General features: G+C 44.9%; 1 protein-coding gene across 1 annotated transcript; it reads left to right on the top strand.

The window, feature by feature from the left end:
• Positions 1-47,413: 47,413 nt before the first annotated feature.
• On the top strand, positions 47,414-107,820 carry LOC119442719 (protein regulator of cytokinesis 1-like). The gene is made up of 9 exons (XM_037707701.2): positions 47,414-47,421; positions 85,472-85,727; positions 88,091-88,324; positions 90,799-90,966; positions 95,330-95,470; positions 98,492-98,633; positions 100,576-100,787; positions 104,667-104,813; positions 107,758-107,820. Exons 1-9 carry the CDS (start codon positions 47,414-47,416, stop codon positions 107,818-107,820), a joined length of 1,371 nt encoding a protein of 456 aa, XP_037563629.2.
• The last annotated feature ends 36,359 nt before the right edge of the window (positions 107,821-144,179 follow it).

Raw genomic sequence — 144,179 nt, 5'->3', positions numbered from 1 at the left:
AAATTGTTACAGCGTTGATTGGACCGCATAATTTCAGTACATTTTCCGCTATCGTCAAGAACGTAGGCGTGAAAATATGTAGCTTTATCGTTGTGCAACAGGATGTTTCCGGCTTTACAGGAAAGCATGCACCGAGCCGCCGCTCGACCCACTCTTCCATATTCTAGTACGCTGCAGTTACGAAGTATACTTCCACTACAGCTTCCTGTTGGTTTATTCTGTGTTTCGTCATGGTTTAGAAGTGCATTGCCGTATTACATTATTCTACCAAAATTCAGATTGACTTGCTCCAAACTGCTTCAAATTAAAATTTTATCTGCTCCAAATTGCTCCAAAATAAAATTTAGTCTGCTCCAAACTGCTCCAAAACGCATTTTGACATGCTCCACAAATTGCGCCGAAATGACTTTGGACAGTCCCACCCCTGTATTAAAGTTCAAAGCATAGTAGCCTCCAAGTAGTTGATTACTTTTGAGTAATTGCTTCATTACTTTCATGGGGCAGTAATTGATAACTGTAATCAATGACATTGTTGTGTGAGGTAATTGTAAGTGGTTACTTTTTTCTGTAACATCTACAAATCTGCATTTAAGCCTGTGACTTCCAATAACCCTGTCTTCACTTGTGAAGGATACAAAAAGCTTTCGTGGCAGGATATTCGTGAGGTGATGTAATTTAATAATGGCATCATCCAGAAAAGTGTTCTGGGGCCTCTTTAAATGGGGTAAGATATCTGGTCTGTATACAATGCTGTTGTCAACATACAAGCCAATTATTATTACACTGAATGCAGCAGGAAACCTGCAATCTCCCAAAATAGATTGCTTGCTCTGTCCTGCAGCTTCTGAAGCCTCTGCTTTGTTTGTATTCCAGTAACGTAGTTGACAGTTTTCCCTTACATGAACCTTCTGTTGCCTTGAGGCCTCTGGCAGAACTGATTTGTAATGCGCGTGCCTGTACTTCAAGTTGTCAATGAATTCGGCCTTGTTCTGTAATTTGCTAGCCTCCTGGTTAGCTCAGATGGTAGAGCGACCGCCCCAGAAAAGTGTTGGTTCTAAGTTCAAACCCAGGACCGGAATGTATGAAGCATTCTACATTCTACAACTATGAAGCATTCTTTTTAGAGAAACCTATATGAGTTTCCTTTTTCGTTAGATGTTACAGTCGAGTGCATGGCAATTTCTCCCTTTCATGAATTACTAGTCAGTACAAGCTCACACACATTTGCACACCCTTCCTGATCATCTATAAACAAAAAACTTCAGTCTGTCTTCTTGAAAGGGTATGGGTAGGGCCTGCTTCACATGTTAGGAACATGGCTAAATGAACAGATGCAATAGATTAAATGATGTTGACTAAACACAAGATCTCTGCATACAACATGGACATCTTCATGATGCTTCAAACTTACTCCCCCTTAACATCTACACGTTTTGTATATTTTTACATGTACTAAAAACTGCATTCTTCTTTCTTTGGAGACTTAGGCATTTAAAGGCTAGCTCTCTATTTGACCATGCCTGTAACAGTTGAGCATGCCCTACATATCCATATTCAAAACTTGTCCCTGAAATGGTTTTTGTTGTACCTAAGAGTGTTGCGAGAGTATATTGCATGGAGTGCTTTCTCACAAGCATTTTGTGGCAGTGCAATATAATAAAACAGCTACAAAAAGATTCGCCCTCCTCTCAATTCATGTCATTACCCCTCCAGTTTTGTACCTTGCGGCCATGTCCTGCCTCCTTAGACGCAATGTCATGCGGTTGATTTGAACTTTGTGTTCCCGCATCTCTCTCTCGCTCTCTCACACAGTATATCTTGTTACTGTGGTGATGGCAGCCTCAAAAAGTTTACATGGATGAGCTCATGTTCCCCACAGCGTGCGGTTGCGCCAGCTTACTTTCTGCACACATCTATAGTGCAAAATGATGAGCACTGCGCAGTGTTGGCACTATTCATGTTTCTGCTACCTGAAAAGATATTGTTTCACCTATTTTTCAGAACTCCTCTGCACCCCATCAGCTGCTACCACCACTGTACTATTAACTTTTGTCGCATTCTTTGTCCCCCCACCTGCCACTTCACACTTCTGCAACGGAGCAAAATTAAAAAAAAAGCTTGTTATTCCCCTCTTTCCCTCGCATGCATGTGCAAATGCACATGTACAGACAACTGCAGCTTTAGCAGCTGATTTGCATTCTCAGGCGGAAGTGTGCCATTGGTTTCAAGAAACACCTACATGTCTGACATTTGTGTACTTAGTTTTACAAGCGAGCAAATTAGTATGTGTAAGTATGCTATTAAATATAACCTTAATGGGGCTGCTTGTTTAAAGCATTCCTGATGGCATCGATGGAGAGCCAATCGGATCGCTCACTTGAGTGACATCACTCACCCATTTTACTTAATGTGAGCAGCGGGAGCTGAAAATGCAGAAGTGGTGATGCTGTGATCTCAAGCAACGTAGATGTTTAAAACCCAATAATAAATTATCCACTTTATGTCCGGCACTTGAATCTTTCTCTTGATGATCAAAAGGACCTATCCTACCAATTCGATGCATTTGTACACAACCTTCAAAATCATTTTACTGTCCCTTCAATCCTGTGGGGATGGCACATACAAACTATCGTGGATGCATAGAACTGAATGAATTTATAAATGACATAATACTTTATCAGCATGCACTTCTAATAAAATTATTAGGTGATAACGGCCAGGAATCCAAGACATGCTCCTTCCTTAAGGCTCACCTCTATCCCTCTCTGCTTAAAAAAAATAAGGGGGAGGGAGTACATTGGTGGGTAGGCACTCTCACACCTGTAATGCGCACAGCTCAAAAAACTGTTGTAAGACATGCCTGAATGTGTTGCTGGGAGGATAAGAGACCTTAGCATTGAGCAGGCTAAATAAACATACATGTCTAAATAAACTGAAGGTGCACAATAAACAGCTCTGTACTTCAAGGTTTCACAATCCTTGCACAAAAGAAAAAAAAGAACTGCCGATGTATGTCAGTCCGAGCAGCTTGTTACATCAAGGAGATTGAAGCTTATAAAAGAGCTCTCACACCCTTTGGAAGTCCTAGGAATCTTGTCTTGCAACTGTTCGAAATCTACCAAATGCTTCGATATATCTAGTGCAATTCTTTCACTATACCTGACCCTTTTCATATGCTTCTGTATATTCTAGCTTTGTATACATACCTTTGTTCTGCCTTTAAAATCATAAAAATCTGAGCCCTTTCCTCGTCAATAATGTATTCGATGCTATCTATGATTTCATGAATAGACGTGGTGCCTTCTGGAAAATTGAATGTAAAGTGGTGCCTCTTAAGGGCAACAGCAGCAGAGGTCTTGATTCCATTCTCGCATGGCTCTTGGGAGGGCTGGCAATGATAGGCTGAGGTCCCCTAGATTAGCAGCGAGAGAGATCCCCAGCAGGTTTATGGATGCCGAAGCCAATGCTGACGAGACGCTAGTTGCACATCCACACGGAACAATGAGGTGCTTATTATGCTGTCGAAACTAAAATTAATATTAGCCAAAAGCTCCCGATATGTGAGAGAGGCAAAACAATGTGGTGCTTATTATGCTGCCAAAACTAAAATTGATTTTAGCCAGAAGGCCTATATGCAATATGCAAAAAATGCTTGTCGATTTGGGCCCCTCCTAGCTGACCATCAAACTGGAGCTGGTTAAATAGGATGTGACAAACGAGCCAAGATAAATGCCCTGCAATGGGGATGTTTGCCTAGCAGCACTCGATCTAGAGCTTCAGCGGTAGACCAAAACAAGTCAAAAGGGAGCTATGGCGAAGCGGGCGAGCAAGCGTTGCTTGTCTTCTTCATCCTTCACCAGCACCGTGGCCCACTGCCTTCAGTACAATCACTCCCCACCGAAAGAGGAGCCATCCTGGCGACCTAGGGGCAGGAGAAGACAGGGGGGTCGTGGCACTGCTTGAGGCGGGAGATGTGGACAATTTCCTGGCCGCGACGACGCTGGTCGGAAGATGCGTCCATCGGCTCGATGAGGTAGTTGACTGCAGATGTTTGTCGCAGTACCCAATAGGGACCGTGGTACTTGGAATGCAGCTTGGAGGAAAGGCCCGTTGGAGTAGACGGCACCCACAATCAGACCAGCGATCCGGCAGCAAAGGATGTAGCCGTAGTGGATGCATCGTGGCAATGCTTTTGGCGCCACTGGTCCTGGGATGTGAACGAGCGAGCGAGCTGGAGACATTCTTCGGCATATGCAGCCACTCGGGAAACGGTCGTCGACTCCGAAGCATCTGGCCGGTAGGGTAGAATTGTGCCCATTGTGCATGAAGGTTTGTGTCCGTAAAGAAGAAAGAAAGGTGAAAATCCAGTAGTGCTTTGCGTTGCAGTATTGTATGCGTATGTTACGAACGGCAGAATCCGATCCCAATTCGAGTGGCCAGATGAAACATACATGGCCAACATGTTGCCAAGGGTGCGATTAAAACGCTCTGTCATGCCATTAGTTTGGGTGGCCGCTCTGTCATGCTTAACCGCGCTCCTTACCGGCCGTTCCGAGCTACCGGACTGGTCCCCGGTAGCTCATAGGAACACTCAATCATAGGAACGCTCTGTCATGCCATTAGTATGCCGTGGTAGTGCGGTGAATGATGCGACACTCCTTTAGCAACGCTGTATTGACGTCAGAGAGGAAAACGCGACCGCGGTCGCTTAGTAATTCTCGAGGTGCTCCATGCCATAATATAAGTTCAGAAGGATAAAACTAGCAAGGTCTTTTGCTGTGGCAGATGACAGGGCTGAAGTTTCTGCATACCGCGTAAGGTGGTCGATAGCAACAATAACACAGCGGTTGCCGCTGGAGTGCTGGGAAGCGGACCGTATAGGTCAACGCCGACGCAGTCGAACGCTCGAGCGGGGCATGGTAAAGGCTGCAAGGGACCGGCAGCATGTTTGCGGCGTTGGCACAGGGGGCATGACCGTACATACTGGCGAGCGAAACGGTACATACCACGCCAGTAGGACCGAACCTGGAGGCGTGAGTATGTCTTCAATACCCCAGCATGGCCGCATTGTGGGTCATCGTGGAAAGTGGCGCAGATGTCGGAGCGGAAGTGTCGGGGAATAACAAGCAACCACTTGCAGCCGCTGGAGTTGTAGTTGCGGCGGTAAAGCAGGTTATCCCGAATAATAAAGTGCTTGGCGACGGAGCGTCCAAGAGATCAGCGCTGGCGACCGGTTAGACAGGAAATCTAGAAGCGAACAGATCCATGGGTCCTTGCGCTGCTCTGATGGCATGTCAGAAATGTTGAGGGCGAAGGCACCGCAGGCGGAAACAGACGAGCAGATAGGATCAGGTGACAGGGGTGACCGGGAAAGAGCGTCTGCGTCGGAATGTTTTCGGCCTGAGCAATAAACAACATGGATGTCGTATTCTTGTAGGCATAATGCCCAACGAGCGAGCCGACCAGTTGGATCTTTGAGTGAAGACAACCAGCATAGGGCATGATGGTCTGTCACGATGTCAAAAGGGCGCCCATACACGTAAGGTCTAAATTTTGCGATAGCCCAAATAATGGCCAGACATTCTTTTCAGTAACCGAGTAGTTCGCCTCAGCTTTGGTAAGGGTGCGGCTGGCATACGCTACGACGTACTCATCGAAGCCACTCTTGCGCTGTGCAAGAACAGCGCCTAGTCTGACACCACTAGCCTCCGTGTGAATTTCAGTTGGAGCAAAGGGATCGAAGTGGCGCAGTACCGGCGGTGAGGTGAGAAGGCGTCGCAGTTCTTGAAATGCGTCGTCACATGCCGGGGACCAGTCCGGTAGCTCAGAACGGCCAGTAAGGAGCGGGGTTAAGGGGGCGATTATGGAGGCAAAATTGCGGACGAAGCGTCGGAAATACGAGCATAAGCCGATGAAGCTCCAAAGCTCTTTCAGGGTAGTTGGTTTGGGGAACGCGGACACAGCACTAAGTTTCGTAGGGTCCGGGAGGATACCGTCTTTTGAGACCACATGACTGAGAATAGTAAGCTTGCGAGCGCCGAAGTGGCATTTCTTCAAATTTAGCTGCAGTCCTGCAGCGGTGAGGCACGCAAGGACTTGCTCGAGACGGCTGAGGTGTGAAGCAAAGTCAGTAGAAAAAACTACAACGTCATCTAAGTAACAAAGGCACATGTTCCACTGGTGTTCATCATTCGTTCAAAAGTGGCAGGCATGTTGCAGAGGCCGAAGGGCATGACGGTGAATTCATATAGGCCATCAGGTGTTACAAAGGCTGTCTTGTGGCGATCGGCCTCTGCCATCGGCACTTGCCAGTACCCGGAGCACAGAAAAGAATTCCACGCCCTGTAGGCTGTCCAAGGCATCGTCGATGCGCGGCCGAGGATAGACATCTTTGCACGTTATGCGGTTAAGGCGGCGATAGTCAACGCAGAACCTTATGGAGCCGTCTTTCTTTTTAACGAGGACAACCAGAGATGCCCAGGGACTGTTAGAGGGCTGGATGATGCCACGCTGCAGCATGTCGTCAACCTGCTGGTCGATGATCCGGCGTTCAGCGGCCGACACACGATAGGGATGCTGGTGCAAAGGGGTTTGTTGACCGGTGTCGATACGGTGAACGACTGCTGACGCTCGACTCAAGGACGGTTGGCCAATGTCGAATGAGGCCCGAAAACGCTGGAGGAGTTTGATAATTTCCACGTGCTGGACAGTTGTGAGTGCCAACTCGATGGCATGAGCGAAAACGTCCACAGGGGCATCGGTCCCGCCAGGAGGAGTGAAGGCGCAAAGCGGAAGTGATGCTGCATCGTCAAACATGGTAGCCGGGAGGACGCAATCGAAATATTCAAAGCTCCCCAGGCACTCGCCACGGAGTATGGATGAAGGGCTCGCGGAAGGATTGCACACGTAAAGGGCAGCAGTACCGCCGCAAAAACTGACGATAGCAAAAGGAAGCAGAAGGTTCCGACGGCTCGCACGAGAGGTTGATGGCGTAAACAAAACAGATGAGTTCGCGACAGTCACACGACACAGGGACCAGAGCGGCTGAAAAAGGTGCGATGTCGATGTCCGAGGCAGCAACAACTTTAGTAGACTGGTGGTCGTCAGGGTCAAAGCACGGTGCTGACAACTTAAGTTCGGCACGAGCGCAGTCGACAACAGCTTGATTTACAGATAGGAAATTCCATCCAAGAATGACGTCGTGCGAGGAATGGGATAGGACAACAAATTCGACAACATACAAAACGCTTTGAATGACGACTCGAGCTGCGCATGATGCTGAAGGCTGAATGCAATGTGAGGTTGCCGTACGCAGCGATAGATAGGTAAGTGGAGTGGTCACTTTGTTCAAATTGCGCCAAAACTTTTCACTAATAACAGAAACGGCGGCTCCAGTGTCAATAAGTGCGTGTACGGTGATGCCATCTACGGACAGTTCAATTTCGTTCGCAGGAGAAAAATGAGGCCTTGAAATGTTCGACGTAAACGCAGTTCTTGCCTCGGGAACTGCGACTGTTAGATTTCCTTGCGTGCTGGACTAAGTCGATGAACCATGGGGGAAAGGGATCGACGACGTGGGGAGGGCGACCGGCGTGAATCGAAGGGGCGGCGACTAGAAGACGAGTCCGGAGGAAGATTAGACACATGACGCGGAAGTCGAGCAGGCATGTAGCCGGAGGCGCTCCCACTGTCAGGGAAACGGTAGTTGCGACGGCGGCAGAATCGTGCTGCGTGGCCCGGGAAACCACAGGAATAGCATATTGGCCGGTTATCAGATGTGCGCCACAGGTTGACGACAGAGGCTCCAGCGGTCGAGTAAGGAACCGGAATCGGACGTGAAGGTGGTGGCGGTACAGGGAAAGTTCCGGTGGTCCGGTAGGCGTCAGGAGCCGGAGGAACGTAAGGCCGGGCGACAACATTGGCGTAAGTCAGTGGTCCAACAATGGGCTGCGGATGAGGGGCAGGTGGTAGCGCCTCAGCAACTTGTGTTTGAAGCACCTGACGAAGCGAAGGAGCCAAGGATGTCACCGGCTCAGGAGGGCTAGTCGCCAGAGACAGTTGCCGCGCGACTTCTTGGCGGATGAACTGCTTTATTTGCAGAAATGTCGGCAGCGTCGCGGCTGAAATCCAAGGCAGCGAGATTTGCGGTATCCTGCTGAGCAGCACAACGTGTTGAGGCACGCTGCTTGCGCAGCTCGTCGTACTGCTGATAGAGCTGAATTACCTCGGCTACCGTCTGAGGACTCTTGGCGACGAGCATCTGGAAGGCGTGGTGATCAATGCCTTTCATGATGTGCTTAATCTTGTCAGCTTCGTCCATAGATGAGTTGACGCGCCGGCAGAGCGAGAGCACATCTTCAATGTAGCTGGTAAAGCTCTCGTCATTGCGTTGAGCCCGACCACGCAATCGCTGCTCAGCACGAAGGCGGCGAACGGCGGGACGGCCGAAGACCTCAGTCAAAGTGCTCGTGAAAGCGGTCCAGGTGGTAAAACTTGATTCATGATTTCGGAACCATAGGTTCGCCACGCCCGTCAAATAAAAGCCTACATTAGTGAGCTTATCGCGGTCGGCCCACTTATTATATGCGCTTACACGGTCGTATTCGGTGAGCCAGTCCTCGACGTCGAGGTCATCTGCTCCGCTAAATATAGCAGGATCGCGCTGCTGGACGATGCCAGGGCAGATAATGGTCGGGGGTACGGGAGCAGCAGCCTGTGACGGTCCGCGATCATTCATCGCAGGAGCTGGTGGTAGCGTCCGACTGCGGAGTTCCAGGATGTGGAAGAGAAACCCAGCACCTCCATCAGATGCAATGGGGATGTTTGCCTAGCAGCACTCGATCTAGAGCTTCAGCGGTAGACCGAAACAAGTCAAAAGGGAGCTATGGCGAAGCGGGCGAGCAATCGTTGCTTGTCTTCTTTATCCTTCACCAGCACCGTGGCCCACTGCCTTCAGTACAGTCCAAATAAGTCTGTTCAAATGAGGTATATGCAAGGTAACTTTTATTCTATAACACTTCATAATTACATTTCAAAGCCAATTCGGGGATTCTGATGCAAGATGCATTGCTGTTCTTTGACATTCAATACCAGGCATGCTGCCACTTGCTGTTGGCCTTCGCCACCGTCAAGTCTCCTTAACAGCCTTGCTTCACAACAAATGAGGCTGCAAAGATGGTGTAGTTGCAAGAGAAAAAAAGTGTACACGCTTTAGGCGATAGAAGACTGACCATGATTGGCTGACATGTAACAAAGCAATGCAGGCATGAGAAATAAGTGTACCAGTTGGCAACAGCGAATAGTTCGATGCCAGTGCTTCATCTGTCTTTCCCGATCTATTCGTTTGTGCTGTTTTATTCAAAGTAAATGGCTCTAGCTTGTTGAATGATCTACCAAGCATTGTCTGCACAATCATTCTACAGCTGGACTTGAGGTGGCGTGGTTGCTTCACTTAAACTGGCAAAACAGCTTTTTACATAATGAGGCTATGCTGCAACAGGGAAACTTGGCCTAGTTGGTGAATGTTCACTGCAGACAAAAGCACACTATATGAGACAAGGATTAAGTAAGGTATGCGTGCACGCACTGACTCAAAACAAGTTTATTAGTGAAAGAACAAGTATATATATATATATATAGATACCCAATTGAAAAACAGAACTGGTGATAATAAAAACCGTGCCAGCATGATAACCACACTCCCAGGTACATCCAACAAGAGAGACAAGACCTGGCCACTTCAAAAGTAGAAAGTTCACACATGGTATCAAAACCTAGTAAACAGAATGAATGAATGATTTCTTTTATTAAGAAAAGGGAGGACCGAAGGTTGCTAGTGGGGGAGGAGGGACATACGAGGAGAGGTTAACACACTAGCTCGCGCGAGCCAGGCCGCTAGCAATGCCGAAGTGGGCTAATTTTACTAGGTGATCGGGGTTTTCAAGAATGTTTAAGGACCTCGCCCTCAGCCGATCCCAGGAAATATTCATAAATAAAGTACTTGCCAACATAGCTAGTAAACAGAAAAATATATCGAGAGGAATCCAAGCTGAAGAACAGTGTGCTCTTGTATTTTTTTCTTTTTTACTAAATGCGGCTGGTGGCTTGCTAATGTAGTTGTCCTCTTCCCTTTTAATATAAGGCCTCCAATATTTCCATTGGGTTCTGGTTGTGGTGACTCAACAAAATCACTTTCTTTCTGATTAGATGGCATCCACATTTCCTTCTATATGCTGGCAGTTGCCCCAAAAGCATTCAAGGATGAGTGTTTCTTTAGCTGTGCACTGACCAATTTTGTCCACATACGCAAGTCAACAAATATTGATAGCCATAAACAATGGGTGTTGAAAACTGCCTAGCCTCTCGGAACACAGAATGGAACCTGTATTAGAAGGACATAGCCTTCTTTGCACGGCAAGACAAATTCTGACCAGAAAGTTTTTTCAGAAAAATTATAACCATATGCACACCCAGTGACATCACTTGGCTTCCCGGCACCTGGGCCTGCTGCGCAGTATGTCAACCAGCCCCTCCCCTCTTTCTTTTGCCACTCCGTCCTATTTTTTAACGAACATATTGTAGAGTGAATGTAAAATAATTTAAAAAGGCAATGCTCCTATTTTTGTCCATAATTCGGCCTTTATATTTATCTTTTTTGCACTACTAACAATTGAACTTACTATTTTCTTTGCGACTTTATTGTGGAATTTAGCATTTGCTGCAGTTTCAGGCCTTAAATGCAGCACTGATTAGCGCTGCTGCATGAACATCTTGCTTTGTATATTTCATAAGAGTTAAATAATTTTGAGCCAATGCCTGTCCCTTAATTTCCAGGATTTATTACACTTGTTGTATGAGACAACTGATAAATTATATTCAGTCGTAGATCACGCAGACTTTGCTAATTATGGTAAAAATTTGTCCTTTATACATTAGCATACATTAAATGGTCCACCATTTAAACCTGTGGGAATGGAGTAGCAATTTTTCAGAGTTTTAGTAATAAACACAACCTTCAAACTTCTGGTCTTCAAGAAATCTCTGCTCATGTAAGCACAACGTTGAGCATGTGTGTGCAATATTTAGTGACATAGTGAGCAAATAGAAAGACGATACATTTGACGGTCAACCTCACTTTATTCTGAAAGTAAGAGACGGGAGAGTGTTGGATTTCTAATTTCTGTTCCCCAGATGCTTTTGTTTATAAGCAGCTCGGGTCACAAGAGAACAACTCTAAGCCACATTTGCACGTTACTTCTGATATGACGCTGCTGGTGTAATTAAGTCTCATCTTGCGCCACTTATAGAAGTGCCTGAAAGCTTACACCAAGCACGCGGTTCCGTCAGCGCTTCTCTGCTTCAGCTTATTTTCTTCAGTGGCCAATTCAGCTGCCCTATGCGCAGACGTTTACCGCATTCAGCTATGAGCGAGTAGCCGCCACTCAGCGGGCAGCACCCAAGGCGAACCACCCCCCCCCCCCTACTGATGCCACTATGCACACCATATCCTACTACTATACTCTTTATGCAGTATGAAAATTTATGCACACACGACACAAATATAAGCCTTTTGTCATTACGCAGGGACTCTTTTGACATTTGTGTTCTTGTCTGCATCTTTTAACCAATTTGATTGATTTTTGGCATGGCCCCAACATTAAACAAATCAGGTTAGCTACGTGCAATTTGACGCTGGAGGCATTCCCTTAATATATGTGTATATGCTCTCTGGAGCACAAAACACAGTGTGGGGTAAACAATGCCACTTTTTACAATCTCGGAATGCCCAGAAAAAAAATTTAAATGTGCTTTCACAAAGTGGAGCTTATGTTGCTAGCACGAATGTTTATCCTGCAGACTGGTAATCGTATGCTATTAAGCTTCTTTTTAGTATATGCATACACAGTAATTTGTGTACCTGTAAACCATCATCATCAGCCTATATTTATGATTACTGCAGGACGGAGGCCTCTCCTTGAAGTCTCCAATTACCCCTGTCTTGCGCTAGCTAATTCCAACTTGGGCCTGCAAATTTTCTAACTTCATCACCCCACCTAGTTTTCTGCTGTCCTCGACTGCGTTTCCTTTCTCTTGGTAGACATTCTGTAACCCTGATGGTCCATCGGTTATCTATCCTACGCATTACATGGCCTGCCCAGCTCCATTTCGTCCGCTTAATGTCAACTAGAATATCGGCTATACCCGTTTGTTCGCTGATCCACACCGCTCTCTTCCTGTCTCTTAACGTTAGTCCTAAGATTTTTTGTTCCATCGCTCTTTGTGCGGTCCTTAACTTGTTCTCGAGCTTCTTTGTTAACCTCCAAGTTTCTGCCCCATATGTTAGCACCGGTAGAATGCAATGATTGTACTCTTTTCTTTTCAATGACAGTGGTAAGCTCCCAGTCAGGATTTGCCAATGCCTGCCGTATGCCCTCCAACCCAATTTTATTCTTCTGTAAATTTCTTTATCAGGATCAGGATCACGTAAATATAATCACACAAATTCGAGACATGTAAATGTTTCTTGAACAAGTAGTAGACTTTTGCCTAAGATTGCAGATTGTCTGCTACAGTTGTTATCTGTCCATGTACATCTGCACATGTGTGCTAGTGAAGGCATGGCATAAAGAGTTTCTCCAAAAAAAGCTAGGCTCAGTTGTAGAAGTGTGAGGTGGCATGGATGAAAGCGGAGAGTGTAAAAATCGCTACAGAACCAATCTCACGATGACTGTCGATGGTAATGTGTTAGCATTGAATCAGTATAGCGACACAACGTATTGCCACCATCGCAACAAGTTATGTATCAGGCGTGAATTGCAGCGGTACTCCTCTTTCGCCCTTCTGTAAGCACACTTGGTGCCATGTAGTGCCACTGCCCAGAAGCCTGTGTGTGGACCTCTGAAATGTATGGCTGTCATGAGCTGCATGTGCGGAATTGCAACAAAGGCAAAGACGACGATGAAGGCGCGAGCATGACCGTGCATTGGCATCCAGAAAAGGTGAAAGAAAAAGAAGAATCTACAGAGAACCTCGTCGCGTGGAATGCTGGAGAGGCGCCATTGTGAGAGAGGAAAGTGAGCGAAAAAGACAGCCACGACGGAAGAAGCAGCCCGTCAGCCCGTGGGTCCGGGCTCCTGCCTGTGTCTGGTGTTCCTAAGCCTACGGCTCAACGTCTGCAGCTGGTGTTCATCTGCGGGCCGTTCACCAGAGCACCGACCATGGCTTTGCTCACGACTTTCCCTCCAGGCTTATGTTCCTGTCCCGTCGTGCCACATCTTCTCGCCTCTCGACTCCAGCTGGGGTACCTCAGCAGCAGCCCACTCGTCTGCAACATTCCAGCCGTGACCTCGTCCGACGCCTCACACCGAACCATATGGGGATGTGTGAACATTAATCATTTGATTCAGTAGTTTGCAGACTGTTTAGAGACTCCATACTTAAAGGTGTTCCATATTTACGTTTGTCAGCAGTTATAGGTCATCGAATTGATATATAGCATTGTTTGTGAGTGTGCGACAGAGAACATACGCGTCATATTTCATTTCCTAAATTGGTATGTATTGACCATGTTAAAGAACCTAGTATGGTAAAAAGATCTACACCGTGACAATGGCACACAGGTGCGTGCGAACGCTAAGAAATGCGGCATGCGGCAACCAGGCTCCTCCCACGCTTCTTTCTGAATAGAAGTCCACAAGTGGCCTTTTGAGGAACTGATGCCTGGAACAATGCAATAATTTTCCTGTTCACGCTTTGTGAGTGGTTGCAACAGCATTCTAGCTACATTATCACCAGGATCAGCAGGTCATCAGCGGTAAACAATAGGCAAATCCTGACATTATACCACCTAATAACTGCCTTGCTCAAGGTGGACAACTGAACTATTTCATGATGGGAGTGATTGGAAGGTTACTTCAATTCTAAATGAACCAAATGCTATTTTGCTTCAGTGACCTAGAAAGAGCTAGCATTAGTAGGTTCTGCCTTTTGAAGAAAATTTGCGTCTTCTGGTAAATGGTTGGAGATGCATTTGCCCGTTTAGAATGACAGCAGTGGAAATTATTGGGACGTTGAAAAGACACTTCAACATTCGAGCAGTTGTTGCACTTGAGGGTACAGCAGCTCCCCTAGCATTCCTGTTCTGTTAATCACTTGAAAAATCTGATGCCCATGGGCTTAAATAACAATGCGTGCCTTGGAACAAAATGTAGTCAACAGTGCATCACATGCTCAAGTAACAAAACTGAAAACAAATGAAATCGCATCTATCATGCCACAGCCATTCAATGTCGTTACACTGTTCTTCAATATTGTGTGCCTTTTTCTGAACCCGCATTGGGCCACAAATTCAATGAAAGTGAAAGAACTGCAGTTAAAGAACAGAGCAGCAACAACTGAAATAACTATGCACAAGACAGTATGATACTGGCGCATTGAACATTGATAGTCAAATAACGTCATTAGAACCTACAAACTTTTTCAAGAAACTACCACACCACTGGCCTTAACTCCAATTTAGCCTGAATTCCAAGAGTTCAGTGCTGACAATGTCACTTTCCAAGAAGAAAGGGAACTGTGGCCCCCTTTCCATCTTCCAACAGTCTGGTTTAATGTAAAATAAGTGCATAGGTTCACACCATTAAAGCCACTATAACTGCTGCATCAGTTACCAGACATTTCGTTTCTGTCATTTGGAACAAGATTAAAAAAAGCAGCCCACGGCCTACTTTTGGACATCATATAAAACAAAGGAAAGCTTCGCTATTTAAACGAACACTGCCATCATCAACATAAAAAGCTTGTCATACGCTGATCTGAAGCATTCAATGTTTAACACAGTTGTGTGCTGGGGTTAAGTTTCTTTCTGGGCGCATACAAATGAAAAAACAATACTTTAGTATTCCTTCATCCATAGAGTATGGCAAATAAATTTAATAGCACTCGTCCGAGAAACCTTTCCATTTAGAGCTCTCACTGCAATGCACAAGCATCAGACAGTTTTAGTTTAGCGTGGTTACCGGAATAGCGGGATCGAAATGCGCATGAGCAGAACCGCTAAACGACCCATACCGTTTACCGTGCGCACGATATTTCTCAGAGTTAAATTTACCGTGTTAGCGTGGTTTACGTAATTTACGTAAAACATGGCGGCGGTCCTGGTCGCCCGCTTCGACCTAAATTTGGTGTAGTTTTTGTATAATTCACTTCGTTCGCAGCAAATGCCTGCGCAAACGGCTTTTGATTAGTCTCATGCCGCTTCGACGAGAGAGTGTTATGGCTAATCTTGAGGAATTTTCGAGATCGCTTCTCATTTCGAACGCGCCTAAGCCTAAGGAGAGAAATTTTCTCAGAGATGCGAGCGACACCTGTCGGTAAAGTCGGGCGACGACGGCGTATGGCCTCCGAGATGGAAACATTTCGGAGGCTATGGTAGACAGCTTGTACTGCATGTCTGTTTCGCTGTAGATCGGTGGACATGGGAAGTAAAAATACAACACGCTACTGGCTTCCATTGCGCTGCCTCTCGCACTTTCCGGATGCACACACACATAGACTTAGGTGCCCTATGTATGTGAAATTCAAAGCGTAATGGAATAGTGTCCCGCACGTAAACTAAGATACCACGCTATACTAAAACTCCCTCTCTGCAAAGTTCGTTTGTGTAACGGTAACGCTATTTTCCTTAACCCACTATTACGCTAACGTTAAACTAAAGCTGTCTATTATTGATGAGTTTTTGCCCATTCCTGTACATTTATCTCACCTAAACTACAATACGTAGTCTGAAAAAGTCTACTCACTGGCCTACACTTTACAATGCAAGAGCAGTGCTTCTTGAATTAGAAAACTATTTTTTTCTTGTGTGGGCGTCGCTTGCCTGATCTTTGCTGCCTTGCAAAGAAGCCTTCAGACATTACCAAGAAAAAGGCTAGTCATGCAAGAGAGAGAGAAAGAAAACATTTATTTGGATTATCGAGGTCGTTGCTCTTGCAATCGAGTGGGTGGTGTCCTCACTCCAGGACTCCACTGGCCATGGCTGCTCGATGAACTTGCTGGACGAGAGCTTCCTCGCCCCGCCAGGGTGTCGCCAGTCGTACCTCCCACCCTAAATTGACGTGCTGGGCATCTAAGTGTTGAGGTTTTCCCCGCACCACCAAGAGATGTGAAAGAGTGTAGGGCGTGTGTCGCCGCACCAGGGGCAGCTGCTGCAATATGTTTGTGGGTATATTTTGCTGTATCTGTGTAGGCTTGGAAGTCCGTTAGTCTGAATAAGTCTGAGAGCTACTGCCTCTTGAGTGCTGAGATTTTTGCGAGGCGGAGGATAAATCCTGCGGTTGCGCCCCTGGATCTCGAAGGCCGTCGCAGTAATTCAATGGAAGGGGCACGAAGGTACAGGGTGGGGATTGATGAGGCAATTGGTTTTGGCCCGCTCGGTTGATTAGCGCTCGAGCTAAGGCCCCCGTTTGCCCTTTCGTTCCCCTCCAGTCCCGCGTGGCCCGGGGTCCACGTGATTTGATGGGATTCTTTCAATCTCGGGCATAGAATCTGAGCCGCCAGCAGTGGTGTTCATCCGTTGGTAAAGTTACGACAGGCCTGTTGAGAGTCTGTAACATGAACTTCCCTGCTCACCCTGTCTTGTTGCTTTATTACTAGCGCCGCGGCTATCGACTTGAACATTGCATGAGCTTGTGCTTTAAATCGTTATTCTGCGAACCTATTAAAACGGTGTTGTAAAACTGAAGTGGAAGCTACAGTGCTTAAAAAGACATTCTGTGCAGCATGTGTTTGAACATGGTTAGGTTAAACCATCAAAAGAACAGCAAATTCCACCATACTACATACTTGTACTCTGTTGTTACACAGCTCAAGTGCCACTGAAGTGACCATCAGGACAATCCTGTCCACCTGCTCTAAAGAATAGTTTGCTGTCAACACGTTTAGCATCAAACATAACAGAGGTATAGTAGAAATAAGTTTGTTGCATAACAAAGGCCACACCACACACCAATGCAAGGAAGCAAAAATGGAAGATGGGAGGGCATGTGACCGCCTCATATGCAAAGACTGCGCACATTTGTGGTTTCTAACTCCCGGCCTGTTAAATCTCCATTGCAAGGATGACAAGACACTGGTGTTTCACAGGGACAAGTCTGCATGACAAGAAACTGCACAACATAGAATGTGCTCTTAGTGCACAATGAAAAACATTCCGTGCAACAACATTAATTAACACGACATGATAGCAGGGGCCGTATTCTGTAACGCTTCGGTTTTAGAATTCGCTTTGCGAGCAGCGATTGGTCGCCGCCCAGGTGACCCCATTGCCTCGGCGCGTGCTCGCATATTATGACGACGTCACGCACATGTCAATCATGCAGAAAACGAATTGGCGTCAGCTACGAAGCGAAGTGGCGCGAGATGCTTTGGTGCGATTCGAAGGCGCTGTGTGCGGTGTGCAGAGCCTGTGCATACTGTGTGCACGGGCGAGATCGGTGTTCCTAGAAAAATTATAGTGATTGTGATCCCTGTGGCGCCTGCTTTTATCAAGCATCCGTGAGAGATGACGATGACCACGAGATCGAAAAGACGTGTTTGAGATGGCGGATGAAGAATTTAAGAGGCAGGACCCTTCCTAATTTGCTATATTTTTCTTTGGTTTGCGACGCTCACTTCCAGGACAAAAAAAGGAACAACCTGCGCGCCGATTGGCCTCTGCCCTTCCTCACGTTCCAATTACGCCCGCAGACTGCCCGAACGTGACGCCAACGCTGAACCTAATTCTTCAAAAACTGAAGCGTTACTGAATACGGGCCCAGGCTGCTGTTTTTGTCTCATATCCTGCTCCTTCCTTAAACACTCCCGCAATGAAACAAAAACAAACTGCCTGAACAGTATACAAGAGCTCATCCTGCTGTGTAGTAGACGTGGCAGTTTATATCATCTCCTATACAGCATGTGGTGCACAGAGCTACTCAAGACCTCTGTAACTGCCAAGATGTGCTAGTGCCATCCATGAAACTAGCGGAAACACAAAACTCTTATTTTGTAAACACGCAAGAAGTGGGCCTCGGCTACAAAGAAACGGGCAACAGCGGCAGCTCTGTCATGTAGTTCCTATGTTGGCTTGGAGTTAAACATAACGTTTCCTGTCCGCTCAAGCAAAACTGTCGTTGAGGAGCTTCTCAGATTCTTTTATGTGTGTGTGCTTGCTGCCCGTCGCCGTTGGAGAGATAGTGCGGCCCATGTACCTGTAACAGACACACAAGCCGTCGCTTAGCAACAGTAACTTGATAATGAAGGATTCCTTACCCCTTGTATTGACACTTTCATTTGACACGTCCAAGTTACTTTGCCCTTTCTGAAGGCAGACCACTACATGCTTTAGATTGCATCTCCATGGATAATCCCTTTCTCTCTCTCTTTCTCATGCATGCAAACATGCGTGGAGCATAGAAGGAACAGAGAACAGCATGGGACAAAATGCGAGAATTACAAATTTATTCTAGGGGAATAGTGAAGAACCACGAAACTACACCCCAAGGTGTACTACTTGGTCAAAAGTTTGCAGTGGGAACGAGAGGTTATGACATTACTGTCCCTCGGAGAGGGATCCACTTCAACCTCTGTCACTCTCCTATTGATGGCTTCAACTAAACCCACCACATGTGAGCAGAGCACAGTGGTCATTGGCCCAGCCGAAAACAGCAACACAATATGCGAGCCAAGGCACAATTCAAAATACAGTGAAACCTTGTTACTACGAACATCGCACGAACTCTTAAGGAATCTCGTACTTACTGCTCATGTAGTTTCAATGTAAATATCATTCAGTACTACAAACTCCAGACAACTTATCAACTTATCAGATTAACGATCGTTAGCCTATTTCCACGTCATGTTAACAATGCCTCAGTACTACGAATTCATATTCGAAATCCAGGGATTCTTAGATTTCGGCCTACATTTCTCGGCAACCAAAGCGGTAGGCTAGCAGATGACATGGCACAGAAAGTGAATGCCATGCAACTTGCTCCCGAGGAGGCATGGCTCATGGGCTCAGAAAATTTGAGACGGAGAGGAAGGAGAAAAAGGCGGGTGTGGGACTCGTTTTCTGTTGCGAAGGAGACACGCAATAGCTTTTGAGAGCGGGGAGGCACAGGGGTGCGGGGAGCAGTCAGGGGCAGGGGGTCCCACCATTGAGTTAATAGAGTAGAACCTCATTGATACGATCTCGTTATGTACGATTTCCCGGCGCCAACGTTCGCAATCGGGAGCACAAAAATTACCCAAGTGAGCTACGCTTATTCTGTGGCGGTTCAAACTTGCCAGGAACATCCAGCACCAACGTTCAGTACATCGCGAAAATGCGATCGTATGATACGTTTTCCGGCCGTTAGATCCCATGTAAACAAGAAAATGTGCACTGTTCTTAGATTTATGTGCACGTTAAAGAACCCGAGGTGGTCGAAATTTTCGGAGTCCCTCACTACAGCGTGCCTCATAATCAGATCGTTTTTTTGGCACGTAAAACCCCATAATTTAAAATTTGATTTCAAGGCGCGCGCGATCGAGAACACCAGCCACCCACCGCAGCAGCTTCACCACAATACTCTCCCACCCGTCCCACGTGAAAACACCGGCGCGCACTCAGTTTCTTATTCCGGTACCAGCAAATCTACTCGCGGGTCGTCGCATGCCGCATTCACAGCTATCGCCACAAACCCTATTGCGATAAGCATCTTCACTTATCTGTTTTACAGCACGTGGAGTGTAGTGCTGTCAGAAGTGTACTGCACGCTTTTAGTAGGCGATAATCCAAGCGTGTCGCCATTCCCGGCTGCACAATATGAGTGCCACTTTCGCTCCTGCGGCATTCGGCGTAGCCCACCCGCTCGATTTCGTTTAGGTTTCCCGTCGCCATCTTAACGCATATAAATAGGAAAATGACAAAACGTGCACCTCGTGCCGCCAACGCCCCAACAGCTCGAAGTGCGTTGGCGTCTCATGTCTCATGCAGGAATGATTCGCACAACGCTTTGCATTACGTTAGATGTCAATAACACTTGAGTCTGTCAAATGTTTTAGTTATTTCAGATCGTATGTTTTCCCGTTTAGTATGTTTTTCCTCAAACTTTTTTCCCAATACGTGTGAATAAGGTTGTATACTGTGTAATGAACTCAAAAGAAAAATCTCCTCATAGCACCCATGCATTGAAATTGGTAACTACAAGAGCACTGCTGTGTAATATGCTGTGAACTTTGCCAGCTCCTGAGACGTTTAGACTTGGTGATAATATTGAGATTGAACCTGACAATTTAGGGCAGCTTGTAGTATGGCTTGTAGCGTACACTGTGTGGAGCTGTGTGTGTAGTGAAGCCCATGCAGCTGGCAGCCATGCAACCGTAGATCATGTAAATATTTCCAACCATATGTGGTTTGCAGCAGTCATAGCTTCTCTGTTCGTGCTCCTAAGTGTCACACGATAGAGTTATTAGCTCAAAGTAAAGAGCATTTGCCGTGGTGGCGGTGTCTCAATTCACGAGGCCGAGATGTTTTAGGGGCACTTGCACCTCGAGTGCCTCGATCAGGCAGTCGCGAGGCAATTTTGCATGTATTCGCAGGGTTCTTTCACGCTCGGAAAAAACACTTTATGTAGCATTATTGAGCAACACAAAGCTACATTGGGAGTATTTCATGTTGGTCTACTATTTTTCTCATTGACACTTATAATTAGGGCAGTATTTCTAGAGTTATTTAAATAATTATTATTACTTAATTAAAAACAGTAAAGAAATTATTACTGGCAGCTACTCCACTGTACTGGAACCAATATGTGCTAGGTTTTCATCCAGTAACGCAATTGCTCTTTTTTTTAAGTCTTGGTGCCCGATAGTTTGGACACACTGTATATCGGGTGTTTCAGCGAACACTTTCAAAACGTTTTAAAGGTTGCTAGTGGCAGATAGCACAATTCTACTTCATGAGTTGGTCTACTCGTAGAGGCGGACATTGCTTGCACAAGAAATTGAATTGCATAATCGAATTACCCAAAATTTGCTAATTAAGTTTTGGACTAATTATCAATCAATAATGCACGCGCCTCGAGGGAGCAGAGCCGGCGAAAGGAAACACCTGCTGCCCCACTAGCAAGCAAGGTGTTGCGTGAGGGGAGAGGGCATCAACGCGATGCCACGTCACCCTCGCTCTTGGAAACCCATGTTATCCGTGGGTTCCTTGTCCACGCGAGCTCTCGCCTGCGTTCTAACTTCGCCTGCGTAATCGCTATAAGGAAACATCGCCTCGGTCATCGCAACAACATTGGCGGTAGTGAGTTTTGAAGAAATGACCTTACACTCAGAAACCGAGTGTCTTAGCCATTGGGCTATACCAGGGCCTGCTAGATTGCAGGCCTGTGCACTCTGCTTCATGACATCATACTACTTGGACCGAAATTTTCATTGTCAAGTCCGGCGTGACGATAACAAAATCACCACGGCTTTCTCGGTAGCATCCCCATTAGAACGGGCATGTGGCAGTCGGGCAGAGTAGCATGACGTTGCAGATAGAAAGGCACTACTGGCTCTAGAAGGCGTTGGCCAAGCGACTCAATGCGCCCGCTTGCCTGCGAGGACTTCATAACTCGAAAGATTGCTCAGCGGCATTCAATTGGACATTAATGCTTTCGCAATAATGTGCTTAGGAGTCCACTCATAATAAGTGCTTTGGTGTCCTCGGATTTTTCTATGCCTACCCAACGGCTAAATCCGTCTGGCTGCCGTCAAGTAAGACGATCACTTTCAAGATAGGGCCCGCACGTCTTGCTTCGATGCGAACTAAGCGGCAAGAACACAGCGTGCACGAAGCTATGAGCACTTCCCAGACTCCCTATCGCCGATCACATTGAAGTTGAGGCCAGCGTGCTGCGTCATACGCAGCCGCCGCCGGAGTGTGGTTCATTACGGTTCATAATGGTTCGACGCGGATGGATAAGGCGCTAAAGAACGATAACAGCTTTAATAATCGGAATGTCTTCAGTGTAGCTGGCGCTGCCACCAGTAGTAGTTTGCTTGCGTCATCAATTCACCTTGCGCCTCCATCCGCAGCAGTTCGTGTCGCAGCAGCGCTGTTATTTATACTGGTAGGATCAAGTTTCATAACATTGATAATGACACCGGGCTGCGTGGAGATCAGCAAGTGGCACAATGCTTATGCATACTTAGACAACTTCCAGAAGAGTTTCTTGGTGTTTATTTTATGTACTGCTCTATAAATTACTCAGTAGCTGCAAGCGGCGCTATGTCTTGGGTTGTCGTTTCTCACGCCACCAAGAGACAGCCTGCCCAGAGACTTTGATGTCCCAAATATTGCTCCTACCTCCACCCAATGAAGGGGTCCTGAACCACCACTCGGGCTTGGTGAAAAAATGCAGTCCGCAGGTAGCATACGTTGCCATGAACATCTCTGCCAAATTTTTTTGTTGTGCGCAGCGCGTATAGAGCTCGCAAGCGGAGCGAGAAGTCACTTTTTTCTCAAACACCATCTTTTCAACAGGAGCCTGCTCCTCACTCATTTCGGGCACTATATTTCGTCATATAGCATATTCCCATACGTGGCTGCCATCGATCTGCAAGAAGGATGCTTGGGTCTATGCGTATCTTCGTACTGTTACTGTGCATTTTTACGGACGCAGTTTCATAAACAGGCTCAAGTAAATGAAAATCTGCTTTTGAATATCGATGAGAATTTCGTGCCTCCGGAAGTTCCTTACGCTGTCGGCCCCGGCCGCCCGCGCAAGGACGAAACTTTGGCCAGATGGCTAGTTATTGTCATAGCTGTTGGGTGTCACTAATTTCGATTAGTTATGAGCATTCAACTGGTTGGTTGCCTTGGCAAACTTAGGCTTCGTATTGAGCTATTGACAGGGCTTCAAAATTCGCAAGTTGGCGGCGAATACTATCCATCGGTCAAGCTGGTGGAGGAAAAAGCCGGTCCGCACCACGTAGCATGGCCAGACAGGAGCATATGAGCACGAGCGCATACTCAAGCCATATGTCGTGCACAAAGCAAACGCTGCGCATACGCACTACAGTTCCGTGTAGATTACAGCCTGCTTTGTAGCGTTGATACTGCAGGCACCGCGAGATGCCGTGACGAGTCCGCTCGCTGAACACACGTCAGCTCGGCGAGGAAAACTGCATTTTGCGCGTTGCAGGCACCAAAATGAGAAATAGTGGTGCTTACGTGAACATCGAAAATTAAATTACAACTGCGCAGGACGGGGAAGTTCAGTAGGCGGAGCGTTGTGGTCTCGCCCCCCTCCACCGTAACCATCGCAGTGCAAGACATTGAAGAAAGCGGGGATCATAGGCGACCTTTGATTGCAAGTAACTGCGCTTCTGCTGAACGCATTGAAGTACTTTTTGCGGCAATGTATTTCAGAAATAGTGTATTTTAACTTCAAATAATTTCTCGACTTCGATAAAAAGGGCTTAAGGGCTCATCAAAACATAATTCATCGAAAAAATAATTAAGAAAGTACTAATCATTGGCAGTTTTTAAGGGCGCATTGTTATCTGCTCTGTCCAGGCGAACACACGCATGCAATGTCATTATTGCTCAGGGAAAGGATACTGATTGATTGATTGATTGATTGATTGATTTTTCTTCGTCTACATTTATAGACAAAACTTCCAAATCACTGATCGAACGTGTAGCCCTAGGCTAGATAGGGTTCAAAAATGGAAATTTTAAGTAGGCAAGCATTAGAAAACCATGGAAAATGTAGCGTCAAATCCTGTGTACACTACGAGCTTTATTTTTCATAGCTTGTCACATTTGCGGCTCATATCATGCAAAACGAAGTAATTTTCATTGCAAATCTTCAGTTCCGGTTTCCTTATAAACGATGTCATCATAGGTTATCCCAAGAAAAGCGGACGTTAACGATAACACGCCATTTGCAGCACGCTTACTTCGCAGGAAAGCGTAGATGGACGATGCTCTTGCTCTTGGATAAAGTCTGTGTGGTGCCGGCAGACCGGAGCATTGATGCGGTTTCTATCAGTGCTTTTCCGTGTTAACTGGAGGACTGCTATGTGAGTCTGCCGCCGAACTCTTCGTCATCCGCAGAAGCACGACGTCCCAGTTGCAACCGCTCAAGGTCTGTATAAACCAGCCATTCGAGGACGGCGTCAAGCGCTGCTACACACACTAGATGAGATCAACAGAGGCTCAAGTGCCTACCGCCGGACAGCCTTAGCGGGCATCTCCAGCCACGCTCCATAAATGTATTGCGGACTCTTGAGCTAGCATTCCTGAAGAGCTCATCGCTCGCGGGTTCAAGAAGTGCAGGATTTCAAATGCTATCGAAGGCACCGAAGACGAGTTTCTCTGGGAGGAGATTTCTGGACAAGGTATCGACTCTCTCCCTACATTGCAAGTGGCTAGGACTACTAAGGTGCGAGTCATCATCAAATAAAATGTTTTCACCAAATGCTTTCTGGCACTTCTTCTGACGTCACCTTTCTTGTGTTTCATCTTTCATTTGCGCTGTAGTTTGTTTTTTTGTGTAGCGTCATTAATTTCTCAGTTGGTCATTTTATGGCGATGATTGGCCAAATTAGCATGACAAATATACCTCCCAGGTTCCTTCAAGCGACAACGTTTACAAGCGAAGTTGTCAACTGTGCGAGCGGAACCTACCGAGCCAGGTGGTGCCCGAAAGCTGATCTACCTGTCGGACATGCTACTGCACGTTTGCCACCTCATCTTGGACGGAATGCTCGTGGTGGCCCTGCTCGCCCGAGTCGCTTGCATTGGCGACAGACCGGACGCTGTGCGGAGGCAGATGTCACGTGGGCTTGATGATCATGGGCCTCCTGAGCATCACCCACCAACAAGCCGTCCTCGCATGAGTGGGCCTTGCTTGACGTAGAAGAGAGAGTGAAGCTGAAAGGAAAGAGCGCGAGGAAAAAGGAGGAAACAGGGCAAGTGCCCGTCACGTGATGAACATTTCCTTCCTTGTCCGCTTGGTCTCGAGCTGTTTTTGTTGGCTTTGGAGAGGATGCACCAATTTCCCTGTACTGGAGACCCTCTACGTCAATGCAATATGGGCATCCAGCAGTCGGTGTTTTGCAAGGTGCACACAGGACACCGGGATTTCCCAAACTCTTCAACAACAAAGTATTTGAGTATACATAATTACCACTTCACGGTTACGAAATGAGCTCATAAAATGAGCGCTTGTCCATATTCCTCGCTTTGTGAGTGGTGTAGGCTGCACACAGGAGACCAGAGCAATTGCAGAAGAATGTCTTTACATCCGTAACCTCACATTACAATTCAGAAATGTAGAAAACCCTCTTTGGTGCACCCACGTAATTCAAGTTCAGAATATTATCGTAGTCAGGGCTCTCGACCGTGAGCACCGCCTTACAAAAACTTAAAAAGAATGTACAGTGTGCGATTTTCTGGTTCTTGTGCGTCATAAACTGGTAAATGCTGGGAGTTCTTAATGAATGCTCCCTGATGTACCCTATAAGGTAATTCTCGCTCTGCTGAAAAAAGTTTGCAAAAAAAACTGTCAGCCCCTCCACTGGGGTGGAGATGGAAGACCAGTGAAGCTGTACTATGGTGGGAATTACGTATTTCCAATTATGACTATTAAGATGTGATGATGTAATTGGTTATTTTAACTATTAAAGAATGGAGAAATATATATGATCCGGTGGTTTTCATTTACATAGTGACCACGGGGACCGTGGCCTTATGGTCGCTACGGTACACCGCCATACGCAGTACGGCAAAGTTTGGCAAGTTCTTCATAAACACTTCACCAATGCAGCATGCGTTCGGTGCGAACGTGGGCAAAATGCCGCCGCCACCGTCAACAACATTTCTGCGCGTTGCTGGTGTTGCTGCATGTCCAAGTTTATGTACCTCCTCAGAATTTTGAGAATGACAGCCCATAAACAAATGTCACGAAACAGAACACCGGCAGCACATGCCTTTTATGTTAAATCTTCTCAGACTGAAATATTAAAAGTGCGAAACAAAATCTGCTCGAGCCAAGGAGAGTTTTTTTCTACAGGCGGACATGACCATCGGAGATTGAACCCTTACCAGCTTCACTGTAAAAAAAGTTTTTCGGACTGCATTCTTTAAAACCTTAGTAAAAGCAATGGGGAAAACAGAGACATGCAGCAGCGAGAAGAGGAGTGTGGTAGGAGGACGACAACTTAATATTTGTGATCGGTGTGCGGAACCGATATTTGACGAGCGCGGGCTTTTCCGTGCTTGTGGTCTGCGCGCGGGGCCGAAAAGCGCGGGAGTGAGCGTCGCTGGTGCGCGTGGTCGGTGCGCGTGCCGGGAGAGACCATCTAGAACGACGGGGCAGCCAGGCTGACAGAACGGGCAGTGCAGCGAGATGGAGCGGACCAAACGCCGGCCCACGTCCCGGCATCCCGGTCCTCCACTGCGAACCGGGCGCCGCCCCGGTTTCTACCATCGTCGCGGGTCCTGCTGAGCTGGGCCTCGTTCCCGCTCGCACGACCGCTGCCGTGCTGCCGGGCTCGGGCCACGACCCAGAGCCCCCTGGTCCTGTTCCACAAACCGGGCGCCGCCCCGGCTTCTACTATCGACGCGGGTCCTGCGGAGCTGGGCCTCGTCCCCGCTCGCACGACTGCTGCCGTGTTCCAGGCTCGGGCTACGTCCCGGAGTCCTGGTCCTGTTCCGCCAACCGGGCGCCGCCCCGGCTTTCACCCACTGCTGTGCTGGGCTTCGCCCCGGCTCTCATCCCACCGCTACGGTGCCGAACTCGGGCTACGACCCAGAGCTAACGCTCCAGAACCAGGCTACGTCCTGGAGCCATCCTGAGCTTCAACCGCCGCCCGTAGACCCACCGCCGTCAGCGCCAAGTCCGCTGAGCCGTCGCCACGAGGCCGGACTCCTGATTAGGATTGTGAGTGCTCGAGCGTGACACTTAACCAAGTTCATCTGTATAGTTTATATGTTATTGTATTCGTCCCATGTGCCGTTTGTGTCATAAATACGTCTCTCTGTGTCTCTGGTTGCCTTCTTGTGCGTCTGGCTGATCTGCGCCCACAACATAATCATCACAGGAGGGAAAATGAATAGGCAATGTAGGAATGGCAGCACTGGATACTTGCACTTGTTGTATATGTAGCAGCACAGAAATGAATACGGCATATAATATGTGTCTTGCAGAATAATGCATATATATTTGCTACACTTTGCCCAAGCAAGCAATACATCTTATATTTCTTCTCGAGGATCACTAGCCAGCGAGTTGCAGCAGCCGGACATATTCCTCATGGGAGAAGGTGTATTTGGCTTTGGGCAGAAGCTGTCGGGCAATACGCGGCACATGGCTTGGCCTTCCTGTTACTTAATCACAAAGTTCTATCGATGGCATTGCCAGAGTGGCAGTCGTAGACGAAAACATAAGGTTAATCAACGGGGCAACTATCAAAAGCAAGAACTCGACGATAGCAGAGGAGGTAGCTATTGCTCTAGCAGCGACCCATCGTGCCTAACAATCCATCCTAAAAGACTCCCAAACCACGTTCAGGAATTACATCAAGGCTAGAATCGTGCAATAAGCGCCTAAGATTCTCGAATACTCGAAGGCACAAGCCGACGTGAAGCATGTTATTTGGGTACCAGGGCATCAGTGCACAGTGGGGAATCAGTGTGCGCACACTGCTGCACCGCTTTCTGTCCCCAGGATCTCCCCTAACGCTCCAACACTCCAGTGTCGTGGCCATAACATACGCGGAACTCCTTCAGCATCACAGACTTGTGCGACGACTGCCCCCCCCCCCCCCCACACCTCAGCAAAGGAATCTGAACAAGTCTCAAGAAATACAACTCGGGAAGTTACAGATGCTGTCTTATAGCAACCTGCGAAAATGACACGCAATGGATCCAGTATCCTTCAACAAGGAATGTAGGTTTTATGGGAAGAATTGGGCAGACCTTCACCACATGGTATGGACCTGCCAAGAGAATCGGACGTTAGATACCATAAATCAGTCAACTGAGGGGTGGGTGGCAACTCTGCCCAGCACAGACCTCGAGAGCAAACAATAGCTCGTCGAGATAGAGAGCACGGGCATCAGCCTTCGTCGACAGAGTCCCGGACTAAGGGTACCGACCGAGTCAACTCTCTTTTATTGCGATAGCAATTATATGGAAAATCCAAGTGGATTTTTGCCGTCTTCGTCGCTGTGAGGTTCCACGTAAAGTTCAAGGGCAAAATTATCGTCGCCACTTGCTGTATGCTGTATGTGCAAGGGACGCACGCATACAGCACGCGAGGGACGCACGCTTTCACGGAGAGCAAAAGCACGGCCGTCGCGCGAAAGGCCGTGGGGGGATGGAAGCGAGGGAGGGGTACGCCTTTTCGCTCCGCAACCAACTGTGCATTTAGCGACCCAGCGCAAGGACCCGAATCATGCTCACTATGCTCTCTATATTGTGCATGCGTAAGAAAATAAAAAAAATGCACATAGGGACTTCTGTTCCTTAAAGATTCGCTTTCGTCTAGGTACTACTGAGGAGTTGTCGAAGTTTTTCGCTGCAAGTACAACTTTGGTATATCGAGGTTTGACTAATTTCAACTACCTGGAGCTCTTAACGCACACGCAAAGCTCGGCACATAAAAGTTGCCAAGTTGTCGCAAGTTACCCCGGTCATCGGAATGAAACTAACATTCTGCCAGATGATGCTGTGAAGAGAAATTTTGGTAAAGCAAAAGGCCATGGTTGACCTCACCCTTTCCAGCTGCTCTTGCTCCTTTTGTAAGCTGTAGGCTTCATTCTGTGCAGCGATATGGCCTAAGAATTTGTATCCCCACCTGTTGAAGTCTTCCTGCTTGCTGCCACGATAGTTTTTTATGTGGGAGTGGATATCCTGCTCCAGCTGAGGAGAAAACATATCACAAGGTCAAATCACATAAACGGCGCGCAACAAATAGACAAAAAATGCAGCACAGCAGCATCAAAATGTTTTTGGAGCAATGCTGCAGCTTAAACTAAACTTAAAAATAGAAAAGGCACAAACGCTTTTGATTGTTAAGTGCGCCATAGCTCTTATCTATTGAAAAAGTAGTAGATTTGACTGCTATTATTATGAAACACGCCAAAAATCAGATTCCGAAGCTTTATCTCTAAAAACTCGAAAGAATCAGAATGATAAATCAGTAGTAGGGGTGTGCGAAAGTAAATTTTGAGACCGAATCGAACACGAATCGTACGAGAAGCGAATCCAATTTCGAATAGTTTTTGAATAATGAACTTTCGTTCTCACCACCCATGTTTATGTCCTCGTATATTCACAAAATAGCAAGTTTGTCATTACAGTGCATGTTATGAAATGTTTTTTAAAAGCACTAATAGAGCATTAGGAGCAAACAAGCAATTTATTTGAATAGTCCGGACTCGTCAGCGAGCTCGAATGATGAGAGTTTAAATGAAAATGTCTTGCTCCCTGAGCAACATATAGCATCTTCCACGACGTACCTACTCTCCAAGTCTGCTTAGCCGCCGGTATGAAACATTTTGTAGAGTTGCCAGCTTGAAGAAATCGAAGCTCAAAAATATTTGCATTTATGAATAGCAACTACTCAATTCGAAGACCAAACACAGCATTTATAGCACAGCTCACAGAAGATATCATGCATCTCAGTGGTACAGTTCACCGCAAAGCCGCTGCTTACCATCCCCAGACCAATGGGCTTACAGAAAGGCTAAACAAAACGATCGCTGATATGATTTCCATGTATGTTGACGTCGACCACAAAAACTCGGACGATGCTCTCCGATGTGTTACGTTTGCGTATACCGTAAAATTCCGAGCATGCGCCCCCACCCGTGCAAGAGCCCCGCCCCCTAACTTCACTGCTAATTTCAAATTTCCGCGCCGTTCCGGGAAAGCGCCCCCCCCCCCTCCCGCTCTGCACTGGTCTCCCACATCCAGTCCACGAAAATAATGGCAAATTTAGCAAATCGCACCGGAGCGCATCGGGGCGCCCCAGTGAGCCATTTCATCGAATCATGGTCGTACCCGGGCGCCCCATTGGGCACACGAGTGCATCGGGGCGAACTGCGGCTGGCGGTCCGTAGGACCGCCGGCCGACGGCGAGATCTGTCTCTCGCACGGCACGGAGGAGTTCCCTGCGGCACAGCGACGTGACCACTCGGTGACAGAGGAGTGCTCGCGTCTACGCTCTGGCATCGCCGGCAGCTTCACCGCTGCTAATCACTCGCCACCGATGTCGTCGCTAGGCCTTTTTCAGTTCACTTCGAATCTCTAGCAGACGGCGCTTCAGCATGAACCGCCGACGCTCCCATGCAGCAATTTTTGTTACCGTCGTTGCCTCTTTACCCTCTCCTCGCAATAATTTCACACGATGAAGAAAACATGCTGATATTTGCGGCACCACCAGCTGCGATGCGAGCAAGGCCGAGCCACGGTTCGCTGTTCGCCGTCGGTAGCCATGCACTGCAGCTGAGCTTCACTTGTATCGGAACTCTCATTAGTGCCAAACGTTTCACCGTGGACATGGTTTTTAATAAAGTGAACATTACGCGTCACTTTACTCTCACGGACATAATTTTGCCTGGAATAGAAGCTGCATAACCAATGTTCGCGTCGCCGGCCGCGGTGATGTGCCGGTGTAGCGTCGTTGCGCTCTTTCTCTAGTTCTTTCGGTGGTTTTGAGTAATGGTGGTTTTGAGAGTGATGAACACCACTAACAAATATTTGGCTTAATAAAGTTCATGTTCAATAAAATTTTAATGCTATTCCCACTGGGCTTTTTTTGCAGGAAAATAAATTTTGTCGTGGCCATCTTGAATTTTGGTGCCGCTCCGGGATAGCGCCCCCCCCCCCCCCCTTAACTTTACCGGTAATTTCGACTTGCTCGAGGGGGGGGCGCTTGCTCGGAAATTTACGGTAATACTGCCGTTCAAGAAACTACCGGCTTCACCCCTTTTCGCTTGGTGCATGGCCGGGAAGCTGTAACAAAGTTGGACGCAATGCTTTTACCCACCCACTGTTCTAATGTTGTCACTGATGCTGCCAAATTCGTTTGATGCACCGAAGAGGCGCGCCAACTCGCACGAATGCATATCCAGTACCAACAACACAACGACGCCGACCGATACAATCTTCATTACCGAGACGTCACTTATCAACCTGGTGACAAAGTATGGGTGTGGACACCAATCCGCCAGCGTGGTAGGTCAGAGAAACTTTTGCACCGCTACTATGGACCCTATAGGATCGTTCAACGACTCGGCGATGTCACATATGAAGTGATTCCTGAAGTAGAAGGCACCACTCGCCGTCCCGACGCCCACGCCTGTCCCGATGTCGTTCAAGTTTCTCGGTTGAAGCTTTACTACTTCCGCTGACTGAAAAGCTCTACACCTCTCTCACCATCTACGTATGCTTCAACAGTATCAAGTGGCACCCCCCCCCCCCCCATTGCATAAATGTTCCGCATCGAGACGATGCTTCCAGGGAGGGGGGTAATGCCACGACCTTGACACGACTGAAAGCCACTCGGTGCAATTCTATGCTAGGCATGTTGGGTTGCTCATCGAAGAAGACAACGGCGGAGGTGCGAGAATAGCTCCATAAAAGATCTATAGCGTCGACCGAAGTTTTTTGTGGTTTTCTCTGTGATATGTTTCCTGGCTAGTAGGTGTTATTCCAACAATCCTATGTCAGCGTCAATCTAGTGGCATTGTTGGTTGCATCTCTCTCTGCTCTACTGGGATGCCAGGATGCTTGAAGTGACTTCCTAGACTGAATACTTCAAACTAAGCCGCATCAAAATGCACTGAAAATGTAGCAAATCTTGTCAAAGTTAAGAGATTTGTTTGAACTGTCCAGGATTTTGTGTTAAGCAAGTTCGAATACACACGAGGCATATAGTGCTAACAGGCATATAGTACAAACATACATACTTTGCGCAATACTGCTTGCAGTCTGCTGCATTCCTTTTTAGCCTTCCTGTTGAAGCGAGAGCAGTCATTTGATTTTTTTTCAAGCTCCAGGAAGTTGGTCCACAGAGCTTCCCGACGATCAACCTTTGCGAAGATGGTTCTATTTTCAGAGTGGAGATCTTTGAGAATCTTCAGTTCATCTTCAATTTTTTCTAGATGTTCTTGCGAGACATCTGGAAAAACGATAAGACAGCGAAGGTTTGTATCCATGTACCATGATATACACTGCCAGGCGTACTGCTGTTGCAATCTGGAATTATCTGCTTTTACTCTGGAGCTCAAATTTTTTTGCATTGCACGTTTAGGCATGAAGACATGACTTGGATGAAAAATTTGGAGGACACTTAAGCTTCACCTTTAAGAGTGGAACGCGATAGCATTCAAAGATACCTGACTGCACATCAAGGTTCCCGGCAACTGCAGCTTATGTAAACGTAATGTTTACTGGGAAACACTGGTGGCGAGCTTTCTGGTAGAAATGCGGCCTCTTGCGTGGGCTGATCCCAGAGGTAGTGCACAGCCGCGCGAAAAAATTTACATCATTTTCAGATTTCTGTTATTAATTTGCACATTAAATATTCTAGTCTGAGAAGATTTAACGTAAAAGGCATGCACTGTCAGCATTTTGGTTCATGACATTTCTTTGTGGGCTGTCATTTCAAAATTCCGAAGAATAACTTTGTCAAGAATGTAATACAAGGTATGAGCAACATAAGTGATTGAACAGTTTAGCAATATAACCAGCATATACCACATTTCATATAGCAAGGAACGGCTTCTACATATACGGAAATTTTCGCTCACAGAAACTCTGTTGACGCCGGATTTCCCGCAACACATGGCCCCTAACACTATCGCGTTAAAAATTACACTCAAGGTTGTCCAGTGTAAAGCAACACAAAAGTTGCTTTTCCAAACATTTAATGATGGGCTGGGTAGAGTTTATACACGGGCACAACATGATGCACATCCGGTTAGGCACACCTGCCCGAATGTAAATCATGCCAACCAATAAAAATTCAGTTTAAAGTTTGCAGTTCTACGTCTCTTCACATGTTGTCCTCCCCTAGTTTGCGTGCAAAAGTACTCAGTCATGAATTATCGTGAGTGAGTGCAGTAAGCCATAAAGCCTTGCGATCCTTGAAACCTTGAAATCCACTTTTTACTGTTGTATCCGCTTTCTGATCTGTTGAACTTCGTCTATTATCTCCCCTACTGTAATGCCACACCGGCACTGTGGGTCTTAATAAATGGATTACTTCGCATTTCAGAGGACTCAATCCTGTAATTCTCAAACGCTTTTCCTGCTCGAGGACAGTACTGATGAGTACAAACACGCTAAAATCCACGGCGCCACACTGCCGCCGTTGGGGCGCAAAACATGAAATGGAAAGCACAAGCTTCGGTTCCCACACTGATAGAAAAAAAATTATCCAAGAAATGATATCTGTTAAGCATTTACTCATCTCAACGGATTTACCATCCCTCGGTACTGTCTCTTTAAAAGGATATACTTTGAAATTCGAGAGACACTTATTCATAGGCTAACATGTACGGTACAGTCTTGCTGTTTCGTAATGAATTGAATGACTATTTGGTAAAAACGGGCTCCTGATCACCTGACTAATATTTCCGCATGTTTAAAAAAATACGCTACAAAGGTTGCAATGAGTCCATTCGATAAAGAACAAAAAGAAGCATTATTTACATTATTTAATGTATGCAATGCCATTGACCACTAAAAACTGAAACAACCGGAGACGAGAGTATTTGGCACACCATGACAGTGATGAAACACTGAGAAATTGTCTAAATAATAAATTGCTTTACCTAAATTAGAAATTGAACTTGTAGACTGACCACCAGGTGTGGCAACCTCATTTAACAACTGGAAATCAGCAGAAGTTAGTGAATGATTGTGTTCGCTGAGCAAGTGGTGCCTCTCTCTATCTACAGTCTATAGAGCCTACCTCCCACTCCAAAAAATAAAATGAAATAACGAATTCTGGGCTTTACGTCATATCTCGACGACAATAGATGGCAGAATGCTAATGGCGTGTTCCCTTTAACAGCACACAATATTGTGCAAATAAACACAAATGTTCGAGACGTCACAAACCTTCTGGGTCATATGGCTCTTCAAGCATCTGTGCGATGCAACGCTTCTGACGCCATCTGAGAAGTTCGTCATGCGTGCGTTGCACAAAGTTTTGCATGTTCTGCCTTTTCAGGTCCTTTAACCTTGTCATTTCCACCTTCAGCTGGCAGGACAGAAGTAAATGAGCAGAGAGATGAGCAAATTAACAGATTTGATCATGGCACAAGCTCAGCAACAAACATCAGCAGCAGGAACATCTCACATGCAGGATATGCCAGACCCCATAAAGATTCCTGCAATAGGGGTAAATATGGTGTCACTGCCTATGAAAATTTTTTAATGAGCACCACTGCATTACGGGAATGTGGGTTATGCGTGTGCTTGGCTTGTCGCAAAAGTGACTTGGCCTAAAACACTACCACGTCTGCACAAATGAAGCTTTCTTAGAGTGAAATCCCTGTAAAAAGGTTTTAGTTTACCCATACTAAATGCTTGAATCTAGTTCAGTCACAATACTGCAAAATTAAGCGAAGGAAACAAAACATGCAGTTAAAACGGATGCTCGGCATCAGCTTTACCCTCAGTGTACTGCAGTTACTGTTCAAGATTGATTATTAAAAACTAATTTATTATGTCCTAATACAGAAAAACATGCACTGCAAACAATATAGGAGAGACTTGTCAGCTGTAATGAATGAAACAGTTTGCCAGGTGCATTGTCAAGGTGTGCTGCATCTCCAATGCAAGGTCAGCACTTCCTGGAAATCCCTCGCACACACCAGCATTGCTTTTCCCTCTGGGTCATTATAATACTATGCCAGGCATAAACCAGGCGACTTGTACAGCACTTAGTATTTACGATCACGTGATACTAGGCTACTGTTATATTAAAGCTAATTTTTCGAATATGCCTCTGGTTTGCACCTCGTACAAACAGTGCAGAACATTCACTGAAGTGTGCCTAAAAATTTTTTATTCTGGCATAATTATGGTCGCCGCTTTTCGCTTACAGCCATTACAGTCACCGAACATCCAACTACTGCTGTTGCATTATTACATTGAATGTTCAAAAAACCGCTGTCTTCTCCACTCCATCCCGGGATTTTGCAGATACAGTAGCCGACGGATTTTTCGGACTCCAAAAATTCGGACTAGTTGGATATTCCGGACTTCATAGATGTACCGGCAGGATTCCCATAGAGCTAATGCATTTTCGCGACCGATTTTTCAGACGAATCTAGGTGCCAATGTTCGATTTTGCGGACTAAATCGCTCGCTCTGAGCCACGCTACCCGATCTTGGAGGCCACCGTGTTAGATTTTCCGCTGGCTTGGCCGGGCTTGGCTTCCAGTGTCCCCCTGTATAGCCCTCAAGATTAGTAGACACACGCTATCCTCTCTTCTCCGAGGCCATGCCCGCTCTTGGCCGAAAAAACGTTCCAAAAAGCGGCACTTTTTTTTTTTGGTCAGCTCGGCACTATCGCGGAAACTGGTTTTTTTTTTTCAAGTTTCGGTTGCTCCGTATGCTGTGTGCAGGTACAAGCTTGCGAGGGTCAGCCGGCAACTGCAATTTATTCTTACGCATGCGAGAGAGGAAGCCGGCCGGAGGCGCGCGCGGACTTCGTTCGCTCGCGGGGCACAGGGAGAAGGCGACGGAGACGGTGGGGAGTTGCATTCAGCTCTTGCGGCTGCTGCCGGCGGAGCTGCCGCGCAGGCACCGTATCTTGAAAGCGATCTGCTATGTAGCTGAAGTGGGCGCCCGCGATCTGCGATGGGTACAAAGGGTGTGCGCCGAGCGCCAGTAGCTTCGTATGCGCCATTTTTTTTTCGTTTTCTTTCGACGTTCACGTTGAAGCGAGAGAATAGACCGCGCGAAGGTCAATTTGCCCGCGGTCATCGAGCGAGATGTGTTCATGTAACCTGTGCGCGCGTGACACCGTGCTTATTTAGTTAGTAAGCACATATTTACAACTTTATACGGCCGATAAAACCAACATCCTTACTTCATATCGCTGTCAATTATATGCTGTCGCAATCAATGCTCCGCCTTTTGGGCGAAACTGCGACATTTGTTTTAAGCCGCTCTAAGCCTCAATTTTTTTCTCTTGGGGGGCGGGGGGGCGTTTTTCGTACTGCTTTCGATTATTTTGCAGTCGCCGCGAAGTCCGGAAAATCGGTCGGCTACTGTACAGCCATGCGGATACAACTCTTGCTAAAGATAGCTGTACTCATTTTTGCACTTTCAATGTGTTAGTACAAGCAGAAAAGAGGCATTGTGTTCAAATAGCTTTTTTTCGCAAACAATACGACAGTGGAAGTCAATATGTATCTGACACTGTTCATTCTTTGCCATTAGACGTTTTAGTCTCTATCAGCAAGTAGTTTCACATACGTAATTCACTTTATCTGTATCGCGTTTGTCTTTGCTTGCGTTCACTTGTTTATGTGACAATTGCTTCAATTATTTGTAGGGATGTGCGAATATCGAGTATGAGCAAACCGAAAAGTGATTGTTCAAATAGTTTGATGCACAAATCGAATATGTACTATTCCATTTTTTATATATTCTCGATATATTCGGTGTAGAGACCTGTGCAGTACCAGATGTCGTGCGTGCCACGGTGCCCTCGTGTTCGATGCCACGCTAGTGAGCGTTTCACTTTGTTTTCGGAGCTATAGCCTTGGCGCTCCCCGGACGGGCCGCCTCGGCTGACGTAGCAGCGGACTGTCACTGCGAGTGCTCCTCAATTTTGGCGTAATGCAGGGATGGCACACACAGTGCCCGAATGCGGCAATTCGCAGAACAGCATCGCATCGGCCAGGGACACTTCTGTCAGTACAAGGTTCACCAGAGACCGATCGAAATGATAAGGCGCCGCGGACAGAGGAAATGTCAACAAAAGCAGCGCTTATTTCGTAAAGTGTGAAAGCATGTGCATTTCGGATCAACTTTGACCACCTCGAGTTCTTTAATGTTCACGCTAAGCAGGGTGCAGGAGCATCTTTGCATTACACCCCTACCGGAATTAGGCCGTTGCAGCCGTGAACTGAACCTCCACTCTCATGCCCAGCACCATAGCCGCTGAATGAACATAGTGGGTCGAAGTGCAAGCAGGTTCACAACAAGTTGAACATCATGTCACAAAAGACGTGTTGGCCAAGGGCATACAGTGTGTGATAGTGGAACTTACAGTGTTAATAACTTCTGCAGTGAGGCCAGTGGGTTGCCCGAGCTGTTGTTCTTCGGGAACATCAAGCCGATCCCACAAAATGGTAAGCTCTTCCATAAGGGCAGTAATCTCGTCATGGCGAGCCTTCGCCAGCTCCTTCAACTGTGGACACAGGTGCAAAGACAGAAACAGTGAGGCTGCTCAAAAACCGGGGACTGGTTATTGCAACTGGAAACAAATGTGAGCTCTGACCAGAGGAAGCAAGATTATCCCTTATGAGGGCTGCTCAGAAACAGTAAAATGACGTGCTTCCAATTCAAATTCAAATTCTTTTTTTATTACGTCCATTTCTTTCGTACAATACATGGGCATCACCATCTTGATTCTTAGCCAAAGGATAGTATGGTTCTATGCACTAATAGCACAACCTTTTTGAGGACAGATGTTTACATACTGAACATTACCGAAAATATTACAAACATACAAATGACATACAAAATTGAGACAACAAAGTAATAGCATATTATTACAAATTACACAAGTACACACAATGCAGTCTATTCGTGAAATATAATGTATTACATGCAACACATTTCATTATGTTCCTTGTAAATCATTTACGATAGAAAACGAAAAAATTTTCTTTGCTACAACACTTGGCTAATTTATAAAGAAATGTTACAAGTTATATGCCATGTAAAACAGAACTATGGAAAGTTAGAGAACAAATGCGATTTACAAACACTGCTGAATAGATTCCCACGACTAAAACAGTTTAAATGATAAATGTACACAAATAGAAAACTCAACATTTTTGGTACTGTACCTTGTTTGCAATTATTTACTTATTTCTTATTCAGCACACTTATATGCGTCGCATTTTTCTGGCAACTTCCCAGAAAAAATTCTTTTAGTACCAATTGAAGGATTGAGGCAGAAAGGGACAGTAAAGCTTAAGAGGCACTAACATCATTCCAAAGCCAACCAGGGCTGCGATCGTGTAGCGATTGCCTTGCACTCCATTGCATGCCACTATTATCATCCACCCTTCCCAGCCAGCTCATTTTATTGATAACGCAGGCCCAGCAATCGAACTTCGAAGACTTATTTCCATCAGAACTGCATCGACCTCATGTTCCCAAATTGCCACGTGGTTGCATCTTATGCAGGGGAAGTCGCGCAACATTGGCGGCGGCTCGCCGCCAAATTCGGCTCGCCGCTGACACCCAGACACTCGCTTAGCCGCGTGACGTGCATCAAGATAAGCGGCTTCTTTGTCGGCTGCCCGGACCTTCTTTGTTTGTCCCATGTCAAAGCTACATGAACTCGTCACAGAGTCAACGAGAGTTCTACTGCCGTCGCGGCGGCTCTGAGCTTTATCTCCCCAGTGATGTCACGGCCAAGCTGCGCCTACACACTTGCCAGGGCGTGGCTGGTCGAAACCTGCCGAGCTGCCATCATAGGCACCTGCTGCAGTCACGGACACTGCGCGCATTCGGCGCAAATGCAGGGAAACGCAAACGGCGTCGGCAACAGCTCTGCGCGTTGCCTCCTCGTTGGGGCTGCTACAATTTCTCACTCTAATTTTATCTCTCCTGAGAATAGCGCGCTGCACGCATGCTCTCCTTAATGCCATGTCAAGGCAACATGTGCACGGAACAGAGAGGAGGCGAAGTATACGCCGTTCCGCGATGTAGTTGGTACCAGTGTTGCGGAAAGGGCGCCCCCATTCCATTCCAAATCCATTACGGGGAATTAGAACTTGCCGCCATTAAATTCCTTTCAATTGTTCGGAATGAAAAAACAACCCATTCCCACTGTGGGAATGGCTACAGGCAATTCAATTCTATTCTTGTGATTCCTCAACGTAGAAAAAACATCTTGGTAGTTTTATCAAGTTACCGATGAACGCACCATAAGCCTGATGTCACCAGAAGCGTTGCGAACTGCAAAAATATGCTAAACACGTTACCAAGGTAGAGGGAAAGTAGGTAGGTGTCATACCTGGTACAGTACAACCACCCTACTAATTCCCATAGGGGCAGTTCTCCCGCTACATATAGTATATGCATGGTCAGCATGTCTTAACAGCTTGTGATGTTTTAATATTGTTTAAGCTTAAAGTGTTAATGCTAAAATGACGACAAAGCGTATTTTTATGCTGAGAAAAGTAGTGTTCATGGAGACCTTATATTATGGCGGCATCAAAAACAGCCTTTCGATGAACAGGCACAGATCTGCGCCCAGCGATGAAGGCCAACATTATCTCCGGCTGGCTTGCCAGCCCTTTCTCTTGTTGCGTGTACTCACGTTCGTGCTTTCTTTTTAGGTGCCTAATCAAATTAGATGAAACTCCGACTACAGCATGTATAGTTTCGGAGCAAACCCTGCATCGTGCAGCTTGTTTGTTTTCTTCACGGGTAATTTCAAAAGATTGTTTCCAATGTACCATGTTAGCGGCCGCACTGCACGCGTGAGCAGGCGGGAGAAAGCAGGCGGCCAGGGCGAAGGCGCCGCCGAGGTAAAGAAAAATGACAAGGCGTAAGGGGGGGGGGGGGGCAGTATGCCGCCACTGTAGTTCCGCAAGTCGGATGCCAACAGCATAGAGCCGCGGTTACGTGAAAAATCGAGACAAACTTCGGAGAAATTGAGTCTATAATGACAGAATTGTGGCAGGCACATTGCTTCCAAATGTACCGTACTTGCAATCAGCCAAGCCATTTTAACAATACTGCTTTATTGTTAAATTCGAGGCTCTCACTAGTGTTTGAACAGGGGCTGGTTGGTTCTTTGGCGTATTTTGATAAAAAACAGCACGTAGACGAAAAAGCATTCTATTTTCGGAAAAGTCAGTAATTACATTCCCATTCCATTCCTGGCAAAAGGCACCTAATTCCATTCCCATTCTATTCCTCCAAGCATTGTTGCCATTCCATTCCGGTGTCGCAAAAATGTGAATGATTCCGAAGTCATTCCAATTCCAGAGTTGTAAGTCTGCAACACTGGTCGGTATGCAACGTAGATGACGTCATCGCTCAGCAAGGTTTTGTTCGCGACACACGAACTGACGGTTGGCTTAAACAGCTCTGCTGTTAAAAACGCAGCACAAAAGAAAAGTACTTGTCCCAAGTGCCCCCCCTTTACTTTCATGCCGAGTGTTACACTGCTAGTGTCTTGCTTTTGGAACTTCTTTGTATCCCTGTATTTTACCTCACTGTAAAAAGATGCACAGTTATGTTGCTGTTGCATGCCATTCAGCGTATGGAGGATTATAGTCAAGAGTTCGAAGAAAGTTCGTCTGGTCAGGTAACATGATGATGAGGAAATTGCGGTCACTGACCAAGTCAAAGGTGAAAATACAGTAAAACCTCGATAATTCGAACTCGGTTAATTTGAAATTGCGGTTAATTCGAAGAATTTGAGCGGTCCCGTCATTCTCAATGCAAATTCAACCGGATAACTTGAATGGCCCGCGTGGCTGTATTCGGATAATTCGAAGTTTCCGGCTGGTAGCAATGTGCGGCGGTTAGGTTAGGACGTTCCGCACAGTTGCCAACCGATTTTCCGAGCTTGTGGGGACTGAAAAATAGTCTGAAAACTCGTTAGGCCGAAAAAAAGAAAACTATTAGTGCGGCTTAAAAAAACCTAATAATGCCCTGCCTCATACTATGCTTGGAGGGGATCGACTTGCTTGGATTTGTGCAGCAGTGACGTCGTCTCCATGTACAGTCGACACAAACGTCACCGCGTTGGCGATCTCCGCCAATGGAGTTCGCCATGGAGATCTAAGAAACGAGCTTCGCACCGCTTAGCTCTCACCAAGGCACAGGAGGTAGCGCCGATCACTGAGACATGGGTCTCCGAGACACCTGCTCAATGTACACGCCGCGTTCAAAATAGTAACCGAACCTTTAGAGATAAAAAAAAACTCGCTGAATTAACAAGCGTGGAGTCAGCGCGCATGAGCGCGGCTGCCGCAGCGAGCGAAGGTTCGTGCGGTCTATAGCTTTAACGGTAACTGAGCGGCAAAAGCACAGTGCATACAAAGGTCAGGGCCTTCTGGAGATTGCTTTCAAGATACGGTGGCGAGAGAACCCGCTTCGGCGCTAAGTACGCAGTTAGAAGAGTAGAAGTTACGCACAGTTATGTTGCTGTTGCATTCGATTCAGCGTATGGAGGATTGTGGCTTTGTAAAGCAGCCATTTCCAACAGCTTTTACTGCTTGTCACCAGCTTCATGTGCACAGTTAGCATATGCAATCAACATTGTTACATATCCGCTGCTTCACAAAAATACGAGCACCACAGGCCACGAAATCGAATGATGCATTTCATTTTCTATTTTTTCCACCTTTTTGTCATTGATGTAGATGCTGCCATGCCACCATTGTTACTGGCGTGATTTGCTATGGCACATGAATATTTAAAAATGAAATGGAAGTGCCACCTTCATTTCACTAAGAAAGTAAGGACAGCGAAGGGAGAGAGCCCCTATAGAAGCTGTGCATCTAAACCGGTAAATGTAACTCACCTTCTGAAGATAGGCGGCAGCTTTTTCTAGTTTCTCCAAGGACATGATGAAAGTCTCTGGGCTGTCAACAATTTCTCGCTCGAACTGTGTGTCCGGCATGGCTCCAACCAAGTGTAGCTGAGCAACTACCTCCCTTTGAAGGGCCCAAAATTTGTATGTTCGCAGGGCCTGGAACAAACAGGGCCACAGGTCAGCATGGAAGAGATGGGTGTATGCCAGAGCAGACTGGCAGCAAAAAGCTGCAGCATGTTCGCTGCAGCGTTTGTGCAATTTAGCCAATCTTCTAGTAAAAGTTTTTAAAAAGTGCACACGTTTAGAGAAATTTGCTGAATGCACTGGAGCATGCTCATGTGAGGCAGAATGCTGCCATAGCAACAGATAATTAAGTGTGCGTGAGTACCTAGGATTTGAATGTGAACAGAAAAGCTTATTAAATGCCTATACAATTCAATCATTTGATAGCATCATTTGGAGTATTTATCAGAGCAGTACAGAGAACTTCATAAGGCTACCAAGCGTATGCGTTCAATGTGCTCAGCCACTCGACAGCCATGAAACCCAAGAAGCTATGCTTCAGGAAGAATTATTGCAGAATATCCTGGAGTATTAAGGATGCTTTCTTCTAAGGCTGCCTGCGAATTCTCAACCTTAATTTAAGTGACATACTGCTTTGTTTTATTGGCCTTTGTGTGGAAGAAGGCAGAAAAGGAATGTAGGGATGCTATTCAGGGCAAAGGAAGAGATCTTTGGTAGTGAAGTTCACCCTCCTGGTAGCAATGCAATTTAAAATTCCAATTTCTCCCACAATAATGAACCAATTTGAAACCTTCTTGCAGATCTCTCATGACCAATGCAATTCAAAATTCCCATTTCTCCCACAATAATGAACCAATTCGAAACCTTCTTGCAGATCCCTCATGAGCTTAACTTGCAGTGTAGAAGCAAAATTTCCGACAGGGCCTGATGAAGGGCCCAACTTTAGCAATCCTTCCATTCCTGCAGTAACCCAATTTTCATTTCTCGGAGTAGCATTGCGTTCCAATTTGAAGTACGAGGGCCACACTGCTTTTCTAAGACAGAAGTCCGTCTGTTGGATAAGAATATTTCACAAATATCGGCATTATTTCTTTGACGAAATTATACCTTGCTTTAATTCACAGTCATTTTAATAATTGCATCTCGACATGGGGAAACACTTATCCAACCCGTCTAAAGCCACTACGATGCACTCGAATCCGAGCTATTTGAATACTTACCTTCAGTCGTTACGGAGGCAATGCGTCACACCTTCTCACTCACCAACTTACTATCAATGCAAAAACTGGTAAATCTAGTGGTTTATTTCTTTATAACTGAAAAATGATCTTATTCCATCTAACATCTTAGGGAAAGCTCCTCACGTAAAGAAAATTCCAACTAGATTCTCTTGTAATAACAATTTCTTGTGGCCAGAAATACACACTAATTATGGAAGGCAGACAGCTGCCTTTAATGCTGTTAATTTTGAATAACCTACAATCACATAAAAAACATGTATTTACTACTGCAGTTGAAAAAAGAACAATCTTTTCTTATGAACATACAGTACTCTGCACTGCACCATGCATTTGATGATCTGCTTTATATTTTATTTTCTATTATGTTTCTTCTGTTCATTGCTCTGATAATTATTACAAATGTATTGTATTGTTTCCTGTTGAAATCCTCTTATTTCACTTATCTTTTTATATAACTATATGTCAGGAGCTCTCTATAGAGCCCTGCGCTCTGGGACATCCTTCTGTAACATCAAATATATTTTCATGTATGCACAAATAAATAAACTTGAGCCTAATCAACCTTTCAATATGTGCTTATTCACATAAGATGATGAAACCTGTGCTCGGGCAACCTACCAGACTACAGAATATTAGTTAGTGCTAAAATTTGGTAGATATTCTGCAGGCTGAACTGAAATGTGCACAAAACTTCATCTCAAGAATATAATAAATATTTTCCAACTATAATTAGGAACATAAACTCGCTTTGTAGCTAATAAAAAGAATTGTAGCCTGATATAATATCTACATTTTCTTAATCTTTTTTAATTGTGCAATTTAAAGCTCTAACATTTATTTAATTTATTCAGACACCTAGGACTTGGACCTAGCCTCTGGTTGAAGATGCAGGTGACATGAACCCTCTGCTGACCCTATGTGGCCCCAACTCGGTCCAGTGTTCCAACTATTGATAGACACAACCTGGCAAAAAGCACTGCCCTGTATGACACAATGTTCGACGTGCCGCATTCTGTTGGCAATGGTAGAATTGTTTTTCCTTTCTCATATCTTGCAGCCGATAACTAACTCGTGCACGTGCTTTGAGCCAAATTCTTCTTTAGGAAAAGACATGACATAAAAGTTGGCACAGAATCTCGATAGTGAATTACGACACTATTATGGAGACCCACTAGCAAATAAAGCATTCCCCTGGCACCTTAACTTTCTTTCAGTGGAATCTCCAGCACTTTAAGATAAAATTAGGTCACCTTTCATTCATTTACCAGGACCATAATTCGCTACTGAAGGGAACAATAAATTAAATGAACTGAAATGCGTGAACACCAAGGAGAAACAAGAACTAGTACTGGATGCAGACCTTTTCATGTTTGAGAGCGTGTAGACGTTCCCGCAGCTCATTCAGCTCCTCTTGTGATGGTAAAGAGCCCTCGTTACCAAAAGCGTATTCAGGATCTTCCAATTTGCAGCACAGGTCTGCCTCCTCGCTTCTCAACCTGCGAAGCTCTCGCTTGCGGGAAGATCTCATTTCCCGCCGCCTCTCCACCAGCCCTCGCATCTCGTCTTCTTGCTGCGCCACAGTACGGCCTTCGGGCTGTGTTGGGAAGAGGACCAAAGACGACATCATGACCAGCAGGCTCGCGGCAAAACGATAGAGGTCCAGCTGCAGACATGCTCTCGGGGCACAACTTGCAAGAAAGTTTAGCCAACTTCTACTTCAGAGCACACTTGTCTGACGTGGAGGTTTTAAATGTTTGATGCCAGTCAATAACAGCTTGAGTCATCTTTCCGAAAATATTTAAGTTCAACGCGGCCAGTTCTATACAGAATTGTTGCCATCAAGCTCTATTCAGGAATTCTCCTTCTTCGTAATGCACGCAGTCAATAATGAAGTTGTGCGTGGGCTTCAAGCCTCTGATTGAATTTTTTGTATGGAAAACAAAGCAGTACTGACTGCACAAGAAACACATATTTACTACTTTCTCATTTTCATGAATCATCAGAACATACAGAAAGCACTGTGCTACCACGTCGTTCTTATATATATATATATATATATATATATATATGCTATCTGAAGCATCAATGATACCAGATTCGAGCCCTCGTTATGTAATGGACGAGAAGACAGGGAATCAAGGGGCCCTATTTTTATTATTCATATTATTAGAAGCCAACACACAATGAAACCAAGAACAACATAAGGGAAAATACTTGTACTTACTAATTGAATTAAAGAAATTAGAAATTAATGGAAATGAAAACGGATGAAAAAACTGTCAGCAGGTGGGGATCGAACCCACGTCTTCACATTACGCGTGCAATGCTCTCACCATTGAGCTACCGCGGAGCCGTCTTCCCATCCGCTTTCTGGGGTACTTATGTTATATATATATATATATACATACATAGAGAGAGAGAGAGGGAGCTTTATTACGATGCGTCTGAAAATTCAAGAATAGGTGTATTGCTTATTCTCCTCTAAAGACCAATGCTCATCAGTGCACATTGCTAGACATAGGCCTTTTGGGGCCACAGACTGCAGTTTGACAAACAATGACCTACAGCGCAAGGTCTACGATAAGCTGCTAGCACAAAACAGTGTGCACAATTAGCAACCAGCGGCTGCTAGTTTTGGCACACACTGCTTGCACAAACTTCACAGCATGAAAAACTGCACTATATGTTACAGAAGAGGAATCTATGCATTCCCCGCAATCAAAACAAAAAATGTGCACTGTCACTTCCTTTCCCTATCACACACAGCAGCTGCTGTCCTTGTCATACTAAAATGACCAAGCATCAGCAGCAGCCTGTTAATCCGGTAGCATCCTATCAGTCTCCAGTATACAAATAAAGGGGCTGTACTACAAATAGATTTATTTTGCAGGCCTTTCACTTTCAAAGTGCACCGATTAGATAATAGGATGCCAGACAAGTAGTGGCATTCACCTGTGTCTTTTATATAATGACAGGACCTTCATCACTTCAGCAGGGTACCGCATCAAATGGTACCTTGTGTGAAAAGGCAAGCACCTTCAAAGAGACTAATTGAGACTGTGGCAGTAAGATGCAGCCTTTCTTTTTGTGCTCCCATGAAGGGGTTGCATACTTTTTTCTGTCTTTGGAACATACAAAGAAGCCTGTGTCTTCCTGGTACAGCCAGTGTACAAAATAAGCGACAAATTTCAATAGACTTTTAATGCATTACCATCGACAGCCATGAGACAGGTTCTTCCCTAATTTTTAAAAGGCCAACTACAAAATTTTAGGGCGAGTAAAAAGCCCAACTCCTGATTAGTGCGAATACAAAGCAGCCTTTGTGCAAAATATTGCTTTAGAAAGAGTAGTGGACGACTCATCACAAATATCGAGCAAGAAATAGAAAAATGCCACCACTGCTGTTCACCGGAAGTCACATGCAAACTGGAATGTAATGAAGCAGTGCAGAGCCACACCATGACCCCAGAGATCAGGCAGGGTTTACAAAGTTTACAACGTTTTTAAGGTCAGACTGGGATTTCTGTCGCATCTTACCACCAGGTGTGCATGTTGCCTACTTCGGTGCTACGTAAAGGCTGTTTCTAACAGAAGCAGTATTTAAAAGTACTGTAGTTTGGACTAGATTAGCTAAATTGGTAACAAATGAGTAGCATACACTATTGAAGCAAAGTGAGGTTTGGTTGCAGTTGGCCTTTGAGACTGAATACAGAAACAAGAAAAAAAAGCAAACAAAACATCTGTATTTTTGACACCGCAGACCTTCCATTCAATAGCCATAGTAACAATTGACATGGTGAAACCCGTAAAAACGGTCAATTCGCTTCAGTCAATTTACCATGATCCCATTATGTACAGAAAAAATACAAGATTCAGGAGGAGAGGTTGAGGGGGGCGATGCTTTAAAGTCGATGTTTCACAATGTAGAACCGATTTGAGACTCACCAAGGTGACAGGTATGGCGAGCTCAGAGGCCAGATGCTCTACTTCACTCGTGTAAGAGCTGATATGCCTCAGTATTCTCCCCTTCATCTCCTCGAGATCGTCTCGCATGGCCGTGAACAGGTTGACAACGTGCCTCTTAGTTCTTCCAACATTACTTCGCATCGCCTCCCCGTCAATTCCAACGTCATGCCACAGTTCCACCAGCGCACGTACTTGCTCCCCAACGACATCGCAGATCTCGCTCGTTGTGGCTTTGCTGCGTTTGGAAACCAACAGCAGAGGTCTCAGCATGCTTTGCTTTCCATGCTTCCCCACACTTCAAAAGCAAAATACAAAGCTCATTACTGCATGAAAGACACTATGGCCAAGTGAGTTCAAAGTAATTTAATGTCACGAGCAGATTGACTGCACTATGACGATTGCAAAACTGAGCATGTAGGTATAAAACACAATGCAGGATCTCCGAAATCGCCATAAGCTTGACAATGGAGCTCCCCCTCTTATGTTGCATCAGTTTTTCGGAAGCCCTGAACCTACTAGTGCAAAAATGGGCAGATAACATAACCGGAGCATTAAACCAATGTTGTGCAAGAAATGTGCAGCGACACACATGGGTTGTACTAAATCCTTAGAGTAATTCGCATACTTTCTGGTGGCTTACTGCCTATCTATGTCCCTACCCATTTTCCCACCATTATTTCTGTTCAAATGATCACTCTATTATTGCGAGATTATTGAAAGAGTTTGGAAAGAATAATCTATATGTCACAAGTGATGACACTTTTGGAATTTTAGATCAGTCAGTCTCACAGTGGCTGTGGAGGCCTGGCATGCCAGAAAAGCTTTCTTTGGAAGATTGGTGAGATCTTTACCGACACCTTTGATATTGCAGAAGTATAAGCTTAAACAACTTAGTATTCTTTAGTATTCCTGTCAGAACAACACCAGTATGAAACTGCTTGCATTATTAAAATGCACGGAAGACTTTGGAGGGGGCTCAGGCCCCGCAGCTTTTATACACACACACACACACACACACACACACACATTTTCTCCTGTGTATATATCTAAATATATTGTGTCTGCGAGGTGTTGGAAACTTAAAAAATATATCCTGCAGTGAAAAAATACCGATGAGCTAGCCGCTGCTGCTTCTAATACGCTTGTCCTCTTGTTAGGATTTGCACAAATAAAGCAAAACTATGGAATTAAAAGCCATGCACGTCCACGCCAACAATGATGCAGCAAGCTTTTAGCCACAATAGAATTCTAAGTGACGAGGTAGACACAACGCAAGAAACTCAAAAGATGTGGGCAACAGAACTATGGTAATGACACTTTTGGGGGGGGGGGGAGGGGCGTCCCACGGAATATTTCAGAGGGGGCTCCGACCCGGAGCCCCCCCCCCCCCCGCAGTCGGCACCCATATGCGGCCCTCTCCTGTAATTGAACGCGAAAGCTAACAGTCAAACAGCATGCATTCAAACCGTGAAATCCCGCTGTTAAGAAACACGAAAGTTCGGCATGACTTCTGCAGACACTTCAGTGACATTGTATCAAAATTTCCCCTTTGTATTGTTTGTAAGTAAAGAACAAGGCTATCAGGTTGGTACCAACCCCCCCCCCCCCACCCCCCCACCAAAACGCCGTACTTACATTTCTTCAATTGTGTGATCCTCCGGTACTGCCATGATTATTCACGTCGATTTGAAAGGATGGAAGGTTGCACCCTGTTTATGAATGAACGGGTGGCCAGAGCGGCGACACCTGGGAACCAATCAGGCCTTTGATATTTGCACCAACAGGATGCCTCGATGCCTTCGCTGTCTCTGTGAGCCAAGTGAGAGCTCTGAACTTCACATACACCCTGCATGCGCAAAAAAAATAAACAAAATGCACCTTGCTGCATCTAGGGATTGTTGTTCGCCTGTGCATAGGTGCTTGGGGGGAGAGCATGTTTGTTCTGTGTGTCCCTAGTTGGGTCTGAGCTGGCTCGGAACTTGGAAGTGCGTAAACAGTCACATGCAAGGCGAGCGTTTGCATTTTTCACAATTGTAGCATATCAAAACATGATAGTCGCAAGGGGATGAGTCTGTCTGACTTGGACTACTTTATTGCCTAAGCATTCGTCCTACCGATATATTAGATATCAATTTAGCTGATCAAAATGCATAAACAAAACCACTTTCACCGTGTGCAGACACGTTTATATAGTACCCGTCAGTAGGTAAAAAAAAGAAAAAATTAACGTCCATTTTAATTGTATAGTCAAAGACTGATGTGAAAGCTGCACATTCAGCTATGTGTTACATATATAACAGTGACGGTGCGAGACGCGAGCCCTGTCCTAATTGCGGGTAAAAAATGCACCTTAGACGTTCTGGTTACTGAGCTGTCTTTTCGCCGATCTTTACCCTTTTTTTTAATGGGAAGATAAAGTATGCCCGTACATATAATTCAGTAGTCCCAACAGATTGCTTACAAACGTTACGTAATTCGTTGCATAATTCGGGGCCACTGTCATGGGAAATAGAGTATGTCGCAATCGCACCCACCGTCCTGTGCCCAAGTGGCAGTCAGAGGGCTTGTCACAGCAACCGGTGGTAGCTGAAGTAGATTTGGTACGCAGGAGCTGCTTCTATCTTGCAGGCCACACTGAGCATATGAATCCACGAGCAAATGTCACGTGCGCAATGGTTGTGCAAAGAAAAAAAAGTTAGCCAGAGACACATATACTTCTCGTTTAGTTCACTCAAAATAAACAATAGTAGCATTACCCCCTCCTTTTACCCCATGCACTTAGCAGTACAATCACCTTGACCAGCCTCTTCATGCACATCTTCACACTTCATCGAACCTAACACACACCTTAGGCAAGCATCAACAAAGCATTAGGTGTTTTGCATGACAGTTTAAATACACTCACAGTGTTTCCTCACAGCAACATGGCATGCTGCATGCTAACACATGAGTAACGAACTCTTACTAATATATCGAAACTGGTACTTGGTGCAGTAAACTTTGTGATGGCCATTCTTTATGCGTTCTCATGGCACGTCTAATGTGAATTTCCATGGCAAGGAAAAAAAAGTTGCATAGTTGAATTCAACGTGCATAAATTTAAACGCTAGCAAGTACTAGCTGCATTCAGCAAGAATCCTTTCCCTTCAACTAAGGTCTTACCATTCGGTGCACTCTATAGTGCAGTGGTATACAATGTGATCACAAAAGACACCATAGGAGAGGAAGAATAGCTGCCAAATATGGCACATGGCCGTGCTGTGCAAATTCAATCGGAAGATTTTTGGCAGTGCGTGAGCTTTTCTTTCCATGTGCCCTCCGCAATCCCACAGGGGAACTTGTTAAGAGTGGCAAGGCAGCGCCATCTAGCCAGCCAGATGCTTAGTGTACAGTCGCGCTCAGTAAGAGCTATAATGCAAAAGCACTTGGCAAAGTGGTCATGTGTTGTAGCTCATACAAAGTGCAGTAGTATGTACTCCCTTTATATATGCTGTTGCCAGTAAAGCATGTGAGCGTAATCTTTATACTTTACTTGCAGATAAGTAAGAGTTGGGTTCACAAAGTTATACAACATCTGAACTTTTGGACGTATTTGCTAGCACAAAGATAATCAAGTAAACAATTGAAATTGCTTTGTCAAGCGAGATAAACAAGTGTAAGGAAGTGAAAAAGATTGGCCATATTATATTGCTGCCTGGCAAAAACCTACAGCTGCTATGCATACCTGTCCACTAAAGTACACCAAAATAAATTGAAAACTTTTCAAAAAACTTATTTTGTGCTTCAAGCATCCAGTTCTCAGCATTTACAATATGCTGTCCTTGGCGTCTTTTTTTGGTGGCTTCTTATGATATGACTAATAAAAATTGTTCATTTCATTACGAGGTCTCGAATCCGGCAGCATTGATGCCTTCAGGTAGCATGTGTGGGTTTATTAACCAACTGCCTTCACCCAAAAATATCACGTACAAGTGACTCCTGCGGCAGAAAATATGTTCCACATCCGCCGTCAAGGCCGTGAGTTGTGGCATTGGCTAACACACCCAGGTTTAATTCTAGTAGATAAACATAAATACCCCAGGAAGTGGATGGGAAAACGGCACCACGGCAGCTCAACTTGGAAAGCACCGCACATGTAATGCAAAGACATGGGTTCGTGCCCCACCTGCGGCCAGTTGTTTTTTCATCCACTTTAATTTCCATTTATTTATCATTTATTCAATTAATAAGTACGAGTACAAGTAATTTCCCCCATGCTGTCCTTGGCGTCTTTGTTTGTTGGTTTCTTATAAGCATTCAGCCAACAATTTAAGAGTCCACTTTGCACTTACAAGCCACATGCAACGAAATTTCACTTTGGCTACATTGACTATAAATAAGTGGCATATGCTATTAATGTACCTTGGCAAAGCTGCAGGGCTGGTAATTTTCAAAACTGCTTATCAGTCCGTGTCTTCTTCGCGCTTATATTAAGAATATGCTTATCAGCAGCCTCATTAGCAGCTGGTGATTAGCGGACATGTAAATACCAGCACATCTCCTCCGAGATATTGCGGTGCACCATGGTTGGTGCTTAATCTCGGAGGTCATGTCATGGAGCCGCACTTTCTGCATCATGCACTGCTGCTTCTGGCTAGTGGTCAGGCAGTGTTTTAGTTTTTGGTATCAAAAATGTATTTTGCAAGTTTCGTGCGACTCAACCACTTGCGTTTCAAACATAAAATTTTGCACATTGGCTGCTATACACACACTATATCTGAGGCTAGGCTTTTTATGCTGGTCAATCTTTCGTTCCAGTGAGCCTTTAAGTCTAGGGCCTCTTCAGTGTACCTAGGCCGAGTACTGAGGTCGCAAAAGACAAGCTTTCTGTTCCTGAATAATAAGACCTTCTTTGGACAATTGCCCGTATGTAGTACGATTACCACTACAGTGCTGTACGAGCAGATAGTGTCCAACCAGATCAAGTGAAACCTTCAAGGGAGTTCCACATGTCAACCATCATTGTGGTCGACTCTGTGATGCATGTGATGATGCCGTGATAAATTATGAATAGTACAGCAGTTGTGTACAAAGATTACTCGCAAAGTAATACAATTATTTTAAATTATGCAAAATGGTTATTTCGTGCCAAACACGCAAGCCGTTAAGTTGACCCTCTTTAATGTATATTTTAAAGGTTGTGGCTTAGTGCTAGACTTATCCCCTCCATACCACGCTACTACCCTGGATTCTGACCAAGAATGACCAAATCAGTTTCAACAAACTTTGTTGCCGACATTTTATTTTCTTAGAAAGAATAAATTCACTTCTGCTTGCGCAGTCCCCTATATTTTGAGCTGTCATCTACCAAAACAATGACTAAGCACTGACACAAAACAATGCTCGTCTATAGCATTGCTAGAAATGAGAAAGCACCGAAGACGAGCTCAGCTTGTCCTAGGTAGTTTATACCAGAAATGCGGGGAGGAGGAGGATACGAAAGCTTGTGCGAGAATTCTCCTTGTGTCTGTGTCACACCAATGAGGACGAACCCAGCTCATCCAAGGCACGGAAGGGGTTAATGAATGGCATTCCAAAATATTTCTTTCCGAGCATCATTCAATCACAAGAAGAAGCTAAGCATAGTGTACTATTTATACATATATGGACATATATATAAAATGCTTAATTTCATGTGTGCCCCCTATTATAGGCCTTCATTTTATTTTAGATGTATTTAGATTTGAACACCTCTGCACTGCAATTACCTCTATAACACAGGAATTCATATGTCCCTGTCGAATTCCCATCTCTCATTTGTACTGTGGACACCTCTACAGTGAAGACTACTACAACAAATTTGCCTGTACAACGAACAAATATAGGCATCCCAGGGCTGATTTGTTTGATTACGATGAACACACGTAGCGGCATCACCATTGCCCTCTGTAGCCAGCACAGAGCAGCGGTGTGCATTGGAAGTGCTGGTCGACCCTGCAACAAAGACTGTGCAAGAGGGCCTCGACATTGTAGCAGTTATGTATACCCCAACTCTCCTACTTTAAACCGACGTGATGATCTGCCCAGAACTGCCATCGTCTAGGCCATCAAGAATGGGGAAAGCGAAGGTAGTACTGACGAAGAAAGAGCCCGCTGACTAATCAAGAATTTTCACAAGGCAGGCAATAGTGGCATTCAATGCTCTGCAGCTATACCTTGCTTTACTTCTGGCTGCAGTCACACATTCTGCTGGATGAAGTGTGCAGAAGAAAATGAGCGACTTTATTCACAGAGTAACTATTGAGTAAATAAAGGTTTTTATTTGCCGAATGTGCACTGTTTTGCCTGCTCTAATGCAAGCAGCATGGTGCATGACTTTTACAGCAAAGTGACCTGTATGACGAAGGATTTTGAAGGACCCAAGCACTTCATTAGAAAGCTGTTTTATTGCATTGTTGAATCAAGGAGCACAACTTGGGTCAGGTCTGGAGTTCATAGAACTTATTGCTTTGGTCAGTGTCATTTCACTATCTGATATTGGAAGTCATATATAAATAGTTGGATAAAAGTGCTTTCTTATGCAACAAATAGTAGGAGGGAATAAAATGGTCCTGAATTTAAAAAAACATGGCACTTCTGCTGTGTATTCCACTGTAAAAGGCATATTGTTGAGCTCCATCTAAAAATTCCAATGATAGTTGATTGGACAGTGGGACAGTAATAACTTGATTATGGGAGTTTAATGAAAGTATTTTTTACCCAAGAAAAAGGTAAAGTTTGATCTCTGCTCCATCCACAACTTCACAGCAAAGCACGCCTACAGAGTAGCTTTCATTGCTATGCCACATAGTTTCTATATTGCATTATCCAACTTATGGTACATTCGACTGGTTCCTACTGTGCTCCAACTCGATTTGAAGCGATGCGGAGCCCACTCAACACTGGAAGCAAATAAAGCCTGCCCGAGCCGAATGTGCTAAGTGCTCCCATAGCAATCAGATCTCGGTCGCGCATTGAGTCTGAAAGTGAAGAGTGCCTCCGAAGGCTCTGAATGAAGCAGGAGAATGTGTTCGGAGCGCTCGATTTCAACCAGCCAAATGTAAAACACACCGCAAGAGTTCTTTAAAGTGCTCCAAGTCAACCAGTTGAATGTGTCATTAAGTGCCATGCACTTAGACTATCATAACAAACTAACAAACTATGACACCATGGACAACATAGGAGAAATTACTTGTACTTACTAACTGAATTAAAGAAATGATAAATTCATCGAATTGAAAATGGATGAAAAAACAACTGGCCGCAGGTGGGGAATGATCCCACGTCTTCGCAACACGTGTGCGATGCTCTTACCATTGAGCTACCGCGGCGCCGTATTTCCATCCACTTTCTGGGGTATTTATGATTTCACAACTAGAAATCGACTCTGGGAATGTTAGATAGCGCCACCACTCACAAACCTAACGGCAGATGTGGAACATCCTTTCTTCCGCAGACGTCACGAGTACGTGATCTTTTTGGGTGAAGGCAACTGGTCAATAAACCCACATATGCTACCTGAAGGCATCAATGTTGCCGGATTCGAGCCCCCGTTATGTAATGAACGAGAAGAAAGGGAACTGAGAGGCCTGATTTATTATTCATATCATAAGAAACCAATAAACAATGACACGGTGTCTTTGTTTGTTGGTTTCTTATATGATTAATAAATTGGGCCTCTTGGTTCCCTGTCTTCTCGTTGACGCAGTTAGAGTAGAAATTTATGCTTTATGTGAGAGTTTCTTAAAAAGTATGGACCTTTTTCAACTGCACAGCAAAAGTTGTCTTCACCACATCCGATCTGGTTATGCCACATAGGAACCTCATGTTATCATACTTTGCAGGTTAACCGACCCACATGAATTTGCAACACGGGAATCAGTCATTTTCCCGGACTCGTTAAAATAAAAAATTCCCCGACAATGCCTTGATTTTTCCCGGTGCTAAGAATTTTACTGACATTACCAGGTTGCTAAACAAACCTGGTACCTGACTTAATCCTTGTCTCACTTAGTGCTATTCACCAACTAGCCGAAGTTGCCCCATTACAGCATTACGACCTTGTGTGCAAAGCTGTTTTGCCAGTTAGGCGAAGCAACCATGTCTCAAACCCAGCTGTAGCATGATTGTGAAGATAATGCTTGATGAGTGTTGAATAAGCTAGAGCTAGTTACTTTGACCAGAACACCAAAAACAGGAGGATGACGAAACAAAACGAAGCACATACTTCCTACCATTCACTGCTTCAAGCTGCTTAATGTTTGCACTGTTCTATTAAAGTGTGAGTTACAAGCACACGAGTTAGTACATAGAATCAAACGGAGTCACCATTCATGTGCTTATCAAGCATCACTGCACATCCATTCTCCCATCAAGCCTGCAATGGTAGGTTACCATGCCAGCCAATCATTGTCAGTCTTCTTTCTCTCTCCAAAAGAGTGTACACTTATCTTTCAAACACATCACCTTGTTACCCTCATCAGTGCCGACCACGACTCCTCCGAACGCTCACTCGCCTCTCGCTCCCCCAAAGGTGTTTCTTTGACGGTGTTTCTTATATATATATATATATATATATATATATATATATATATATATATATATATATATATATAAATTTTTTTGCCACTTTCTCGCTCTCCCGTTCTTGTCCCCTCGTCTTAGAAACCGCGCCTAGCCAGTCAAGCGCCGGCGCTCATTTTCTTTTCAGTTTCTCCCTTTACAGACAGCCACAGCGGACATCGACGTGACGTCACTCCACTAACCCTTTAAAACTAACCCGCCGAGGATGACGAGGCCGCCTTTGACGAAGATAGGTCCTCCTATCGAAACGTTGGCCAGCCTTTCTGAGGCACCTTATCCCTGTTTATAATCCTTATTCCTCGTGTGCTACTCCATTAGTCAGCCATCTCTTTTTGATTTTGGATTTCTTGTACAAAGAGGTACTGCATGACAGCACTTTCGCTCATATATGCAATTTTTTAGGTATTATTTTGCTACAGAGAGAGAGAGAGAGAGACAGGTAAGACACAGTGCAGGCATCTTTGAGGAAGGAGCTTGTGCTGTACTCTGGGCTGTTACCACTTGTTTTGTGGAATGAAAGGGATGCTAAGAAACAATAAGTCCTTTGCTTTCTACTATCAGTTTTATGCAAACACATTTGTTTGCATCTGCCATTGTTGCAAGATTACAGGGAGCCAAAATTATTTTGATGGTTAGGTACCAGAGCACCAAGTCAGTAGGGTAAAATGTGATCACTTAAAGAGAGTTAAGTGTTCTGCGTAAAGCATGTAATTTATTATTGGGGTGGGTGAATATTAGAAACTTTCGAATAACAATTCGAGTACTTCCCTATTCGTTTTGATCCTTGAGTCAAATATCACTTTTCGATTACGTAATCGTATTAAATAGTCACCACTCAAAACTCCAAATAGTTTTCAAATACTCGAATAATTTTCTAGAAAGCTCACTAGACACATTTAGTTGATACAATCTAGAAACCTACAGGCAGTTAGATTTACTAGCATTCACACACTAGTAACAATGGTGCCGCTTCAGACATTTACTGCACACCAATCTACTGTCATGTAATATGTCGGCAGCTGCTTCCTGAAACTGTGTAGCCACCGATCTTACAAGAGGTGAATACAGGCAAATATAATTTTTAGCCTGCGAACCAGAACTGGATAAAGGCATGACCGTGCCTTTATTTCGCAGGCGTGGAAGAGGGCGCGTCAGCGGCCGCTGCGGGGCCTTGCACAATGTGGCGTGAACTCGAGTAGCAAGGCGACATACACTAGCATGGAAGGTTAGGTCAATATAGGCAAAAAAAGAAAAAACAGAGCAGGTCTTTGTTATTTCAAAGTGTAGGGGGAACACACTGTGCTCCTTTGATGCTGGATTGAATCGTGCGGATGGAAGACATGTGCAGTAGTTGGCTGCTAAAATAGCAACTGGCATGTTAAGGAAAATAATAAATATGTGGGGCCAAGTTTGCGAAACGCTGCTGCAACTGTCCAGTACATGTTTTCGGCACTTCGAGATGTACGGCTTTCCTCGAGGATATGCAGATTTGCTGATCCGCTAGCGTTGTATTGCTAACCAACAAAAAATGCTTCAGCCCTGGTACTTCGGGAAGAGTGAATACCGCTTGATAAACAATGATAACGGGAGTAGCGCCGCTTCCTGTCGTAGTAGGTTTCGCGGACAGTATCTACACACATCTACCCGAACCGGCACAAAAACTTGCGCCCACTCTTTCGCCAACATGTCAAGAATAAGTGAATGGGCCCACACTTGAAAATATGGGCACTATATATGCACAATAAGTGACGGCACTGCACCGATAGTGCACGAATGGTCGAAGCTGAATGTTTCGTGATGGTCCACAAGAGTTAGTAGCGATAATACGTATTTGCTACAAGGTATTACAATGTGCAGAACAGCTACGTTTCAAGACTTGTGCACAGCAAGCATAAATCTGACGGAATTGAGCACAGTCATGAGCGATTAGGCAGAAAATGATCAGATAGTCACCACACCGAGGAACCTTACTGTGTCAGAAACGTGACAAGTCGCTGCTTCAAAATATTTGCATAATAAACAACGAAGGCCAAAACACCATAATCCTGATTCAATTGATGAGCGGAAAGTTTGGATTGCTTCGGATATATATTTAGCCCCGCTTTTAGAGCAAGCACCATATACGCTGCTCGCGCCGTTTGGACATAGCTTAATCAGCTCCGAAAGCGCTTTCACATGTTCCCTGAAACTGCAGCCAAAGCTTTGTGGCACCCACCCAATCACCGTCTACGATATCTCCAGAAACAGAGGTTTGCTAAGCCACACCGGCGTCATACACATCCATTGTAAACACGGAGGCAACGGAGGCAGTTGAGGCAAGCAATGGACCCGTCACGACGTGATAAAACATGGCAGCGCCCACGGGATCGCTGCGAAAAGCGTCAATATGCTCCCTACATATATGCTCCCGTAGTTTGATGACGTGTTGACGTGTCCATTGCTTGCCTCAACTGCCTCTATGTTTACAATGGATATGTATGACGCCGGTTACTTATAGGCTTATAGTTACTGTATATGCTCCCATATACATTAACTCTACGCGGAGCTATAGGGGCTTTAGGCCGAGTGAAACAGCAGCGCCCCGTTATGGCCAGGCAGCCGCACCGGCCGTCCTTTTCTGGCCGATAGTACGTACAGTCGAGTGCAAAATTTTACAGACCACGGGAGCGGCGCTGCACCTTCTTACGGTTGGGCGCCTATGTTCGAGAGCGCGTACTGCGCACGCGCGTCTTTTCTTACCTGCCAGCCTGCTCATGCGGTCACTTAATCGCGCACGTACTGTAATGTGGGACTCTTATCCATTCAGCTGTGAAGATTAATCGGGTTCAGTTCTTTTTAATTCAGTTCTATATAATTTTACGTGTTTGCGGTGGGTCACGGAATATAAGTATCTGATGCCGCCAAAAATATTCAAACCTAGAACCACTTGTTTGTTCGAGAACACTCAATGCCAGGATACGCGTTTTTTAAAAGCAAGATACAGAAGTACTCCAGTAAAAGCTCGCTGTTTTTACGGCTATAAAACGCGAAAGACGAGAACAACACAAGTCAAATTGAAAACAATTTTTGAAGGCGAAAATCATAGATGGCTCATGGGCCGAAAAATCCGACGTCTGGTGTTACGGCACCTAAATTCATGGAGCCACCAACAAAGATTGTGGTTTTGAGTGCCTTAGTTAACTCTACTTAATTAACATAGAGTGCTTTAAGGCACTCGAACCCACGACCTTTGGTTTTACTTAAGGCAAAATTAATTAAGACGCAGTTAATTAGGATGTAGTTAATCATGACACGCGGACCCACGACCGTTGGGGGTAGTCGAATCCTCAACTATTGGTGTTAAGGCGCATTTAATCAAGATATAGTTAATTAAGACACTCGAACCTACGACCTTTATTTAATTAGGAAGAAGTTCATTAGGGTACACTTAAGGCACAACCCACGACCTTTGGTGGGAAAGAACCAGTAATAGGAATTGCTTATTAAAGGTGGTCAAAATTAACCCGGAGGCAAGTAGTTATGAGGCACTACGGAGTGCCTCATAATCATATCGTGGTCTTGGAACATAAAACACCAGAATATAATTTTATTTTTTAAACTCATGACGCATTTGAATAACAATGTCAGGTTATGTAATGAATTTCTCGTAAGCGCGCACGCTTTCGCATTCATTCACTTTAGCGTATGCTAATGTGACTGTCAAGTTTTTGACCAATGCAGCAAACATCAACTGGGAATCACATTTCAAAAGCCAAAGTTACAAAAGACGCGCTTTTTAGTATCTTACAGCCATCTTTTCCTTGTTTTCTAATCAATGGTTAAAATCTCGGGAGAAAAAGTGCATTCTTGTCACAAGTTGCAGCGGGAGCACACGCCGCACGCGCTGCATCGATAGATCTCGCTGGGACTCGCAGGGATTGCGATCACTACGCAACAAGGTTGAACAAAATGTTACTAGATTTGTTGAAAGCAAAAAAAAAAAAAACACCCGGCACAAGACCACGCCTGCGTTGACTATGCCAGCGTTGCGGCCAAGAAGCGGTAGGCACCGCCGACACCGGCCGGCACCTGCGTTACCTCCGTCAAAGCGGTCAAACGGCGACGAGTGCGCCCCCGCTCGGCGGTACAGCGAAGGGTGACATACGCGGCACCAGAGCATAGAGTTTCTCACTATAACACCTAGAGGGTACACTGGCGCCACCGTCTATGCGAGTTTCTTAAAGGGCGCCGTGCCCTCATGGGAATGATGGGATATGTGTCTGCGAGGCTTGTGTTGGCTGGTGTTGAACAAGGCTTTGTCTAAAACATGGGTATGGCTACACAAATAATGCGTTCTAAAAGTAAAATCTACATAAAAGGCTTTCATTCACCCATATTACATCTCTCAATAAAGTTTACTCACCTACAATGCCGTATGAAGAGAAGAAAAGCAAGAACAGACAAGTTGTTCCAAAGCGAGCGATAATCTTGTCGTCTGCCCTCCAATTTTAGCGGCCAGCTGATACTTTTTACGTTTCAAATAATTGTGCATCCAATAGCAAGTCCTCAAAATTAAACAAAACATGTTTTTTCTGTAATAATAAAGCTAAAGCAGTTTTTTACGTGCTGTTTTACGAGGAAATGAATCTTTGTGACAGACGGAACGGTGGTAGCCAGGCGTGTCTTGAAGGTGTTCTGGCTCTCCAAGAACGATGTCAATCCGAAGTCACAATATACGGGCATTCCCATGGATACGGCGGCTAGATTGGTAGGTGTGCCGTCCGGCGTAGTTCACTGCTTCTCGACCATGACCGCAGGAGTGGCGCTGCGGTCAGAGGTTTGCCGTGAAGCGCGCGTTGTCTGCTACTGACAGTGTTGTTATGCGCGCCTGTTATATTTAAGATAAAGTTTTTCTCAGTAAAACCTGAAAGAAAATGGTTAAATTATGTTGAAAGAGTGCTTAACAGTGCGATGTTTCTTGTTGCAATGAGTAATTTTCAAAAGCGGTCATTTATATTGTCTATTAACACGCTCATGGCACGGAGCGCTGCGCTCGCAGTCACGATAGTCCTCCGAGTTCTTGTAATTTCCTTAGACGTTTAAGGAGCGAAGTGAGGACTGTGGGTGATTAACGTGAATACCAAGCTCGTGAGACTCCGGGACAGAGTGAAAGTGTTCCTGCACAGAAGAAACAAGCCGGAAGGGCACAACTTGGTCTGTGCCAAACTGCAAGTTCGGCTACAAACATGCAAGCCACGCACAAAGAATCATTGGTTTCGATGCGCTGAGAACCAGAACTTTCCGACAGACGTGAGTTTGCCCTTCGGCGTGCTGAAAAATGTTTCAATCGCATTAGTCATGTGCCAGCGCCACTTCAAGGTGCATGTCATCGAGCGTATGACCGGCAGGAAGATTGTGCAGATTCGGATGGCGTACGTATGTTAGAGTGACACTTCCTTCGGTGCTACCCGACGCTGAGCCTTACATATTGAAGAAAATTTCTAGAAAAAAAAAACAAGCGATTATCCAACGGCATGTCAGCCGTTGAAATAATCTGGAAGAGACAGCGAGCCAAACCAATTGATGCCTCCTCTGGAGACATTGGCCAAACTTAAACACGCTCTAAGCAAATAGGATGCGAATGGAAATGTCGCGTTTTCTACAGGTTAAGAATGAGTATTTGAAGACAAGTGAAGAAATGAACCTGCTCAAAGACGGCTGATGAAATGTTTGTGTGCGAAAAATTCAGCTTCAAGTGCAGCGGCCGCGGTTTACAATGCAACGACTGGCAGATATGCCCCGCCGCTGGCATTTTTTCCCCTTTCGCCAGCTGAAGCGTTCAGGAGTCATCGGCTGTGAGCAGCGTAAAATCGAAATTACGAAGAGCATCATCAAGCTAATGCAATGCTCGGCTGCACTTCCTTGTGACAACCAAAACTTGGCTCCTGAGCATGCTCCAGAAAAGAAAAAGCACCTTATACTGCGGCTACGCTACGTGCATTTTGAGCGCTGTGATGCAGTGCAATGTTTCATTTAAAGCTATAGTTGCAATAAAAGCTTGGTGTAAGTTGCTGCATGGCTTGCGTGTGTGACCGAAGAATTACCCAAATTATTATTGCATTCAAATATACTTATATACGATCTTCACGAGTCCAAACTGTGATTTTTCATGCTACAAGCTACTGCTCTCATCATATATAATGGCCCAACGTCAAAATTTTTTTCTTCATCACGGACAAGTTTGTGATATATTTTATAAATTTATAATAACCCCAATACAGTCAAGGTAATTGAACCAAAGGATTTTAGTTGTACGAATATCAATATTTATGTCATTGTGTTTTACCTCCTTTCAAGTCAAAGCATATCTCTTGCGCATTCCGTGGTATAAGAATACGAACTGCACGTTCGCGTACAGCCCCTACATACTACTCTATACATCTGTTCTGCAAAGCAAACTACGCCTTTCTCGCTTTAGAAGAACTGATGAAGGGCTATTTCGTCCATGCAGAATTTATGCTTCTCCTCGTAGACTCAAGTTTAACGTGTCTACCGAACTAAACAGCGTTAATAGCTCTTATATTCTTGAATCTCAAACGGGGCAACAAACAGGTGACGGAAAAGGCAAGTATGTTACCTTCGCAAGTGACAGAGCTCTGTTGCGTTCAGAAATTTGTAACTGTCTATGATGCCACTGTTTATGTGGTTTTCAGTTTAAATACGATGGTTAATATGCCGCAGTTGCAATGTAACGTGGCCGCAGCCGCAGATGACGCGCGCCGCTTGCGACAAACCCCCGACCGCAGCGCCAATTTTGTCGTCATGATGCGGAGAAGCACTGAACTACTCCGTGCCCAGCGGACGGCACATCTACCCATCAAGCCACCGTACCATGGATACCACAGCGCAGCAGTGCCAGTTTTCCCTCTAGGTAATATAGTGAGAAACTCTATGCGCCGGAGTATGCGAACTGAAAGAGGTTCTAGTAACGTTGGTTGAAGCGACTGAATGAGCAGGCTGGCAGATAAAAAAAGGACGCGCGTGCGCAGTACGCGCTCTCGAACTTAGGCGCGCAGCCGTCAGAACGCGCAGCGATGCAGTTTAGTCGCCGCTCCCATGGCCTCTAAAATTTTGCGCTCGACTGTACGTGACATCGCAAAAAGCAGCAGCGGCAAACATTAATTGCTGTTGGAATAAATGCTATCGCGCACTCGTAACTAAAGAAATTTCAAGCGTACGAAGAGGTCAATGTTTTATCGAGATCTAGCTTTAATATGCTTTCATCCCCTGTGGTAATTAAAGTCCCTATATAAGAAAAGTACCGCCATCGTTTGATAAACGCCGCTTCTCTCTCTCCTGTATCTCCGATTGGACGATGATATCGCGCGCTTTTCACTTCTTTATATTTTCTTTTTTTCCGCCTCGGAGCCGTGCTGAAAGTCCTTTGCACAGCCGCAGTCGCCGCCGGCGGCGGCGGCGGCGGCGAGCGCCCGGCCTGAAAGCTTCAACGTGGACTTTTAGGTGTGCCACCGTCGACTTGGCTTTCGCAAGCAAAAAGTAAAGAAAAAAGCAAGCGCTTTAGGAGAGGAGGCGGTGGAGGAAAGAGTAGATGGCGGTACTTTTCTTATATAGGGACTTTAGTGGTAATCCGTCCCATGCCGCCAGCGTAAAATCGACGTCGACTGAATTGGATGGCGACTCGGGCAAGTTGGAACGTGTCCATAATAGCAGTGTACGGCAAAACGAAATGACACGAAAAGAAGGCAGCGCTTCTGCCGTCTTCTTCCGTGTCTGTTTCGCCGTGCGCTGTTTTATGGACGACGACGCGCAAGTCATGCGCGACAAACGTTAATGGCCAGTACCTACGCTAAAACGCGACAAGGGGAATAAAAAACGAGTCAGGAATAAACCACGGTAGATAATGGCCCATGCGACGAGGCACCAAACTGTGAGCTAGCAAAGCCTTCACAACTCGGCAAACGTAGTACATACGCATACGGCCAAGCTTACCTTTCGACGCGCTGACGCCTCGGTGCACAACGTCCAACGTTCGAACGAGATCACGAGAGTGCTCGATTCACGCGCTGCACGTTCTCCCGAGCTGTTCGCAGCATCACAAACTGGTAGCGACCAGTTTGTGATGCTGCGAACAACTCTAACGCGAGAACCATCGTCAGCGGGACCGTCGGCCTGGTCTGCTTGCATTCCCGTTTCTTCGTTTGGATCGGCGTCCCGACGTCCACGCTGAAGTCTCCTGGCAAGCTCACTGCGCGGTGGTTTGGCTGAGTTTTGGGTGGATTTGACCTACTCATCTTAACCATCTCATATTTACAGGACTTACCTAGTGCTTGAAGCAGCGCTGATGTCTAAAAACTCTCCTGGGCAAGGGCCCAGCCCTTGGTCAGCCTCCCTTTCTCCTGATGATTTACCTTTGGAATCTTTCTTCCGCAGCGGTGTTAGCAGCATCCCTGTCGCGCTGGTGCCCTCGAGTGGTGGATTCATCCGGCTGAACAACCCACAGGCTGTCCAGGCCGAGCTCCAAGCCATGACGCGTCACTTCCAAATGATAAGCGATGTCCGACAATTTGGAAGAGGTGGGATAGTTTGTAGGTCATCAGATCCGACCTGTGTTGCAGACCTCCTAAAGAGTAAGATTTTTGCATCTGTGCCGGTGAGTGCGTTCATTCCTCCCCATCTAGCATGCACTAAAGGCATTGTCCGGGGCGTAGACTCTCGATTGAGCCCAACTGAGACTCTGGAGAAGTTGTCTGATGCTGGTGTCATAGCCGTATACCGATGCAACCGACTCGTAAACGGGGAAAAAGTTGCCACTGAATCGGTCATAGCTACGTTTGCTGGTATGTCCTGCCCATCTGAACTAAAAGTGTGGCCACTTATTTTTAGAGTGGATCCTCTCCCTTCCCGTCCACTACAGTGTCGGAACTGTTGGCGTTTTGGCCATAGTGCAGGAGGCTGCAAATCAAATGCACGCTGTCGCGTCTGTGGTGAGGATCATTCCCCTAATGAGTGCACAGCTGAAACCGAAACATGCTGCCTGTGTGGAGGAAACCATGCGGCTGACTATGCAAACTGCTCGGCAAAAGCTAATGAAGTGCATGTCCTCGAGGTAATTGACAGGCGAAGATGTTCGCGGCAAGAGGCTATTGCAGTCGTCAAGGACAGAGCTTTTGGATACGCTGGCGTCACTGCGAGGCAGTCGACTTTTAATGAAGACAACTTGTCTAAACTCATTGAGTCAGCAGTGGAAAAAGCGATGACAAAGGCTATGCAACATATTGTTGAAACTGTTACAGAATGCATTTCCCAAGTGTTTACCGCTCAGATGACACAGCTGTTGCAAACAGCCGCAACACCAATCACCAAATCGCTTGCTTGTGCTGCAGAACAGGTAGCCAATTCAGTCCTAGCGCCGAATACCAGATCGGACCCAACGTTTGTTGGATCCGATCCTTGTTCTTCGCGTCAGACAGACTCTCAGGATGACATGGAAACAGGTCATGATACCAGGCCGCATAAGCGAACTGGTTCTCCAGTAACAGCGTCTTGTCCCTATTCCAAAAACAAAAAGGGTAATCCTATTTCTCATTCTGGCATCCAAGAAAGTACATTGCGACGGTAGTCGCTGAAGTAATTATATCAATTAGATCATCACCATAGCTTCTTTAAAAGTGCTACAGTGGAACTGTCGTTCCTTGATTTCTGCTTCAATATATTTAAATTGCTTAACTACACATCTTAACCCTGACGTAATAATTTTACAAGAAACCTGGCTTACTCCAGAGAAAAATTTTAATTTTAAAGATTTTCGACCTTTTCGATTAGATCGCCTTCCACTAGGAGGTGGTTTAATGATTTTGTTGTCATCTAAATTCTGTCATAAGGCTAAAATAGCTTTCAAGTTAATGTCTCCGGAATGTGAAATTTTGGCAGTACACCTTAGCATACCAGGCTACCGTACTTTTTCGATTATAAATGCTTATTTCGCTACGGGCGTACACAGTACATATCAATTGGATAGTGCGCTTGCTAGCTGCAGAAATCAAGTCATCCTTACTGGTGACTTCAACTCGCATCACGTATCATGGGGTTACAGAACAGATGCATGTGGAACGCGTCTATGGGACTGGACCATAGATAAAAATCTTTCATGCCTAAATATGAGACGACCCACATTTGTCCGTGGCCAATCTCGCTCAGTGTTAGATTTGACGTTTTCTAGCACAAGTATTGCCGTGACATCTTGGACTACGATTGATTTCTCTACAAACAGTGATCATCTCCCAGTATACTTCGAAATTGCATGCCCATTAACATCAGTTGAGCGACAAGACAGAATATTTGTTAATTGCAAAAAATTTAAAGACTGCTTACACTCTTCCATTGCGTCATTGACTAATACTAATGACGAAGACATTGGCTTGAAAATTTGTTCAGCGTTACAGATGTCCCGACAAAAGTCTGAATTCGTAATTCAGACAGCTAAACGTACATCATCTAGTCCCTGGTGGAACAATGAGTGCTCACGAGTTTATCGCAGAAGAAAAGCTGCTTGGAAAAAACTTCTACATAATCAGAGCCCACAAAATTGGAAAGATTATCAATTTATTTCGGCAACCTTCAAACGCACTGTCAAACACGCAAAAGATGAGTACGATAAAAAACATTTTGATTATCTATCTGAATCCAAAAACAAACGTGCTTTATTTTATTTCCTTCGATCTAGAAACAGACTCCCACTGAGCGTTAATGTAGACTCAATTGTCTATACCGCACAGGAAATGCAGGAGTCCTTAGACCTATTGGCTAAAGGATTGGAGAGCCGGTTCACAACGCGTCTTCAAAATTCTGTTCTTACTCCTACATTCTCGGACTACAAAGAGATATCCTATTCGGAACTAGCACAGGTCATGTTACGGTTACCAACTACAGCGCCTGGCCCGGATGGAATAACAAATGCAATGTTAAAAATTTTCTTCCAAGAAGCCCCACGTGAGCTTCTGAAGTTGCTAAATTACTCTATTAGCAATGCATGGATTCCACATGAATGGAAGATCGCCAAAATTATTCCGTTACTTAAAAAGCAAGGGGCAGGGTATACTATCGACAACATCAGACCAATTGCGTTGACATCAAACATAGCAAAACTTATTGAAAGAGTGCTTCAGGGGCATATAATGAAGTTTATTGATGAAAATCAATTGTTGAGTCCTTGTCAAATTGGATTTCGATCTGGCTATTCAATATGGCACGCGCATGTAGACCTTGAAAGTCGCATTAACATCGCCAGACAGAAAAAACAATATGCGGCGTTAGTTACTTTAGATATATGTAAAGCCTATGACAGCATTGAACATGCAATTTTAACAAATCGGTTACAGGGCCATGGCTTTCCAGGATATATTGTAGCATGGGTGCATGAATTTTTGAAAGACAGGGAATTCTTTTGTTTTCGAAGCGGCTATTCATCTGGTAAACACAAGCAAACAAGAGGTGTGCCTCAGGGATCGGTACTTTCACCAATATTATTTAATATTTTACTGAGCGGAATCCCCGTTCACCCAGGTGTCAGTACCTACGTTTATGCTGACGACATCGCCTTTTTTGGTATGGCTAGTGACCTATACTCCCTTTACGAAATTTTGCAGTCCTATCTAAAGAAACTGGAAGGCTGGCTGGATAGCTTACACTTAAACCTGAATGCTAATAAGTGTGCTATCCTTGTTTTTCCCGTTAAAGACCCAGTATACATATCGCTTAACTATCATCACGAAGATATCCAACAAGTTCAGTCACTGAAGTACCTTGGAGTTATCTATAACGGAAATCTTAACTGGCGGCCGCATATTGAATATATTGCAACAAAAGGAGCTCGTTCAATGGGCATCTTGCGCAAGTTAAGCAATCGAAGAACAGGTATGCGAAGAAAATCCCTTTTGATGGTATATAAAATGTACGTTCGTCCAGTATTAGAATTTGGCTGTGTTTTATTCTCAGGTGTTCCGTCATACAAGCTTCGACCGCTAGTTTTATTAGAGCGAGAGGCGCTACGTCTGTGCTTAGGCCTTCCAAAATACGTTGCAAATGCCGTATTATATCTGGAAGCGAGAATCCCACCTATTATATGCCGATTTCACCTTCTGACTGTTCAGACTTTCTTACAACTATATGAATCACCATTAAGCCGTCCTCAAATAATTTTCATCTCCGATCCACAATTATTTTTTCCCGTTCATTGGCCCAGGTTTCATACACCACAGATTATATTTGTGCAAAAATTACTTGAACCACTAAATGTGCAAATTCGCGATGTGCTTCCTAACAATACTCATTCAAATTACCTGGATATCAGGTTCGACGATATTTTCCCAAACCACGCAAAACTACTACCTTACAGCATCTTAAACGCCATGTTACAAGACCACCTAAGCTCCCTAGGAACAAATATTATCATTGCAACAGATGCATCACAGAGCGAGGAAAAGACTGGCATTGGGATATTTTGTCCTGCACTCGACTGGTCTTTTTCTTTAAGATTGCCCGATTTTGTGCCTATTTTTCTGGCCGAGTTTTTAGCAGTAATCCTAGCTTTACGTAAATTAGACCAAACGACTACAACAGCTGCTATCCTTACTGACTCCCTTTCTGTTTGCTCTTCCCTTACCGCCACTAATGATTCACCTATGCTAAAACTATTTTACTTGCTAGTTCCTGCCCATGTGCAATGTGTTCATTTGATTTGGGTACCTGGTCATAAAGGGTTGTTTTTTAATGAAACTGCCGATTCACTGGCAAAGAACTCACTTTCCGGCCCTGTTCTTCCCATTCTACCAGTGACTGCGCACATCACGGCGGCTAGATTTCGGATGCGATCAATTAGAAAAGCCTTATCAAACCCAGTTCTGACTGCTTCTCCAGATTATAAGCACCTGATATTTCCCTGGCGTAGCGAATCCTGTAACACAAAGATGCTTGAGGTCTCTCTCACCAAATTACGTTGCCGTATACCCTCCCTAAATTTCTACTTACACAGGTCGGGTTTGGTTCCCTCCCCCCTCTGCCCGTTTTGTAATGAGGAAGAGACGATACACCACTTTCTTCTATCTTGTCGCCGCTTTACTACGGCAAGAAAACGATTGTTGGAAATACCTTTTCGAAGGCTTGGCCTGGACTTAACAGAACCTAATATTCTTTCGTTCGGGGCGTCCACTTTGGGATTCAGCCACAGGGATGCTTGCTTCGCCGTCCAAACGTTCCTTACAGACTCCAAACGAATACCCTGCTAAATTCTATCCTTTTCTTTTTTTTTGTACTTTCAAATTACTGATTACTCATTCGATATGACTTTCTTGATTTACTTTAACATATAACTCTACGCTGTTGAATACTAATTTCATAGATATTCGGAAATGTATCCTCAATATTAATTTGGAATAATCCACCCATTTCTTGGCCAATCCCCCTCCGTGGGTAGGAGCCACAGGCGTGATAGGCTACAACAACAACAACTGGTAGCGAAGCCCACATGTAAAAAAAAATGGCGGCTCATTGCAAACGGGTGCAACTGTTTTCACAACAAATCCGTATAGGGGCGTGGCCTCACCTAGCCATCGTAGAGGTGAGGCCCCGCCCCTATACGGATTTCTTGTGAAAACAGTTGCACCCGGTTGCAATGAGCCGCCATTTTTTTTACATGTGGGCTTCGCTACCAGTTTGTGATGCTGCGAACAGCTCGGGAGAACGTGCAGCGCGTGAATCGAGCACTCTCGTGATCTCGTTCGAACATTGGACGTTGTGCACCGAGGCGTCAGCGCGTCGAAAGGTAAGCTTGGCCGTATGCGTATGTACTACGTTTGCCGAGTTGTGAAGGCTTTGCTAGCTTACAGTTTGGTGCCTCGTCGCATGGGCCATTATCTACCGTGGTTTATTCCTGACTCGTGTTTTACTCCCCGTGTCGCGTTTTAGCGTAGGTACTGGCGATTAACGTTTGTCGCGCATGACTTGCGCGTCGTCGTCCATGAAAACAGCGCACGGCGAAACAGACACGGAAGAAGATGGCAGAAGCGCTGCCTTCTTTTCGTGTCATTTCGTTTTGCCGTACACTGCTATTATGGACACGTTCCAACTTGCCCGAGTCGCCATCCAATTCAGTCGACGTCGTTTTTACGCTGGCGGCATGGGACGGATTACCACTAAAATCCCTATATAAGAAAAGTACCACCATCTACTCTTTCCTCCGCCGCCTCCTCTCCTAAAGCGCTTGCTTTTTTCTTTACTTTTTGCTTGCGAAAGCCAAGTCGACGGTGGCACACCTAGAAAGTCCACGTTGAAGCTTTCAGGCCGGGCGCTCGCCGCCGCCGCCGCCGCCGGCGGCGACTGCGGCTGTGCAAAGGACTTTCAGCACGGCTCCGAGGCGGAAAAAAAGAAAATATAAAGAAGTGAAAAGCGCGCGATATCATCGTCCAATCGGACATACAGGAGAGAGAGAAGCGGCGTTTATCAAAGGATGGCGGTACTTTTCTTATATAGGGACTTTAATTACCACAGCGGATGAAAGCATATTAAAGCTAGATCTCGATAAAACATTGTCCTCTTCGTACGCTTGAAATTTCTTTACTTACGAGTGCGCGATAGCATTTATTCCAACAGCAATTAATGTTTGCCGCTGCTGCTTTTTGCGATGTCACGTACAGTCGAGCGCAAAATTTTAGAGGCCACGGGAGCGGCGACTAAACTGCATCGCCGCGCGTTCTGACGGCTGCGCGCCTAAGTTCGAGAGCGCGTACTGCGCACGCGCGTCCTTTTTTATCTGCCAGCCTGCTCGTTCGGTCGCTTCAACCAACGTTACTAGAACCTCTTTCAGTTCGCAAACTCCGGCGCATAGAGTTTCTCACTATATTACCTAGAGGGAAAAGTGGCACTGCTGCACTGTGGTATCCATGGTACGGTGGCTTGATGGGTATGGGTGCCGTCCGCTGGGCACGGAGTAGTTCAGTGCTTCTCCGCATCATGACGACAAAATTGGCGCAGCGGTCGGGGGTTTGTCGCAAGCGGCGCGCGTCGTCTGCGGCTGCGGCCACATTACATTGCAACTGCGGCATATTAACTATCGTATTTAAACTGAAAACCACATAAACAGTGGCATCATAGACAGTTACAAATTTCTGAACGCAACAGAGCTCTGTCACTTGCGAAGGTAACATACTTGCCTTTTCCGTCACCTGTTTGTTTCCCCGTTTGAGATTCAAGAATATAAGAGCTAGTAACGCTGTTTAGTTCGGTAGACACTATGAACTTGAGTCTACGAGGAGAAGCATAAATTCTGCATGGACGAAATAGCCCTTCATCAGTTCTTCTAAAGCGAGAAAGGCGTAGTTTGCTTTGCAGAACAGATGTATAGAGTAGTATGTAGGGGCTGTACGCGAACGTGCAGGGCGTAGTCTTATACCACTGAATGCGCAAGAGATATGCTTTGCCTTGAAAGGAGGTAAAACACAATGGCATAAATATTGATATTCGTACAACTAAAATCCTTTGGTTCAATTACCTTGACTGTATTGGGGTTATTATAAATTTATAAAATATATCATAAACTTGTCCTTGATGAAGAAAAAAATTTTGACGTTGGGCCATTATATATGATGAGAGCAGTAGCTTGTAGCATGAAAAATCACAGTTTGGGCTCGTGAAGATCGTATATAAGTATATTTGAATGCAATAATAATTTGGGTAATTCTTCGGTCACACACGCAAGCCATGCAGCAACGTACACCAAGCTTTTATTGCAACTATAGCTTTAAATGAAACATTGCACTGCATCACAGCGCTCAAAATGCACATAGCGTAGCCGCAGTGTAAGGTGCTTTTTCTTTTCTGGAGCATGCTCAGGAGCCAAGTTTTGGTTGTCACAAGGAAGTGCAGCCGAGCATTGCATTAGCTTGATGATGCTCTTCGTAATTTCGATTTTATGCTGCTCACAGCCGATGACTCCTGAACGCTTCAGCTGGCGAAAGGGGAAAAAATGCCAGCGGCGGGGCATATCTGCCAGTCGTTGCATTGTAAACCGCGGCCGCTGCACTTGAAGCTGAATTTTTCGCACACAAACATTTCATCAGCCGTCTTTGAGCAGGTTCATTTCTTCACTTGTCTTCAAATACTCATTCTTCACCTGTAGAAAACGCGACATTTCCATTCGCATCCTATTTGCTTAGAGCGTGTTTAAGTTTGGCCAATGTCTCCAGAGGAGGCATCAATTGGTTTGGCTCGCTGTCTCTTCCAGATTATTTCAACGGCTGACATGCCGTTGGATAATCGCTTGTTTTTCTTTTCTAGAAATTTTCTTCAATATGTAAGGCACAGCGTCGGGTAGCACCGAAGGAAGTGTCACTCTAACATACGTACGCCATCCGAATCTGCACAATCTTTCTGCCGGTCATACGCTCGATGACATGCTCCTTGAAGTGGCGCTGGCACATGACTAATGCGATTGAAACATTTTTCAGCACGCCGAAGGGCAAACTCACGTCTCTCGGAAAGTTCTGGGTCTCAGCGCATCGAAACCAATGATTCTTTGTGCGTGTCTTGCATGTTTGTAGCCGAACTTGCAGTTTGGCACAGACCAAGTTGTGCCCTTCCGGCTTGTTTCTTCTGTGCAGGAACACTTTCACTCTGTCCCGGAGTCTGACAAGCTTGGTATTCACGTTAATCACCCACAGTCCTCACTTCGCTCCTTAAACGTCTAAGGAAATTACAAGAACTCGGAGAACTATCGTGACTGCGAGCGCAGCGCTCCGTGCCATGAGCGTGTTAACAGACAATATAAATGACCGCTTTTGAAAATTACTCATTGCAACAAGAAACATCGCACTGTTAAGCACTCTCTCAACACAATTTAACCATTTTCTTTCAGGTTTTACTGTGAAAAACTTTATCTTAAATATAACAGGCGCGCATAACAACACTCTCAGTAGCAGACGCGCGCTTCACGGCAAACCTCTGACCGCAGCGCCACTCCTGCTGTCATGGTCGGAGAAGCAGTGAACTACGCCGGACGGCACACCTACCAATCTAGCCGCCGTATCCATGGGAATGCCGGTATATTGTGACTTCGGATTGACATCGTTCTTGGAGAGCCAGAACACCTTCAAGACACGCCTGGCTACCACCGTTCCGTCTGTCTCAAAGATTCATTTCCTCGTAAAACAGCACGTAAAAAACTGCTTTAGCTTTATTATTACAGAAAAACATGTTTTGTTTAATTTTGAGGGCTTGCTATTGGATGCACAATTATTTGAAACGTAAAAAGTATCAGCTGGCCGCTAAAATTGGAGGGCAGACGACAAGATTATCGCTCGCTTTGGAACAACATGTCGTCTGTTCTTGCATTTCTTCTCTTCATACGGCATTGTAGGTGAGTAAACTTTATTGAGAGATGTAATATGGGTGAATGAAAGCCTTTTATGTAGATTTTACTTTAAGAACGCATTATTTGTGTAGCCATACCCATGTTTTAGACAAAGCCTTGTTCAACACCAGCCAACACAAGCCTCGCAGACACATATCCCATCATTCCCATGAGGGCACGGCGCCCTTTAAGAAACTCGCATAGACGGTGGCGCCAGTGTACCCTCTAGGTGTTATAGTGAGAAACTCTATGCTCTGGTGCCGCGTATGTCACCCTTCGCTGTACCGCCGAGCGGGGGCGCACTCGTCGCCGTTTGACCGCTTTGACGGAGGTAACGCAGGTGCCGGCCGGTGTCGGCGGTGCCTACCGCTTCTTGGCCGCAACGCTGGCATAGTCAACGCAGGCGTGGTCTTGTGCCGGGTGTTTTTTTTTTTTTTTTGCTTTCAACAAATCTAGTAACATTTTGTTCAACCTTGTTGCGTAGTGATCGCAATCCCTGCGAGTCCCAGCGAGATCTATCGATGCAGCGCGTGCGGCGTGTGCTCCCGCTGCAACTTGTGACAAGAATGCACTTTTTCTCCCGAGATTTTAACCATTGATTAGAAAACAAGGAAAAGATGGCTGTAAGATACTAAAAAGCGCGTCTTTTGTAACTTTGGCTTTTGAAATGTGATTCCCAGTTGATGTTTGCTGCATTGGTCCAAAACTTGACAGTCACTTTAGCATACGCTAAAGTGAATGAATGCGAAAGCGTGCTAGCTTACGAGAAATTCATTACATAACCTGACATTGTTATTCAAATGCGTCATGAGTTTAAAAAATCAAATTATATTCTGGTGTTTTATGGTCCAAGACCACGATATGATTATGAGGCACTCCGTAGTGCCTCATAACTACTTGCCTCCGGGTTAATTTTGACCACCTTTAATGAGCAATTCCTATTACTGGTTCTTTCCCACCAAAGGTCGTGGGTTGTGCCTTAAGTGTACCCTAAAGAACTTCTTCCTAATTAAACCAAAGGTCGTGGGTTCGAGTGTCTCATATAACTATATCTTGATTAAATGCGCCTTAACACCAATAGTTGAGGATTCGACTACCCCCAAAGGTCGTGGGTCCGCGTGCCATGATTAACTATATCCTAATTAACTGCGTCTTAATTAACTTTGCCTTAAGTAAAACCAAAGGTCGTGGGTTCGAGTGCCTTAAAGCACTCTATGTTAATTAAGTAGAGTTAACTAAGGCACTCAAAACCACAATCTTTGTTGGTGGCTCCATGAATTTAGGTGCCGTAACACCATATGTCGGAATTTTCGGCCCATGAGCCATCTATGATTTTCGCCTTCATAAATTGTTTTCAATTTGACTCGTGTTGTTCTCGTCTTTCGCGTTTTATAGCCGTAAAAACAGCGAGCTTTTACTGGAGTACTTCTGTATCTTGCTTTTAAAAAACGCGTATCCTGGCATTGAGTGTTCTCGAACAAACAAGTGGTTCTAGGTTTGAATATTTTTGGCGGCATCAGATACTTATATTCCGTGACCCATCGCAAACACGTAAAATTATATAGAACTGAATTAAAAAGAACTGAAACCGATTAATCTTCACAGCTGAATGGATAAGAGTCCCACATTACAGTACGTGCGCGATTAAGTGACCGCATGAGCAGGCTGGCAGGTAAGAAAAGACGTGCGTGCGCAGTACGCGCTCTCGAACATAGGCGCCCAGCCGTAAGAAGGTGCAGCGCCGCTCCCGTGGTCTCTAAAATTTTGCACTCGACTGTACGTACTATCGGCCAGAAAAGGACGGCCGGAGCGGCTGCCTGGCCATAACGGGGCGCTGCTGTTTCACTCGGCCTAAAGCCCCTATAGCTCCGCGTAGAGTTAATGTATATGGGAGCATATACAGTAACTATAAGCATATAAGTAACCGGCGTCATACACATCCATTGTAAACATAGAGGCAGTTGAGGCAAGCAATGGACACGTCAACACGTCATCAAACTACGGGAGCATATATGTAGGGAGCATATTGACGCTTTTCGCAGCGATCCCGTGGGCGCTGCCATGTTTTATCACGTGGTGACGGGTCCATTGCTTGCCTCAACTGCCTCCGTTGCCTCCGTGTTTACAATGGATGTGTATGACGCCGGTGTGGCTTAGCAAACCTCTGTTTCTGGAGATATCGTAGACGGTGATTGGGTGGGTGCCACAAAGCTTTGGCTGCAGTTTCAGGGAACATGTGAAAGCGCTTTCGCAGCTGATTAAGCTATGTCCAAACGGCGCGAGCAGCGTATATGTTGCTTGCTCTAAAAGCGGGGCTAAATATATATTCGAAGCAATCCAAACTTTCCGCTCATCAATTGAATCAGGATTATGGTGTTTTGGCCTTCGTTGTTTATTATGCAAATATTTTGAAGCAGCGACTTGTCACGTTTCTGACACAGTAAGGTTCCTCGGTGTGGTGACTATCTGATCATTTTCTGCCTAATCGCTTATGACTGTGCTCAATTCCGTCAGATTTATCCTTGCTGTGCACAAGTCTTGAAACGTAGCTGTTCTGCACATTGTAATACCTTGTAGCAAATACGTATTATCGCTACTAACTCTTGTGGACCATCACGAAACATTCAGCGTCGACCATTCGTGCACTATCGGTGCAGTGCCGTCACTTATTGTGCGTATATAGTGCGCATATTTTCAAGTGTGGGCCCAATCACTTATTCTTGACATGTTGGCGAAAGAGTGGGCGCAAGTTTTTGTGCCGGTTCGGGTAGATGTGTGTAGATACTGTCCGCGAAACCTACTACGACAGGAAGCGGCGCTACTCCCGTTATCATTGTTTATCAAGCGGTATTCACTCTTCCCGAAGTACCAGGGCTGAAGCATTTTTTGTTGGTTAGCAATACAACGCTGGCGGATCAGCAAATCTGCATATCCTCGAGGAAAGCCGTACATCTCGAAGTGCCTAAAACATGTACGGGACAGTTACAGCAGCGGTCCGCAAACTTGGCCCCACATATTTATTATTTTCCTTAACATGCCAGTTGCTATTTTAGCAGCCAACTACTGCACATGTCTTCCATCCGCACGATTCAATCCAGCATCAAAGGAGCACAGTGTGTTCCCCCTACACTTTGAAAGAACAAAGACCTGCTCTGTTTTTTCTTTTTTTGCCTATATTGACCTAACCTTCCATGCTAGTGTATGTCGCCTTGCTGCTCGAGTTCACGCCACATTGTGCAAGGCGCCGCAGCGGCCGCTGACGCACCCTCTTCCACGCCTGCGAAATAAAGGCACGGTCACGTGCCTTTATCCAGTTCCGGTTCGCAGGCTAAAAATTGTATTTGCCTGTATTCACCTCTTGTAAGATCGGTGGCTACACAGTTTCAGGAAGCAGCTGCCGACATATTACATGACAGTAGATTGGTGTGCAGTAAATGTCTGAAGCGGCATCATTGTTACTAGTGTGTGAATGCTACTAAATCTAACTGCCTGTAGGTTTCTAGATTGTATCAACTAAATGTGTCTAGTGAGCTTTCTAGAAAATTATTCGAGTATTTGAAAACTATTTGGAGTTTTGAGTGGTGGCTATTTAATGCGATTACGTAATCGAAAAGTGATATTTGACTCAAGGATCAAAACGAATAGGGAAGTACTCGAATTGTTATTCGAAAGTTTCTAATATTCACCCACCCCAATAATAAATTACATGCTTTACGCAGAACACTTAACTCTCTTTAAGTGATCACATTTTACCCTACTGACTTGGTGCTCTGGTACCTAACCATCAAAATAATTTTGGCTCCCTGTAATCTTGCAACAATGGTACATGCAAACAAATGTGTTTGCATAAAACTGATAGTAGAAAGCAAAAGACTTATTGTTTCTTAGCATCCCTTTCATTCAACAAAACAAGTGGTAACAGCCCAGAATACAGCACAAGCTCCTTCCTCAAAGATGCCTGCACTGTGTCTTACCTGTCTCTCTCTCTCTCTGTAGCAAAATAATACCTAAAAAATTGCATATATGAGGGAAAGTGCTGTCATGCGGTACCTCTTTGTACAAGAAGAAACACTGATGAGGGTAACAAGGTGATGTATTTGAAAGATAAGTGTACACTCTTTTGGAGAGAGAAAGAAGACTGACCATGATTGGCTGGCATGGTAACCTACCATTGCAGGCTTGATGGGAGAATGGATGTGCAGTGATGCTTGATAAGCACATGAATGGTGACTCCATTTGATTCTATGTACTAACTCGTGTGCTTGTAACTCATATTTTAATAGAACAGTGCGAACAGTAAGCAGCTTGAAGCAGTGAATGGTAGGAAGTATGTGCTTCGTTTTGTTTCGTCATCCTCCTGTTTTTGGTGTTCTGGTCAAAGTAACTAGCTCTAGCTTATTCAACACTCATCAAGAATTATCTTCACAATCATGCTACAGCTGGGTTTGAGACATGGTTGCTTCGCCTAACTGGCAAAACAGCTTTGCACATAAGGTCGTAATGCTGTAATGGGGGAACTTCGGCTAGTTGGTCAATAGCACTAAGTGAGACAAGGATTAAGTCAGGTACCAGGTTTCTTTAGCCACCTGGAAATGTCAGTAAAATTCTAAGCACCGGGAAAAATCAAGGCATTGTCGGGGAATTTTTTTATTTTAACGAGTCCGGGAAAATGACTGATTCCCGTGTTGCAAATTCATGTAGGTCGGTTAACCTGCAAAGTATGATAACATGAGGTTCCTATGTGGCATAACCAGATCGGATGTGGTGAAGACAACTTTTGCTGTGCAGTTGAAAAAGGTCCATACTTTTTAAGAAACTCTCACATAAAGCATAAATTTCTAGTCTAACTGCGTCAACGAGAAGACAGGGAACCAAGAGGCCCAATTTATTAATCATATAAGAAACCAACAAACAATGACACCGTGTCATTGTTTATTGGTTTCTTATGATATGAATAATAAATCAGGCCTCTCAGTTCCCTTTCTTCTCGTTCATTACATAACGGGGGCTCGAATCCGGCAACATTGATGCCTTCAGCTGAAGTAGCATATGTGGGTTTATTGACCAGTTGCCTTCACCCAAAAAGATCACGTACTCGTGACGTCTGCGGAAGAAAGGATGTTCCACATCTGCCGTTAGGTTTGTGAGTGGTGCTGCTATCTAACATTCCCAGAGTCGATTTCTAGTTGTGAAAACATAAATACCCCAGAAAGTGGATGGAAAAACGGCGCTGCGGTAGCTCAATGGTAAGAGCATCGCACACGTGTTGCGAAGACGTGGGATCATTCCCCACCTGAGGCCAGTTGTTTTTTCATCCATTTTCAGTTCGATGAATTTATCATTTCTTTAATTCAATTAGTAAGTACAAGTAATTTCCCCTATGTTGTTCATGGTGTCATAGTTTGGTAGTTTGTTATGATAGTCTAAGTGCATGGCACCTAATGACACATTCAACTGGTTTACTTGGAGCACTTTAAAGTACTTTTGCGGTGTGTTTTACATTTGGCTGGTTGAAATCGAGCGCTCCGAACACATTCTCCTGCTTCATTCAGAGCCTTCGGAGGCACTCTTAACTTTCAGACTCAATGCGCGACCGAGATCTGATTGCTATGGGAGCACTTAGCACATTCGGCTCGGGCAGGCTTTATTTGCTTCCAGTGTTGAGTGGGCTCCGCATCGTTTCAAATCGAGTTGGAGCACAGTAGGAACCAGTCGAATGTACCATCAGTTGGATAATGCAATATAGAAACTATGTGGCATAGCAATGAAAGCTACTCTGTAGGCGTGCTTTGCTGTGAAGTTGTGGGTGGAGCAGAGATCAAACTTTACCTTTTTCTTGGGTAAAAAATACTTTCATTAAACTCCCATAAACAAGTTATTACTGTCCCACTGTCCAATCAACTATCATTGGAATTTTTAGATGGAGCTCAACAATATGCCTTTTACAGTGGAATACACAGCAGAAGTGCCATGTTTTTTTTAAATTCAGGACCATTTTATTCCCTCCTACTATTTGTTGCATAAGAAAGCACTTTTATCCAACTATTTATATATGACTTCCAATATCAGATAGTGAAATGACACTGACCAAAGCAATACGTTCTATGAACTCCAGACCTGACCCAAGTTGTGCTCCTTGATTCAACAATGCAATAAAACAGCTTTCTAATGAAGTGCTTGGGTCCTTCGAAATCCTTCGTCATACAGGTCACTTTGCTCTAAAAGTCATGCACCATGCCGCTTGCATTAGAGCAGGCCAAACAGTGCACATTCGGCAAATAAAAACCTTTATTTACTCAAGAGTTACTCTGTGAATAAAGTCGCTCATTTTCTTCTGCACACTTCATCCAGCAGAATGTGTTACTGCAGCCAGAAGTAAAGCAAGGTATAGCTGCAGAGCATCGAATGCCACTATTGCCTGCCTTGTGAAAATTCTTCATTAGTCTGCGGGCTCTTTCTTCGTCAGTACTACCTTCGCTTTCCCCCATTCTTGATGGCCTAGACGATGGCAGTTCTGGGCAGATCATCACGTCGGTTTAAAGTAGGAGAGTTGGGGTATACATAACTGCTACAATGTCTAGGCCCTCTTGCACAGTCTTTGTTGCAGGGTCGACCAGCACTTCCAATGCACACCGCTGCTCTGTGCTGGCTACAGAGGGCAATGGTGATGCCGCTACGTGTGTTCATCGTAATCAAACAAATCAGCCCTGGGATGCCTATATTTGTTCGTTGTACAGGCAAATTTGTTGTAGTAGTCTTCACTGTAGAGGTGTCCACAGTAGAAATGAAAGATGGGAATTCGACAGGGACATATGAATTCCTGTGTTATAGAGGTAATTGCAGTGCAGAGGTGTTCAAATCTAAATACATCTAAAATAAAATGAAGGCCTATAATAGGGGGCACACATGAAATTAAGCATTTTATATATATGTCCATATATGTATAAATAGTACACTATGCTTAGCTTCTTCTTGTGATTGAATGATGCTCGGAAAGAAATATTTTGGAATGCCATTCATTAACCCCTTCCGTGCCTTGGATGAGCTGGGTTCGTCCTCATTGGTGTGACACAGACACAAGGAGAAGCACAAGCTTTCGTATCCTCCTCCTCCCCGCATTTCTGGTATAAACTACCTAGGACAAGCTGAGCTCGTCTTCGGTGCTTTCTCATTTCTAGCAATGCTATAGACGAGCATTGTTTTGTGTCAGTGCTTAGTCATTGTTTTGGTAGATGACAGCTCAAAATATAGGGGACTGCGCAAGCAGAAGTGAATTTATTCTTTCTAAGAAAATAAAATGTCGGCAACAAAGTTTGTTGAAACTGATTTGGTCATTCTTGGTCAGAATCCAGGGTAGTAGCGTGGTATGGAGGGGATAAGTCTAGCACTAAGCCACAACCTTTAAAATATACATTGAAGAGGGTCAACTTAACGGCTTGCGTGTTTGGCACGAAATAACCCTTTTGCATAATTTAAAATAATTGTATTACTTTGCGAGTAATCTTTGTACACAACTGCTGTACTATTCATAATTTATCACGGCATCGTCACATGCATCACAGAGTCGACCACAATGATGGTTGACATGTGGAACTCCCTTGAAGGTTTCACTTGATCTGGTTGGACACTATCTGCTCGTACAGCACTGTAGTGGTAATCGTACTACATAAGGGCAATTGTCCAAAGAAGGTCTTATTATTCAGGAACAGAAAGCTTGTCTTTTGCGACCTCAGTACTCGGCCTAGGTACACTGAAGAGGCCCTAGACTTAAAGGCTCACTGGAACGAAAGATTGACCAGCATAAAAAGCCTAGCCTCAGATATAGTGTGTGTATAGCAGCCAATGTGCAAAATTTTATGTTTGAAACGCAAGTGGTTGAGTCGCACGAAACTTGCAAAATACATTTTTGATACCAAAAACTAAAACACTGCCTGACCACTAGCCAGAAGCAGCAGTGCATGATGCAGAAAGTGCGGCTCCATGACATGACCTCCGAGATTAAGCACCAACCATGGTGCACCGCAATATCTCGGAGGAGATGTGCTGGTATTTACATGTCCGCTAATCACCAGCTGCTAATGAGGCTGCTGATAAGCATATTCTTAATATAAGCGCGAAGAAGACACGGACTGATAAGCAGTTTTGAAAATTACCAGCCCTGCAGCTTTGCCAAGGTACATTAATAGCATATGCCACTTATTTATAGTCAATGTAGCCAAAGTGAAATTTCGTTGCATGTGGCTTGTAAGTGCAAAGTGGACTCTTAAATGGTTGGCTGAATGCTTATAAGAAACCAACAAACAAAGACGCCAAGGACAGCATGGGGGAAATTACTTGTACTCGTACTTATTAATTGAATAAATGATAAATAAATGGAAATGAAAGTGGATGAAAAAACAACTGGCCGCAGGTGGGGCCGAACCCATGTCTTTGCATTACATGTGCGGTGCTTTCCAAGTTGAGCTGCCGTGGTGCCGTTTTCCCATCCACTTCCTGGGGTATTTATGTTTATCTACTAGAATTAAACCTGGGTGTGTTAGCCAATGCCACAACTCACGGCCTTGACGGCGGATGTGGAACATATTTTCTGCCGCAGGAGTCACTTGTACGTGATATTTTTGGGTGAAGGCAGTTGGTTAATAAACCCACACATGCTACCTGAAGGCATCAATGCTGCCGGATTCGAGACCTCGTAATGAAATGAACAATTTTTATTAGTCATATCATAAGAAGCCACCAAAAAAAGACGCCAAGGACAGCATATTGTAAATGCTGAGAACTGGATGCTTGAAGCACAAAATAAGTTTTTTGAAAAGTTTTCAATTTATTTTGGTGTACTTTAGTGGACAGGTATGCATAGCAGCTGTAGGTTTTTGCCAGGCAGCAATATAATATGGCCAATCTTTTTCACTTCCTTACACTTGTTTATCTCGCTTGACAAAGCAATTTCAATTGTTTACTTGATTATCTTTGTGCTAGCAAATACGTCCAAAAGTTCAGATGTTGTATAACTTTGTGAACCCAACTCTTACTTATCTGCAAGTAAACTATAAAGATTACGCTCACATGCTTTACTGGCAACAGCATATATAAAGGGAGTACATACTACTGCACTTTGTATGAGCTACAACACATGACCACTTTGCCAAGTGCTTTTGCATTATAGCTCTTACTGAGCGCGACTGTACACTAAGCATCTGGCTGGCTAGATGGCGCTGCCTTGCCACTCTTAACAAGTTCCCCTGTGGGATTGCGGAGGGCACATGGAAAGAAAAGCTCACGCACTGCCAAAAATCTTCCGATTGAATTTGCACAGCACGGCCATGTGCCATATTTGGCAGCTATTCTTCCTCTCCTATGGTGTCTTTTGTGATCACATTGTATACCACTGCACTATAGAGTGCACCGAATGGTAAGACCTTAGTTGAAGGGAAAGGATTCTTGCTGAATGCAGCTAGTACTTGCTAGCGTTTAAATTTATGCACGTTGAATTCAACTATGCAACTTTTTTTTCCTTGCCATGGAAATTCACATTAGACGTGCCATGAGAACGCATAAAGAATGGCCATCACAAAGTTTACTGCACCAAGTACCAGTTTCGATATATTAGTAAGAGTTCGTTACTCAAGTGTTAGCATGCAGCATGCCATGTTGCTGTGAGGAAACACTGTGAGTGTATTTAAACTGTCGTGCAAAACACCTAATGCTTTGTTGATGCTTGCCTAAGGTGTGTGTTAGGTTCGATGAAGTGTGAAGATGTGCATGAAGAGGCTGGTCAAGGTGATTGTACTGCTAAGTGCATGGAGTAAAAGGAGGGGGTAATGCTACTATTGTTTATTTTCAGTGAACTAAACGAGAAGTATATGTGTCTCTGGCTAACTTTTTTTTCTTTGCACAACCATTGCGCACGTGACATTTGCTCGTGGATTCATATGCTCAGTGTGGCCTGCAAGATAGAAGCAGCTCCTGCGTACCAAATCTACTTCAGCTACCACCGGTTGCTGTGACAAGCCCTCTGACTGCCACTTGGGCACAGGACGGTGGGTGCGATTGCGACATACTCTATTTCCCATGACAGTGGCCCCGAATTATGCAACGAATTACGTAACGTTTGTAAGCAATCTGTTGGGACTACTGAATTATATGTACGGGCATACTTTATCTTCCCATTAAAAAAAGGGTAAAGATCGGCGAAAAGACAGCTCAGTAACCAGAACGTCTAAGGTGCATTTTTTACCCGCAATTAGGACAGGGCTCGCGTCTCGCACCGTCACTGTTATATATGTAACACATAGCTGAATGTGCAGCTTTCACATCAGTCTTTGACTATACAATTAAAATGGACGTTAATTTTTTCTTTTTTTTACCTACTGACGGGTACTATATAAACGTGTCTGCACACGGTGAAAGTGGTTTTGTTTATGCATTTTGATCAGCTAAATTGATATCTAATATATCGGTAGGACGAATGCTTAGGCAATAAAGTAGTCCAAGTCAGACAGACTCATCCCCTTGCGACTATCATGTTTTGATATGCTACAATTGTGAAAAATGCAAACGCTCGCCTTGCATGTGACTGTTTACGCACTTCCAAGTTCCGAGCCAGCTCAGACCCAACTAGGGACACACAGAACAAACATGCTCTCCCCCAAAGCACCTATGCACAGGCGAACAACAATCCCTAGATGCAGCAAGGTGCATTTTGTTTATTTTTTTTTTTGCGCATGCAGGGTGTATGTGAAGTTCAGAGCTCTCACTTGGCTCACAGAGACAGCGAAGGCATCGAGGCATCCTGTTGGTGCAAATATCAAAGGCCTGATTGGTTCCCAGGTGTCGCCGCTCTGGCCACCCGTTCATTCATAAACAGGGTGCAACCTTCCATCCTTTCAAATCGACGTGAATAATCATGGCAGTACCGGAGGATCACACAATTGAAGAAATGTAAGTACGGCGTTTTGGTGGGGGGGTCGGGGGGGGTTGGTACCAACCTGATAGCCTTGTTCTTTACTTACAAACAATACAAAGGGGAAATTTTGATACAATGTCACTGAAGTGTCTGCAGAAGTCATGCCGAACTTTCGTGTTTCTTAACAGCGGGATTTCACGGTTTGAATGCATGCTGTTTGACTGTTAGCTTTCGCGTTCAATTACAGGAGAGGGCCGCATATGGGTGCCGACTGCGGGGGGGGGGGGGGGCTCCGGGTCGGACCCCCTCTGAAATATTCCGTGGGACGCCCCTCCCCCCCCCAAAAGTGTCATTACCATAGTTCTGTTGCCCACATCTTTTGAGTTTCTTGCGTTGTGTCTACCTCGTCACTTAGAATTCTATTGTGGCTAAAAGCTTACTGCATCATTGTTGGCGTGGACGTGCATGGCTTTTAATTCCATAGTTTTGCTTTATTTGTGCAAATCCTAACAAGAGGACAAGCGTATTAGGAGCAGCAGCGGCTAGCTCATCGGTATTTTTTCACTGCAGGATATATTTTTTTAAGTTTCCAACACCTCGCAGACACAATATATTTAGATATATACACAGGAGAAAATGTGTGTGTGTGTGTGTGTGTGTGTGTGTGTGTGTGTGTGTGTGTGTGTGTGTGTGTGTGTGTGTGTGTGTGTGTGTGTGTGTGTGTGTGTATAAAAGCTGCGGGGCCTGAGCCCCCTCCAAAGTCTTCCGTGCATTTTAATAATGCAAGCAGCTTCATACTGGTGTTGTTCTGACAGGAATACTAAAGAATACTAAGTTGTTTAAGCTTATACTTCTGCAATATCAAAGGTGTCGGTAAAGATCTCACCAATCTTCCAAAGAAAGCTTTTCTGGCATGCCAGGCCTCCACAGCCACTGTGAGACTGACTGATCTAAAATTCCAAAAGTGTCATCACTTGTGACATATAGATTATTCTTTCCAAACTCTTGCAATAATCTCGCAATAATAGAGTGATCATTTGAACAGAAATAATGGTGGGAAAATGGGTAGGGACATAGATAGGCAGTAAGCCACCAGAAAGTATGCGAATTACTCTAAGGATTTAGTACAACCCATGTGTGTCGCTGCACATTTCTTGCACAACATTGGTTTAATGCTCCGGTTATGTTATCTGCCCATTTTTGCACTAGTAGGTTCAGGGCTTCTGAAAAACTGATGCAACATAAGAGGGGGAGCTCCATTGTCAAGCTTATGGCGATTTCGGAGATCCTGCATTGTGTTTTATACCTACATGCTCAGTTTTGCAATCGTCATAGTGCAGTCAATCTGCTCGTGACATTAAATTACTTTGAACTCACTTGGCCATAGTGTCTTTCATGCAGTAATGAGCTTTGTATTTTGCTTTTGAAGTGTGGGGAAGCATGGAAAGCAAAGCATGCTGAGACCTCTGCTGTTGGTTTCCAAACGCAGCAAAGCCACAACGAGCGAGATCTGCGATGTCGTTGGGGAGCAAGTACGTGCGCTGGTGGAACTGTGGCATGACGTTGGAATTGACGGGGAGGCGATGCGAAGTAATGTTGGAAGAACTAAGAGGCACGTTGTCAACCTGTTCACGGCCATGCGAGACGATCTCGAGGAGATGAAGGGGAGAATACTGAGGCATATCAGCTCTTACACGAGTGAAGTAGAGCATCTGGCCTCTGAGCTCGCCATACCTGTCACCTTGGTGAGTCTCAAATCGGTTCTACATTGTGAAACATCGACTTTAAAGCATCGCCCCCCTCAACCTCTCCTCCTGAATCTTGTATTTTTTCTGTACATAATGGGATCATGGTAAATTGACTGAAGCGAATTGACCGTTTTTACGGGTTTCACCATGTCAATTGTTACTATGGCTATTGAATGGAAGGTCTGCGGTGTCAAAAATACAGATGTTTTGTTTGCTTTTTTTTCTTGTTTCTGTATTCAGTCTCAAAGGCCAACTGCAACCAAACCTCACTTTGCTTCAATAGTGTATGCTACTCATTTGTTACCAATTTAGCTAATCTAGTCCAAACTACAGTACTTTTAAATACTGCTTCTGTTAGAAACAGCCTTTACGTAGCACCGAAGTAGGCAACATGCACACCTGGTGGTAAGATGCGACAGAAATCCCAGTCTGACCTTAAAAACTTTGTAAACTTTGTAAACCCTGCCTGATCTCTGGGGTCATGGTGTGTCTCTGCACTGCTTCATTACATTCCAGTTTGCATGTGACTTCCGGTGAACAGCAGTGGTGGCATTTTTCTATTTCTTGCTCGATATTTGTGATGAGTCGTCCACTACTCTTTCTAAAGCAATATTTTGCACAAAGGCTGCTTTGTATTCGCACTAATCAGGAGTTGGGCTTTTTACTCGCCCTAAAATTTTGTAGTTGGCCTTTTAAAAATTAGGGAAGAACCTGTCTCATGGCTGTCGATGGTAATGCATTAAAAGTCTATTGAAATTTGTCGCTTATTTTGTACACTGGCTGTACCAGGAAGACACAGGCTTCTTTGTATGTTCCAAAGACAGAAAAAAGTATGCAACCCCTTCATGGGAGCACAAAAAGAAAGGCTGCATCTTACTGCCACAGTCTCAATTAGTCTCTTTGAAGGTGCTTGCCTTTTCACACAAGGTACCATTTGATGCGGTACCCTGCTGAAGTGATGAAGGTCCTGTCATTATATAAAAGACACAGGTGAATGCCACTACTTCTCTGGCATCCTATTATCTAATCGGTGCACTTTGAAAGTGAAAGGCCTGCAAAATAAATCTATTTGTAGTACAGCCCCTTTATTTGTATACTGGAGACTGATAGGATGCTACCGGATTAACAGGCTGCTGCTGATGCTTGGTCATTTTAGTATGACAAGGACAGCAGCTGCTGTGTGTGATAGGGAAAGGAAGTGACAGTGCACATTTTTTGTTTTGATTGCGGGGAATGCATAGACTCCTCTTCTGTAACATATAGTGCAGTTTTTCATGCTGTGAAGTTTGTGCAAGCAGTGTGTGCCAAAACTAGCAGCCGCTGGTTGCTAATTGTGCACACTGTTTTGTGCTAGCAGCTTATCGTAGACCTTGCGCTGTAGGTCATTGTTTGTCAAACTGCAGTCTGTGGCCCCAAAAGGCCTATGTCTAGCAATGTGCACTGATGAGCATTGGTCTTTAGAGGAGAATAAGCAATACACCTATTCTTGAATTTTCAGACGCATCGTAATAAAGCTCCCTCTCTCTCTCTCTATGTATGTATATATATATATATATATATATATATATATAACATAAGTACCCCAGAAAGCGGATGGGAAGACGGCTCCGCGGTAGCTCAATGGTGACAGCATTGCACGCGTAATGTGAAGACGTGGGTTCGTTCCCCACCTGCTGACAGTTTTTTCATCCGTTTTCATTTCCATTAATTTCTAATTTCTTTAATTCAATTAGTAAGTACAAGTATTTTCCCTTATGTTGTTCTTGGTTTCATTGTTTGTTGGCTTCTAATAATATGAATAATAAAAATCGGGCCCCTTGATTCCCTGTCTTCTCGTCCATTACATAACGAGAGCTCGAATCTGGTATCATTGATGCTTCAGATAGCATATATATATATATAGATATGTATATATAAGAACGACGTGGTAGCACAGTGCTTTCTGTATGTTCTGATGATTCATGAAAATGAGAAAGTAGTAAATATGTGTTTCTTGTGCAGTCAGTACTGCTTTGTTTTGCATACAAAAAATTCAATCAGAGGCTTGAAGCCCACGCATAACTTCATTATTGACTGCGTGCATTACGAAGAATGAGAATTCCTGAATAGAGCTTGATGGCAACAATTCTGTATAGAACTGGCCGCGTTGAACTTAAATATTTTCGGAAAGATGACTCAAGCTGTTATTGACTGGCATCAAACATTTAAAACCTCCACGTCAGACAAGTGTGCTCTGAAGTAGAAGTTGGCTAAACTTTCTTGCAAGTTGTGCCCCGAGAGCATGTCTGCAGCTGGACCTCTATCGTTTTGCCGCGAGCCTGCTGGTCATGATGTCGTCTTTGGTCCTCTTCCCAACACAGCCCGAAGGCCGTACTGTGGCGCAGCAAGAAGATGAGATGCGAGCGCTGGTGGAGAGGCTGCGGGAAATGAGATCTTCCCGCAAGCGAGAGCTTCGCAGGTTGAGAAGCGAGGAGGCAGACCTGTGCTGCAAATTGGAAGAGCCTGAATATGCTTTTGGTAACGAGGGCTCTTTACCATCACAAGAGGAGCTGAATGAGCTGCGGGAACGTCTACACGCTCTCAAACATGAAAAGGTCTGCATCCAGTACTAGTTCTTGTTTCTCCTTGGTGTTCACGCATTTCAGTTCATTTAATTTATTGTTCCCTTCAGTAGCGAATTATGGTCCTGGTAAATGAATGAAAGGTGACCTAATTTTATCTTAAAGTGCTGGAGATTCCACTGAAAGAAAGTTAAGGTGCCAGGGGAATGCTTTATTTGCTAGTGGGTCTCCATAATTGTGTCGTAATTCACTATCGAGATTCTGTGCCAACTTTTATGTCATGTCTTTTCCTAAATAAGAATTTGGCTCAAAGCACGTGCACGAGTTAGTTATCGGCTGCAAGATATGAGAAAGGAAAAACAATTCTTCTACCATTGCCAACAGAATGCGGCACGTCGAACATTGTGTCATACAGGGCAGTGCTTTTTGCCAGGTTGTGTCTATCAATAGTTGGAACACTGGACCGAGTTGGGGCCACATAGGGTCAGCAGAGGGTTCATGTCACCTGCATCTTCAATCAGAGGCTAGGTCCAAGTCCTAGGTGTCTGAATAAATGAAATAAATGTTAGAGCTTTAAATTGCAGAATTAAAAAAAAAGATTACGAAAATATAGATATTATATCAGGCTACAATTCTTTTTATTAGCTACAAAGCGAGTTTATGTTCCTTATTATAGTTGGAAAATATTTATTATATTCTTGAGATGAAGTTTTGTGCATATTTCAGTTCAGCCTGCAGAATATCTACCAAATTTTAGCACTAACTAATATTCTGTAGTCTGGTAGGTTGCTCGAGCACAGGTTTCATCATCTTATGTGAATAAGCACATATTGAAAGGTTGATTAGGCTCAAGTTTATTTATTTGTGCATACATGAAAATATATTTGATGTTACAGAAGGATGTCACAGAGCGCAGGGCTCTATAGAGAGCTCCTGTCATATAGTTATATAAAAAGATAAGTGAAATAAGAGGATTTCAACAGGAAACAATACAATACATTTGTAATAATTATCAGAGCAATGAACAGAAGAAACATAATAGAAAATAAAATATAAAGCAGATCATCAAATGCATGGTGCAGTGCAGAGTACTGTATGTTCATAAGAAAAGATTGTTCTTTTTTCAACTGCAGTAGTAAATACATGTTTTTTATGTGATTGTAGGTTATTCAAAATTAACAGCATTAAAGGCAGCTGTCTGCCTTCCATAATTAGTGTGTATTTCTGGCCACAAGAAATTGTTATTACAAGAGAATCTAGTTGGAATTTTCTTTACGTGAGGAGCTTTCCCTAAGATGTTAGATGGAATAAGATCATTTTTCAGTTATAAAGAAATAAACCACTAGATTTACCAGTTTTTGCATTGATAGTAAGTTGGTGAGTGAAAAGGTGTGACGCATTGCCTCCGTAACGACTGAAGGTAAGTATTCAAATAGCTCGGATTCGAGTGCATCGTAGTGGCTTTAGACGGGTTGGATAAGTGTTTCCCCATGTCGAGATGCAATAATTAAAATGACTGTGAATTAAAGCAAGGTATAATTTCGTCAAAGAAATAATGCCGATATTTGTGAAATATTCTTATCCAACAGACGGACTTCTGTCTTAGAAAAGCAGTGTGGCCCTCGTACTTCAAATTGGAACGCAATGCTACTCCGAGAAATGAAAATTGGGTTACTGCAGGAATGGAAGGTTGCTAAAGTTGGGCCCTTCATCAGGCCCTGTCGGAAATTTTGCTTCTACACTGCAAGTTAAGCTCATGAGGGATCTGCAAGAAGGTTTCGAATTGGTTCATTATTGTGGGAGAAATGGGAATTTCGAATTGCATTGGTCATGAGAGATCTGCAAGAAGGTTTCAAATTGGTTCATTATTGTGGGAGAAATTGGAATTTTAAATTGCATTGCTACCAGGAGGGTGAACTTCACTACCAAAGATCTCTTCCTTTGCCCTGAATAGCATCCCTACATTCCTTTTCTGCCTTCTTCCACACAAAGGCCAATAAAACAAAGCAGTATGTCACTTAAATTAAGGTTGAGAATTCGCAGGCAGCCTTAGAAGAAAGCATCCTTAATACTCCAGGGTATTCTGCAATAATTCTTCCTGAAGCATAGCTTCTTGGGTGTCATGGCTGTCGAGTGGCTGAGCACATTGAACGCATACGCTTGGTAGCCTTATGAAGTTCTCTGTACTGCTCTGATAAATACTCCAAATGATGCTATCAAATGATTGAATTGTATAGGCATTTAATAAGCTTTTCTGTTCACATTCAAATCCTAGGTACTCACGCACACTTAATTATCTGTTGCTATGGCAGCATTCTGCCTCACATGAGCATGCTCCAGTGCATTCAGCAAATTTCTCTAAACGTGTGCACTTTTTAAAAACTTTTACTAGAAGATTGGCTAAATTGCACAAACGCTGCAGCGAACATGCTGCAGCTTTTTGCTGCCAGTCTGCTCTGGCATACACCCATCTCTTCCATGCTGACCTGTGGCCCTGTTTGTTCCAGGCCCTGCGAACATACAAATTTTGGGCCCTTCAAAGGGAGGTAGTTGCTCAGCTACACTTGGTTGGAGCCGTGCCGGACACACAGTTCAAGCGACAAATTGTTGACAGCCCAGAGACTTTCATCATGTCCTTGGAGAACCTAGAAAAAGCTGCCGCCTATCTTCAGAAGGTGAGTTACATTTACCGGTTTAGATGCACAGCTTCTATAGGGGCTCTCTCCCTTCGCTGTCCTTACTTTCTTAGTGAAATGAAGGTGGCACTTCCATTTCATTTTTAAATATTCATGTGCCATAGCAAATCACGCCAGTAACAATGGTGGCATGGCAGCATCTACATCAATGACAAAAAGGTGGAAAAAATAGAAAATGAAATGCATCATTAGATTTCGTGGCCTCTGGTGCTCGTATTTTTGTGAAGCAGCGGATATGTAACAATGTTGATTGCATATGCTAACTGTGCACATGAAGCTGGTGACAAGCAGTAAAAGCTGTTGGAAATGGCTGCTTTACAAAGCCACAATCCTCCATACACTGAATCGAATGCAACAGCAACATAACTGTGCGTAACTTCTACTCTTCTAACAACTGCGTACTTAGCGCCAGAGCGGGTTCTCGCGCGCACCGTATCTTGAAAGCGATCTCCAGAAGGCCCTGACCTTTATATGCGCTGTGCTGTCACCGCTCAGTTACCGTTGAAGCGATAAACCGCACGAACTTTCGCTTGCTGCGGCAGCCACGCTCATGCACGCTGACTCCACGCTTGTTAATTCAGCGAGTTTTTTTTTATCTCTAAAGGTTCGGTTACTATTTTGAACGCGGCGTGTACATTGAGCAGGTGTCTCAGAGACCCATGTCTCAGTGATCGGCGCTACCTCCTGTGCCTTGGTGAGAGCTAAGCGGTGCGAAGCTCGTTTCTTAGATCTCCATGGCGAACTCCATTGGCGGAGATCGCCAACGCGGTGACGTTTGTGTCGACTGTACATGGAGACGACGTCACTGCTGCACAAATCCAAGCAAGTCGATCCCCTCCAAGCATAGTATGAGGCAGGGCATTATTAGGTTTTTTTAAGCCGCACTAATAATTTTCTTTTTTCGGCCTAACGAGTTTTCAGACTATTTTTCAGTCCCCACAAGCTCGGAAAATCGGTTGGCAACTGTACGGAACGTCCTAACCTAACCGCCGCACATTGCTACCAACCGGAAACTTCGAATTATCCGAATGCAGCCACGCGGGCCATTCAAGTTATCCGGTTGAATTTGCATTGAGAATGACGGGACCGCTCAAATTCATTGAATTAATCGCAATTTCAAATTAACCGAGTTCGAATTATCGAGGTTTTACTGTATTTTCACCTTTGACTTGGTCAGTGACCGCAATTTCCTCATCATCATGTTACCTGACCAGACGAACTTTCTTCGAACTCTTGACTATAATCCTCCATACGCTGAATGGCATGCAACGGCAACATAACTGTGCATCTTTTTACAGTGAGGTAAAATACAGGGATACAAATAAGTTCAAAAGCAAGACACTAGCAGTGTAACACTTGGCATGAAAGTAAAGGGGGGGCACTTGGGACAAGTACTTTTCTTTTGTGCTGCGTTTTTAACAGCAGAGCTGTTTAAGCCAACCGTCAGTTCGTGTGTCACGAACAAAACCTTGCTGAGCGCTGACGTCATCTACGTTGCATACCGACCAGTGTTGCAGACTTACAACTCTGGAATTGGAATGACTTGGGAATCATTCACATTTTTGCGACACCGGAATGGAATGGCAACAATGCTTGGAGAAATAGAATGGGAATGGAATTAGGCGCCTTTTGCCAGGAATGGAATGGGAATGTAATTACTGACTTTTCCGAAAATAGAATGCTTATTCGTCTACGTGCTGTTTTTTATCAAAATACGCCAAAGAACCAACCAGCCCCTGTTCAAACACTAGTGAGAGCCTCGAATTTAACAATAAAGCAGTATTGTTAAAATGGCTTGGCTGATTGCAAGTACGGTACATTTGGAAGCAACGCGTCTGCAACAATTCTGTCCTTATAGACTCAATTTCTCCGAAGTTTGTCTCGATTCTTCACGTAATCGCGGCTCTATGCTGTTGGCATCCGACTTGCGGAACTACAGTGGCGGCATACTGCCCCCTCCCCCCTTACGCCTTGTCATTCTTTACCTCGGCGGCGCCTTCGCCCTGGCCGCCTGCTTTCTCCCGCCTGCTCACGCGCGCAGTGCGGCCGCTAACATGGCACATTGGAAACAATCTTTTGAAATTACTCGTGAAGAAAACAAACAAGCTGCACGATGCAGGGTTTGCTCTGAAACTATACATGCTGTAGTCGGAGTTTCATCTAATTTGATTAGGCACCTAAAAAGAAAGCACGAACGTGAGTACACGCAACAAGAGAAAGGGCTGGCAAGCCAGCCGGAGATAATGTTGGCCTTCATCGCTGGGTGCAGATCTGTGCCTGTTCATCGAAAGGCTGTTTTTGATGCCGCCATAATATAAGGTCTCCATGAACATACTTTTCTCAGCATAAAAATACACTTTGTCGTCATTTTAGCATTAACACTTTAAGCTTAAACAATATTAAAACATCACAAGCTGTTAAGACATGCTGACCATGCATATACTATATGTAGCGGGAGAACTGCCCCTATGGGAATTAGTAGGGTGGTTGTACTGTACCAGGTATGACACCTACCTACTTTCCCTCTACCTTGGTAACGTGTTTAGCATATTTTTGCAGTTCGCAACGCTTCTGGTGACATCAGGCTTATGGTGCGTTCATCGGTAACTTGATAAAACTACCAAGATGTCTTTTCTACGTTGAGGAATCACAGGAATGGAATTGAATTGCCTGTAGCCATTCCCGCAGTGGGAATGGGTTGTTTTTTCATTCCGAACAATCGAAAGGAATTTAATGGCGGCAAGTTCTAATTCCCCGTAATGGATTTGGAATGGAATGGGGGCGCCCTTTCCGCAACACTGATACCAACCACATCGCGGAACGGCGTATACTTCGCCTGCTCTCTGTGCCGTGCACATGTTGCCTTGACATGGCATTAAGGAGAGCATGCGTGCAGCGCGCTATTCTCAGGAGAGATAAAATTAGAGTGAGAAATTGTAGCAGCCCCAACGAGGAGGCAACGCGCAGAGCTGTTGCCGGCGCCGTTTGCGTTTCCCTGCATTTGCGCCGAATGCGCGCAGTGTCCGTGACTGCAGCAGGTGCCTCTGATGGCAGCTCGGCAGGTTTCGACCAGCCACGCCCTGGCAAGTGTGTAGGCGCAGCTTGGCCGTGACATCACCGGGGAGATAAAGCTCAGAGCCGCCGCGACGGCAGTAGAACTCTCGTTGACTCTGTGACGAGTTCATGTAGCTTTGACATGGGACAAACAAAGAAGGTCCGGGCAGCCGACAAAGAAGCCGCTTATCTTGATGCACGTCACGCGGCTAAGCGAGTGTCTGTGTGTCAGCGGCGAGCCGATTTTGGCAGCGAGCCGCCGCCAATGTTGCGCGACTGCCCCTGCATACGATGCAACCACATGGCAATTTGGGAACATGAGGTCGATGCAGTTCTCATGGAAATAAGTCTTGGAAGTTCGATTGCTGGGCCTGCGTTATCAATAAAATGAGTTGGCTGGGAAGGGTAACTGATAATAGTGGTATGCAATGGAGTGCAAGGCAATCGCTAAGCGATCGCAGCCCTGGTTGGCTTTGGAATGATGTTAGTGCCTCTTAAGCTTTACTGTCCCTTTCTGCCTCAATCCTTCAATTGGTACTAAAAGAATTTTGTCTGGGAAGTTTCCAGAAAAATGCGACGCATATAAGTGTGCTGAATTAGAAATAAGTAAATAATTGCAAACAAGGTACAGTACCAAAAATGTTGAGTTTTCTATTTGTGTACATTTATCATTTAAACTGTTTTAGTCGTGGGAATCTATTCAGCAGTGTTTGTAAATCGCATTTGTTCTCTAACTTTCCATAGTTCTGTTCTACATGGCATATAACTTGTAACATTTCTTTATAAATTAGCCAAGTGTTGTAGCAAAGAAAATTTTTGCGTTTTCTATCGTAAATGATTTACAAGGAACATAATGAAATGTGTTGCATGTAATACATTATATTTCACGAATAGACTGCATTGTGTGTACTTGTGTAATTTGTAATAATATGCTATTACTTTGTTGTCTCAATTTTGTATGTCATTTGTATGTTTGTAATATTTTCGGTAATGTTCAGTATGTAAACATCTGTCCTCAAAAAGGTTGTGCTATTAGTGCATAGAACCATACTATCCTTTGGCTAAGAATCAAGATGGTGATGCCCATGTATTGTACGAAAGAAATGGACGTAATAAAAAAGAATTTGAATTTGAATTGGAAGCACGTCATTTTACTGTTTCTGAGCAGCCCTCATAAGGGATAATCTTGCTTCCTCTGGTCAGAGCTCACATTTGTTTCCAGTTGCAATAACCAGTCCCCGGTTTTTGAGCAGCCTCACTGTTTCTGTCTTTGCACCTGTGTCCACAGTTGAAGGAGCTGGCGAAGGCTCGCCATGACGAGATTACTGCCCTTATGGAAGAGCTTACCATTTTGTGGGATCGGCTTGATGTTCCCGAAGAACAACAGCTCGGGCAACCCACTGGCCTCACTGCAGAAGTTATTAACACTGTAAGTTCCACTATCACACACTGTATGCCCTTGGCCCACACGTCTTTTGTGACATGATGTTCAACTTGTTGTGAACCTGCTTGCACTTCGACCCACTATGTTCATTCAGCGGCTATGGTGCTGGGCATGAGAGTGGAGGTTCAGTTCACGGCTGCAACGGCCTAATTCCGGTAGGGGTGTAATGCAAAGATGCTCCTGCACCCTGCTTAGCGTGAACATTAAAGAACTCGAGGTGGTCAAAGTTGATCCGAAATGCACATGCTTTCACACTTTACGAAATAAGCGCTGCTTTTGTTGACATTTCCTCTGTCCGCGGCGCCTTATCATTTCGATCGGTCTCTGGTGAACCTTGTACTGACAGAAGTGTCCCTGGCCGATGCGATGCTGTTCTGCGAATTGCCGCATTCGGGCACTGTGTGTGCCATCCCTGCATTACGCCAAAATTGAGGAGCACTCGCAGTGACAGTCCGCTGCTACGTCAGCCGAGGCGGCCCGTCCGGGGAGCGCCAAGGCTATAGCTCCGAAAACAAAGTGAAACGCTCACTAGCGTGGCATCGAACACGAGGGCACCGTGGCACGCACGACATCTGGTACTGCACAGGTCTCTACACCGAATATATCGAGAATATATAAAAAATGGAACAGTACATATTCGATTTGTGCATCAAACTATTTGAACAATCACTTTTCGGTTTGCTCATACTCGATATTCGCACATCCCTACAAATAATTGAAGCAATTGTCACATAAACAAGTGAACGCAAGCAAAGACAAACGCGATACAGATAAAGTGAATTACGTATGGGAAACTACTTGCTGATAGAGACTAAAAACGTCTAATGGCAAAGAATGAACAGTGTCAGATACATATTGACTTCCACTGTCGTATTGTTTGCGAAAGAAAGCTATTTGAACACAATGCCTCTTTTCTGCTTGTACTAACACATTGAAAGTGCAAAAATGAGTACAGCTATCTTTAGCAAGAGTTGTATCCGCATGGCTGTACAGTAGCCGACCGATTTTCCGGACTTCGCGGCGACTGCAAAATTGTCGAAAGCAGTACGAAAAACGCCCCCCCCGCCCCCCAAGAGAAAAAAATTGAGGCTTAGAGCGGCTTAAGACAAATGTCGCAGTTTCGCCCAAAAGGCGGAGCATTGATTGCGACAGCAAATTAATTGACAGCGATATGAAGTAAGGATGTTGGTTTTATCGGCCGTATAAAGTTGTAAATATGTGCTTACTAACTAAATAAGCACGGTGTCACGCGCGCACAGGTTACATGAACACATCTCGCTCGATGACCGCGGGCAAATTGACCTTCGCGCGGTCTATTCTCTCGCTTCAACGTGAACGTCGAAAGAAAACGAAAAAAAAATGGCGCATACGAAGCTACTGGCGCTCGGCGCACACCCTTTGTACCCATCGCAGATCGCGGGCGCCCACTTCAGCTACATAGCAGATCGCTTTCAAGATACGGTGCCTGCGCGGCAGCTCCGTCGGCAGCAGCCGCAAGAGCTGAATGCAACTCCCCACCGTCTCCGTCGCCTTCTCCCTGTGCCCCGCGAGCGAACGAAGTCCGCGCGCGCCTCCGGCCGGCTTCCTCTCTCGCATGCGTAAGAATAAATTGCAGTTGCCGGCTGACCCTCGCAAGCTTGTACCTGCACACAGCATACGGAGCAACCGAAACTTGAAAAAAAAAACCAGTTTCCGCGATAGTGCCGAGCTGACCAAAAAAAAAAGTGCCGCTTTTTGGAACGTTTTGTCGGCCAAGTAAGAGCGGGCATGGCCTCGGAAAAGAGAGGATAGCGTGTGTCTACTAATCTTGAGGGCTATACAGGGGGCACTGGAAGCCAAGCCAGCGGAAAATCTAACACGGCGGCCTCCAAGATCGGGTAGCGTGGCTCAGAGCGAGCGATTTAGTCCGCAAAATCGAACATTGGCACCTAGATTCGTCTGAAAAATCGGTCGCGAAAATGCATTAGCTCTATGGGAATCCTGCCGGCACATCTATGAAGTCCGGAATATCCAACTAGTCCGAATTTTTGGAGTCCGAAAAATCCGTCGGCTACTGTATCTGCAAAATCCCGGGATGGAGTGGAGAAGACAGCGGTTTTTTGAACATTCAATGTAATAATGCAACAGCAGTAGTTGGATGTTCGGTGACTGTAATGGCTGTAAGCGAAAAGCGGCGACCATAATTATGCCAGAATAAAAAATTTTTAGGCACACTTCAGTGAATGTTCTGCACTGTTCGTACGAGGTGCAAACCAGAGGCATATTCGAAAAATTTGCTTTCATATAACAGTAGCCTACTATCACGTGATCGTAAATACTAAGTGCAGTACAAGTCACCTGGTTTATGCCTGGCATAGTATTATAATGACCCAGAGGGAAAAGCAATGCTGGTGTGTGCGAGGGATTTCCAGGAAGTGCTGACTTTGCATTGGAGATGCAGCACACCTTGAAAATGCACCTGGCAAACTGTTTCATTCATTACAGCTGACAAGTCTCTCCTATATTGTTTGCAGTGCATGTTTTTCTGTATTAGGACATAATAAATTAGTTTTTAATAATCAATCTTGAACAGTAACTGCAGTACACTGAGGGTAAAGCTGATGCCGAGCATCCGTTTTAACTGCATGTTTTGTTTCCTTCGCTTAATTTTGCAGTATTGTGACTGAACTAGATTCAAGCATTTAGTATGGGTAAACTAAAACTTTTTTACAGGGATTTCACTCTAAGAAAGCTTCATTTGTGCAGACGTGGTAGTGTTTTAGGCCAAGTCACTTTTGCGACAAGCCAAGCACACGCATAACCCACATTCCCGTAATGCAGTGGTGCTCATTAAAAATTTTTCATAGGCAGTGGCACCATATTTACCCCTATTGCAGGAATCTTTATGGGGTCTGGCATATCCTGCATGTGAGATGTTCCTGCTGCTGATGTTTGTTGCTGAGCTTGTGCCATGATCAAATCTGTTAATTTGCTCATCTCTCTGCTCATTTACTTCTGTCCTGCCAGCTGAAGGTGGAAATGACAAGGTTAAAGGACCTGAAAAGGCAGAACATGCAAAAGTTTGTGCAACGCACGCATGACGAACTTCTCAGATGGCGTCAGAAGTGCTGCATCGCACAGATGCTTGAAGAGCCATATGACCCAGAAGGTTTGTGACGTCTCGAACATTTGTGTTTATTTGCACAATATTGTGTGCTGTTAAAGGGAACACGCCATTAGCATTCTGCCGTCTATTGTCGTCGAGATATGACGTAAAGCCCAGAATTCGTTATTTCATTTTATTTTTTGGAGTGGGAGGTAGGCTCTATAGACTGTAGATAGAGAGAGGCACCACTTGCTCCGCGAACACAATCATTCACTAACTTCTGCTGATTTCCAGTTGTTAAATGAGGTTGCCACACCTGGTGGTCAGTCTACAAGTTCAATTTCTAATTTAGGTAAAGCAATTTATTATTTAGACAATTTCTCAGTGTTTCATCACTGTCATGGTGTGCCAAATACTCTCGTCTCCGGTTGTTTCAGTTTTTAGTTGTCAATGGCATTGCATACATTAAATAATGTAAATAATGCTTCTTTTTGTTCTTTATCGAATGGACTCCTTGCAACCTTTGTAGCGTATTTTTTTAAACATGCGGAAATATTAGTCTGGTGATCAGGAGCCCGTTTTTACCAAATAGTCATTCAATTCATTACGAAACAGCAAGACTATACCGTACATGTTAGCCTATGAATAAGTATCTCTCGAATTTCAAAGTATATCCTTTTAAAGAGACAGTACCGAGGGATGGTAAATCCGTTGAGATGAGTAAAGTGCTTAACAGATATCATTTCTTGGATAATTTTTTTTTCTATCAGTGTGGGAACCGAAGCTTGTGCTTTCCATTTCATGTTTTGCGCCCCAACGGCGGCAGTGTGGCGTCGTGGACTTTAGCGTGTTTGTACTCATCAGTACTGTCCTCGAGCAGGAAAAGCGTTTGAGAATTACAGGATTGAGTCCTCTGAAATGCGAAGTAATCCATATATTAAGACCCACAGTGCCGGTGTGGCATTACAGTAGGGGAGATAATAGACGAAGTTCAACAGATCAGAAACCGGATACAACAGTAAAAAGTGGATTTGAAGGTTTCAAGGATCGCAAGGCTTTATGGCTTACTGCACTCACTCACGATAATTCATGACTGAGTACTTTTGCACGCAAACTAGGGGAGGACAACATGTGAAGAGACGCAGAACTGCAAACTTTAAACTGAATTTTTATTGGTTGGCATGATTTACATTCGGGTAGGTGTGCCTAACCGGATGTGCATCATGTTGTGCCCGTGTATAAACTCTACCCAGCCCATCATTAAATGTTTGGAAAAGCAACTTTTGTGTTGCTTTACACTGGACAACCTTGAGTGTAATTTTTAACGCGATAGTGTTAGGGGTCATGTGTTGCGGGAAATCCGGCGTCAACAGAGTTTCTGTGAGCGAAAATTTCCGTATATGTAGAAGCCGTTCCTTGCTATATGAAATGTGGTATATGCTGGTTATATTGCTAAACTATTCAATCACTTATGTTGCTCATACCTTGTATTACATTCTTGACAAAGTTATTCTTCGGAATTTTGAAATGACAGCCCACAAAGAAATGTCATGAACCAAAATGCTGACAGTGCATGCCTTTTACGTTAAATCTTCTCAGACTAGAATATTTAATGTGCAAATTATTACAGAAATCTGAAAATGATGTAAATTTTTTCGCGCGGCTGTGCACTACCTCTGGGATCAGCCCACGCAAGAGGCCGCATTTCTACCAGAAAGCTCGCCACCAGCGTTTCCCAGTAAATATTACGTTTACATAAGCTGCAGTTGCCGGGAACCTTGATGTGCAGTCAGGTATCTTTGAATGCTATCGCGTTCCACTCTTAAAGGTGAAGCTTAAGTGTCCTCCAAATTTTTCATCCAAGTCATGTCTTCATGCCTAAACGTGCAAAAAAATTTGAGCTCCAGAGTAAAAGCAGATAATTCCAGATTGCAACAGCAGTACGCCTGGTAGTGTATATCATGGTACATGGATACAAACCTTCGCTGTCTTATCGTTTTTCCAGATGTCTCGCAAGAGCATCTAGAAAAAATTGAAGATGAACTGAAGATTCTCAAAGATCTCCACTCTGAAAATAGAACCATCTTCGCAAAGGTTGATCGTCGGGAAGCTCTGTGGACCAAGTTCCTGGAGCTTGAAAAAAAATCAAATGACTGCTCTCGCTTCAACAGGAAGGCTAAAAAGGAATGCAGCAGACTGCAAGCAGTATTGCGCAAAGTATGTATGTTTGTACTATATGCCTGTTAGCACTATATGCCTCGTGTGGATTCGAACTTGCTTAACACAAAATCCTGGACAGTTCAAACAAATCTCTTAACTTTGACAAGATTTGCTACATTTTCAGTGCATTTTGATGCGGCTTAGTTTGAAGTATTCAGTCTAGGAGGTCACTTCAAGCATCCTGGCATCCCAGTAGAGCAGAGAGAGATGCAACCAACAATGCCACTAGATTGACGCTGACATAGGATTGTTGGAATAACACCTACTAGCCAGGAAACATATCACAGAGAAAACCACAAAAAACTTCGGTCGACGCTATAGATCTTTTATGGAGCTATTCTCGCACCTCCGCCGTTGTCTTCTTCGATGAGCAACCCAACATGCCTAGCATAGAATTGCACCGAGTGGCTTTCAGTCGTGTCAAGGTCGTGGCATTACCCCCCTCCCTGGAAGCATCGTCTCGATGCGGAACATTTATGCAATGGGGGGGGGGGGGGGTGCCACATTGATACTGTTGAAGCATACGTAGATGGTGAGAGAGGTGTAGAGCTTTTCAGTCAGCGGAAGTAGTAAAGCTTCAACCGAGAGACTTGAACGACATCGGGACAGGCGTGGGCGTCGGGACGGCGAGTGGTGCCTTCTACTTCAGGAATCACTTCATATGTGACATCGCCGAGTCGTTGAACGATCCTATAGGGTCCAAAGTAGCGGTGCAAAAGTTTCTCTGACCTACCACGCTGGCGGATTGGTGTCCACACCCATACTTTGTCACCAGGTTGATAAGTGACGTCTCGGTGATGAAGATTGTATCGGTCGGCGTCGTTGTGTTGTTGGTAGTGGATATGCATTCGTGCGAGTTGGCGCGCCTCTTCGGTGCATCAAACGAATTTGGCAGCATCAGTGACAACATTAGAACAGTGGGTGGGTAAAAGCATTGCGTCCAACTTTGTTACAGCTTCCCGGCCATGCACCAAGCGAAAAGGGGTGAAGCCGGTAGTTTCTTGAACGGCAGTATTACCGTAAATTTCCGAGCAAGCGCCCCCCCCCCCCTCGAGCAAGTCGAAATTACCGGTAAAGTTAAGGGGGGGGGGGGGGCGCTATCCCGGAGCGGCACCAAAATTCAAGATGGCCACGACAAAATTTATTTTCCTGCAAAAAAAAAGCCCAGTGGGAATAGCATTAAAATTTTATTGAACATGAACTTTATTAAGCCAAATATTTGTTAGTGGTGTTCATCACTCTCAAAACCACCATTACTCAAAACCACCGAAAGAACTAGAGAAAGAGCGCAACGACGCTACACCGGCACATCACCGCGGCCGGCGACGCGAACATTGGTTATGCAGCTTCTATTCCAGGCAAAATTATGTCCGTGAGAGTAAAGTGACGCGTAATGTTCACTTTATTAAAAACCATGTCCACGGTGAAACGTTTGGCACTAATGAGAGTTCCGATACAAGTGAAGTTCAGCTGCAGTGCATGGCTACCGACGGCGAACAGCGAACCGTGGCTCGGCCTTGCTCGCATCGCAGCTGGTGGTGCAGCAAATATCAGCATGTTTTCTTCATCGTGTGAAATTATTGCGAGGAGAGGGTAAAGAGGCAACGACGATAACAAAAAATTGCTGCATGGGAGCGTCGGCGGTTCATGCTGAAGCGCCGTCTGCTAGAGATTCGAAGTGAACTGAAAAAGGCCTAGCGACGACATCGGTGGCGAGTGATTAGCAGCGGTGAAGCTGCCGGCGATGCCAGAGCGTAGCCGTGAGCACTCCTCTGTCACCGAGTGGCCACGTCGCTGTGCCGCAGGGAACTCCTCCGTGCCGTGCGAGAGGCAGATCTCGCCGTCGGCCGGCGGTCCTACGGACCGCCAGCCGCAGTTCGCCCCGATGCACTCGTGTGCCCAATGGGGCGCCCGGGTACGACCATGATTCGATGAAATGGCTCACTGGGGCGCCCCGATGCGCACCGGTGCGATTTGCTAAATTTGCCATTATTTTCGTAGACTGGATGTGGGAGACCAGTGCAGAGCGGGAGGGGGGGGGGGCGCTTTCCCGGAACGGCGCGGAAATTTGAAATCAGCAGTGAAGTTAGGGGGCGGGGCTCTTGCACGGGTGGGGGCGCATGCTCGGAATTTTACGGTATACGCAAACGTAACACATCGGAAAACATCGTCCGAGTTTTTGTGGTCGACTTCAACATACATGGAAATCATATCAGCGATCGTTTTGTTTAGCCTTTCTGTAAGCCCATTGGTCTGGGGATGGTAAGCAGCGGCTTTGCGGTGAACTGTACCACTGAGATGCATGATATCTTCTGTGAGCTGTGCTATAAATGCTGTGTCCCGGTCGGTTATAACAACTGTCTGAGCACCGTGGCGGAGTACGATGCCATGTACAAAGAAGGTCGCAATATCATTAGCAGTGCCTCGGGGCAGAGCTCGTGTTTCAATTAACGTGTAAGGTAGTCTGTAGCAACAGCAATCCAACGGTTACCAGCCCTCGACGTGGGGAATGGTCCAAGCAAATCTATGCCAACTTGCTGAAACGGGTTCCGTGGAGGATCAACGGGATGGAGGAGTCCAGCGCGATGCACGGGTGGTGTTTTGCGTCTCGGGGCAGTCGCGGCATGTCTTCACATATTGCTTTACGTCACAGCGAAGGTTAGGCCAGAAGTACTTTTGGCGTATGCATGTAAACGTCCGTACGAATCCCAGGTGGCCCGAATATGGCTATTCGTGAGAGGCCCGCAGGATGTCGTCACGTAGTGCGGATGGCACTACAAGGAGGCAGGCGGTTGCGGTCGACATCCTCGGAAGATCTTGAAGGCCGTATTTCGGAGGCAGTCATTGAAGCCATTGGCTTTTGCGTAGGTTGTCCGCTTCCAGTTCCTGGGGGTCAGAGTACATAGACGCGTACCCAGCACGTCCACCAATTTGTCACAGACAAAACCACAAAGACTTCGAACGACACTATAGATCTTTTATGGAGCTATTCTGGCACCTTCGTCATTGTCTTCTTCGATGAGCAACCCAACATGCCTAGCATGGAATTGCACCGAGTGGCTTTCAGTCGTGTCAAGGTTGTGGCAATATAATGTGAATACACTAGTATTACGCAAACTAAGCTTCAGCAGCAGTCTTGCAAGCTTTGTGTGAATATTTGGTCTTCGAATTGAGTAGTTGCTATTCATAAATGCAAATATTTTTAAGCTTCGATTTCTTCAAGCTGGCAACTCTACAAAATGTTTCATACCGGCGGCTAAGCAGACTTGGAGAGTAGGTACGTAGTGGAAGATGCTATATGTTGCTCAGGGAGCAAGACATTTTCATTTGAACTGTCATCATTCGAGCTCGCTGACGAGTCCGGACTGTTCAAATAAATTGCTTGTTTGCTCCTAATGCTCTATTAGTGCTTTTAAAAAACATTTCATAACATGCACTGTAATGACAAACTTGATATTTTGTGAATATACGAGGACATAAACATGGGTGGTGAGAACGAAAGTTCATTATTCAAAAACTATTCGAAATTGGATTCGCTTCTGGTACGATTCGTGTTCGATTCGGTCTCAAAATTTACTTTCGCACACCCCTACTACTGATTTATCATTCTGATTGTTTCGAGTTTTTAGAGATAAAGCTTCGGAATCTGATTTTTGGCGTGTTTCATAATAATAGCAGTCAAATCTACTACTTTTTCAATAGATAAGAGCTATGGCGCACTTAACAATCAAAAGCGTTTGTGCCTTTTCTATTTTTAAGTTTAGTTTAAGCTGCAGCATTGCTCCAAAAACATTTTGATGCTGCTGTGCTGCATTTTTCGTCAATTTGTTGCACGCCGTTTATGTGATTTGAGCTTGTGATATGTTTTCTCCTCAGCTGGAGCAGGATATCCACTCCCACATAAAAAACTATCGTGGCAGCAAGCAGGAAGACTTCAACAGGTGGGGAGACAAATTCTTAGGCCATATCGCTGCACAGAATGAAGCCTACAGCTTACAAAAGGAGCAAGAGCAGCTGGAAAGGGTGAGGTCAACCATGGCCTTTTGCTTTACCAAAATTTCTCTTCACAGCATCATCTGGCAGAATGTTAGTTTCATTCCGATGACCGGGGTAACTTGCGACAACTTGGCAACTTTTATGTGCCGAGCTTTGCGTGTGCGTTAAGAGCTCCAGGTAGTTGAAATTAGTCAAACCTCGATATACCAAAGTTGTACTTGCAGCAAAAAACTTCGACAACTCCTCAGTAGTACCTAGACGAAGGCGAATCTTTAAGGAACAGAACTCCCTATGTGCATTTTTTTATTTTCTTACGCATGCACAATATAGAGAGCATAGTGAGCATGATTCGGATCCTTGCGCTGGGTCGCTAAATGCACAGTTGGTTGCGGAGCGAAAAGGCGTACCCCTCCCTCGCTTCCATCCCCCCACGGCCTTTCGCGCGACGGCCGTGCTTTTGCCCTCCGTGAAAGCGTGCGTCCCTCGCGTGCTGTATGTGTGCGTCCCTTGCACATACAGCATACAGCAAGTGGCGACGATAATTTTGCCCTTGAACTTTATGTGGAACCTCACAGCGACGAAGACGGCAAAAATCCACTTGGATTGTCCATATAATTGCTATCGCAATAAAAGAGAGTTGACTCGGTCGGTACCCCTTAGTCCAGGACTCTGTCGACGAAGGCTGATGCCCGTGCTCTCTATCTCGATGAGCTATTGTTTGCTCTCGAGGTCTGTGCTGGGCAGAGTTGCCACCCACCCCTCAGTTGACTGATTTATGGTATCTAACGTCCGATTCTCTTGGCAGGTCCATACCATGTGGTGAAGGTCTGCCCAATTCTTCCCATAAAACCTACATTCCTTGTTGAAGGATATTGGATCCATCGCGTGTCATTTGTGCAGGTTGCTATAAGACAGCATCTGTAACTTCCCGAGTTGTATTTCTTGAGACTTGTTCAGATTCCTTTGCTGAGGTGTGTGGGGGGGGGGGGGGGGGCAGTCGTCGCACAAGTCTGTGATGCTGAAGGAGTTCCGCGTATGTTATGGCCACGACACTGGAGTGTTGGAGCGTTAGGGGAGATCCTGGGGACAGAAAGCGGTGCAGCAGTGTGCGCACACTGATTCCCCACTGTGCACTGATGCCCTGGTACCCAAATAACATGCTTCACGTCGGCTTGTGCCTTCGAGTATTCGAGAATCTTAGGCGCTTATTGCACGATTCTAGCCTTGATGTAATTCCTGAACGTGGTTTGGGAGTCTTTTAGGATGGATTGTTAGGCACGATGGGTCGCTGCTAGAGCAATAGCTACCTCCTCTGCTATCGTCGAGTTCTTGCTTTTGATAGTTGCCCCGTTGATTAACCTTATGTTTTCGTCTACGACTGCCACTCTGGCAATGCCATCGATAGAACTTTGTGATTAAGTAACAGGAAGGCCAAGCCATGTGCCGCGTATCGCCCGACAGCTTCTGCCCAAAGCCAAATACACCTTGTCCCATGAGGAATATGTCCGGCTGCTGCAACTCGCTGGCTAGTGATCCTCGAGAAGAAATATAAGATGTATTGCTTGCTTGGGCAAAGTGTAGCAAATATATATGCAATATTCTGCAAGACACATATTATATGCCGTATTCATTTCTGTGCTGCTACATATACAACAAGTGCAAGTATCCAGTGCTGCCATTCTTACATTGCCTATTCATTTTCCCTCCTCTTCTCGCTGCTGCATGTCTCTGTTTTCCCCATTGCTTTTACTAAGGTTTTAAAGAATGCAGTCCGAAAAACTTTTTTTTACAGTGAAGCTGTTAAGGGTTCAATCTCCGATGGTCATGTCCGCCTGTAGAAAAAAACTCTCCTTATCTCGAGCAGATTTTGTTTCGCACTTTTAATATTTCACTCTGAGAAGATTTAACATAAAAGGCATGTGCTGCCGGTGTTCTGTTTCGTGACATTTGTTTATAGGCTGTCATTCTCAAAATTCTGAGGAGGTACATAAACTTGGACATGCAGCAACACCAGCAACGCTCAGAAATGTTGTTGACGGTGGCGGCGGCATTTTGCCCACGTTCGCACCGAACGCATGCTGCATTGGTGAAATGTTTATGAAGAACGTGACCAACTTTGCCGTACTGCGTATGGCGGTGTACCGTAGCGACCATAAGGCCACGGTCCCCGTGGTCACTATGTAAATGGAAACCACCGGATCATATATATTTCTCATTCTTTAATAGTTAAAATAACCAATTACATCATCACATCTTAATAGTCATAATTGGAAATACATAATTCCCACCATAGTACAGCTTCACTGGTCTTCCATCTCCACCCCAGTGGAGGGGCTGACAGTTTTTTTTGCAAACTTTTTTCAGCAGAGCGAGAATTACCCTATAGGGTACATCAGTGAGCATTCATTAAGATCTCCCAGAATTTACCAGTTTATGACGCACAAGAACCAGAAAATCGGACACTGTACATTCTTTTTAAGTTTTTGTAAGGCGGTGCTCACGGTCGAGAGCCCTGACTACGATAATATTCTGAACTTGAATTACGTGGGTGCACAAAGAGGGTTTTCTACATTTCTGAATTGTAATGTGAGGTTACGGATGTAAAGACATTCTTCTGCAATTGCTCTGGTCTCCTGTGTGCAGCCTACACCACTCACAAAGCGAGGAATATGTACAAGCGCTCATTTTATGAGCTCATTTCGTAACCGTGAAGTGGTAATTATGTATACTCAAATACTGTGTTGTTGAAGAGTTTGGGAAATCCCGGTGTCCTGTGTGCACCTTGCAAAACACCGACTGCTGGATGCCCATATTGCAATGACGTAGAGGGTCTCCAGTACAGGGAAATTGGTGCATCCTCTCCAAAGCCAACAAAAAGAGCTCGAGACCAAGCGGACAAGGAAGGAAATGTGCATCACGTGACGGGCACTTGCCCTGTTTCCTCCTTTTTCCTCGCGCTCTTTCCTTTCAGCTTCACTCTCTCTTCTACGTCAAGCAAGGCCCACTCATGCGAGGACGGCTTGTTGGTGGGTGATGCTCAGGAGGCCCATGATCATCGGGCCCACGTGACATCTGCCTCCCCACAGCGTCCGGTCTGTCGCCGATGGGAGCGACTCGGGCGAGCAGGGCCACCACGAGCATTCCGTCCAAGATGAGGTGGCAAACGTGCAGTAGCATGTCCGACAGGTAGATCAGCTTTCGGGCACCACCTGGCTCGGTAGGTTCCGCTCGCACAGTTGACAACTTCGCTTGTAAACGGTGTCGCTTGAAGGAACCTGGGAGGTATATTTGTCATGCTAATTTGGCCAATCATCGCCATAAAATGACCAACTGAGAAATTAATGACGCTACATAAAAAAACAAACTACAGCGCGAATGAAAGATGAAACACAAGAAAGGTGATGTCAGAAGAAGTGCCAGAAAGCATTTGGTGAAAACATTTTATTTGATGATGACTCGCACCTTAGTAGTCCTAGCCACTCGCAATGTAGGGAGAGAGTCGATACCTTGTCCAGAAATCTCCTCCCAGAGAAACTCGTCTTCGGTGCTTGACCGATGGATAGTATTCCAGCTTGACCGATGGATAGTATTCGCCGCCAACTTGCGAATTTTGAAGCCCTGTCAATAGCTCAATACGAAGCCTAAGTTTGCCAAGGCAACCAACCAGGAGCGGTCAGGAGTGAGCGTGCGCTGGAGAGAAAGCGTGCGGTCAGACCTGAAGTTGCGCGTGGTTCCATGCTAGTTGAATGCTCATAACTAATCAAAATTAGCGACACCCAACAGCTATGACAATAACTAGCCATCTGGCCAAAGTTTCGTCCTTGCGCGGGCGGCCGGGGCCGACAGCGTAAGGAACTTCCGGAGGCACGAAATTCTCATCGATATTCAAAAGCAGATTTTCATTTACTTGAGCCTGTTTATGAAACTGCGTCCGTAAAAATGCACAGTAACAATACGAAGATACGCATAGACCCAAGCATTCTTCTTGCAGATCGATGGCAGCCACGTATGGGAATATGCTATATGACGAAATATAGTGCCCGAAATGAGTGAGGAGCAGGCTCCTGTTGAAAAGATGGTGTTTGAGAAAAAAGTGACTTCTCGCTCCGCTTGCGAGCTCTATACGCGCTGCGCACAACAAAAAAATTTGGCAGAGATGTTCATGGCAACGTATGCTACCTGCGGACTGCATTTTTTCACCAAGCCCGAGTGGTGGTTCAGGACCCCTTCATTGGGTGGAGGTAGGAGCAATATTTGGGACATCAAAGTCTCTGGGCAGGCTGTCTCTTGGTGGCGTGAGAAACGACAACCCAAGACATAGCGCCGCTTGCAGCTACTGAGTAATTTATAGAGCAGTACATAAAATAAACACCAAGAAACTCTTCTGGAAGTTGTCTAAGTATGCATAAGCATTGTGCCACTTGCTGATCTCCACGCAGCCCGGTGTCATTATCAATGTTATGAAACTTGATCCTACCAGTATAAATAACAGCGCTGCTGCGACACGAACTGCTGCGGATGGAGGCGCAAGGTGAATTGATGACGCAAGCAAACTACTACTGGTGGCAGCGCCAGCTACACTGAAGACATTCCGATTATTAAAGCTGTTATCGTTCTTTAGCGCCTTATCCATCCGCGTCGAACCATTATGAACCGTAATGAACCACACTCCGGCGGCGGCTGCGTATGACGCAGCACGCTGGCCTCAACTTCAAAGTGATCGGCGATAGGGAGTGTGGGAAGTGCTCATAGCTTCGTGCACGCTGTGTTCTTGCCGCTTAGTTCGCATCGAAGCAAGACGTGCGGGCCCTATCTTGAAAGTGATCGTCTTACTTGACGGCAGCCAGACGGATTTAGCCGTTGGGTAGGCATAGAAAAATCCGAGGACACCAAAGCACTTATTATGAGTGGACTCCTAAGCACATTATTGCGAAAGCATTAATGTCCAATTGAATGCCGCTGAGCAATCTTTCGAGTTATGAAGTCCTCGCAGGCAAGCGGGCGCATTGAGTCGCTTGGCCAACGCCTTCTAGAGCCAGTAGTGCCTTTCTATCTGCAACGTCATGCTACTCTGCCCGACTGCCACATGCCCGTTCTAATGGGGATGCTACCGAGAAAGCCGTGGTGATTTTGTTATCGTCACGCCGGACTTGACAATGAAAATTTCGGTCCAAGTAGTATGATGTCATGAAGCAGAGTGCACAGGCCTGCAATCTAGCAGGCCCTGGTATAGCCCAATGGCTAAGACACTCGGTTTCTGAGTGTAAGGTCATTTCTTCAAAATTCACTACCGCCAATGTTGTTGCGATGACCGAGGCGATGTTTCCTTATAGCGATTACGCAGGCGAAGTTAGAACGCAGGCGAGAGCTCGCGTGGACAAGGAACCCACGGATAACATGGGTTTCCAAGAGCGAGGGTGACGTGGCATCGCGTTGATGCCCTCTCCCCTCACGCAACACCTTGCTTGCTAGTGGGGCAGCAGGTGTTTCCTTTCGCCGGCTCTGCTCCCTCGAGGCGCGTGCATTATTGATTGATAATTAGTCCAAAACTTTATTAGCAAATTTTGGGTAATTCGATTATGCAATTCAATTTCTTGTGCAAGCAATGTCCGCCTCTACTAGTAGACCAACTTATGAAGTAGAATTGTGCTATCTGCCACTAGCAACCTTTAAAAAGTTTTGAAAGTGTTCGCTGAAACACCCGATATACAGTGTGTCCAAACTATCGGGCACCAAGACTTAAAAAAAAGAGCAATTGCGTTACTGGATGAAAACCTAGCACATATTGGTTCCAGTACAGTGGAGTAGCTGCCAGTAATAATTTCTTTACTGTTTTTTAATTAAGTAATAATAATTATTTAAATAACTCTAGAAATACTGCCCTAATTATAAGTGTCAATGAGAAAAATAGTAGACCAACATGAAATACTCCCAATGTAGCTTTGTGTTGCTCAATAATGCTACATAAAAGTGTTTTTTCCGAGCGTGAAAGAACCCTGCGAATACATGCAAAATTGCCTCGCGACTGCCCGATCGAGGCACTCGAGGTGCAAGTGCCCCTAAAACATCTCGGCCTCGTGAATTGAGACACCGCCACCACGGCAAATGCTCTTTACTTTGAGCTAATAACTCTATCGTGTGACACTTAGGAGCACGAACAGAGAAGCTATGACTGCTGCAAACCACATATGGTTGGAAATATTTACATGATCTACGGTTGCATGGCTGCCAGCTGCATGGGCTTCACTACACACACAGCTCCACACAGTGTACGCTACAAGCCATACTACAAGCTGCCCTAAATTGTCAGGTTCAATCTCAATATTATCACCAAGTCTAAACGTCTCAGGAGCTGGCAAAGTTCACAGCATATTACACAGCAGTGCTCTTGTAGTTACCAATTTCAATGCATGGGTGCTATGAGGAGATTTTTCTTTTGAGTTCATTACACAGTATACAACCTTATTCACACGTATTGAGAAAAAAGTTTGAGGAAAAACATACTAAACGGGAAAACATACGATCTGAAATAACTAAAACATTTGACAGACTCAAGTGTTATTGACATCTAACGTAATGCAAAGCGTTGTGCGAATCATTCCTGCATGAGACATGAGACGCCAACGCACTTCGAGCTGTTGGGGCGTTGGCGGCACGAGGTGCACGTTTTGTCATTTTCCTATTTATATGCGTTAAGATGGCGACGGGAAACCTAAACGAAATCGAGCGGGTGGGCTACGCCGAATGCCGCAGGAGCGAAAGTGGCACTCATATTGTGCAGCCGGGAATGGCGACACGCTTGAATTATCGCCTACTAAAAGCGTGCAGTACACTTCTGACAGCACTACACTCCACGTGCTGTAAAACAGATAAGTGAAGATGCTTATCGCAATAGGGTTTGTGGCGATAGCTGTGAATGCGGCATGCGACGACCCGCGAGTAGATTTGCTGGTACCGGAATAAGAAACTGAGTGCGCGCCGGTGTTTTCACGTGGGACGGGTGGGAGAGTATTGTGGTGAAGCTGCTGCGGTGGGTGGCTGGTGTTCTCGATCGCGCGCGCCTTGAAATCAAATTTTAAATTATGGGGTTTTACGTGCCAAAAAAACGATCTGATTATGAGGCACGCTGTAGTGAGGGACTCCGAAAATTTCGACCACCTCGGGTTCTTTAACGTGCACATAAATCTAAGAACAGTGCACATTTTCTTGTTTACATGGGATCTAACGGCCGGAAAACATATCATACGATCGCATTTTCGCGATGTACTGAACGTTGGTGCTGGATGTTCCTGGCAAGTTTGAACCGCCACAGAATAAGCGTAGCTCACTTGGGTAATTTTTGTGCTCCCGATTGCGAACGTTGGCGCCGGGAAATCGTACGTAACGAGATCGTATCAATGAGGTTCTACTCTATTAACTCAATGGTGGGACCCCCTGCCCCTGACTGCTCCCCGCACCCCTGTGCCTCCCCGCTCTCAAAAGCTATTGCGTGTCTCCTTCGCAACAGAAAACGAGTCCCACACCCGCCTTTTTCTCCTTCCTCTCCGTCTCAAATTTTCTGAGCCCATGAGCCATGCCTCCTCGGAAGTAAGTTGCATGGCATTCACTTTCTGTGCCATGTCATCTGCTAGCCTACCGCTTTGGTTGCCGAGAAATGTAGGCCGAAATCTAAGAATCCCTGGATTTCGAATATGAATTCGTAGTACTGAGGCATTGTTAACATGACGTGGAAATAGGCTAACGATCGTTAATCTGATAAGTTGATAAGTTGTCTGGAGTTTGTAGTACTGAATGATATTTACATTGAAACTACATGAGCAGTAAGTACGAGATTCCTTAAGAGTTCGTGCGATGTTCGTAGTAACAAGGTTTCACTGTATTTTGAATTGTGCCTTGGCTCGCATATTGTGTTGCTGTTTTCGGCTGGGCCAATGACCACTGTGCTCTGCTCACATGTGGTGGGTTTAGTTGAAGCCATCAATAGGAGAGTGACAGAGGTTGAAGTGGATCCCTCTCCGAGGGACAGTAATGTCATAACCTCTCGTTCCCACTGCAAACTTTTGACCAAGTAGTACACCTTGGGGTGTAGTTTCGTGGTTCTTCACTATTCCCCTAGAATAAATTTGAATTCTCGCATTTTGTCCCATGCTGTTCTCTGTTCCTTCTATGCTCCACGCATGTTTGCATGCATGAGAAAGAGAGAGAGAAAGGGATTATCCATGGAGATGCAATCTAAAGCATGTAGTGGTCTGCCTTCAGAAAGGGCAAAGTAACTTGGACGTGTCAAATGAAAGTGTCAATACAAGGGGTAAGGAATCCTTCATTATCAAGTTACTGTTGCTAAGCGACGGCTTGTGTGTCTGTTACAGGTACATGGGCCGCACTATCTCTCCAACGGCGACGGGCAGCAAGCACACACACATAAAAGAATCTGAGAAGCTCCTCAACGACAGTTTTGCTTGAGCGGACAGGAAACGTTATGTTTAACTCCAAGCCAACATAGGAACTACATGACAGAGCTGCCGCTGTTGCCCGTTTCTTTGTAGCCGAGGCCCACTTCTTGCGTGTTTACAAAATAAGAGTTTTGTGTTGCCGCTAGTTTCATGGATGGCACCAGCACATCTTGGCAGTTACAGAGGTCTTGAGTAGCTCTGTGCACCACATGCTGTAAAGGAGATGATATAAACTGCCACGTCTACTACACAGCAGGATGAACTCTTGTATACTGTTCAGGCAGTTTGTTTTTGTTTCATTGCGGGAGTGTTTAAGGAAGGAGCAGGATATGAGACAAAAACAGCAGCCTGGGCCCGTATTCAGTAACGCTTCAGTTTTTGAAGAATTAGGTTCAGCGTTGGCGTCACGTTCGGGCAGTCTGCGGGCGTAATTGGAACGTGAGGAAGGGCAGAGGCCAATCGGCGCGCAGGTTGTTCCTTTTTTTTGTCCTGGAAGTGAGCGTCGCAAACCAAAGAAAAATATAGCAAATTAGGAAGGGTCCTGCCTCTTGAATTCTTCATCTGCCATCTCAAACACGTCTTTTCGATGTCGTGGTCGTCGTCATCTCTCACGGATGCTTGCTAAAAGCAGGCGCCACAGGGATCACAATCACTATAATTTTTCTAGGAACACCGATCTCGCCCGTGCACACAGTATGCACAGGCTCTGCACACCGCACACAGCGCCTTCGAATCGCACCAAAGCATCTCGCGCCACTTCGCTTCGTAGCTGACGCCAATTCGTTTTCTGCATGATTGACATGTGCGTGACGTCGTCATAATATGCGAGCACGCGCCGGGCAATGGGGTCACCTAGGCGGCGACCAATCGCTGCTCGCAAAGCGAATTCTAAAACCGAAGCGTTACAGAATACGGCCCCTGCTATCATGTCGTGTTAATTAATGTTGTTGCACGGAATGTTTTTCATTGTGCACTAAGAGCACATTCTATGTTGTGCAGTTTCTTGTCATGCAGACTTCTCCCTGTGAAACACCAGTGTCTTGTCATCCTTGCAATGGAGATTTAACAGGCCGGGAGTTAGAAATCACAAATGTGTGCAGTCTTTGCATATGAGGCGGTCACATGCCCTCCCATCTTCCATTTTTGCTTCCTTGCATTGGTGTGTGGTGTGGCCTTTGTTATGCAACAAACTTATTTCTACTATACCTCTGTTATGTTTGATGCTAAACGTGTTGACAGCAAACTATTCTTTAGAGCAGGTGGACAGGATTGTCCTGATGGTCACTTCAGTGGCACTTGAGCTGTGGAACAACAGAGTACAAGTATGTAGTATGGTGGAATTTGCTGTTCTTTTGATGGTTTAACCTAACCATGTTCAAACACATGCTGCACAGAATGTTTTTTTAAGCACTGTAGCTTCCACTTCAGTTTTACAACACCATTTGAAAAGGTTCGCAGAATAACGATTTAAAGCACAAGCTCATGCAATGTTCAAGTCGATAGCCGCGGCGCTAGTAATAAAGCAACAAGACAGGGTGAGCAGGGAAGTTGATGTTACAGACTCTCAACAGGCCTGTCGTAACTTTACCAACGGATGAACACCCCTGCTGGCGGCTCAGATTCTATGCCCGAGATTGAAAGAATCCCATCAAATCACGTGGACGCCGGGCCACGCGGGACTGGAGGGGAATGAAAGGGCAAACGGGGGCCTTAGCTCGAGCGCTAATCAACCGAGCGGGCCAAAACCAATTGCCTCATCAATCCCCACCCTGTACCTTCGTGCCCCTGCCATTGAATTACTGCGACGGCCTCGAGATCCAGGGGCGCAACCGGAGGATTTATCCTCCGCCTCGCAAAAATCTCAGCACTCAAGAGGCAGTAGCTCTCAAACTTATTCAGACTAACGGACTTCCGAGCCTACACAGATACAGCAAAATATACCCACAAACATATTGCAGCATCTGCCCCTGGTGCGGCGACACACGCCCTACACTCTTTCACATCTCTTGGTGGTGCGGGGAAAACCTCAACACTTAGACGCCCAGCACGTCAATTTAGGGTGGGAGGTACGACTGGCGACACCCTGGCGGGGCGAGGAAGCTCTCGTCCAGCAAGTTCATCGAGCAGCCATGGCCAGTGGAGTCCTGGAGTGAGGACACCACCCACTCGATTGCAAGAGCAACGACCTCGATAATCCAAATAAATGTTTTCTTTCTCTCTCTCTTGCATGACTAGCCTTTTTCTTGGTAATGTCTGAAGGCTTCTTTGCAAGGCAGCAAAGATCAGGCAAGCGACGCCCACACAAGAAAAAAATAGTTTTCTAATTCAAGAAGCACTGCTCTTGCATTGTAAAGTGTAGGCCAGTGAGTAGACTTTTTCAGACTACGTATTGTAGTTTAGGTGAGATAAATGTACAGGAATGGGCAAAAACTCTTCAATAATAGACAGCTTTATTACGTTAGCGTAATAGTGGGTTAAGGAAAATAGCGTTACCGTTACACAAACGAACTTTGCAGAGAGGGAGTTTTAGTATAGCGTGGTATCTTAGTTTACGTGCGGGACACTATTCCATTACGCTTTGAATTTCACATACATAGGGCACCTAAGTCTATGTGTGTGTGCATCCGGAAAGTGCGAGAGGCAGCGCAATGGAAGCCAGTAGCGTGTTGTATTTTTACTTCCCATGTCCACCGATCTACAGCGAAACAGACATGCAGTACAAGCTGTCTACCATAGCCTCCGAAATGTTTCCATCTCGGAGGCCATACGCCGTCGTCGCCCGACTTTACCGACAGGTGTCGCTCGCATCTCTGAGAAAATTTCTCTCCTTAGGCTTAGGCGCGTTCGAAATGAGAAGCGATCTCGAAAATTCCTCAAGATTAGCCATAACACTCTCTCGTCGAAGCGGCATGAGACTAATCAAAAGCCGTTTGCGCAGGCATTTGCTGCGAACGAAGTGAATTATACAAAAACTACACCAAATTTAGGTCGAAGCGGGCGACCAGGACCACCGCCATGTTTTACGTAAATTACGTAAACCACGCTAACACGGTAAATTTAACTCTGAGAAATATCGTGCGCACGGTAAACGGTATGGGTCGTTTAGCGGTTCTGCTCATGCGCATTTCGATCCCGCTATTTCGGTACGCCCGCTATTCCGGTACGCCCGCTATTCCGGTAACCACGCTAAACTAAAACTGTCTAATGCTTGTGCATTGCAGTGAGAGCTCTAAATGGAAAGGTTTCTAGGACGAGTGCTATTAAATTTATTTGCCATACTCCATGGATGAAGAAATACTAAAGTATTGTTTTTTCATTTGTATGCGCCCAGAAAGAAATTTAACCCCAGCACACAACTGTGTTAAACATTGAATGCTTCAGATCAGCGTATGACAAGCTTTTTATGTTGATGATGGCAGTGTTCGTTTAAATAGCAAAGCTTTCCTTTGTTTTATATGATGTCGAAAAGTAGGTCGTGGGCTGCTCTTTTTAATCTTGTTCCAAATGACAGAAGCGAAATGTCTGGTAACTGATGCAGCAGTTATAGTGGCTTTAACGGTGTGAACCTATGCACTTATTTTACATTAAACCAGACTGTTTGAAGATGGAAAGGGAGCCACCGTTCCCCCTCTTCTTGGAAAGTGACATTGTCAGCACTGAACTCTTGGAATTCAGGCTAAATTGGAGTTAAGGCCAGTGGTGTGGTAGTTTCTTGAAAAAGTTTGTAGGTTCTAATGACGCTATTTGACTGGCAATGTTCAATGCGCCAGTATCATACTGTCTTGTGCATAGTTAATTCAGTTGTTGCTGCTCTGTTCTTTAACTGCAGTTCTTTCACTTTCATTGAATTTGTGGCCCAATGCGGGTTCAGAAAAAGGCACACAATATTGAAGAACAGTGTAACGACATTGAATGGCTGTGGCATGATAGATGCGATTTCATTTGTTTTCAGTTTTGTCTTGTCCCTCTGTTACTTGAGCATGTGATGCACTGTTGACTACATTTTGTTCCAAGGCACGCATTGTTATTTAAGCAGTTCATTCCTCTTATGTGGTGTCATAGCTCTTCTTTTTTTTCTAACTTTGCTATTGTGTTCTAGTAGAAGTTGCATTTTCTGATATCTAAGCTTTGTCTCCTCTGCGTTTAAGCAAGTGCAGATCATTTAGAAGATATGGGTAATCTTATCAAAACCGCTGCTTCGCTTTGTAAAAAATTGTGTGCCTTGTAGCCTCATTTCCTGGCTCTGACACAGGCTACCCGATGATATGGTAGATGAACGTGATTCAGATAAATTTAGGCACCCATATTCATGTTTCTTAAACCATTAACTTACCACCACTGCGCTGTTACTCTAACATCTCTTTTGTACTGTTCTGTTATACTGCCGGTTGTCCTGCCTTTTTTTTTACTGCTGATCGTGCTACCAGTTTGTTTGTTTGCGATTGTACAGGTAACTAAGTCATTTGTACCATTGTATACCACTGAACCATAGTATAATAATGACTATACTGATGCCTTTTGACCCGCCCCCCCCCTTATGTAATACCCTGAAAGGGGTCTTTAAGGGACAATAAATGATGATAAAAAGCATTTCCGAAACTCGGCAACTCTGTTTCTAGTGCTTAGTTTTTGCTTTGAAGATGGAGTTAACTGTGTTTCTGCAGTAAAAATGTTCACAAGCAACATTGATCCTGGCCCTTTCATTTGAAAGCAGAATTGGTGTGTGAGGAAACCAACTGCAGGACTGAACAGCGGTAATTACAGCCCTAAATGAAAATGCACGTTCCTTAATGCTGTCTGAGTAAAGGTTATGCTAAAGTGTACACGAATGAAAGAAGCATTTCTCACTGATGTGCCTATTTCAGTACTGTTTATATTGTAACCTGTGTAACGCTACCTTCATTAGGACATTGAAGACCTAGTAGCCCCTCTACAAGCCTCGATACAGGGGTGCCATTTTGTAGCGATGCCTTTTCTTATTCTAATGCCTTTTCACGCTTTGTCAGTGGTCAGAGCGACGCTCCGCTCAGGTTCTCAGCAGTATCAGCCGGCCGTGAGCAGTTTATGATAGACCGGCATAGGATCAACTGGAAGGCATCGCTACAAAGAAGCGCCCCTGGGGCGCTGTATGTTATTCCATTATGATTTTATTCCAATCTCCTGACGTCAAATTTGTCACCGCCTACGCAAGTGTAGGCGGTGCCACGCAACGTTCTCTTAACCGCCCAATTAATTTATCCGCCCGTTTAGGCTGGATTCACACGACGGAGAAAATTCCGCGGTCGAGGATCACGTCGCTAACGAGCAACGAATTGTACCCGCCGTGGTGGCGTAGTGGGCTACTGAGCCCGAAGGTGCGGGATCCGATCCCGGCCGCCGCGGCCGCACTTCGATGGCAGTGAAATGCAAAAACGCCCGTGTACCGTATATTGGGTGCACGTAAAGAAGCCCCAGGTGTTCAAAATGGGGGTCAAACGTAAAAACCTCGAGAATTTTACACAGCGAATGGCGCCGCCAGCAGCTTCTCAGCTGCGTTATAGGACGCTGTCGCTGCATCCTTGGGTGTTGCGTGATTGGGCACCATCGAGTCGCGTGACTCGCTCGTCCACGGAATTTCTTCTTCCTGGGGTTTTACGTGCCAAAACCAATTCTGACTATGAGGCGCGCCGTAGTGGAGGGCTCCGGGTTAATTTTGGTCCGCCGTGTGAATACAGCTTTACGGATGGTCCCGTTTGTTTGGCTTTAAAGTGAAGAGCATTGCTTGTGTTTTGACGCGTTTCGCTTATCTCAAAAGCTGAAGAGAGGAGGAGAGCGTGTAGAAGGGAAGAAGGTTGTAGTGAGGACGAGGTATCGGAGTAAAAGTAGATCACCGCGGGAGAAGGGTTATGCCGGCGTACGCGTGGTCCGTGCTGCGCTAGGTCACGCCGGCGTGACATAGCAGAGGCAGAAGGGAACACAGCGTTTCCAGCGGCTCACCGTCCAAACGTACCTAAAAATTTACGATTCTCCTCAAAGAAGATCAATGTATGTTTTCATTAACGAACCTAATTCATTTTTTAATAATCATTGGTCGCGATTACACACTGCTCAGATCGTATTCGTACAGGCACAGCTAACACCATTACATGTGCAAATTCAACGTATTTAACTAACAAGTCGACCCAAGATAAGCCTACAGATTGAATTTGGCGATATTTTCCCCTCAAATGCTAAGCTGATGCCATATCAATATTGAAATGACCCGCCTTTCAAAGATTACCTTTCTCACCTGGAAACAAGCAACAAACAAGCCACTGATGCTTCACTGTCCGAAAAGAAGGCTGGCGTAGGCATTCCTCTCCTTCGCTTAGTTTGCCTTTCTCGATTCGTCTTCCAGATTACACACCTATTTTCATGGCAGAATTATTGGCGATTGTTCTAGCGCTGCGCAAACTTCCCGCTAATCAATCGTCAGCTGTCATAGTTACAGATTCTCTCTCGGTATGTGTCGCTTTCCATGGCAACGAATACAGAGGTTCATCATCATCATCATCCTCTCCAGTTTGTCAGCGTCCCCTTGCTTAGCTTGCGGCAGCTTTTCGAGGATCGCGGCGGCGTGCAACGGGGCGCTATAAGTACGCCGCCGAAAGCGATCCTCACCAAAGAAGAGTGGGTAAGGCTATGTCGTCTACGTGCGGGAAAATGCTCGTCATCATAGGCCGTATTCTGAAACGTTCGCCTAGGCGAAATCAGCATGCGCGCTGATTGGCTGGTTGAGCAAATTAAATGACGTCGGGCTCAACCACCCAATCAGCTCATCTAATTTTGCTAAAACAGCCAATCGGCGCATGCCTGAAAGCGAAAAAAGAAATTTCGCCTAGGCGAACGTTTCAGAATACGGGCCCATTACACTGCCGCGAGGGGTGCGCAATGGCCGCAACGACTGGATTGAATTGGAAAGTTTTGTGCTCAAGGTCTCGAAGCGGAAGCTCAGCAACCATTCTCAACTGCTGCGCTAGCGATTACTTCGAGAAGCACTTCGTTAATGACTCTCGGTGTAGGGTGCGCGATCAGCCGTGTTCCAGTCGGACAGTCGGTATAAAAAACTTGGGATGAAACCTATTGATATCATTATTGCTCCACGAGAACCTCTGTTTTTACTCATCATTGCACAATTCCTTCATTTATCATAAAAAAGTTTAAAGCCGTATTATATATATATATATATATATATATATATATATATATATATATATATATAGTAGACCCGTTTCACTTGAGTCATCCACGGACTATTCAGCAGAATATCAACTACTAGCTTATTTAGATAATTATCTTCGATGGTTTCATGTATAACGTTTTTTTTCCTTAAATGGGGTGTTGCAGCAGCTTCATTTCGACAGCAGCGCTTAATAAATAAACAGTCATGTGTGACTGGAAACAGCGGTTGCAAGATCTTTTGAAATACACGTGAGTAGGCCAATTTGTAAAGCTGTAGCAATATATGCGTCGATACTGCTTTCCATTTATGTCGTTAAGCGCCCGCAAGATGGCAGCCGCTGTGGAAACAGCCGATCATCTCTGCGATGTGCGTAGCCTTTACTTGAATTGGAGGTTTCAGCTTATGAGGTGCACTTGCGTTCCAGGTGAATTGTATTTGCAGCAATCAAAAGGAAAACCATTTGAGCACAAATAGGTGAGCAAACGCCGTTTTGCAAAACTTCGTTGCGTGCGGGCATAGGCTAAATAAATTCGTCATGTTTCAGTCAGAATACCTAATTCTCACTTCATGTTAAGCCCCGAACTTCATTTTATTATGGCTAAACAAAATCTGGCCTGTGGCACCGAGCTGGCAGCGCTAGAACTTTCTGCGGACAGCATTCTTCTAATCTATTTGGCCCGTTCTATCTCTATCCCGATCTATCCGTTCACTTCTTTTTTCCTGTGTTTGTCCGTTTGTACGCGCAACGCTTCCCGATACAGCTATGCACCAACTCGCCCAGCAAGAAGTTCTAAACTATTTGGCACGCGGCAGTACAAGGCCTCACTCCGGCGGCACGCGGTCGGCATTTTAGTCATTGTTTGCGGACTTACTGTGCTTCCTGCGCTAATTGGACAAAAGTGAACTTGATTGCGTTAGAAAGCTTACTTTCTGTGCTTTCCAATTACACCTAGTATTATTGCCTAGCCTGAAGCGTTACCTGACGGCAATCAAAACAGTGGGAGCAAAAAACGGCGTTTTTGCTGTACTAGGCTCCGCTGTACTGCGCTTCCCGCTAAACTGTTCAACATAACAAAATTAAATTTGCTGTGTTTTTAAATGAAATGTTATACAAGGTTTCTATGAAGAGAAATTGCGTGTAAAGCAATTACAAATTTATATATGCGCCAATAAAAATGGGCAAGACTACAAAACTTTATGAATGAATGTCTTTTTTTTCCTTTTGAAATCAGGACAACAACATTTAGTGGTTTTCTAGGCTATAGTGTACTTATCATCTATGCGAAGTTGTTGTGTGTTCTGATGAACAGTTCGTGAGCTATTATTACTTAAATTTGGCAATTTATTACTATACTTGGTCACGCATTACCGGCGACGGGACAAAACTATTCTAGCTGAAACTCTGAAATTTTCAATAATCAAGCAGGAAGCTCTTATCCCGGATTCTATTAAGAGAAAATTGGCTTATGGTAATTAGGGAATCTACAGGGCAGTAGTGAATTTAGCTAATTTATCTGTTTGCCAGGTCCTTGCAAATTGACATTCTTTTTCATGTAGACGCCAATTCACAAGAATTGTTGCACATTACTATAACCATACAGTGTGATGTAATTACTAGCAATCAAGAGTTTTACTAAGCAGTGCCTGAAACCAGAAGGTTTTCGCGAAATAATAAATCTCACAGGCCATTTTCGGTGGTGGCGCCAACTGTTCCAAAAGATATCAAGCAGCACGTAGCCTCAAAGGGCTACGTGCAGCGCGCACGTTCAAAAAAAAGAAAAAAAGTCGTGCTCGTCGCGGGATTAATGTGCGCTGATTCTGCGTCGACCCGCGTCAATGTGCTGATCCAGACTGGCGGTTGGACTCCAGGAGTGACTGTTTCACCCAAAACAGTGCTTCAACTCGTGAATTGGTGCCAGCGACGCTCCCCGACAACCACGTAGGCCTAACTATTCACGTCGGCTACGGAGCGTCAACGGCCCTCGGGAGAGAGGCGAACAAGTGCAAACAAGCAAAATGGGTAGGCCCCACCGCGGCACGTCTAAGAAGACAACCACGGACGATGAGCCCATGGTTCAATGCGGCAGCTGCGACAGCTGGTTCTACCCGTTCTCCTCCATAGAGGAGGCCCAGGGTAAGAGTTTCACATGCAAGTTGTGCACGAAGATTTCTGCACTACATGCGCTAATAGCACACCAAGAAAGAAAGATGAGCGCCGAGAGCAGTCTCGACAACGAAACATTGAGAACACAGTGGGAAAAATCGGAGATCGAGGGCAGGGCAGAAATACAAAGACTACAACAGTCACTGAATGCCGAGCGCGAACAACGCGAACGACTGTCAGAGGAGGTGACAGCACTCCAAGCCAAAATTGAAGAGCTTGGCAAGAGAGAAGGCACCTCATCGGGGCAGAAATGCCAAACACTTGAAGACACAAAGGAAAACAAAACGACACCGGAAAGACAGGAACCCCCACCCAGTCAAACGAGAGGCAGCCCAACACAGAATGAGGACCAGGAAAACGCAAAACAGAGAGAGGAAACACAGACAAGCGCAGGCCCATGGATCAAAGTGGGCAAGAAAAACAATGAAAAAAAAACAGAGATATATATTTAAAATACAAGAAGCGCTCTCATAACTTGAGTCAACACACGCACCAACATAAATAGTCTAGCGCCAGCAAGGTCGCAACGTTGGTCCACCACATCATAACATTATTCACAGCACACGCATCCGCTTCAGGTGATTATTCTTCTCCCTGTTGCTTTCGCGCGCCATGTTCTTGCCCTTGACAAGAAATTAGTAAAGGCGTGTGATTGAATAGAACTTCACAGCATCGTTTGTGAGCGCTTTCTTGTGCCGCTCACAGCCGATCAAATTCGGAGGGTTCATCTGCAGAAAGGATGCAAAGTCGGCGATACTGTTCCTTCGTAACTCATTTAAACTGAAGCACAGCGTGAAGGCGTCTTCGAGTGATGCAATTAGTTTTTTTAGTGCTTCAGAAGGGAGCAACAGCCCTGACCTACTCATTCTGTTAAATTCAGTAATATCCCTGAGCAATCGCAGCACGTGGTCCTTTGCAGGAACTTTCTTGCTATATAGCCTGCTATATAGAATATATAAGCCTAGAGTCAATTTTCTTATCCCTGTAGCAGCGCAGACGTGCTCGATGTCGCAAGCGCTGAGCACCTCATGTGCGGCTTGCAAATTTCCAATGTCGAGCAGCTCATCGACGTACGCATTTCGGTGTACGGCTTGCTCATTAACGGTGCCGATGCTGAGCAAGCTACTGAGCAGGCCGGGGCGAACATTTCTGCGGTCTGACAGCGGAACATTTCCGCTGTCTGTCTCACAAATTTAGAGCCCTACTTGCAGTTCGGAGCGAAGCAGTAAATCTCCTCGGTGGTCTTTTCTTTGGTGGAGCAATGCCGCCGCTAATCTCGTCGGTCATTTTTCCGACCTGGAACATTCCATATCGCTTAGGAACTTACAAACAGTACGAGAGACGCGGAGCTCTTCACCTTTGAAACTAACACGAACAGACGACATACAACTATTCCAATACTGGCTTTATTTATTTTTTTTTTTTGCTCGCCGCCAGCCCGCTGTAGCAGACGACGCGCGCTGCGAAACCGTTCTACTGACCGCAGCGCCAATTTTGCTTCATGACGCGGAGAAGCGGTGAACTACGCTCCAGACGCGCCGGTCGGCACACCTACCTATCTAGCCACCGTACGGTAAGTAAACGTTTGTTAGCGTAGCCAGCATGCTTATGTGTATTGATTATGAACACTATGTTGAGAGATGTCAAGAGCAGAGCACGCCGCGAGGTTGCCGAAATGTTTAAAGCGCTTGGCCAGCTTGTCGAGGCAGGCGACAGCCTTGCGCACCGGCAGCTCAGGAAGCGTTCGCGGTGGGTTAGCAGTAGCGTGCCCAAAAGTGAACCGCAAGCGAGCTACTCCGAAATCGAGTATCCTAGCTTCAGTGCAGTAAGCGCAACGCCTGTGAGCAGTAGCGCGGCTACAGGCCGCGCTACTGTTCAGGGCTGGTATTTTGTAGCGATGCCTTTCCGATGCTAATGCCTCTTCGCGCTTTTCGCGCTTGGTCAGTGGGCAGAGTGACGGTCCGCTCACGTTATCAACGGGATCAGCCGGCCGTGAGTGGTGGATGATAAGACCTGTAAATAAAGCGCAAGGCATCGCTTCAAAATACCGGCCCGGATTGCGCAGAAAGCAGCTCAGATTGTTCAGATCGTAATGCTGAGGTTTTTGGTGACTGGTGTGTATCCGAAGCCGGTGATCATTCAGAAGAACGGTTTTCCGATGTATTTAACGCTGACGTGCAGGAAACCGCAGAACGGGCAGGAAGCCAAAGCACTAGCAGCTAAAATTTCGCAGCTTCGCTTGCAAAGTGGGCTCTACAATGTAACATTACCCACAGGTCCCTGACACCGCTTCTCCGACATCTAAGCGCACACGGGTCTTTCCGGAATCTTCTAAAAGATGCTAGAATTTTTTAGAAGACCCCTCGTGAGGCTGTGGAGGTATGTGTATGTGTTGCTTTAAACTATCTGAAATTTCGTTGATAAATTTAAAGAAAATTAGAGCATGCTTCCACTTCAAATGCACCTGCTACGTGTTCTGGATCTGCTGTTTGATAATAACAAGAGCATATGTAGGTGGAACGTGGTTGGAGTGCAAGCATGCGTATTTTGCACATTGTATACATCAGAGCATTTGGAGCACCACCAAATTTTTTGTGATCTTTTTTATTAGCTGGGTTGTTGAGGTGATAAAATAGTTTTGCTGTGAGGAAGTTCGAGATGTAGTAATTTGCTTACTGTGTCAATAAAAAAGTATGTTTGATTTTGAATGCTTTTTTTTCATGGAATGACAAAATCTTTATTTAACATAGGTGCCGTCCAGACTGGCCATGAGACCAGCGAATTTGCTCTAGAAACGGCCATCTGGGAGTGGCTGCATCACGCTCCTGCCAGGCACAGAACTGCCATTGCCAAGGTAATGTGTCTTCATATGTGTCGCAATGGTTTAAACATATTTCAAATGTGAAACCAGCTATGAAAGGCACTCCTAGGATTCTAAAGCAGATTTGAAAAAAAACTTTCTGCATGTTAACTGCAGCAGCAATGAGGTATTTTTTCTAACTGAGCAAGATAACATGAGTGAGGCTTGCACTCAAGCTCTCCGGTATTGAAGAGGAAGCAACTGTCATACAATTGGGTAGGCAGGTAGGTAGTAAACTTCATTGGTACAATTGGGTAACAGTAACTTTTTCTACAGTTATAAAAAAATAACTGTGTAAGCTTCTTAGCAAAACGTACACTTATCATTTACACTACCCCTATAAAAATTTTTGTAGAAAGTCTATATAATGTGTGTAGACATTTGTCTATGAATTTAACAGACTTTTTGTAGACATTTCTTTAGACTAGTCTACAGACAGTCTATGGACTTATGCCCATACACTTGACAATTGTAAACTAGTCTACAAAATGTCTGAGTCTATAGATTGACTATAGACTGTCTATAGATCAATGAAATTTCACTTTTGTAGACAAATGGCTGTAGAATGTCTATAGACCAGTGTCTATAGACTATCTATATACTATTCCTACAGACCAGTCCATAGACAGTCTATGGACTTATGGCCATACACTTTTTGTAGACTAGTCTACAAAATGTCTGATTCTATAGACTGACTAGAGACGGTCTATAGATCAATGATAATTCACTTTTGTAGACAAATGTCTGCAGAGTGTCTATAGACAAAAGTCTATAGGCTTATATAGTTTTACTTTTGTAGACACATCTGTGAAATGTCTATAGACTATAAACTATTCCTATAGACCAGTATATAGTCTGTCTATGGACTTATGACCTTACACTTTTTGTAGAATGTGGTACAGTCTGCCTACAGAGAGTTCCTGTAGATCAGTCTATAGCTAATCTATAGACTTCAGCCTTACAATTTTACAGGGTGTTCCAGCTAACTTAAATTTAGTGAAGCTGTTCAATAAAAAATAATATTAAGAAAAGATGCTGCAATAAGATGCGATTTTAAGACCTATGGCGTGCATTCGGCCGTGAGTTCAGAGGTCTGACCTGTAGGTCTTTTTATGATCATATATCTTGCACCGTGTTGTTTTTTAACCTTTCATTTTCATTGACCAGCTTGGCTAAAATTACTTGGACACCATATATACTAGATAATACACCACATTTTGCCAACTATGTTTCGGCAGGCAATGTTATTCTGTAAACACTCGCTGCTGGGGTTTGCTAATAAGCAGTTTATTGGAAATGTCTACAAAAATTTATTGTACCCAGTATGCATATGGGAACATACATAGGGAACTGTACATAGAAAAGCATGCATGCAGATGGAAGCAGTCAAAAATCTAAAATGTATGCCGCGGTGAATCATTAAGTAAAGCTGCATGAGCATTTGTGTAATTGCACATTGAAGAAAGTTTAGTCGCATGCAATGCATTCGCTTGAATGAAATCTACTATCTGCAAGTTAGTTAAAATTTTTGTTTACATATGGCAGCAACAAAATTTTGAACGTATATTATGCATGTGCACCTATTGCTTCCCATCTGCATTTATCCATTCATGTTAATAGATTATTAATGATCCTGAACCAGCTGCACTCTCATATGTTGCAGAAACAAATATTTCAAGTAATTCCACTAGTACAGACTCATGCAGTGCAACAAAGAAAACAAGTGCACCGATATTGAATTAACTGCTTTTATTGAACGATATAATACATTAATTTATTAAAATGCATGTCTTATGCTATCATCAAAAGAGAATATTTACATATTTACAGCTGCTTCCCCTTGGCAAGCATGGTTGCCAGGCTGGCCTTGACCTTCGTGTAAGCCGTTCCGAAGGTGCTGCAGGTGCATGCTGCAAACATGTAGATACAACAATGTGAGGCAAAAATAACAAATGTGTATTTTTTTACGTTCATTAAGCAGACTAATATATTCGCTCAAACCACTTAAGTCAATCCTTAATACGGTTTAACTATGCCTAATGGCTGCTTGTCAATACAAAACAGTACCATCGCATAATGTTTCACTCTACCGTATGATGAACTATTAAACTATTACAATTGCTGCTGGTGCCAGCAACAGTATGTTGCATTTTATGACAAGGCCATATGACACATAATGTACTTAATTAGCCCTAATGACCTCTATAATAATTGTTGAAACTAGGCTACCCAGTTGGACTGCTTACATTTTTGGCTGGTAATTAAATATACCCGCGCGGAATGGTATGCTCAGAAGAGTGACTGGAGTACTGAACGTATCATGCCAAAGATTGTAATTTATTTTCCTTAATACACATTTAAATGTCTTTCTCGTATTCTTAACTGATACATCATTGGCCATAACTTCAATAGAACGCAGATGGATTGATTGTGTCGATATGGTCACTTATTTTCCTATAGATAATCATATCTTTAGGGAATGCTGATACGGTTACAAGTTAGGTATACCACATGAGCACCAGAAATACCCCGTGAGCACTTTCTGTGTTGTGGCAAGACACATATGCACCTCCTGGGAAACAAAACTGAAACTGTCATTACAACGAATGCTATCACAGTAAATAATTGAAGGCGCTCTATAACATAAGTATTTTTTCTAGAGTTTCGAGGTTCATGACACTTACGTAATGCAAAAAGATTGAGTAAGAAATGCCCATGTCAGCATGCTTCACTTTCATTTCTTTTTCAGAAAATCGTACCAATTTGTAATTTTTGGGGAGGTGAAATGCTTCAAAAATATGTCTAAGACAGCGATTATCTGGAAACATTGTATGGAAATATCAAGACAGCATACCTATGTTGACATTTTCAATTTCCCTGATGTTTTTCCAAGCTTTCCCTGGCTGTTTTCATGAAAATTCCCTCGCAGTCTATGACACCCGCAGTTTAGGGGCAATAAAAAGTAGTGTGGTTTAATGCTTGCCAAATTACTGCCAGTACATAATTGTAATTATAACGAATAACACGTCAGTCACTTGAAATGCACTATTAGATTCAGCAGAATTGAAGCACTTGGTTAATAAAGCTCACAAAGGCTTGGCCAAGTTCATAATTCATGGCAACATGAGCACAGCACAGAAAATCCTCAAACTCTTCTCAAACCAATGGCTTCAGTTTCAAACGTGTAAAGGGTGCTTCCCCGAGCCACTAATTTATTGTTCTCCAATTCTTTCGGTTAAGTTGCGAAGCTGCGATTGACTGGGCTTATCGCGAGTTTCGTGCTCTGAAAGCTTTTGCGGTTATATATATATATTTATACTGGTTGCCAGGAGCCCCATAAATACTCCTACTTCTGACTTACGAAAACGGCAGCACACGCTGCTGATGCATGACCCGCAAACACGGCCTTTCATCTGAGTACGCTAGCATTTATTGAACTGTACGTCTCTTTTAGACAATTCGTCACTCTAGCACAATTTCGAGGTATATACATAAAGCGCTTTAGATGAGTTTTATTAGACAGGCAGCGCAGCGTTTATGGCCGCCGATCGAGCGCCACAAAACGAGACCTGCCTACAGTACGCCGCTTAACACACACAATCCGCGCTTATTTCTGCTCAGTATCCACATTAAACATGGTGTATTTCCTTTTTCACGGATATTGACAATGACGGTAAAATGAACAAGCGCGAGCGATCGTTTGCCGTTAAACATTCCCTATAGTAGAATCGAGAACCCGAGCGCGTTTACAAACCAAACGACAAATCGACACTACGCCCGGGTCACCTACATTACATGCAGCCGGTTCGCGCTACGAAATACGCTCGCCTAGTCATGAGCTAGTGACGGAAAACATCTTCGTTAAAACTTACCGTTCTGTGTAGTTGACGTGTGATGCCACAAAGTCGAGACGAATACACAGACACAAAGGTGCAGGCAGCTCACCAGCAGCAACAAGCGTTGACTTGCCTGGCGCAGCCGTTGAGAATATAAATCGACGCGGAGAGATGGCGCGCCGCCGTTGCAGGCCCTGCGCATGCGCAGGCGCTGAGGCCGCCGACAGCGTCCGTGCTCCGAGAAACCCGAGCGCCTTTGCCCTTTTCTTTTCTTTTTTTTCGTTTTTTTATTGTCGCGCTCTCTCTTTCTCTCTCTCTCTCTCTGCGTTCCATGCGCGCAAAACCGGTTGCTTTCACCTCCGATTTTTCAGTTTTTTTTCCATGGAAGAAGGAAATGCCTTGGCGCGCTGTATTACAAACGCTGTGGGCTATCGCATGGAGCAAGAGCGCACACTTGGATGAACGCAGTGTTTGTAAAAACCGTTAGCACGCACGTCAGGCGCTAGCATTATGGCCAACGGCAATGAGTAGTGCAGTACATTTCTAGCATAGCTTCCAACGTACCGCCAAATGGGATACCTGCCCACATGTTAGTGCACATTTGTCTGTTCCGGTGATAAGTCAAAGCAATCAATACACTAATGACGTACGCATATGCTTGGCCGCACAGGCATATAGCGCCTGGAATGGACTGGGTGGGCTCAGAGTATCTGGCGCACATTGTAAGTGAACGAAAAGCTTTAATGAATTTATAGCGCGGGATATCAGTCTGCGAAAACCCACCCGATATTAGTGATGCAGCCTAGATATGGGGAGAACCTAAAGAGTATCTGAGAATCAGACGACACATAAGGTGCACACCACATGCGCGACATCGACTCATCGCACACTAACAAATTCTGCATTGTCAGCTATACACATTACAAGTCTCTGTGCTGTTAGCATGATGCCTGTTTGTAATCCGCTTCTTGCTAAAACTGGCATTCATAACCTCTATTTACATCACTGTATCGGCAGTTTGTTTTCTTTATTTTACTGCCGCAAAAGTAATGCTATGAAAAACAACTGTAAAGACTGTCTTGGGATTGCCGAGAGCGACTATGGAGGTCATATAATGTGGTGAACAAATGCGGAAGTATATACACTATGTCTATAATAAACTCTACAAAAAGGCGTTAAAGAAATGTCAGCAGTATATACAATCCCAGTGGCTTATATCAAACGTAGCTCCGTATTATCCGCCTGTACCTCCACTTGGTACAGCGTACATGGGTTGGGCCGAGTTTATTCAAAATTTATTTATTCAAAATACCCCTAAAGGCCCTCGCGCAGGAGGGTATTACGACTTTTGTCTATAGACGGCAAGTAAACCTGAAGCAATGAGACTTTTACAATATCGGCTGTCCTTTGGTTCATCTCATAGCTTACCGCAATCGGTATACGGTCTGTTCACTCGAGTTAACATGATCTTTGGTGATGTCCCACCCTATAGCCTTCATCGGGGGGGGGGATATAGGAAACCATTAAAGAATAATTTCAATCACATAGAAGTATATATTCCGCCTCCGTGTGGTTCGCAAGGAAAAATTATCGTCGGGGATGCATTCCCGACTAACTACGGTGCCGGGCCCAGAGGTTGCATGCTAAAAACCAGTGCAATACTGGATGAAACTCATCGAGCAGACTCTTAAACACCTAATTATGTGGTAAAATAATAATTAAGAAATGCGTAATTTAATGAAAAAGAGGCCATGGTGACCTTTATTGCTTTTTTCTGTAGACATTCTATAAACTGGCAATCGGCTAAAGAAATAGCAAACAGAAAAACTTTTGCGTATGAACGGTGTATAGACCGCTAATATAGAAAAAAAAACACAATTTAACGACTTTTGTCAAGACTAAATTTATATACAGGGAATAGATAAAAGAAGTAGACACCTTATCAACTTTCGCCTATAGAAAATCTGTAAACCGGGCGTATACAAAAATAATCAACACCTTATCGACTGTCGCCTATAGACAGTCCTTAGACACAGAATGAACAAGAATAAATAGACACGGTATCGACTTTGGTCTATACATAGTCTATAGATAGGAAGTAGACAAAAATAAACAGACATCTTATCGACTTTTTTCTGTTGACCGACTATAGAGTGGGAGTAGACAAAAAGTTAATATCTTATTGACTTTTGTCTATAGACAATCTATATACAATGAATGTACAAGATTAAATATAGACCATATCGAATTTTTTTTTATAGCTTGTCTATAGAGAGGAAGTAGACAAAAATAAACAAACATCTTATCGACTTTTTTCTGTCGACAGACTATAGACAGACTTTTTCTGTAGACAAAAAGAAACACAAATTTTATTAACTATTGTCTATGGACAGTCCATAGACAATGAATGGACAAGAATAACTGGAGACTGTATCGACTTTTTTCTATAGATAGTCTATAGATTGGAAGTAGACAAAAATAAACAGACATCTTATCGACTTTTTTCTGTAGACCGACTATAGAATGGGAGTAGACAAAAAGGAATAAAAATCTTATTAGCTTTTATCTATAGACAGTCTATAGACAATGGATAAACAAAATAAATAAAGACTGTATCGACTTTTTTCTATAGATAGTCTATAGAGAGGAAGTAGACAAGAACAAACACCTTATCAACTTTTTTCTATAGATTGTCTATAGAATGGGAGTAGACAAAAAGAAATTAAATCTTATCAATTTTGTCTATGGACTATCTATAGACAATGAATGGATAAGAATAAATAAAGACTGTATCGACTTTTTCTATAGACAGTCTATAGAGAGGAAGTAGACAAGAAGAAACAAACATATTATCAATTTTTTCTATCGACTGTCTATAGAATGTGAGTAGACAAAAATAAATAAAAATCTTATCAGCTTTTGTCTATAGACAGTCTATAGATTATTTATCAACAAAAAAACAAATCTATAAAAAGGCAAAGTTGTCTGCAAGTAGTCTATAGACATTCTACAGACAGTCTAAACTCATTTTTGTAAGGGTAGGCACTGTTGAGTGTAGCCGTGCATTTGAAGCACCTATTTACTATATTCTTTCATCGTAAACTTGAAGCGTAAGGAAAACTTTAAAGGGTGCTAAGTATTGTGCAGTAAGCTGGGCAATGGACGAGTTTAGTGTGATGACATAGAAAGATCACTTCACTGTATATGCCAAGGTACGTTGTATTTCAGTTTGGCAAGATTACGTGATGTGATAAGTTGAAATATTGATACATGCATATTGCGTGTTTCTTATGGACGATGCGCGCGGGCGCCCAGACGAAGAAGACGAATTGCGCTTTGCTCTCGAGCTGTCGGCTGAACTGGCCAGCGCTGCAGCTATCCTGTGTAAATATATTTTGTAAATAGTCTCCAGTACTCAATCCTTCGTTCGCGTAACATTTTGGTGGAGCGTGCCGTTCCCCGTCCTCGCCACGGAGCTCCGCAGCGGCCGCACCGTCCAGCTTTCCACCATGGCTCCCGCTGACGAGACCTCGTCTGCTCCTACTACTCCGACTCCAACCACAACGTACGTCACGGTTGCCACTCCCCGCGATCCTGGCATATTCTCCGGCCACGATAATGTCGACGTTGATGACTGGCTCGGCATGTATGAGCTTGTTAGCCGCAATAACCACTGGGACCCTACCATTATGCTCGCGAACGTCCTCTTCTACTTGGACGGAACACCTCGTGTCTGGTTCCGGACACACGAGGAGGAGATCTCTAGCTGGGATGCTTTCAAGGAGAAGCTCCGCGACCTTTTTGGAAATCCGACCGGTCGGCAGCTGGCTGCAAAGAAAGAGCTTGCTACTCGAGTGCAGTCTTCTACTGAATCGTATGTCTCGTACATACAGGACGTGCTCGCTCTTTGCCGAAAAGTCGACGCGAACATGCTCGAAGTTGACAAGGTAGGCCACGTTCTCAAAGAGATCGCGGACGATGCGTTCAACTTGTTGATATTCAACAATGTGTCCACCATCGACGTCATTATCAAGGAATGCCGCCGCTTTGAGCTCGCCAAAAGCCGCCGCGTCATTCCGCAGTTCTCCCGGCTCCCTAACACGGCTGCGACGTCCTCCTGCGTCGCCATTACCGCTTCACCCCCGTCCAATGAGACCGTCACACGTATTGTTCGCCGCGAGCTCGAGGCTGTAAGTCCTGCCCCGTTCCATCCACGCCCAGTTGACCCCACCATTGACCAACCAGCCCCGGCGATCTCCCTCATTCAGGAAGTTGTGCGGCAAGAATTTGCCAACCTCGGTTTTCCTGCTGCCTGCTCCGTCTCGCGACCTGACGCCCGACTGGTGCCGACAGCTGCGCCTAGCACCAATCTGTATTCCCCTCCCCGATACCGCAACCCTACAGAGTGGAGAACTCCGGATGACAAGCCCATTTGCTTCCGTTGTCACCGCATTGGCCACGTCGCTCGCCACTGCCGCACCTCCTGGATATCGCCGTATTCGAGCTACTTCTCCCCGTCTCCGCGCCCATATGCCGACCCTCGCCGCTACTCGCCTCGCCGTATGCCTTCTACCTCTGACGTATCCATCGATGACAGTCGTCCCGCTCGCTCACCGTCACCTCTGCGCCGTCGGTCCCCGTCGCCCCAGCCACGCCGCTATTCGTCGCCGACCACTTATGGGTCTTCCCGGACGGAAAACTAGACCATGCAGCTCCTGGGGGTAGCGCTGCATTATCTTCGTCGTGTCAAAATCCCCCATTGACGCTCCCAACGAACCAGAACTTACTTGATGTCCACGTCGACGGTGTCCCTTTGACGGCGTTAATAGATACTGGAGCCCAGGTGTCCATAATGAGTAATAACCTCCGTCGTCGATTGAAAAAGGTTCTCACGCCTGCTACTACACGAGCTGTACGCGTCGCCGATGGCAGCACTGTTGCCGTCACTGGAATGTGTACTTCCCGGATCAGTATCGCCGACCGCCACATTCCAGTTCTTTTTACAGTGCTGACCAATTGTCCCCATGACCTAATCTTCGGACTCGACTTCCTTACGGCGCATTCAGCTTTGATCGACTGTTCTACCGGTACCCTTTGCCTCGAACTTCCTCTACTCGCGCATATTCGTGCTGAACTGCCGAACAACTTTAGTCCGACCGCCTTCGTCCGCCTGCCGCCTAAAACCTTGACTTTCGTCGAATTGCTATCATCTTTCCCTCTGCCCGATGGTGATTACGTCGCTACTCCTGTTCCTGATGTCCTTTTGCTGCGCGATATCACTGTGCCCCACTCCGTCGTAACCGTCGTCGATAACCGGACATGCCTTCCCGTCGTCAATTTTGGACTAACAAAGCAAGTTCTACCCCAAGGCATATCGGTTGCAACGCTGCGCGCTATAGGAGATGACCACGTCACGGCGTTTTCCGTAGACGGCTGCTCCGAGTCTTCACCATGTCCACAGGATGCTATTTGCCGTGACGAAACCTTTAGTCCCATGATTGCTGCGGACCTATTGCCTGAGCAAGCAGCAGCTCTGTGTCGCCTTTTGGTTTTGTACCAAGACATCTTCGACCTCAACAATCGACAGTTGGGCCAGACTTCAAATGTTAAGCACCACATAAATACTGGTGATGCCAGTCCTATTCATCGCCGGCCATATCGAGTTTCTCTTTCAGAGCGTAAGGTTATTCAAGATGAAGTGCACAAGATGCTTGCCAAAGGCATTGTTGAACCCTCGTCGAGCCCTTGGGCGTCGCCCGTTGTGCTTGTTAAAAAGAAAGATGGCACGTGGCGCTTCTGCGTAGATTATCGTCATCTAAACCGAATTACTAAAAAAGACGTCTATCCCTTGCCTCGCATTGACGATGCCCTCGATTGTCTCCACGGTGCCAACTACTTCTCATCAATAGACCTTCGGTCTGGTTATTGGCAAATTTCTGTGGATGAAAGGGACCGAGAGAAGACCGCATTTGTCACCCCTGATGGTCTTTATCAATTCAAAGTTATGCCATTCGGTCTGTGCAACGCCCCAGCCACATTCGAGCGTATGATGGACTCTTTGCTTCAAGGGTTCAAATGGACAACATGCCTTTGCTACCTAGACGACGTTCTCGTATTTTCACCTACGTTTGAGACACACCTCGAGCGCTTATCAGCTGTTCTTCAAGTCTTTCGCGAGGCTGGGCTCCAACTAAATTCCTCGAAGTGTCACTTTGGTCGTCGGCAGATTACAGTGCTGGGCCACCTCGTCGACGCTTCCGGTATTCAACCAGACCCGGAGAAAATTCGTGCTGTCACGTCTTTTCCTGTACCTCAGTCTGTCAAAGACGTCCGAAGTTTTGTAGGACTCTGCTCCTACTTCCGACGGTTCATTAAAGACTTCGCAGCGATTGCCCGACCACTTACGGATCTTCTGAAGAAGGACGTGCCGTTTACCTGGGGTCCCGCTCAAACTGCCGCGTTTTCCCACCTGACCAACATTCTCACCACGCCGCCTATTCTGGCCCACTTTGACCCGTCCTGCCCTACAGAGGTCCGTACCGATGCCAGTGGTCACGGTATCGGAGCCGTCTTAGCCCAACGCCAACAGGGACGCGATCGTGTTATCGCCTACGCTAGCCGCCTCCTCACAGCAGCGGAGCGCAACTATTCGATTACAGAGCGTGAATGCCTGGCCCTCGTCTGGGCGGTTTCCAAATTCCGCCCGTACTTGTATGGCACGCATTTCTCTGTAATCACGGACCACCACGCGCTCTGCTGGCTTTCCTCACTCAAGGATCCTACCGGCCGGCTTGGTCGCTGGGCTCTGCGGCTACAAGAATTTTCCTATGCGGTAGTCTACAAGTCGGGCCGCCTACATCAAGACGCAGACTGCTTATCACGCTATCCAGTGGACGAACCACCCGCCGACCCTGACACCGATGCCGACGCTTGCGTTTTCTCGGTTTCTCGGCTGCCACAAGTCGCCGACGAGCAACGCCGTGATGCCACCTTGCGCGCCATCATTGATCGTTTGGAATCTTCGCCTTCTGATTCGTCCCTTCATTTGTTTGTTCTCCGGGATGGTGTATTATACCGCCACAACGTCCGCCCCGACGGTCCTGCCCTACTCCTCGTCATTCCTCGGCACCTCCGGTCAGCTGTTCTCCAAGAACTTCATGACTTTCCAACGGCAGGTCACCTCGGCGTCTCCCGCACCTACGACCGGATTCGCCGACGCTTCTTTTGGCCAGGCCTCGCCCGCTCCGTACGGAAATACGTTGCGGCGTGTGATAAATGCCAGCGGCGGAAAACACCATCGACGCTCCCTGCCGGGTGCCTTCAACCGCTCGACATTCCTTTGGAGCCGTTCTTTCGCGTTGGCTTGGACTTACTTGGCCCTTTCCCTCTATCAACGTCTGGCAACAAGTGGGTCGCTGTGGCGACAGATTACGCCACGCGCTACGCCATCATCAGAGCGCTTCCAACAAGCTGTGCCACAGATGTCGCCGATTTTCTTTTACGCGACGTGATTCTGCAGCATGGAGCTCCACACCAACTGCTCACTGACCGTGGTCGGACATTCCTTTCAAAAGTCATCGCCGACATACTGCAGTCCTGCTCAACCAGGCACAAGCTGACTACGTCTTACCATCCACAGACCAATGGTCTCACGGAGCGTCTCAATCGAACCCTGACAGACATGCTTGCAAAGTATGTCTCGTCTGACCATACTGATTGGGACCTCGTCCTACCGTATGTCACATTTGCATATAACTCTTCGCGCCACGACACTGCCGGCTATTCCCCGTTCTTTCTATTGTTTGGCCGAGAACCCACATTGCCACTGGACACATCCCTTCCAACCGCCGCAGCAGAGACCAGCGAATATGCACTTGACGCCATCACCAGGGCTGCCCAAGCTCGCGAAATTGCCCGCGCTCGCCTCCTGACCTCCCAAGCGAACCAGCGGCGTTTGTACGATCGACATCACAGAGACGTTCACTTTTCGCCTGGATCTCTGGTACTCCTGTGGTCACCGACTCGTCACGTTGGCCTGTCTGAAAAACTCCTGTCTCGGTACACAGGCCCATATCGAGTGCTGCGTGCCGTGACTCCAGTTACGTATGAAATCGCCCCAGTCAGTACCAGTGCCCCATCTGCCCCGACTTCCACTGACGTTGTGCATGTCGCACGCCTAAAACCATATTACCCTCCTGTACCCACTGACATTTAGATGCACCGGGACGGTCCTTCTGCCGCCGGGGATAATGATACATGCATATTGCGTGTTTCTTATGGACGATGCGCGCGGGCGCCCAGACGAAGAAGACGAATTGCGCTTTGCTCTCGAGCTGTCGGCTGAACTGGCCAGCGCTGCAGCTATCCTGTGTAAATATATTTTGTAAATAGTCTCCAGTACTCAATCCTTCGTTCGCGTAACAATATTATCAAGCTGTACGTTGTGGATTGATTTAGAGCAACAAAGACGCTAAAGATCATTAGGATAAATATTTGTCTAGCAGTAAACTTAGAGGTACGAGATTTCTGGCTTTATCTTTTCTGCTTTAGATGGAGGTTGTGGACATTTAAACCCTACAAAAAGAACTCGTAAGCATCATGGTGTCCTAAATTATATACTGCATAGCTATTGTGTCAACCAGCCTCCCAAAAACCAAGACTGGCTCTAGATCACCTGTATAGTGGATTATTCAGGGTGGTCTGTGGTCCAAGTCACCAAGTGCTCCAGTACTGTGTTACGTGCTCTGCCGCTATGCCGAGTGCTCTCCATTTCTGCTGTATACCAAGCACCCTTTTGCGTCTCCATTTTACCAAGTGCTCTAATATTGTCAAATGCTTGACCACGTCTGCAATGTGCCATATTAATTTTCACATCGACCTACGAAATGCATGGACGTTCCAGTTAACTTTGCTTCAATGCATAAAACAGCATTTTCCTTTAAAAGTTCACTGGAACGCCCATGCATTTCGTAGGACACTTTGAAACTTAATATTTCGAGACTGGTACACTCCCGAGAATTCGTTGCAAGTGCATATGCCTTGCGAACTCGGCGGCTGTAATTCTTAAATTGAAAGATGTGCCGTAAAACAATTAAAAGGTTTATTAGGATAATTGTATTAATTATTCAATTAGGCGTACTGATTTCTTGCAGAAGTAGTGGCCTCCTCATCGTGTAGTTTAGATCAAGGATTATAATTGTGCTATGTGCCACAGGCTTTTTAAAAAAAATTTGTGCAGCTAAATTGAAACACTCTGTATATGTAAGTACTGACACGATACCACTGACTTGATACCGGATTTTGAAAAAAAACTATTCTGGCAAGCCACAGACCACCCTGAATAATGCACTATACAGGTTTTCTAGAACCAGTTTTGGTTTATGGGAGGCTGGTTGATACAAAAGCTATGCAGTATATTATTTAGGACAATATGATACTTACGAGTTATTTTAGGGTTATGTCCACAAGCGCCATTTAAAGCAAAAATATAAAGCCAGAAATCTCGTACCTCTAAGTTCCCTGCTAGACAAATCCTAATGATATTTAGCGTCATTGTTGCTCTAAATGAATCCACACCGTACACCTTGCTAATATTCAAACTTATCACTTCACGTAATCTTCTGCAGTCTTCTTGGCAAACTGAAATATAACATACCTTGGCGTATACACTGAAGCGATCTTTCTATGCCATCACACTAAACTCCTCTATTCCACAGCTTACTGCACAATCCTTAGCCCCCTTAAAATTTTTCCCTACGCTTCATGTTTACGTAGAAAGAATATAGAAAATTTATTGAGAGCAAATCTTAGCCTAAAGTATCGATGTTTTTTAACAAATCCATAATATCTAAAAATGGTATATGATTTTTTTCTCCCCAAAGTCTGTGTTAAAAGTTATTAGCTATCGGCATTTTATGTTGAATTCTTTGACCTTGCATGACCATGCTTTTTGCAGGACTGTGCCACTGAACAGCCCGGATATGTGTGACATGGTTCCCTCGGCCTGTTGCACCTTTACCTATAGGCCGCTTCATCTAGCTGCCAGAGTGACCTCGCTTTCTTCAGCGCTGTGCCACTGAACAGCCCGGACATGTGTGACATGGTCTCCTAGGCCTGCTGTACTTTCACCGATCACCCGTGGCGTCGAGCTCCAGTGTGCCAAGTCGTCCAATACTGCCAAGTGCTTTATGATGTCACCAATGTGCCAAATGCTCTAGTACTGCTATGTGCTCCGCCACTCTGTCATGCGCTCTCCACATCTCCAGTATATAAAGTGTCCCATCGCGTCTCCATTGGCGAAGTGCATTACCAAGTCACCAAGTGCTCCAGTACTGTGTTATGTGCTCCGCTGCTTTGCCGAGTGCTCTCCGTTTCTACAGTATACCAAGTGCCCCATTGCATCTCCATTTTACCAAGTGCTCCAATATTGTCAAATGCTTGACCAGGTCTGGAATGTGCCATGTGCTCCACTGCTGTGCCAAGTGTATACTTTGTAAGTGATATACATGTCTTAAGTTCAACCAATAGCTCTACTGCATAATTTATCCATACAGTCGGTCTTCACATAGACTTCTATGTCAGTATGTACACATATTGTAGAGTTGTGTTACTGTTCCTGTACAGTAGATATGGGTCAACATGTTTTTTCTTCATAGAAGGCTACAGCGCGGAACCAACAAAGACAAGGAAAACAGACACAGTGCTGACTTTCAACAAGAATCAGCTTTCTGATAGTCTGTGCTGTGTCTGTTCTTTGTGTGCCTCTCCTGTCTTCTTCGGTTCCGCGCCATGGCCTTCTGCGATGTTCAAGCAGCAAGTCCAACTGGTTACTCTGCTCAAATGTTTTTCTACCATTCTTGGCACCTTTCAGCAGTTTCCTATATCAAGTGCCCAGCTTGCTATGCAACTGCCGAGACTTGTCACGCCAGCGTGCTGCTGCCATTGATGTCATCATTGCTAATACAGCCTTCATAAATAACAACATAAACTTGGACAGCACAATATTATTTTTAAATTTTCATTTCATTCTAATATATAAAGAAGGTTGTACTTATTTGTTTATTTCTACTAACTTTCTGCCGATATCATAAGGACCATGCATTGCGTTTAATGTTTTACTCACAGAAGATGTGTGCATCACTCCTGGAAGTTTGTAGTTTGTGTATTTCTAGTCAGGTTTTGTGGATTTTGCTTCGACCAACTTTCTAGTCACATTTCGCAGATTTTACTTGCACATCTATTGATTTTGTTTTACTTGCACATGAATTGTCTGCATTTTGACAAGGTCACAAATATATCTGAAAAAATATTGAGCTTTATGCTGCCAGATGTAAGAGTTGCGTGTTCAAAAGAACTCTTGTTGAAGTTCATGCTATTCATAGCTTCGACATTTCAGGTCTTGCTGTTCATCTTAGTATTTTTATGCAATATTGTCTTAGCTGCATTTTATGTATGGTATAACAGGGATGCCTCAGCGAGAGCTTGAGGTATACTTTGCAAGGGATTGCAAGGGATTATGACACTTCTAGTAGATAAGTACGTGCCATTAGTCGCAATATCTAACGACAAACATAACCCATGGTTTAATAAATCGCTTAGATCACTCAGAAATAAAAAGAAAAGGTTATACGCCTCTGTTAAACGGCTATCATGTCCTTCATCATGGTCTAAATATAAAGATTGTTTAAAGACTTACTGTCTTGCAATATCTGAAGCGAAAAATAAGTATTTTTCCACCGATCTGTCCTCACTTTTACGCACTAACTCTAGAAAGTTTTGGCGAGCTGTTTCTCCTGACCGTGGCTGTAATACCGTTACATTACATAACGCCGACAATGTTCCTGTCTCTGCGTCTGAGTGTGCTTCTACTTTCAATTCGTTTTTTTGCTCTGTTTTCACTAATGAAGACTGCTCTTCCATTCCCTGTGTCTCCGACCTTAATTATCGCTTCATGTCTCCTATAAGTATTAGTGTTGATGGCATCTCGAAACTAATACGCGATTCGAAAGTGTCTACATCGTGCGGCGTTGATAATATTAATTCTAAAATCCTAAAAAACACGGCAGCTATGTCCAGTCAGATTTTATACCACATTTTTCAGCAGTCTTTATCAACTGGTCTTCTTCCTGCTGACTGGAAGATAGCCAAAACAATCCGATTTTCAAAGATGGAAACAGGCACTCTCCTGGTAACTACCGCCCCATTTCGCTAACATGCATTTGTTGTAAGTTTCTCGAGCACATCATTGCCTCCCATATTTTCAACCATCTTGAATCTAATAACTTTTTCTTTCAAAATCAACATGGTTTCCGTAAAGCGTTGTCTTGTGACACTCAACTATTGGAATTTACGTCAGATTTACATAATGGCATGAATAATAGCAAACTTATTGACTGCATTTTCCTTGACTATGCAAAAGCCTTTGACAGAGTCGCTCACTGTCGCCTAATAGCTAAATTAACTGCTCTTAGGATCGATTCATTAACATTATCCTGGATTCGTAATTTCTTATCTAATCGGCGGCAGTTCGTATCTGTTAATAACTTCAGCTCCTCCACATCAGTAGTAACATCAGGTGTACCGCAGGGTAGTGTATTAGGCCCTCTTCTTTTCTTAACATTTATTAATGATTTACCCAGCAACATTTCTTCCTGCATAAGACTTTTTGCGGATGACTGCGTAATTTACAGAACCATTGATTGTCATGGTGACCATTTAACTTTACAAAATGACCTTCACTTAGTTAATCAGTGGTGCGACCGTTGGCAAATCTCACTTAACACATCTAAATGCTGCGTACTTTCCTTCACTCGCTCAAAATCAGCTCTTAAGTTCCCGTACAAAATCTGTTCGGCTGAAGTTCCTCGTGGCTCTACTTACAAATATCTTGGTGTTCATTTCTGTACTAATCTTTCCTGGTGTACTCACATCGAGAAGATATGCGCTAAAGCTAACAGAACTTTAGGGTTCTTACGTCGTCATCTGCACCTTTCCCCATCTACCATTCGACAACAGGCCTACCAAACATTGGTACGCCCTCAACTAGAATATGCTTCATCGATCTGGTCTCCTCATCAACAGTACCTAATAGACAAATTGGAATCCATCCAAAATCGTGCTGCCCGCTTTATAACTTCTAATTACAGTCGTCAATCTAGCATTACCCAAATTAAACGTGATATTTCCCTTCCCGACTTGGATTCCCGCCACTCTGTTGCCCTTCTATGCCTCTTTCATAAATACTTCTATAACTCGTGGTCCAGCCGTTTGTCACTTGAAATTCCTTCTCGCACATCTAGTCGACTTCATAATCATCTCAGCTTCAGGCGCATTTTTGGCCGCACACAGTCATTCAATAATTCTGCATTGCCACGCGCCATCGCACTATGGAATAACCTTCCAAATGATATTGTTTCAGTAAAAGATTCTGCCAAATTTCGTGAACAATTGCAACTTCATATGTTCTCTTGACTCTGTAATAATATATTTTTTTATGATTACCAGTGTTCCTATTTCCCTTCCAATGTACAAATTTACTTGTTTTTTCCTACTATGTAGTCATTTTTATGCCGTATTTATTGCCTTTTTTCTGCAACCCCCCCTACGCAATGCTCCACTGGAGCCTGTGGGGTAATATGAATAAATAAATAAATAAGGGATCGATGATTAAGGGATTCATTTCTCTGGTTTAGCTATGTCTATATTTTCTAAGCAACGATATCCTAAGATTCTGTATGATATAGGTCTCATTTTTGCTGTTCAACATAGCTTTCATTTTGTTAAACATATCCTGAATAAAAGCTTGAGATACTCTTTGAGGATGTACACGTGAGTTTGTTTGAGTTCTATTTTTTCTATGAAAGGTTACTTTAATATGTGTAAAGCTTGTTCTAAAATAAAATTTTGCTGTGGAACCAAAGTTTCAAGGCTGGTATCATTTTTCTATCACGTGAAAAAGACACTACACGATTGCCGCACATGCTGGGGAATGTATAAAATTACATCTTGGGAACGTACTTATTACGTATTTCGGCTCAAATCTAATATCCAAACAATGTAACAAATGTCCAGCAATTACATCCATATAACATCTTTTCAACGTAAAAAAGAGGACTTTTCCCTTACAAAAATGAGCTTGGACTGTCTGTAGAATGTCTATAGACTACTTGTAGACAACCTTGCCTTTTTATAGATTTGTTCTTTTGTTGGTAAATAATCTATAGACTGTCTATAGACAAAAGCTGATAAGATTTTTATTTATTTTTGTCTACTCACATTTTATAGACAGTCTATAGAAAAAAGTCGATAAGATGTTTGTTTTTTCTTGTCTACTTCCTCTCTATAGACCATCTATAGAAAAAAGTCGATACAGTCTCTATTTATTTTTGTTTATCCATTGTCTATAGACTGTCTATAGACAAAAGTTAATAAGTGTTTTATTCTTTTTTGTCTACTCCCATTCTATAGTCGGTCGACAGAAAAAAGTCGATAAGATGTCTGTTTATTTTTGTCTACTTTCTATCTATAGACTATCTATAGAAAACAGTCAACACAGTCTCTATTTATTCGTGTTCATTCTCTGTCTAAGGACTGTCTATAGGCGACAGTCGATAAGGTGTTGATTATTTTTGTATATGCCCGTTTTACAGATTTTCTATACGCAAAAGTTGATAAGGTGTCTACTTCTTTTATCTATTCCCTGTCTATAAAATTAGTCTTGACAAAAGTCGTTAAATCGTGTTTTTTTGTCTATATTAGCGGTCTATACACCGTTTAAACGCAAAAGTTTTTCTGTTTGCTATTTCTTTAGCCGATTGCCAGTTTATAGAATGTCTACAGAGAAAAGCAATAAAGGTCACCATGGCACCTCTGTCATTGAA

The sequence above is a fragment of the Dermacentor silvarum genome, chromosome 1 (assembly GCF_013339745.2).
Source record: "Dermacentor silvarum isolate Dsil-2018 chromosome 1, BIME_Dsil_1.4, whole genome shotgun sequence".
In the NCBI taxonomy this organism is placed as follows: domain Eukaryota; kingdom Metazoa; phylum Arthropoda; class Arachnida; order Ixodida; family Ixodidae; genus Dermacentor; species Dermacentor silvarum.
The sequence above is the reverse complement of the archived record's forward strand: the minus strand, read 5'-3'. Positions and strand labels throughout refer to the sequence as shown.

Coding starts and splice junctions, on each gene's coding strand:
- LOC119442719 (XM_037707701.2), top strand. Junction 85,728..88,090: donor TCGCCATACCTGTCACCTTG/GTGAGTCTCAAA, acceptor TTCCCAACACAG/CCCGAAGGCCGTACTGTGGC. Junction 95,471..98,491: donor CTGCAGAAGTTATTAACACT/GTAAGTTCCACT, acceptor CTGTCCTGCCAG/CTGAAGGTGGAAATGACAAG.